Source organism: Balaenoptera borealis (genome assembly GCF_965194805.1).
Source record: "Balaenoptera borealis genome assembly, chromosome: 14".
In the NCBI taxonomy this organism is placed as follows: Eukaryota; Metazoa; Chordata; class Mammalia; order Artiodactyla; family Balaenopteridae; genus Balaenoptera; species Balaenoptera borealis.
Genome location: NC_138875.1, coordinates 64,396,698 through 64,520,773, shown reverse-complemented (window position 1 = coordinate 64,520,773; position 124,076 = coordinate 64,396,698). Strand labels below are relative to the sequence as shown.

The 124,076-nt window shown below is 50.7% G+C and overlaps 5 protein-coding genes and 2 long non-coding RNA genes across 18 annotated transcripts in view; 3 read left to right on the top strand and 4 right to left on the bottom strand.

Annotated features, from left to right (window-relative positions):
• The first annotated feature begins 2,703 nt into the window (after positions 1-2,703).
• Positions 2,704-4,041, top strand: TSSK2 (testis specific serine kinase 2). The gene has a single exon (XM_082354024.1). The coding sequence runs from the start codon at positions 2,906-2,908 to the stop codon at positions 3,992-3,994; it is 1,089 nt and encodes a 362-aa protein (XP_082210150.1). The 5' UTR covers positions 2,704-2,905; the 3' UTR covers positions 3,995-4,041.
• Positions 4,042-5,671: 1,630 nt separating this feature from the next.
• ESS2 (ess-2 splicing factor homolog) lies at positions 5,672-15,453 on the bottom strand. Of its 2 annotated transcripts, XM_082354052.1 has the most exons (11): positions 15,279-15,453; positions 14,094-14,262; positions 13,901-14,002; positions 12,916-13,041; positions 11,958-12,127; positions 11,737-11,854; positions 11,327-11,460; positions 10,599-10,701; positions 9,010-9,119; positions 6,617-6,732; positions 5,672-6,209 (listed from the first exon to the last, which is right to left on the bottom strand). In XM_082354052.1, the coding sequence occupies exons 1-11, from the start codon at positions 15,411-15,413 to the stop codon at positions 5,930-5,932; spliced, it is 1,563 nt and encodes a 520-aa protein (XP_082210178.1). In that variant the 5' UTR covers positions 15,414-15,453; the 3' UTR covers positions 5,672-5,929. The 2 variants fall into 2 exon arrangements, with proteins under 2 accessions (XP_082210178.1, XP_082210179.1); XM_082354053.1 differs by lacking the exon at positions 12,916-13,041 and having other exon boundaries at positions 15,279-15,452.
• Positions 15,454-15,514: 61 nt separating this feature from the next.
• On the bottom strand, positions 15,515-30,944 carry GSC2 (goosecoid homeobox 2). 2 transcript variants are annotated; one of them, XM_082354070.1, is made up of 4 exons: positions 30,840-30,944; positions 22,664-22,739; positions 19,243-19,496; positions 15,515-18,721 (listed from the first exon to the last, which is right to left on the bottom strand). In XM_082354070.1, the coding sequence occupies exons 1-4, from the start codon at positions 30,939-30,941 to the stop codon at positions 18,617-18,619; spliced, it is 537 nt and encodes a 178-aa protein (XP_082210196.1). In that variant the 5' UTR covers positions 30,942-30,944; the 3' UTR covers positions 15,515-18,616. The 2 variants fall into 2 exon arrangements, with proteins under 2 accessions (XP_082210196.1, XP_082210195.1); XM_082354069.1 differs by lacking the exons at positions 22,664-22,739; positions 30,840-30,944 and adding an exon at positions 19,598-19,875.
• A 413-nt stretch (positions 30,945-31,357) lies between these two features.
• On the top strand, positions 31,358-48,214 carry LOC309610790. The gene is made up of 3 exons (XR_014234166.1): positions 31,358-31,471; positions 42,668-42,761; positions 46,851-48,214. It is a non-coding gene; the product is annotated as an uncharacterized lncRNA (long non-coding RNA).
• Positions 34,768-71,901, bottom strand: SLC25A1 (solute carrier family 25 member 1). Of its 3 annotated transcripts, XM_082354060.1 has the most exons (11): positions 71,746-71,901; positions 65,944-66,125; positions 37,434-38,463; positions 37,100-37,207; positions 36,932-37,031; positions 36,711-36,849; positions 36,248-36,332; positions 36,000-36,104; positions 35,806-35,921; positions 35,656-35,746; positions 34,768-35,440 (listed from the first exon to the last, which is right to left on the bottom strand). In XM_082354060.1, the coding sequence occupies exons 3-10, from the start codon at positions 37,516-37,518 to the stop codon at positions 35,675-35,677; spliced, it is 810 nt and encodes a 269-aa protein (XP_082210186.1). In that variant the 5' UTR covers positions 37,519-38,463; positions 65,944-66,125; positions 71,746-71,901; the 3' UTR covers positions 34,768-35,440; positions 35,656-35,674. The 3 variants fall into 3 exon arrangements, with proteins under 3 accessions (XP_082210186.1, XP_082210187.1, XP_082210185.1); XM_082354061.1 differs by lacking the exon at positions 35,656-35,746; XM_082354059.1 differs by lacking the exons at positions 65,944-66,125; positions 71,746-71,901 and having other exon boundaries at positions 35,656-35,729; positions 37,434-37,947.
• Positions 71,902-96,571: 24,670 nt separating this feature from the next.
• HIRA (histone cell cycle regulator) overlaps positions 96,572-124,076 on the bottom strand; it is a 74,698-nt gene continuing 47,193 nt past the window's right edge. For 3 of the 8 annotated variants that reach the window (XM_082354046.1, XM_082354048.1, XM_082354049.1), the window contains 10 exons: positions 116,674-116,878; positions 116,221-116,325; positions 114,495-114,643; positions 112,622-112,783; positions 112,448-112,506; positions 112,145-112,250; positions 110,504-110,626; positions 109,979-110,142; positions 108,161-108,249; positions 96,573-97,491 (listed from right to left, as the gene is read on the bottom strand). In XM_082354046.1, coding sequence (XP_082210172.1) covers positions 97,375-97,491; positions 108,161-108,249; positions 109,979-110,142; positions 110,504-110,626; positions 112,145-112,250; positions 112,448-112,506; positions 112,622-112,783; positions 114,495-114,643; positions 116,221-116,325; positions 116,674-116,878 — 1,279 coding nt within the window. In that variant the 3' untranslated portion in view covers positions 96,573-97,374. Of the gene's footprint in view, positions 97,492-106,993; positions 107,035-108,160; positions 108,250-109,978; positions 110,143-110,503; positions 110,627-110,691; positions 111,443-111,462; positions 111,651-112,144; positions 112,251-112,447; positions 112,507-112,621; positions 112,784-114,494; positions 114,644-116,220; positions 116,326-116,673; positions 116,879-124,076 lie in introns of those variants that run through there. The other 5 variants (XM_082354045.1, XM_082354044.1, XM_082354047.1 and 2 more) reach the window with 5 other exon arrangements.
• LOC309610791 lies at positions 97,498-104,393 on the top strand. The gene is made up of 2 exons (XR_014234167.1): positions 97,498-101,086; positions 101,153-104,393. It is a non-coding gene; the product is annotated as an uncharacterized lncRNA (long non-coding RNA).

Here is a 124,076-nt window from a genome sequence, read left to right as displayed (position 1 = left end):
GTGAGTGCCCAGGGTCCAGGACAGAACCGCTGCAGAGTAGTCCTGGAGGACCCAGGAACCCAGAGTCACACAGCTTGCCTAGCGGTAGAGTGGAATTCCAGAGCGCATGGGGCCAGCGGGGGTGGGGACGTCCCAGGAGGCTTGTGAACCTCCTCCGTCATCAGTGCGGTCATTGGGGCAGAGGGCAGCGCAATGCAAGGGGGCCTGGGAGCGACTCATGGCAGCCCAGCCCGGAGGCATGCCTGGGCAGGAGGGACCTCAGGAAGGTGCACCTCCTGTGTGCTTTACAGGTGGGGAGATGGCTCAGAGAGGGTGGGGCGACTGCCGGAAATCACACAGTGCGGAGCAGAGGCCCAGGTGCGTGAGGCTCCCTCCTCCCCAGGTGGCCTTAGATGCCGGGCTACTCCTGTGAGCTGTTCCACTAAACACAGCCTGGGCTCAGACCCTTTCAGGCCCTTGATCCTGAAGCTTTAGGATCAAGACCCTCAATGTGGCCTCCGTGCTCCCTCCCGCCCCCGCATGCTCTCACCACGCTGACCTTTCAGACCATCACACGCACTGCAGTCCCCGTCCTCCTCCGTGTGGCCTGACCTCAGACCTCAGCATTCCAGCCTCCCTGAGTCCAGCCCCAGCTCTCTGACCTCACAGCTCCATGTCCCTGTGTCATGGCCCAGCCGCAGGGCATTCATACTGTGGGTGACACTGAACCTCCCTGGCCTCCGGGCTACAAAAAGGCAAGGTTCTGTTCATGTCACCCAGGGCCTGAGGCCGACCCTCGAATGCCATGGAGTGGAGAAATGGAGGCCAAAGCTCCACGGGGGGCGTCCCAGGGTCTGCAGGTCTGGGACCCACAGGCCCGTAGCCGGGAGCACCCTGAGCCCCTATCCAGTCTAACATCCCCCCAACCCAGCGCACCAGCAGCCCCTGCCCCTGCGTGCACATCCTGGGCAGAGCCGCCTGCTCCACACCCGGCAGGTCCGCTGGCCTGATGCTGGCACATGCATCCTCCATCCATGTCCCCCAAGAACCAAAGAGGCCACACTGTCCTGGGCAAGGGCGGGTGTGGAGAAGTGGAACCCACAACAAAGGGGAAAGCAGGCGGTGGGGTCGGCCAAGAGGGCAGACGTGCAGGGTGCCCCCGACAGAGACCTGGTGGCGAGGGAGACAGGTGGGGAGGGTGCCTGGCTTCCGGGGCCTGACCTGGGGGCCTCGCAGCTGGCCCCTCTATGACACAAAGGAGTGAAGTTCTCGTCATTTCTACCAAAGCCCCCAGGAGAAAGGCAGGCATCAGGCCAGTCACTCCTGCTGGCATCTGGACCCGGCTGCCCCGCCCTGAGATCTTCCACACAGACCTCCTGCCAGGGAGCTCTCCGCGCTCCAGGTGTGTACACGCGCTGTGCTCCGGCCAGGACAACACACCTCCCGGCACCTGGGGGAGCCCTGCTGATCCCCTGCATGCAGGTTCCACAGTCACTCCCACCCACCCACCCACCCACAAACAGGACTTCCTCTCCCCCAACCCCTGGAGAACTGAGCACACACACGGCACGCCTCCTGTCCTGGCAACGCACTACAGAGGACAGACAAGTGGACAGCAGGGCTTGCGAAGCACCCGAGGAGACGCTACAGGAGGCCACGTTTCCCAAAGCAAGAACAAAAGGGTTTCCACATTGTTTCCAGGGGCAAAGACAGTCTGAGATGCAAAGATGATGTGCCCTCCCAGGGTTCCAACAGCTCACAAAGGTCCCAGCGACATAATTCAGGATCCCCCCTCACCCAGGTGCTTGCTCTTCACTGTCAGTGCTAGGGGTGCTGCCGTCCCCCAAGACCCCCAGGACCACAGCACCAAGGCTCCACCTGAGGCCCCGCCCACTCACTGGCCAACGCACCAGAACCCAGTCTCCCTCTGTTGCCGGTCCCCCTCCCCACGGGCCTGCCCCGTCCAGCCTCCCTGTGCCTGGTCATAGGCGCTAGCCTCCGCTCACCCCAAAGCCCCTTCCCTATGTGCTCTTCCAGGACCCGTCTGAAAACGGGACTTGGGTTCTGGCTGCTCCTGCCCCGGGACCTGCAGCAGCTGTCCCCTGACCCTCTCCTCCACCTCCTCCTAACTCTGGGACTCAGCCATTCTCAGAATGTCCTTCCCTCCCCAACGCCCTTCCCTGCCTGGACCTATCACCCCCCCACGGAACGTTCATCTGCCAGCCCACTGGGGACCGGGCTGCCGGGCTGGGCACTCACAGCCTCTGAGCTGCCCCCTGCCCCAAGCACGCCCTGCTCGCCGCCACAGCACTGATCCACCCCCACCCCACCCCTGCTCCCCGGACAGCTGGTCTTGTCTCCCAGGCTTGGAACCACCGCCAGCCCGGCCGGACCAGGGCAGTCCCTCCCCGGCATGGCGGGTTCCAAAGACACAGCCCCAGAGGGGGTGCTCATCACACCTCAAAGAAGCGGCAGGAAATTGGCCCTCGTGGGACAGAGGCCATTGCAGAGTCAGTCCCCACATCCAGGAGAGGGAAACGGGCGTGGGGCCCGCACGCTGGCTGGACCTGGGCGGTCCCCTGGGCCTGACTTGGGACAGTGCAGCACAGCGAGGAGGAAGAGCAGTGCGGGTCACCACAGTCCTGGGCGCCAGCTTCCTTCCAGCAGGCAGGGAGTAGCACTCCTGCCAGGCCAGCCTGATTTCCGGGGCTCCAGGGCCTGTCCCCCGCCCAGTCCCCACTCCAGGCAGCCTGGCTTTATGACTTCACAGGCTGAAGTCACGGGGGGACAATGCTGGGTGTTCCACACCTCCAAGTGCAGGCCCAGACTGGCCAGACGGCTCCCCACAGTGCAAACGAGGACAATGCCTGCTGGCCCAGGTGGGGAGGGGATGTAGAGGGCAGCGGCGCCAGCCGCTCCTGGCACCATGGATGATGCCGCAGTCCTAAGGAAGAAGGGTTACATCGTGGGCATCAACCTGGGCAAGGGCTCATATGCAAAAGTCAAATCCGCCTACTCCGAGCGCCTCAAGTTCAACGTGGCCGTCAAGATCATCGACCGCAAGAAGACGCCCACGGACTTTGTGGAGAGATTCCTTCCCCGGGAGATGGACATCCTGGCGACCGTCAACCACCGCTCTATCATCAAGACCTACGAGATCTTTGAGACCTCCGACGGCCGTATCTACATCATCATGGAGCTCGGAGTTCAGGGCGACCTACTCGAGTTCATCAAGTGCCGGGGGGCCCTGCACGAGGACGTGGCACGCAAGATGTTCTGGCAGCTGTCCTCCGCCGTCAAGTACTGCCACAACCTGGACGTCGTCCACCGAGACCTCAAGTGTGAGAACCTTCTCCTTGACAAGGACTTCAACATCAAGCTGTCCGACTTCGGCTTCTCCAAGCGCTGCCTGCGGGACAGCAGTGGGCGCATCATCCTCAGCAAGACCTTCTGTGGGTCGGCGGCGTACGCGGCCCCTGAGGTGTTGCAGGGCATCCCCTACCAGCCCAAGGTGTATGACATCTGGAGTCTGGGTGTGATCCTCTACATCATGGTCTGTGGCTCCATGCCCTATGACGACTCGGACATCAAGAAGATGTTGCGCATCCAGAAGGAGCACCGCGTGGACTTCCCACGCTCCAAGAACCTGACAGGCGAGTGCAAGGACCTTATCTACCGCATCCTGCAGCCGGACGTCAACCGGCGGCTGCACATCGACGAGATCCTCAGCCACTCATGGCTGCAGCCCCCCAAGCCCAAAGCCGTGTCTTTGGCCTCCTTCAAGAGGGAGGGTGAAGGCAAGTACCGGGCTGAGTGCAAACTGGACACCCAGCTGGGCTCGTGGCCCGAGCACCAGCCTGAGCACCAGCCCGACCACAAGCTGGGGGCCAAGAACCAGCACCGGCTGCTGGTGGTGCCCGAGAACGTGGACAGGATGGAGGACCGGCTGGCCGAGACCTCCAGGGCGAAGGACCATCACGTCTCCGGAGCCGAGGTGGGAAAGGCGAGCACCTAGCGGTGCGGAGGGCCCGGGGGGCATGGCGCGATGAGCACCCCGAAAGCTAAGTAGGAGGTAGAATCTGAAGAAGGCACAGGTCCAAGAACAAGTAAAATCCGTCAATTAAACCGTTATTTTGATTACGTTCTATTAGCTTTCTTCCACTTAGTAGCAAAGACGTTAAATCCTGACCACCAAATAAACCGGAGTGTATACAGCAGAGAGGCCCGCGAGGAGTCGTTTTCTCTAGGGCTCAGCACTCCCCTCCCTGCAGCGCAGGAGATCTGGAGTGGGGGCCAGGCCTCATGGGCAAGGACTCTGCGGCCGCCCGCCCGCCAAGCCCCCACATGCCTCCCCACCCTGCCCAGACCCCCACCTCAGGCAGCCCTTCCTCAACACCCCCCTCCCTTCGTTCCCGCAGTTGGGATGGGAGACCCCGAAGCCGAGACCTTCCAGTGGCATTCCCCCTAGCCCTATCCCCGCCAAGCAGCCCTCATGCTTTATCAGCCATCACCCCCATCCCCGCCAGGTGGTCAGCACCTGGTCTTTGGTGGCCTTGCCTGGACAGTGCCCCGCATCTCGCTCACACCCACCCAGACCTCCACCCCCTACTTGCTGGGGGCTCCCTCAGGGCCAAACCCACCCTTCTCTATGGAGAATAAAGCACCCAAAGCGGCCCTTTCCTCACCCTGGACGGTCCCAGTCCCGCCCCCTTGGTGGGGCACAGGGCACAGCCAGGACTTGGCTCCCAGGAACTTGCAGGACTTCTCTGAGGATGAGTGCGGGCCAGCTGGTGCCCAGGCAGCCTCCAGGGAGCATGAGGATGGCCCACTGCAGGGTGCACGTGCTCAAAGCACGAGGGGCTCCCATCTGAGCAGACCCCAGGCTGCCTCTCTGAGCACAACCCGACCCCTAAAGAGCCTGTCTGGGAGCCAGCCCACCTCTCTGTGAGGAGCTGGCCCCAAGACTTCCAGGGTCAGGCACCAACACCCTCGGGCCCAGAGGCAGGTGCCCGCCCGTGGTGCCCACGGCGCTCTCGGGTCCAAGGGGAGCCCAGCCCCACTGCTTGTGACACTGTGGCCCAGGTTACTGTTATATGGGGGTCTCGCTGGTGGGGTGACAACGGGGTGAGGCCGGCAACCCAGCAGCACGTGGAAGGCAGGGCCTGGAGCCCCGAGCAGAGGGAGGGAGGGGACATGGAGACGGCCCTGGCCATCTGAGCTGGAAGCCAGGTGCTTGGGAGGTGATGGCTGAGGCCACTGGGAAAGCGCCTCCCAAGAGAGCAGCCTCACATGCAGGACCCGTGCAGCCGTATCACCAGCAAACCACGCAGGTCAGGCCTGGCCAGGGAGGCTGTGGACCTGGGCCCAGAGCCTGGGTGAACCTGGCGGTGGGGGGACCAGGGACCAGCTCTTCATGCAGGAAAACGTGGGGCACAACTGCCAAGGGCTCTGCCCTCCCCAAGGGTGGACCGAAGGGCTGTGAGCTCAGCTCAGAGGCAGGTCCCCAGCCCTGGGGGCACCACTGGAAGCAACACAGGCAGCAGCAAGAAAGGCTGGATACCCCGGCCCTCCGAGGGTCACCACCCAGCAGCCTCCTCCCAGGAGGTCTGCGGTCCTGAGCGCAGGATGCAGGTGCGATGCAGGCACGAGGGTGACCCCAGGGCGCACAGGCCACAGGGCGGAGAGGCAGCCCTGCTGAGCTGTAGATGCTCTTTAATGAGGATTAAATAGGAACAGGGGTTCGACAGAAAAGCATGTCAGCAAGGCCCTGGGATGCTCCCCAAGGCCGCGGGGCAGGTCCTGTGCCAGCCCAGCACCTGTCTTCTGGGTCTCCTGGGATGCTCGCTGCTTCGGGCTCAGGCCTGGGCCCCCAGAAAGCCAGAGTCCTCTGCTGGGCAGAGAGCTGCCCTGAGGGCTCCACGAAGCTCCCGCGGGCCCAGCCCAGGACGGACTAGAAGAAGTCCGAGGCTTTGCGCCGGGTGGGGAGCTGCAGCAAGTTGTCCGTGATGCAGGCCGGATCCTGGCTGAGGGGGGTGCGTGTGGCAGAGGCAGGAGCCGGTGTGCTCGTCGGGGTCTGGGGCCCGCCGGCTGGGGTCTTGAGGTGGGTAGAGCGTGCTGGGGACGGTGTGTAGCTGGCACGCAGGGCCCGGTCCGTGTACTTGCTGGCTGTCCTGCTCACGAGGCGTTGCAGGGCTGGAGACATGGCTGGGCTCAGCCCTTTCGGGGTGAGGCTGCAGCGGAAGGAAGGGGTGGGTGAGAGGCAGGATTAGGCCCGACCGGGCTCTCCCCGCAGCAGGGCCTCCCTTGGCCCCACAGGAAGGCTCCCAGGAGATGTGTGATCATTCTGGGTGGGGACCTGGATGGCCTGGCCCAGACAGTGAGCCTGAGCCTGCAGTCGAGGGGTGTGGCTGCCCTCGGCTGAGAGGCTGCAGTGGACCCCAACCCTCTCCGAGGGCAGCGATAACACCGACTCCACGGGGTGGACAGGAGCTCAGTGGGGACAACGGGCCTAAAGGCGCCGCAGGTACACGGGAGGAGGAGGCCGTGCACGAGGCGGAGAGGGCCCCGCTTCGGCTGGAGGGACGGCCACAGGCCCCGACCCTGAGAGCGCCCACTGCAGGGGCCGGGCCACCCTCACCTGGCTAGGTTCTCCGTCGCCCTCCGCAAGGCCTCCTGCTTCTTGGCCCGGTTCTTGGCGGCAGCCTCGTTGGCCATCTTCAGCCCCAGCCGCTCCCTGCGTCCCGGCTCCAGGATCTAAAAGACAGCAGGCGTGGGGGGGCTGGGCCACTACCCAGCCAGGGAGTCCTTGCCGCGGGGGCGCCGGCCTCTTCCCGTGGCCCCTGCGGTCCCAACAGCCCATCGCTGCCCCTGAAAGCCCCCAGCCAGCCTGAGCTGCCCACCCGCCCAAGGCCCACCCAGGTTCTTCATGAAGCCGGCACTGCCCGGTCAGGCACCTGTGACCCCCTTCCAGGAAAAGGGCCTGTTTCAATATGCCTTTGTCTGACTGCCAGGGTGTACCAGCCTCTGCGTTTCCATAGAGAACTTCAAGAAATGTTTTGTGGGCCTGTCTTTCTGTTTGTTTGTTTTAAAGATTTATTTATTTAATTTTATTTTATTTTTGCTTGCGTCAGGTCCTAGTTGCGGCACACGGGATCTTCGTTGAGGGATGTAGGATCTTCATTGTGGCGCACGGGCTTCTCTCTAGTTGTGGCATGCGGGTTTTTCTCTTCTCTAGTTGTGGCGTGCAGGCTGCAGAGTGCGTGGGCTCTGTAGTTTGCAGCACGCGGGCTCTCTCGTTGAGGTGCGTGAGCTCAGTAGTTGTGGTGTGTGGGCTTAGTTGCCCTGCAGCATGTGGGATCCCAGTTCCCCGGCCAGGGATATAACCCGCGCCCCCCGCATTGTAAGGCATACTCTCCACCACTGGACCACCAGGGAAGTCCCTGGGCCTGTCTTTCTATTGGTTTTTTGTTTCCTTTCTCTCTTGCAGGAGTTTCGTCTACGTTGGCTGAGTTAACGTACACCGTTCAGATTTCTCTTCAGTTATCTGCTTGTAGTTTTACTTTTGACGTTTTCCGCTGTAACTTCTGATGTTTTCCGCTGTACTCGGGGTTGTCATCTTCCCGTAGCGCGATCCAGCCCCCACTCCCTTCGTGATTTCTCCCTTTGCTGTCGTGTTTAGAAAGCCTTCCTGCCTCAACGTCACATTAAACGTCGACTGGTATGTTATTCTGAGGTTTAACATTTGTTGTTTTAACATTCAACTTTTCCATCTTCCCGGAACTCATCCTGTCGTGTACACTGAGGGCCTGGCTTGTTACCCTAGCTCCACACACTCAGCACGGTGCCCCAAATCCTGCCTGGGCACTGGGACCAGGCTCAGGCCTGACCCACCTGCCAAGGGTGGCTTGCTTCAACGCCTGACGGCACACATCCCCCTGCAAGTTTTTCTCAGCTGTTGCCGCATCCCAGGCTGAGAACCAAGGTGCCTGGGCCCCGCACACGCTGTCTGGCCACACGTCACCCTTGCACTGGGGAAGCACCCACCCCTCAGCCACCAGGTTTCTGCCGCACAGGTCTGTGCTTTCTCTCCAAGCCAGGTGCTCCTATGATTGTATGTTTCTGTTGCTACAGTGACTGACACTTTTTCCTTTGCATTCCACACTGGTGTTGCCTGTGTTTAAAGAGACCCGTGACCCTGTCCCCTCCGCAGACCTATGTGAATTCCAAATTCCGTGCCCCATTCTTTGGGGCTTCAAAGCAGATGACGTGACCCTGCAGCCTTCAGCCTCTGTGGCGCCACCCACCTCTGCCACCAGCAACCCCCCCCAGCACCCGACAGTACGTGCAAGGCTCTGGGGACCTCCCCCACTTCCCCCCCAAACCACACCCATCGCTCAGTTTCCCCACAAACTGTGTGCAGACCAGGGACCTGCCTTCCCAATGTTGCTCTGGGGCCCCACCTGCCTGTCTGTTCGCTGGCACCTTCCCGGGCCACCCCATCCCTACAAACCACCTGCCATCCGGCCCCCTCACCTGCCTGCCTAGCCCACAAACCGCCTTCCTCCTGGGCTCCAGGCCTTGTGAACCTCAACTCTGACTGCTCCTATGACACCGGGCTGGGGGCGCCTGACCTGGTTCTCCCGTAACCAGAGGCCTCTCTCTGCAAGGACACAGCCCTCCTGAGGACACAGCCGCATCCCACAGACACTAGGGTTCTGGGACCCTTCCCGCCCTCAGGCTGCAGCACAGCAGGAGTTCCTGGCCCACCTGAGACCACCCCTCATCTCTGAACAGCCCCATCCTCTGGGCCTGCAGGCTCGGAGCGGCCCCGGCAGCTCCCTGCCTTGGTGCTTCGAACCCCCCCACCCCAGTCTCTCCCCCAACCCACCCACCCGCCCACGCCTGTCCTCAGTGCCTGGTCCTACGTGGAAGTGCAGGGCCTGCCCAGGTGTGCAGCCCATCCGCTGTGCACGGAGCTATGGGTGCTCAGGAGGCCCTGAGTCCACCCGTGCTGCTCCCACCATGACCCACCTTGAAGGCTGGCCCTGGCGTCCTATCCACGTAGGGCGTTTCAGATCCTTCGACTCTCAAGGGCGTGTTCTCAACCTCCCCCCAGGTCATCAGTGGGGACTCGTTCACACCTGCGGATGGAGAACCCACAGCCAGCTCAGGCCTGGGACCCGGATGGGGGTCGCAGCTCACAAGCACCAAGGCCAGCAGCTGCCCTCTCTCTTTCCTGGGACCAGAACCCAGCACTTCTGACTTCTCGGAGGGAAACATCAAGGCCAGCCCATGCCCCTGCACCGTGGGGCTTAGCCTGGGGTAGGGGGCTTCGCAGAGAAGCTGGGCTGGGTGAGTTAGACCCCCATCCTAGCACAGGGCCAGGGGGCCCCTGGAGGACAGTCACAGGACCCCGCTGCAGGGAGGAGATCCGGGGCCTTCCAGGGCTCCCAAACCTCCCAGGATCCTGGGCAAATCGTGGTGCCTCCACAGGCCCTTGCCATGGCGCAGCCACCGGTGTCCCTGGGCGCAGAGAGAGACCAGCGTGTGCCCAGGAGGCCACCCCGAGTCTCGTGCGCCTGCTGTGATCTCTGGGCTTAGGTTTGTGAGCACCGCACACCTGCTAACATGAGACCCAGAACTAGGAAAAACTACCCAAGACTGACAGGGACACCCAGCCCAGGCCAGTGGCACAAGGCAGGTGGCCTGAGGGAAGCGCACGTGGCCCTGTAGGACCCCTCAGGCCCGTCCTGCCCACCTGCACGGGCCAGGCACGGCCCCAGGAGGCCCAGGTGCACCCAGTCTCCTGCAGACTGAGCTTGGCTTCCATGCGCAGGATGCCTGCCCAGGGGCTTCCCTGGTGGTGCAATGGTTAAGAATCCGTTTGCCAACGCAGGGGGACATGGGTTCAAGCCCTGGTCTGGGAAGATCCCACATGCCATGGGGCAACTAAGCCTGTGCGCTACAACTACTAAGCCTGCGCTCTAGAGCCCGTGAGCCACAACTACTGAAGCCCATGTGCCACTACTACTGAAGCCTGCGCACCGCAACTACTGAGCCTGCACTCTAGAGCCCGCGAGCCACAACTACTGAAGCCCGTGTACCACGACTACTGAAGCCTGCGCGCCTAGAGCCCACGCTCCACAACAAGAGAAGCTACCGCAATGAGAAGCCTGTGCACAGCAATTAAGAGTAGCCCCCGCTCTCAGCAACTAGAAAAAACCTGCATGCAGCAGCTAAGACCCAATGCAGCCAAAAATTAAATAAATGGATAAATAAATAAATAAATAAAATTTTAAAAAAGGACGTCTGTCCAGCACCCACTGGACTCACCGGCCTCCCCCCAGAGCCCCTCCGCCTGCTCACCAGGCCAGTCTGTCCCGCTGAGCTCAGGGTGAGCCACAGGAACCACCCAGCTAGACCAGCTGGCCCCACACGTCCCAGGTCGGGCCTGCCTGAGAGCCCAGCCACCCACAGCCCTGTTCGGCCCTGGCACAGATGGGACCCTGGGCCCGAGTCACATGAGGCACAGTGCAGACCCAGGGGAGCGCCAGGAGTGCCAGGCCAGCCGGGCAGCCCACCTCCCCCCAGGCCGTCCCACCAGCGGGTGTGTTTCTCACCAGGGGCAGGAGAAGGCGTGGCAATGAATCCAAATCCGCCCACGCGAGGGGACTCCTGGGGGATAAGCTCCTTGCCATCCGGGCCCACCTTGCCCTGTTTGTGCTGGACCGAGAGAAGAGGTGGTGTCAGGGGCCCAGGCCATCCCCACTGGCTGAACAGAGGCTGCCCACCCCCCCTTCCTGGGTGCAGACCCAGGGGAAGCGGGGAGGACCCTGGCCCTTGCGAGGACCTTGAGGACCTGTCAGAGCGGCAACCAAGTGAGGAAGCACCTCCGCCTTCCACGCCGGGCCACACCTGACATGCGTTACCTTCAGGGGCCACTGACTTCAGGGCCCTGCGGGGGGCTATGCTAACCGGGGCAACTGTGCTCTGATGGCTCCCACAAGGCACCTGTAAAAGTCTCCAAAACAGTCCCCCCACCTCCCACCTCCTCAATGCCATGACCGCCGGAGTCACCGCCCTGCAGTAAATCTGAGGTCAGGAACCTCTGCTGTCTGCCACACCGAGCCCAGCCCACCCCACGGGAACTGGCACAGACCTGACCCACAGAACGTGTCTGATCGAAGCCCCCACGAATGGAGAAGAGACTCAGACCCCGCCACATAGGGACCCAGACACACCCGCACCGCCGAGCCCTGCTGAGCCCAAGGACAGTCCTAACGTATGGGGGTGGCCAGGACCAGAAAGGCAGGGATGCCCACGCCACCCCGCTGGCCCGGCCCCTCACCTGGGCGTTGAGGGCAGCGGCCTGCTGCAGCTGGGACCTGCTGAGGGCCTGGCTAAAGGGGTCCCTGAGGAAGCGGGTGTTCTTATGCACCACCTGCCGTGGCTTCTTGAAGAGCTGCTCTTCGTCGGGGACGCCTGGCAGCGGGAGCAGAATCGCCTCAGCGTCAGGGTGGGCAGGCCCCCCGTCCCTCGCTCAGGGCCTGAGGGAGAGGAGCTGGTTCCCCACGGAGCACAGCCTGAATGCAGCCGGGGGAGCCACACGACCGCACAGACTCCGCAGGCGAACCTGCCTGCCCTGAAATGGACCAGGACCCCCAAAGGCCCAGAGTACAGGGGGCACAGACACACACTCCCAAAAGCCAATCCAAACCTTCGGCCCCAGCCTGCGCCCCCGCCCGGCCCGCCGCTCACCCTCTGGGTAGTACATGAGGGAGTTCTTGGCCTTGTACTTCCAGGTCTCCACACCAGCCTGGCCACTCTCCACGGCTTGGCACTCTGCCGACGGGAGCGCGAGATTATCCTTCTGCCTCTGCGTCATGGTGGGAGTGAGCGTCAGGGAGGACCCCCGGCCCTGGGCCCTGGCCCGGGGACCCCCAACCCGAGTGGGTACCGCTGACCCTGCACCAGGGCACCTTCTCAAACTCCTCCTCGGCCTGGTAGAGCCATGAGTGGCGCGCCCGGCTCTTCTCCTTGGCCACCTCCATGATCTCCTGGAAGGAGGCGTTGTCCTCGCTCGTGTACCGGCTCAGGAAGACGTCCAGGCTGGGCAGGGGTTCCCTTTCCTCCTCCTCTGTGGCCTCTCCTGCGCAGGGGTGCGGGCAGGTGACACGAAACCATCATGCAGTCACTCGGTCCCAGAAACCCTCTCTCTGGCCGTGGGTCTGTCTGTGGGAACCCACACTGCCAGACAACACCCCCTTGGGGGCAATCAACTCCCCCAGCTGCCCAGGGAGCCCCCAGGGGCCCTTCCCATCTGCTGGATACCAGTGAAGAGTGCACTCTGACTCAGGCCGGGAGGGGGCGTCGGGCGTTAGAGCAGCATGATCACAGGGGGTCCTCCCACACCAAAACAGTGCCTGTTCTGTAGGCCGTGCCTCCAAAACCCTGGGCTGTCCCCCTGCCCCTTATCCTGACTCCCTCTCTTCTTGGTACCTGTGCTACAGGGGGGTGACTGTCACCTAAGCCTCGTGACCCGCTAGCGGACCTGATGGCAAGGACCCTGTATTATCTAGCGGTGGGCGGGGGGGCACCTAACAGGCACTGGGCCACACCCCGGGCCGCCCTGGCCGCTGCCAGTGAAAGGGCAGCCCGCTGAGGCGGTGCAGCACTGCATACAGCAGTGCAGATGCGGTGGGGATGACGGGGGAGGGCCTCTACTCCACCCCCTACCACCTGCCAGGCAGCGTGCAAAGCACTGTGCCTAAAAGGTCAAGACGAGTGTCAGAAAGGTGGGCACTCAGACCCCGTCCCTCCACCAAAAGCTCTGGGACCTGCAGAGGTTACTGCCCTCCTGAGCCTCCGTCCCCTTGCCTGCAACCGTGAACTACGTGGTGCCTACGCTCAGGTTACTCAGGGGATTCCTGCATTTACCGAAAAGTAAGGGGGATTCAAAGGAAAGGAATCTGCCAACAGCCTGTGATTCTCGAGCCACATCGCAACGGAGAACCACGCTCTGAGGACACACAGGACGCGCTGTGACTGGCAGGAGGCTGGGTTCTGGAGCAGAAAACGTCACACATGTGCTCGCACAGGGCACCACTGCCAGCGGAGCACACTGTAGACGCGACGCTGGTAGAGAGCAGCTCATGGCCATCTACACACACACATGTCCACCCCGGATGAAGCACCGACTGCGAGGAGGCCCACGGCACACTGTTCACAGGGCCCAAGACGCTCCTTCTGGGGAAGGCTCCCCGGAAAAGTCAGGATGAATCTTTACACTCCAGTAAGCGTGTTGGAGACCCGGAGGCCCAGGCACACCCTAGGTGCAGGGCATGCAGACGGGAGCAAAAGGACCTGCTCTTGTGGAGGGAGAAATGGTAAACAAACAGAAACGCCTTTTAAACTGGCGTGTCCTCCGGCAAGAAAACAGAGCCAGGTGGCAAATCACAGAGCACAGGGTGAGTGACTGCGCTGGGAGGTCAGGGAAGGTTCCCTGACAGGCAGCATCTGAGCAGAGACCTGAAGGAAGAGAAGGAGCAGCCATGCAGTCACCCACAGGGGGCGACCAGCTCAGGAGAAGCAAGTGCAGAGGCCCTGAGGCATCTGAAGGAGGCAGCGAGGGAAGGAGCCCCCGCCCCAGGCTCATGACACCCCCCGGACAGAGGTTGGTAGAGTGAGCAGGCCAGCAAGAGGGGGGGCGAGATTCCCATGCCACAGAGGAGGGCCGGAGGCTCAGATGACCCCCATGTTTGGGAGCTGGACCCAGATCTTCTGCCTCCTAGACCCCGTGGGTTGCCCTTTAAGGAGAGACCCTCAGGGACAAGAAGGAGCCTTCCCCTGAACACCCCAGGGCCCCACAGACGAGGTCCCCAGGCAAACCCAACAGTGTGAGGGAAATGGGGTGCTCACTCACCATCGCCGTCCTCCAGGCTGTGGCCCCGGCCCCGGGCCTTACTGCCCACCACCCCGGTGCCCGTGTGCACCTCAGGGGTTTCAAATGTGGCTGGAGTCACATCTGGGGGAAGAGAGGGGATGGAGATTGGAGGGAGCCTGAAGCAACAGTTCAGCGGGAGTCCCCTCCCGCCCCCCCACAGGACTCCTCTTACAGGGCGGAGGGGGCTCTCGGGACATCTTGCCCAGGGCAGAGCCAAACTTGATGGCGATCTGGCGCATCCGTTCCAGGTCTCCATTCTCCTCGGCCTCCAGGTACTCCTTCTGTGCCTGCAGCTTCTCCACATCAGGAAAGAAGTCCCTCTGGATGACCATCTGGAGGCCCTAAAGGCGCGATCAGAACACAAGTCAGAGCTCCCGTCTGCCTCTCCCCTGCCACTCAGCCCACAGGGTACGTGTGAGGTCCCCAACCTCTGTCCAGACCAAGAACCCCCAGAACTTGGGGGAACGTAGTGCTGTAATTTTTTTTGGCCACGCTGTGCTGCTTGTGGGATGTGGGACCTTAGTTACTCTACCAGGGATTGAACCCAGGCCCTTGGCAGTGAGAGCGTGGAATCCTAACCACTGGACCTCCAGGGAACTCCCATTGGGTGCACTTTCAAAGCCTTCTCTCTCCCTCACTAACTGGTCACTTTCATCCTCCTTTGCTGGCTCCACCTCCACACCAGCTGGACCAATGTGCGTATTGCCACCTTCATTCCACCCATGATCTCCTATTTCCAGTCTGAATCCTTCACCAGGATGCCTTCAGCCAGTCACCCCACCACCAGCACTGGTGGAGATTCCCAGCTCCGCACCTCCAGCCAGACTTGCCCCTGAGCTGCACGTCTGCACACCCAGCTGCCCACTAACGTCACCTGCCTGCACATCCCAGCAGCTTCCCGAACTTAACCAACTTTCTCCCAGCCCCGTGCCAGCTCCTCCTACTTCAAGGGCGGTGGGATGCTCACCCGCTCAATGATGCTGCCACAGTGGCAGCCCGTTTCCAAGACCCCCAGCCTTAACACTTGCCATTATCGCTCTCCAAGAAACCCTCTTTATCGCCATCCTCCCAAATTCCTACTGACCCTTTAATAGAACCTTGTTTCCCTGACACCCGCCCCTTCTGCTCCCTGACACCCGCCCCTTCTGCTCCCTGACAGCAGGGACACCTCGCTCCACACTGTGCTTGTTTGTCCCCCTGACTGTCCACATCCCGAGGGCAGAGACTCGGGCTGCTCCACCTTCGCGAGCGGACAAGAGCGTCGTTACCCAGGAAGCGACCCGGGGATAGCGCGGGGCCGGGGAGCGCGGGTCAGGGAAGGGGCCTGGAAATCGCTGGCGTCCACGCCGAGTCCTACCTCGATGTACTCCTCCTCGTCCAGGACCCGCTGTCTGCTCGTCGGAGCCCCGGCCTCTCCGGCGGCGCGCTTCCTCCGGGGCCCGGACGCCGCGGGCACCAGCACGGCCCGGACCGGAGCGCCGGGCGTCTCCATCGCTATCCCAGTACCGCCCCAGTGGCGCAGGCGCGGCGCAGGCCGGGGGTGGTGCGGGGCGCTCCAGCTGCGCAAGCGCCTGAAACAGCCCTACCAATGGGGTAGCCGCGCGTTTCGAAGGCCGGCCCGCGCTCCGTGCTGACGTCACCATGAGCCCTGAGCTTTATGGGAGTTGTAGTCTTCGTTCCGCCCCGCTCTGGTCTTTAGTATCTGGGCTGTGGGAGCCACGGGGCGCTGCGGTAGGGGCTAGGGGCGTGTTGCTCCCGCTAGTAGTGAAAAATTACAGCACTACGGAATTGGAAGGCCTTGGACTTCTAATTTCTCGCAAATAATCAATATACGCTTCTATGTTATTTAAAAAAATACGCTTCCGGAATTTTGGTTATGTATGAGTTTCAAACTTTTTATTCAAAGTTTATGCAAGAAAAGAAATGTCTGGTGCCTAAGTGCCAGAGTTGGCTTCCCAGAAGGCTAATCCTCATTGAAATGGACAAGAAAATTGTCTAAGCATTTCTCAGGGAAGATCATTTCTTCCCAAAAGGTTGTAAATTATGTCAAACAATTTCTGCCCCAGAACGATTCAGTACAATTCAGTGGGGACTCCGTGGTATAATTCCTCCCCTTGTGGAGCTGAGAGTTGAATGCAGAAGACAGACACTAATCAGATCGTCCCACAAACAAGCATAACACAGCAGCGGGCAGGTGCAAAAAAAAAGAATCCTACCTAGGGGGCATCCTACCCAAGTGGCATCTTACCTAGGGGGCATCCTACCTAGGGGGCATCCTACCTAGGGGGCATCCTACCCAGCAGACCTCCTACCTAGGTGGTAGCCTACCTAGGGGACAGCCTACCTAGGGGGCAGTCAGGGAAAGTTCCCCAGGAAGGAAGTGGTTGCAGATCCAAAGGATGAACAGGCATTGACCAGGTGGCGGGGGAGAGCATGTGCAAAGTTCCAGTGGGAGGAGACCTTTGGATACACAAAGTGCAAGGAGCAGTGGGGTGGGAGCTGACGCCAGAGGGGCAGGGCCAGGCTGCACGGGGCTCGTGGGTCATGGGTCATGGGTCACAGCGAGGAGTTTTGTCTTTGTTCTGGGAGCAGTGGGAGCCCTGGGAGTGCTGTAGGCAAGGGAGAGGCATGTTCAGAGTTGCACCCTGACTTTTATGGAGAATGAATCACAAACGAACTAGAGTAGGTACAGGTGGACCAGTTGGAGGCAGCTGCAACGGTCAAGGTGAGAGATGGCAGCGATTTTCATCAGGCTGGTGCAGTCGAAGCTGGGGAGAAGGCAGATTCTGGGATTGTTTGGGGAGGTAAAATCGACTTGCCGTTGGCCTGGGTTTGGTGGGTGAGGGAGAAGAGGGGTCAGGGCGCCTGCCCCTAGCTCTCTGGCTCACGTGCCGGGGAGGCACAGGGAAACATCCTGCCATGGACAAGGTGACCTAGAGGAGCCCTGGGCTTCCAGGTGGAGTCATCAAAGGGACAGCTGGACATAACTGCCTAGCACAGGGGAGAGGCCTGGGCTGGGATGTAAATGTGAGACGGAGATGGGACTCAAGCCTGAGGGTGGATGAGATAAACCAGGGTGAGAATGGATATGAGAGGGGAGAGTCTGGGCTTGGCCCAAGGAAACCTGTGTTACAGGCAGCTGCGGGGCGAGCCTGCCCAAGATAGCTGGAGAGGAGGGAAAAGCCAGGAGGGCAGCATAACTACTGGTCCCTTGAAAGCAGAGCACTGATCACGGGTGCCCCACACCACGACATAAAGCCACTCAGCCAACGAGGGCGAACTTTCTGGGACCAGGGGGATGAGGGTGTCCCAGCCGTGGGGAAGCTCCACAGGCAGGCTGTGCCATCTCCAGGGATACGGCCAGGATTCAGGAAAACGGGCTCTGTGACAGCAGGAAGTGTGCATCCTGGAGGGTGAGCGAGAGCTGCTGTCCTGCCCAGGGACCCCTCGCACTCTGTGTTCTCTGAGCTGACCTGCCTCAGAGAGTTCTGCCCAGGAGCTGCCCTGGCTTCTGCACCTTTTGTGGAGGAACTGTGTCTCGTGCCAGATACCCACCTGCATCCCTCCAGGACCTGTGAGGAGGCAGAACAAAGTCCCCACGCCAGGTGAGGGGGGTGTTACGTGCCTCGCGCCCACCATACAGGCCAACTTGGGGAACTGAGGCCTTGTTTTCATGCTGTCCTTCTTGCTGGGGCCAGGATGATGGAGGGGACAGCATTTTCCAAGGCAGTGGAGGGGGGGATTCTCCCAATTGAACCTGGTCCCGCCCCACAGGGTGGCAGAGATTGGCTGCTGTGAGGGAGGCAGACACTCCTGCATGGAAACCCCAGAGCGAGGAAACCAAGGACCCCCACCCAAGAAGCAGCTCCTAGAGGCCAGTGCAGGGTGCCGGGCCACGATCTGTGGGGCAGTCTGCTCTGCTGGGCCCACCCTGGCACAGGGACGGAGGACTCACCGGGCTGTGACAATCCGGCCCCCCACTCCCTGGGAAGGAGAGGAGGGGCAGGTCCCGGCTGGGTGTGGAGTGGAGCCACAGAGGACTTCAAGTCTGGACTGCTTTCTCAGAGCTTGTAGTAGCTTGTTTATTTCTCAGTAGCCACACAAGACTCACAAGATTGAGCAGCGGGAACGGGACTTCTGGAGATGACCTCACCCAGCCTTCTTATTCAGCGGGTCAGGACGCCCAGGCCCCTGGCACCAGCCCCAGGACGCAGAGACCCCACCCGCCCAGCCTCTGGAGGGTTCTAGGCCAGTCAAGGGGGCTGCATCCCTGCTGAGATGACTGAGGCCAGCAGGAAGTGGGTGGGGAGGAGGACGCTGGGTGTCACAGTTGACAAGGGGTGGCTCCTGTCCTGGGGTGGCTTGGTGCCTCCTGGGGTGTGGTGGGGGGTTGAGGAAGTTGATCTGCTCTGTGCCCCGCATCCCACCCCCGAGTCTCCCCGGCCCTCCTGCCCACTCGCCCTTGGAAGGGAAGGTGCATCGAGCACGGAGCATCGGTGCGCTCTCCTTCCGCGGGGCGGGTGGCGCGGGGACACACGCAGAGGGGCTCCCGCGTTGAGCTCCAGGACGCAGGCAACTGGGCAGACACCAGGTTAGAGGCTGGCGTCCTCTCCCAACTCCTATTAGGGTAGGTCTGTCCTCTCCCTGAGCCGGCCCCAGAGGGTGCCACCGAGCCCAGGAGTAACTCTGCAGCCGTCAGCAGCTCTCCTTCGGGGGCTTCTTGGCTCCCGGCAGGAGCCTCGCGGACGCCGATGCGCGCTTCTGGTGTCGCCACTTGGCCCGGCGGTTCTTGAACCAGACCTGAGGAGGAGGAGGAGGGGCGCTCAGGCAGGCCCAGCCCCGGACCCGCGTCCCGCGCGGTTCCCAAGTGGACCGGCCGGGGCTTCGGGACGGACGTGGGCTGCGGGGCCGGCCCCGCGCAGCGGCTGCGCCACCGTCCCTCATCCACTGCCGATGGAGACCGGGGCTCGGGCCGCGGGACCGGGACCCCTTTCCCACCGGGAGCGTTCTCCCCGCCCGCCCCTTCCCACCGCCGCCTCCGTCCGGCGGCGCCCGGGACGCCCCTTCAACAGCTTCGCGCTCTTCCGAGTTCCCCAAATTCCGGAACAGAAACGCGCGCCTCATTTGTCATGGGCGGGGGGTGGGGGGTTAAAACTAAGGAAAAGAAAACGAGCCCGACATCTGCTCCAGCCCGCGCCCTTCCTCCCGCGCCATCCCCAGGCGCCGCTGCCCGGGACCCACCCGGCGCCCCTGCTTTCCCGGGGCCTGTGCGCCTCCGCCCGCCATGCGGGACCGGCTCTTCCAAGGCTGCAGGCACCCACCTCCACGCGCTCCTCGCGCAAGCGAATGCGGCCGGCCAGGCGCTCGCGCGTGCCCACGTCGGGGTACTGGTTTTGCACGAAGAGCGCTTCCAGCGCCTGCAGCTGCTCCTCGCTGAAGATGGTGCGGTGGCGCCGCGTGCGCCGCTGTGGGCCAGGGCCGCCCGCGTCGGGGGGCGCCCCGGAGCCCCCGGTGGGTGCGGCCAAGGGCAAGGGCGCCGCGGGCCCCAGCCTCAGAGGCCACGGCAGCCGCGCGCCTGCGGGACGAGGGCGCGGTGAGGCGCGGGCTGGGGGCCGGGCTCCGCTCCCCCCCGCGCCGCCCCGGGTCCCCCAGCTCCCGCGCCCCGCGCCCACTCACCCAGGCCGGCGGCCGGCTCCGGGGACCCGCGGGGCGCCGCGCGGGGGCCGCAGCAGCAGCAGCAGGCGCAGGGCACGGCCTCGGGCGCCCCAGGCTGCCCCGGCTCCGCGGGGCTCTGGCGGCCGGCGGGCGGCGGCGGGCGGGCGGCCCGGGCCGGGGGGCTGCTCTCGGGCAGGCCGGAGAGGATATGTTCGATGGAGAAGGGGCAGGGCCGCCCGGGACCCCTGCGGCCCGCCGCGCCCCGCGCCGCCGCCATTCCTCCCGCCCGCCGCCGCCGCCGCCGCCGCCGCCGCCGCCGCCGCCGCCGCCGCCGCCGCCGCCGCCGCCGCCGCCGCCGCCGCCGGAATATATCCGTCGGGGGGGCGCGCCGTAATCCCCGAGCCGGGCGCCGCATCCACGCGGGTTAATCCCGCCGCGCGGCCAGGAGCGTGCTAATCCCCGGCGGCGGCGGAGGCGGGCGGGAGCGGTCGCAGGAAGCCCTGCGCCGCGAGTCCATGCCCCCGACTCGCAGGGCTGGCAGACGTGCGCAGGGCCGCCTCCACTGCCCGCCGGCCCGCCTCCACTGCCCGCCGCCCCTGGTCCAACACTGCGGCGGGGGCAAGGCCTCGAGGACGCCCGGACCACGGCAGACCCTGGGCGCGGGGCCGCCTCCTGGCCCAACTCCTGGGTGCCCCGGTCCTGTAGCCACCGCGGCCAGGTCTGGTTCCTTGTCCCCTTCGGGGACCTACCAGGCGGAGGAGCAAGTCTGGAGAACCGCCCTCACCCCAGACTGCACAGTCTTCTGGCCCCCAAACTCCTGAGCTTCAACCTCAAATGGGGCCCAATACCCTCGGCAACCCCGCGGTCCCACCGCACTTCGGCCCAAATTCCCCCGCACCCTCCACACACATACTTAGGAGCCCGGGTCTCAACCTCGTGGAGGAAACGGGGGTGCGGGCGGGAAGCTATCTCTGCTCATCACCAAACCCGCAGCCCCACTGCCCTGGGCCCCCAGTTCTTTGTCTTTTCTCCTGGGCCCCATCGGAGGCCCCACTTACGTGCTCTGGGGAAATTTATCATCTGCTTTCCGGTACTTCCCAGAATCCACCCCAAACCATTACCACCCCCTCCCCACCCTCATCACAGCCATTCTTCTCAGGAGTTGACTCCTGTGTCCACACCCCCACTCCTCAGCTCCGTCCACACCATCCCTCCGGGTCATTCTGCCCAACTTTGTCGGTGACCTGCACTTTGCCAATTCCAGGAAGACCGTTTCATCCTCATCTAAGCAGTGTCGGACAGCTGGCCAGGACTTCTGCTGAAGGCCTTCTCTGGACCTCTGAAAAGTTACTGTGTGGCTCAAAGGACAGAGCAGCAGACGGCCTGGCTTCTGCCCCAGCTGTCACTTCCTGGCTGTGGGATAGGTTCCTTCACCACCACCACCCCCCGCCGTGCCTCAGTTTCCCAGTCTATAAACTGGCATAATAATAGCGACCTAACTCTCAGGTGCTTGGAGGGCTCAACCAGTTACTGTGTGCGAGGTTAGAACCCCGCTGGGCAGGGGCCTCCATGAATGGCAGGTACCATTAGGGGGGCAACACACGGTCTCATGCTTCTCCTCCCACCTCACACACCCTTCCTCAGGCTCCCTTGCTGACTCCACTCTGGTGTCAGTGAGGACTCTGGACTTCAAGTGACAGAACCTGCTGACTCAATTGTCATAAGAGTCCTGACACCGGCTGCCCAGGATCTGTTAATCTGGAAGCTCTGTGAAGGAGCCACCACCTCTGTGAGTGGGCCACCTCATGGTTGCAAGATGGCTGCCACTGCCCCAGAGCTCCCATCTCTTCCCACGGGTCCCTTTGGGTGACCCTGGAAACCTCTCCCAGCCAACTTCCCTCGCAGAACCATGTGCTCACCATTAGATCAGAGAGGCACCTGGGGGTCGACTACCCATCGAAGTCAGTTCCTCAAGGATGGGGGCTACAGGGTCAGTGGTCATAAAGGCTGGGCCCTGGCTGTTCCTTTATCCCTCCCCACTTCTGAAGCTTCAGACACCACCTCTGTGCCAAAGACTCCCCAGCTGATACATCCAGCCTGACTTCTCCCTCTGCTTCAGGCTCTCATCTCCCTAAGTACCTGCTCCATGTCCCATTTCAGCCACCAATGAACATCTCCCAGTCACCATGCCTGGGGCAGACTCAAGATCTCAAAATCCATCCCTTGCTTGGTATTCCCCACCTTGATAAATGGGTTGCCTACCCACCTATCCACCTTGGTAGATGCACCATCTCTCCACCTGTCCACCTCTGCATACACCCCATGTCTCCACCAGTCCACCTTGATAAGCGGCCCACCGTGATGCATTTCAAAGATGTCAGCAAATCCTTTGACACTCCTCCCTTCAGGAGGTGAAATCTAATCCCCTCTCCTTGAATGTGGGCTGGCTTAGTGACTCGCTTCTAACCACTAGGAGGCAGCAGAAGTGACACTGTGATTTCTGAGGCCAGGTCTTACAGCTGGGTGACACAGCTTCTCTCTCTCCTCTTGGGATGCTTGTTCTCCGAGCGCAGCCACCACGCTGCGAGGAGGCGCCTGCAGCCACAAGGAGAGGACATGGAGAGCAGTTCCCACCAGCAGCTCCAGCTGAAGGACCAGCCAACAGCCAGTATGGAGCACCGCCAAGGGGGGGGGGGCAGTCAGCCTTCCGGTGGCTTCTGTCCCAGCCACCATCGACTGCAATCGCAGGAGAGGGAAAGTGAGAACGGCGAGAGGCAACAATAGGAGGTGACTGTGGTGTCCTCAGCACTGAGTGTGAGGTGGCTATCATGGGCTCTAGGTAACCAGACAGGTCCTGGTACTGGAATGCAATGCTGCAGATACAAACTCTAAACCATGGGCACTGGCTTTGTGACCAGGCAGTGGGGGGTGGGGGGAGTGGGAAGGACCCTGCTGAGACTGACGGTGGGTCTTAGGGAAGGTGAGGAGAATGTACTGGAAGATGGAGGGAAGGAGACCCTTGTTGTGGAGTGGCAAGAAGTTTAGCAATATTGTCACCTGTCATAGAACAGGAAATAGGAAATGTACCTGGTGAGGCAGATGATGTAGCTACGGAGATGCCCAGCGGGGGTATTGAAGGAGCTGCCTGGCTTCCTCTAGCTCCCTACAGAGGAAGGAGAAAGAGATGTTCAAAACAAAGCAGCCAGAGTTAGATTTACACCTACTGCATGTATCAGCAATTCTGTCCCTGGGATTCACCCTGGAGAAATGAAAACTTGTGCTCACACAAGACGCTGCCCATGAATGTTTAGAGCAGCTCTAGTCATTATCAACAAAGCTGGGAAACAACTCAGACGCTCATCAGCTGGTGAATGGATGAACACGCCGGGGTCCGGGGTCCACGCACACCAGGGAGAAGCCCAGAGTGACAGCGACACGAGCAACAACACGGATGGACCTCACACACATCGTATTTAGTAAAGAACAACTTTCAAAAGGCTACATACTGTGTGACTCCATGTATTGGACACTTTGAAAAAGACGACATTGGAGTGATGGCAATGTAATCAATGTTTGTGGTGGGGGAGCATCCGAGGGAGTGGGGGTGGGTGCTGAGGGGAGGCTGGTTCCACTCTAGCCCAGGGGGTCTGGGGCCCCCTTGATTGAGGTCGGGGTGCACAGCCTTCCTGGGCAAGGCAGCTCCCACCAGTGATGCTCCAGGGAAGGGGCAGCTGCAAGTCAGCAGCTCACACCGCTGGGGCACTTCCTGCAGCCCTGCTGCCCTCAGCCCACCCACTCTCACGTTAAGTGCACTGAAGTCAACCTCCCCAGGATTCTGGCTGGGCACATTTTCTGGATGTAAGTGGGAGAGGAAGGCTAGTGGGACAGGCTGCGGCTGCCATGGTCCCAAGGCTGTAACCTGGCGCCATCCCCCTCTCCTTATCAGATATATAATGTACAAATATTTTCTCCGATTCTGTAGGTGGTCTCTCACTTTTTTTTAAAATTAATTAATTAATTTATTTTTGGCTCCATTGGGTCTTCGTTGCGGTGTGCGGGCTTCTTGTTGTGGTGGCTTCTCTTTGTTGCAGAGCACGGGCTCTAGGCACGCAGGCTTCAGTAGTTGTGGCACGCGGGCTCTAGAGCGCAGGCTCAGTAGTTGTGGCGCACGGGCTTCGTTGCTCCGCGGCATGTGGGATCTTCCCAGACCAGGGCTCGAACCCGCGTCGCCTGCATTGGCAAGCCGATTCTTAACCACTGTGCCACCAAGGAAGTCCGTTTTCTCACTTTCTTGATGGTGTCTTCTGAAGCACAAGATTTTAAGATTTTGAATAAGTTGAATTGTTTTCTTTGTTTGCTTATACTTCTGGTGTCATTTCTAAGAAGACATTGCCAAATCCAAGATCATAAAGATTAACCCTGATGTTTTACAGTTTTATAAACTATAAGTTTTCTAGTTTTAGCTCTTACATTGATCCATTTTGAGTTAACTTTTATGTATGATGTTAGGTGAGGATCCAATGTCATTCTTCTGCATTTGGATATCCAGTTGTCCCAGCCCCATCTGTTGAAAAGATTATTCTTTCCCTCCTTGAATTGTTCCCCATCCCCCAGTTGCAAATCAATTGACCATAAATGTGAGGACTTACTCCTGGATTCTGAATTCTGCTCCATCGATCTATACATTTATCCTTACTGTCTTGATTACTGTAGCTTTGCAGTCAGTTTTGAGATTGGGAAGTGTGAGCTCTCCAACTTTGTTCTTTTTTTCAACATTGATTTGGCTATTATGGTTCCCACAAACTTTCATGTGAATTTTAGGACCAGCTTATCAGTTTATTCGAAGAGACCAGGTGGAATTTTGATACAGATTACATTGCATCTGTAGATCCATTTGGGGAGCCCTGCCATGTTAACAACATTAACTCTTCCAATCCATGAACATAGGATGTCTTCCATTTATTGAGATCATCTATAATTTCTTTCAGTAATGTTTGTAATTTTCAGAGTATACATTTTTTACTTCTTTAATTTATTCTTCAGTATTTTGTTCCTTTTGATGCTATTATAAATGGAATGGTTTTCTTAATTTCATTTTCAGATTGCTCACTGCAAGTGTATAGAAATACAATTGATTCTGTACACTGATCTTGTATCTTGCAACCTGCTGGATTTGTTTATTAATTCTAATAGTTTTTTGTGGATTCTAAAGGTTTTCTATATACAGGGTAATGTCATTTGTGAACAGAGATCTTTACTTTTTCCTTTACAACACTGGTGCCTTCTGCTTCATTTTCCTAAGAAGTTCCCTGGCTAGAACCTCCAATAAATCACCGAACAGCAGTGGTGAGAGTGGGCACTCTCATGTTGTTCCTGCTCTTAGAGGGAAAGGATTCAGTCTTCATCATAATGTATCATGTTAGCTGTGGATTTTTTTAATAGATGCCCTTTATCAGGTGGAGGAAGTTCCCTTCTTTTTTTTTTTTTTATAATGTAGAATAACATTTCTTTTTTTTTAAAATAAATTTATTTATTTATTTTTGGCTGTGTTGGGTCTTCGTTTCTGTGTGAGGGCTTTCTCCAGTTGCGGCGAGCGGGGGCCACTCTTCATCGCGGTGCGCGGGCCTATCACTGTCGCGGCCTCTCCCGTTGCGGAGCACAGGCTCCAGACGCGCAGGCTCAGTAGTTGTGGCTCACAGGCTTAGTTGCTCCGCGGCATGTAGGATCTTCCCAGACCAGGGCTCGAACCCGTGTCCCCTGCATTGGCAGGCGGATTCTTAACCACTGCACCACCAGGGAAGCCCAGAAATTCCCTTCTATTTCAAGTTTGTTGAGTGTTTTATTACAAAGAAGTGTTGTACAATCCATCTGGTTTTTTCAGGAGCTAGACTAATGAACTAAATCATGGGTTTGCTAGATACCACCACCTGCATCCTTTAAGTCTTTAGCCATGACATTCGACTCTGCTATTCTTCCTAAGAGGAAGCATTGTTTTTCTTCTTGGTAGGGGGCAGTTCAGGAGCTCTCACTTACAAAATAGGTCTTACTCTAAAGATCAGAAACCACTGCGGAAGTTCTGCCAAATGCTACATATGTCTATTCCAATTATGCATTCAGAAACTGGAGAATAGCCAGTGGGTAGGTTAGGAGCCCCCAGGGGTCCCCTGTGAGATGGAGTTGGGTCAGTACTCCATTTATCGCCTGCCCTCTCTATACTCCCAATCCAATGGAGAGGCCATGACAGCACACTGGGTCCCAGGGACCAGTGTTAACATGGAGCCTGTATCCAACGGCTCTGAGATGGCCTGGGTTTTCCTCTTCTCCAGCATAAAATTACCTGAGGAAAGGGACATAACGTACCTTTGCAGAGGATTAGGGGCATCAAGCCTACAAACACTCTCCACAGTGTTGCTGGATCCTTCCTCACAGGAGGAGACTTCAGCAGACGAGGTCTGCATCTGAGAACTGGCTGGAACTTGAGCAAGGGATCGTGACACTCCTTTGGGTCTGGTGATTTCAGTCTTTTGCTCTTCTATTATTTTGTTTTTAATGTGGTAAAAAATACGTAGCATAGAATTTACTGTTTTAACCATGTTTAAGTGTACATTCACAATGTTGTAAATCATCATCACTATCATTTCAAGAACTTTCCCATCATCCCAAACAGAAACCCTGTACCCATTAAATGCTAGCTCCCCATTTCCTCCTACCCTCAGCCCCTGACAACCAGGGGTTATGGCTGAGTACCATTGCATGTATACATCACAGTTTAAAATCCATTCATCCGTCAGTGGACATTTGGGTTGTTCCTACCTTCTGACTATTGTGCATAGTGCTGCTGTGAACATGGGTGTACAAGTATCTGCTCGAGTCCCTGCTTTCACTTATTTAGGGTAGATACTTAGGAATGGAATTGCTGGATCGCATGATAATTGTATGTTTAACTTTTGAGAAACTGCCAAACTGTTTTCCATAGCGGCAGTACCATCTTACATTCCCACCAGCAAAGCACAAGAATTCCAATCTCTCCACATCTTCACCACCATTTGTTATTTTGCCTTTTTAAAAAAAAATTTGTAGTCATCCTAATGGACGTGAAGTGGCAGTTTATGTTTTTGTTTTGTTTGGTATTTTGGCAGCACGCGGGATGGTTCCCCAGCCAGGGATCAAACCCAGGCTTCTGCAGTGAAAGTGCTGAATCCTAACCATTAGGCCACCAGGGAACTTCCTGGTAGCTTACGGTTTTGATTTACATTTCCCTAGTGACTAGTTATGTTGAGCATCTTTTCATGTGCCTATTGGCCCTTTGTAGAACATATTTTTTTGGGGGAAATACAATCCAACCTTGCTGATTTCATGTATTAATTTATAGACCTCAATTTAATTTTGTATATACTTTAAGGCTTTCTATGTAAACGATGATATCACATGAACATATTATCTGCTAGTGTTACTTCTTCATCTACAATCTTTATGGCTTCCATTCCTTTCTTCCTTTCTTTTTTTCGGCACAGCATGGCTTGCAGGATCTTAGTTCCCCGACCAGGGATTGAACCTGGGCCCCGGCAGTGAAAGTGCTGAGTCCTAAGCACTGGACCGCCAGGGAATTTCCAGGCTTTCATTTCTTTTTCTCGTGTTATTGAAATGTCTAGACCTCCAGTAGAACGTTGAATAAAAATTGAGAAATCAAACATCTTTGCCTTGCTTCCAGTCTTAGAGAGAAACAACTCAGTCCTTAAGCACTAAGTATGATGATAGATGTAGGTCTTTCATAGATGCAGCAAAGGTTATTTTTTTCATAGATGAAGGAAAACCCATCCCTTTGCTTTTCCCAGTTTCTCAAGGGTCATAGCCTGTTCCTCCATCTTCAAAGACGGCAACAGTGGGTCAAGTCTTTCTGACCATTGCATCATTTTGACCTCTTCTGCCCCCTCTTCCACTTTTAAGGGCCCTCATGATTACATTGGACCCACCAGAAATAATCTCCTTATCTCAAGATGATAAACTTAATCACAATTGCAAAGTCTCTTTTGCCATGTAAGGTAACATATTCACAGATTCTGGGGCTCAGGATGTAGATATCTTCGAGGGGACCATTATTATGCCTAGCACAGTTCAATCCCTGGTTGGGGAACTAAGATCCCACATGCCACGCAGCATGGCCAAAACAAACAAACAAACAAACAAATTAAAAAAACAACAAAAAAAACAGTATCTAGTAATTTAGATAAGCCTCAAAAGATATTTAAAATGAGTGAGCAGAGTTACACTTCTCTTAACGGTAGAGTCACTTGCTTTGGACTAATCCTCCTATGGATAACAATGATAAACTCTGAACAATATATTTTTTAAAAAACTGAAAACACTGGATATGAACAGGTAGAAACTCGAAGGAGGGTCAACACATGTACCAACACTTAGGACTTCAACATCTCTTTTTGGGGGGACACAACAGAAGCATAGGGGGACTAACCATCCCAGTTGCACACTGAGAGTCCTGCCTCCTGGGAAACTGATGAACAGGGTGACACGGGTGGTCACGCTGGAAGCAGGACAGAGCTGGGTGAGGGGTGGAGTGTTAAGCGACAAGGCATCTGGGTCCGTGGAACCCCCCAGGGAAGCACTGGGGCAGACACAGGCTGCTTCAGATTTCAACTGTCTCGAGGAAGCAGGGACCAGCCTTTTAGTCCCTATGCCGGTCAGTCCTTGTCTGCTGTGTAGGTGGCTCCATCACCCAGGGCAACATTCCAAGGTGGAGGCAGCTGTGCACCATTGCTCGCTAACACTCAAGAGGAGCAGGATGGGTGAGCTGACCACTGAAGGGGTCCACGACACCATCTGCTGGTCCACACCCACACACTGGTCCTCCTTGGTAAACGGCCTGCCTTTTCACCTCGCCACCTAGATAAACAACACCTAGACTTCTGTTCACCATGGTAAATGCACACCTGCCCACCCACCCATGTGCCTCCATGACACCCACCTGCCCTCAGAGCTGCCCAAGCCTCAAACTGCATGCAGTGCTGGACATTCCCCTACTGCCACCCCCAAATCTCACCAGTTCTGCCACCCGCCTCAATGCCAATGCAGATGCCGGCCACCTGGGCCCCCACAACGGCCTTTCTACCTACTCCCGGCTACTCTCCTGGCCTGAGACCCTCCCCAAAGTGAGCCTGCTGTGGTGGCTCAGGTGCGCTCTGCATACAGATCCAATCACGGCGCTCCCCTGCTCCAAACGCTCAGGATAAGAGGATCAGCCGCCTCATCTCCGTGCTCCCCCAGCCCCTGGACTCTGACACCTCTGTCCACCTGCCCCAGCTGGCCTCTGCCTCCTTCCTCCAGCTGCCCAGGCTCTGGGTCAGCTCCGCCACTGCGCCCAGCTCGCAGCCAACCCAGTGCGCTCAGCCCCATCATGGGGTTCAGCGTGGCTTCTGCAGAGGGGCCTTCCCTGCGCACCCCACCTGCCCGCTGCCAGGGGTCTCAGGCCCCCTCCCCCTGCACACGCTCCCTCCACAATCCCAGTCGCTCCCGGCTGCCCTCCCTTCTGTTTCCCGGACTAAAGAGCAGACCCAGCTGCTTCCAGGACTGGTCAAAGCTGGTCAGTGCCAAGAGACAGGGGCAGATGGGGGGCAGGGGCTCCGGGGGGTGAGGAGGGGCCAGAGGAGCATCAGGGGCCAAGGGAATGGATCTGCAGGTAAGTCCTGAGGAACCACGGGCTTTGGACAGTCAGAGGCCGGAGCGCAAGGTAGGCCCAGCAAGGTCCAGGGCCGGTTTGGGGGTTAGGTCCCAGCAAGTGCGGAGGTGAGGCCAGAGGGGAGGCGGGGAGCGTGGTTCCTGGGCAGCCAGGGTGGGGGCGGGGAGGGGTCCTGGGCGCAGCTCGGGGCTGGGGAAGGCGGACTCGGGATGGAGGTGGGAAGCGGCCCCCACCCTCCCTCTCCCCGCAGCTCCCACCCGGGCTCCCTTTCCCGCCCCCTCCCTGGCGGGACAGGCGAGGCCATCAGGATTCCCCTGATTGCTTTCTTTCATGCCGGTGCATTTCTCAGCAGCAAACGCCCGCTAATGCCTTCTTTATCACGGAATTAGGGGATTTAGGGCCCTCAGCACAAAGAGGCCCTGGATAGCAGCCGTAATCAAGTGCCAATCGGCCGATCTCGAGCGGGCCTGGGAAGAAAGAGAGCGCGGGGATTAGCGCGGCGGGGCCGAGATAGCATCGCGCGGCCGCGGGCTGAGGCCGCCGGGGAGGGCCGGCTGCGCCGCGGAGAAAGGCCGGCTTAGCCGCTGGGCGCCGGGGATTCTGAAACCATTAGCGGGGATTAGCACGAGGGTTAATCTGCTTTGGCCACTCAATTGTCAGCGGGACGCGCGCGCAGTGGACCCCTCGGTGGAGCGACCGCGGGACCTCTGCAGTCCAGGCCCCGGGCTGGTCTCGGTTTCCCCAGCGGTGACTGGGCCAAGCCCGGCCCCGAGAACCAGAGGAAGGGATGAACCCCTCGGTCCATCAGGCCAACGGGTTACGCGTGCACCTGGCCCAGCAGGTGTGAGTGGAGCCTGGGTCTTGGCTGCAGCCTCCACCTCTGCCAGCCTCTGCGGGAGGTCAGGGCACAGCCCCTGCCTGTCCTCAGGGACCCCTTCCCTTCTCCTGGCCGGCTCCTCCCCATCCTGTTCCCCTCCACACTCCACGTCTGGCTCCGTTCACCCCTTGTGGACTTGGTGCCGGCCTCCCCACTGAGCTCGGGTTCCAAAGCAAGGCACACACCCCTCCCCATCCCACAAGGCCAGGAAGCAGGTCGCAGACCAAGGGGATGCTGTCCAAGGCCAGGGAGGAGCCACTGCTTGCAGACCCTCCATCTCTCCCTTGGAATCCCATCCCAGGGTGTGGACCCCTGAGCCAGCTGATTTAACGCCACCTGCGGCCTCCTCAACCGCTTATTTTCAGGTCCCTCATTAGGTGGGGCAGGGTGAGGACTGTGCAGACCTGGGCCTCCATAGATCCCAGAGAGTTCCTCTGTCTCTGCCTGGGTTTTCCCATCTGAGAAGTGGGGCTGACTGAGAGGAGGAAAGGTCCTGGCAGGAGGCCCACTGACCAGGGGTGCCACCTGTGTTTACTGCTGCCTTCTGGAGGGACATGCCCCAGGCCCCACTCCTCCTCCTGGGTTGGTAATGACAGGCTCCGGAAGTGGGGGACTTAGAGGGATGTGCCTGCACCATATGGCTGCCCTGGCCTCCTCTTCCATGGGGATGTGCCATGGCCACCGTGCCTTACTTGAGCCCACGGCTGGAAACAGGTGGCTGGGTTGGAGATGGCCAGGCAGGCAGGACTGGGCGGCGCCATCAGTGGAGAGGCTGGTGGACCTCCTGGTCCCATCCCGCGACCCTATCTCCTTTCCCGTGGCTGAGACTGGGGACCTTGGAGCAAAAAGCTGCACGGGGAGGAAGACACAGGGGTGAGCCTCAGGCAGGCGCGTCAGGAACGCCCGTAGCAGCGTCCAGCGTGGGCGTTGGACGTTGGGGAGGGTGGGCGATGGTGGCTGCGCCGGCCGAGTGCTGACTGTTGGAGGCTGCAGACGAGGTCGGTGCACAGGCGATCCGCTCCGAGGACCTGGGTCTGGCGGCAGTGAGCAGGAGGGGCCTTCCGATTGCGGGCCGAGCGCATGCGCGGGCCTGCGCCGGCCGGGCGCGCAGTGACGCCATCAGCGCGCGCCGCACGAATTCCGGGCGTGAGCGGCGCCACTCCTACCAGCCTCGGCTGCTCCTTCTGTGCGGCCAGGCCCCGAGGTCCCTGCCGGCGTCGCGGGTTCCCGCCCCGGCGAGTTCGGTTCTTTCCTCACGAGCGGGTCCGGAAAGCTTCCTGAGTGTCTCCGGATCTCCGAGGCTGGGAGCTGAGTCGCCCTGAAGGTCTGCGGCCTTTAGCTGACGGCACGCGGGCACAGCCTCTCCCCGCGCCCCGGACCCGGTCGCGGAGGTTTCGTTACCTCCCCGATCACAGCCCTGGGTCGGGTGGGGTTCCCCCGGCCCGCGAGGATAGTGGGCTAGAGGCGGGGCTCCAGGGTGCGGTCAGCCTGGAGGGCCGCCAGGGGCAGAAAGGCCTGTTGGCCCGAGAGCTTGAGCCCTAGACCGCTTTTCAGCGTGGGGTTGGGCGACAGGCCACTGCCGGCTGCTGAGCAGGGTCGCTGGGATAGCCCATCCCTGGAGGTCATTCGGGAGATGACAGTCCTGTGGCCAAGTGGGGCCACCGGGCCAGGCCTAGCCAATGGAGGAATAAGTGGGAGTGGCTGGCCAGGCCGAGGAAACAAAAGTTGGGGAGGGTGCCTGGGCCCCGGGATAGGGTGTCTTCAGCAACAGACAACAGTTGGGGAGGGTCAGGGGTCAGGGCCTAGACCAATCTGAGCAGAGGGGAGGTTACTCTTAGGGATATTCGCCAGATGGGCGTGGGACGAGGGGAGCTACAAGGCCACACCAGGGACCACCATGTTTTCCATGGGTCACCCACTCTGTTGGCCTAGGCTACGTTTGTCCACGATCCTAGGTGTTCTCTGTGGTCCTCCCATTGTCCTTTTCGGCTAGTTCTCCGCTGTGCCTGCATCTCTCTCCTTGGCTCTGTTGCCAGATCTTAAGGAGGCAGGAGATCCTCAGACCCCCCCGATTCTGTGCCTTATACAAAGGATCCTGGTCCAGGGAATCTGAGAACACGTAGGAAGTAGAATGTCAGCGAGGAAAATACTCTGGCATCCTCAGCTCAGATTTTGTTCGCTGTGAAGGCTGAGGGCACAACCCGAAAAACAGATTTCTCTTTGTTGGCTAAAAGGAGAGAGACCCATTTGTCAGGAGTGACTCTTTGTGTGTGTGTACTAAGCTCTGATTGCCATTCATCACCTACACAAGGACATGGAAAAGCCAGAGGACGCCTGTGCAATAGTGGGTGAGGAGAGGCCTCAAGGAAGTGGGGGCGGGGGGCCCTGGAGGGCAGCTGCCTGAGGGCCTCTGCGATGGGGCTGGAGGTTGGCCAAGCCCTGTCCCAGGAGTGGCCACCACCTCACCCTGTGCTCCCTTGGCCTGTGTCTCAGGCCATTGTCCAGGGCACATTTTGTGATGATCCCAGGCTCAAGATGATGCCAGATGGTGAAGGCTGCCTGAGGCTGAGTGGCTTCCAGCTGGGCACAGAGGCTCTGGCTGTGGGCAGCATATGGTGGCCTGGAGTCTCCACACTCAGCTCACATCACATCTCTCTTCTGATATGCAGACCCAGTCACCTCCTGGGGCTCTCCCTGGCCCTGGCCTGTGTGTCCGGGTTGGTGGGGGATCACACTGGAAGTTGATTCTTTTGCCTCCCTACTGCTCAAAGATCTGCCCACGTCATTCTGCCCCTTTGCCCCAATGCTGCAAAGGCAAGGTCCCCTGCCATCGGCCTCCTCCCTGCAGCCTTCAAGATCTTGGTTAAATGCAGCTGGGCTCCCTCCAGGCATCTGCCTGCCTCTCTAGCCACTCTCCACCTGCTCACTTCCCTCCAGCCTTGCTGGTCTTCTCTCAGCTCAGAGACCCCGCCCCTCCCCCTCCCCCTCCCCCCTCCCCCCTCCCCCTCAGGTCTCAGTTCCAGGAACTGAGGCTGCCAACTTATTCCATTATTCCAGCTACGTATGAACGGGCAGGGCCAGGGTGGGGGACCAGTGGTCCACTGGGGCTGGTGGCTTCTCCAGGCTCACAGCCCCAGGGGACACAGGCCCAGCTCAACCAACTTTTCTGGCTGGGCTACCTGCTGTCCACCTTGTGCTGTGTGGCACAAGAGGGGGGTCCCTGCCCCTCCTGGGTACAGGTCCCCATGCCCTTCTTTCAGTTCAGTGTAGCCTGTCCCCTTCCTCCTCGTGAAAGGGGATGGGGACAGGACTCAGGGTGCAGTCAGTGAGCAGACGCCATTCCTAGAGGTCAGAATTCCAGGGCACTGAGTCCCCTCAGGGCCCAGCTCCTGGGCTCTGCCCGCTCTAGGAACTACCTGGGACCCTGGGTCACTGCCAGCAGTCTCCCGCGAGGGTTCACTCTGTGCAAAGCATTGTTCTAAGTGCCTTACAGACATTACATCATTCCATCCTCATAGCCCGCTGGAGTGGGTTCTTGTGTCACCTCATTTCACAGGTTGGGAAATGAAGATTAGGTGGCTTGCCTCAGCCTGTGAACAGGCAAGCTTTGCTGCTGGGCCCTTTCTCCTGCATCTCCTGTGAGCACTGAGGGCACACAGCCTGGTCCTTGCACCACATTCCCTTGCACCCTCAAGCCCACCCTTGGCCCCCAGATCTGCCCCAGACACCAGGTGCTGTGCGAGGTTGCTGGGGTGGGGCACTCACTCCCAGAAGAGCAGCTCCAGGAATGGGACCTGCTTGCTGGGAGTCTCCTGCGGGCAGGTTATTTCCCAGTCTGAGCTAAGCCCTTTGTGTGGCTTTTGCCGTGGAGTCCCTTGGACAGGAAGGTCCTTCGCCCCCTCACAGCCTGGGGCACTGGCTTATCCCATCCTGTTCACACCTCCTCCACCTGGCCTGTGGGTGGTGGTTCCCAGCCAGATCTGGGCCACTGGGGCCCTCCAGTTCAGGGTTCTTTGGCCCCCATGCTGGGCTGGGCTCCCAGCTGTGCCTGGGCCCCGGGATAGGGGGTCTTCAGCAAGAGGGACACCTTCCTAAGGTTCAGAACTGTGGGGTGAGGGCTCTAAGTGCCCACCCCTTCCTGCCCCAGGGCTGCTACCTCCCAGCCTAAGTGAAGGATTAAGAAAGGACCTCCTGCTCAGAGTCTCAGGGGACCAAAAATTGGTCATCCCAAAGCAGTGCCCCTCGAGCAGACCACCACAGGGAAACCATGAGGGGGTAAGCTGGGCTGGGCCACAGGCTGCAGGACAGACAAGAGCCCGAGAGCACTGTCTCCAGGCGCAGCCACCAGCGTGGGGCAGCTCTCCTCTGCCCACTCAATGTTGCCTGCCAGGTGACCCCGCAGGATCTTGCCCCCAGGCCACAGGCAAGGCCTGGATGGAGGCCAGATGTTCCTTGGCCTGGTGCCAGGCCTCCCAAGGGGCTAACACTGTGGCCACAGCTCGCTTGCCCACCAGCCTGCCTGGCCCCAACAGTGTCCTCGGGTGAGGAGTGGGCCTGCCCTTGGCAGAGGCGTGGCCACCACTGCCCACCCACAGATGGGTTGACACAGGGACAGGAGGCTGCAACAGGATCCAGTTTATTCTGCCTTGGAAGGGTGGTCCTGAGAGTGGCAGGTGCCACCCTGTCCTGGGCGGAGGGAGGGCCCAAGGGCTGGTTAAGGCCAGTGGCGGGAGAAGCGGGGGGTACGCAGCCCCTGGAATGCAGTGAGGCCAGGCTGAGGCCCGGAGGCAGCTGTGGTAGGCCGGGGTGATGCCCCTGCTGCCCAGGGTGGAAGGCACCGGGCTGGGACCAGGCCATGGCTACAGGGCCATGACCCAGGCCACACGGGCACCCTGGAAAGTGGGTCACAGGACACGAAACACGAAACACAGGCACACGAGTAAGCACGTGGACAAGTGGGCACAGATTCACAGGCCAGAGGAACACCCGGTCTCAGCTGGACACATGGACACCATGGTGGTGTCATACAGACCACAGGGGACACATGGACTTGACGGCCACAGGGGACAGCCCTGGGCCATGGACTGTGAGGGACAGGGGAAGGGGGCCTTTTGGCACGACTGCACTGGAATTGTGAGAAGGGGGCGCTGGGGGCAGCCCATGCGCAGACCCCAGGGTTCAGTCCGTCTTCCACACTTTGTTGAGCAGCTTCACCACCTCGTCATAGATGACGAACACGATGGCCACGTCCAGGCACACCCGGCCCAGGCGGGGGATGGTGCCCTTGTAGAACCTGAGCGGGGAGGGTGAAGAGGAGATGAAGCCAGCGTGTCTGGAAAGTGCGGGTAGGTCCAGAGATCGGAGGGAGGAGCAAGAGCAGAAAGAGCAGACTCCTTGGGGACAGGACAAGGGGAGGGCCTGAGGTGGGTGGACAGGAGGTGGGGTGTGGCCCAGGTGGAAGGCGGGGGACGGGGGTGGGGACAGCAGCCCTGCCCCTTCCCCACTTACGCCTTGGGCCCCTCGTTCCTCAGAATCTGCAGGCCACAGTCCCATGTGTTGCGGTACTTGTGCGCCTCCAGGCCCTGCAGAACACCAGCAGCTGCGGGATTCAGCAGCCAGTCCCACCCCTTCCCGGCCCCGCCCCCGTCCCACCCCCACCTGCATCCGAGTCTTGATCACGTCCAGAGGAGTGTTCCCGAAGACACTGGCTGCGCCCGCGATGGCTCCAAACACACCAGTGATGAGAGGGTTCATGGGCTTGTTGGGGTTGTCCCCTGGATGGGCGTGAGGGCTGCGGTCAGAAGGGGACGGAGGACCAGGCCTGGAGGTAGGGTCTTGGGGCACAGACGCACCTCGGTACCAGTTGCGCAAGGAGGTCATGACGAAGAAGCGAATGGCCTGGTTGGATCCCTGCTTCAGCACGGTGGCCGTGAGGCCCTGGTACGTCCCCTTCAGCCCTGGGGCAGGCAGGCACTGCGGTCACGCTGACGCCTCCAGGACCCAGCCCGCAGGAGCGCCAAGGCAGGAAGGGGAGGTGCCAGCCCTTTCCAGCCGGACCCAGGTCCCTAACCCCACCTGAGGGGAAGGCTGAGTGGCTCACCTTGTTCCCGCACGATCTCCCTGACCCCATGGAAGAATCCTCTGTATTTGGGGCTGGGGGAGGTCTGGTCATGGATGAACTTCACCTGAGAAAGAGGGAAGCAAAGGCGCTGGCTCCCAAGGGTCAGGGCAAGGGCACACCTGGCCTCTGAGACACGTGGCCCCAGAAGCAAGAGGGCCGCCTTACCGAAGAGCCTCCACCGTCATGTCTGCTGGTTTTTCCCACAACTTAGGCAGCAAACACGTGTTACCTTATGGTTTGTGCTCCTAAGTTTTTTAAGACCTTGTCTTCCCACTGCCTCCAGAATAGAGTCCAGTCCACAGAAGGCTCTTCCAGCGGGCCTCCTGCTCCAGGCTCCCCAGGCAGACCCCTGCCCACCTTGATGCTCTCCACCGGGCACAAGACCACTACCCCGGCCACCCCAGCACTCTCTCACGCCTGTCCCCTACCGAGACCTGCCCACCTTGATAGTCTCCATGGGGCACACGACCACCACGGCCTCGGCCACACCAGCGCCCAGGCCGCACAGCAGCCCGCGCGTGCTGTCCAGCCGTCCCTGGGCGTCCCGCATGTGGTTGCTGAGAAACTCGAACATCCCGAACCTGGGGTGGGAGGCAGAGGCATGAGAGGGGCCGCCGCGGGGCCGGGACTCCCTCCCGCGGCCGGGCCCCGAGCCCACCTCACCTGACGGCCGCCTTCGGAATGGAACCGTAGAGCAGGGAGCTGAGGCCGCGGTACAGGCCCAGGACGCCATGGTTGCGGACCGTCTGCCGCACGCAGTCCCCTGGGGGAGGGGGAGGTCAACGACCCCACCCGCCGGCCTGCCCGCCCCCGCCAGCCGCCCCCACTCACCGATGCCCCGGTAGCGCGGCGGGTGCGAGCGCTCGTCCAGCTGTAGCTGCGTCTTCACGTACTCGGTGGGGAAGGTGATGCAGATTTCAATGCCACCCGCCAGGCCGCCTGCGGGGAAGGACCGAGACCCGGACCGAGCTGAGACCCCTCCCCCTCCCTGGCGGCGTGCCCCTCCCCCGCCCCCGCCCGGACTTTGCCCGCCGCCCGGGAGCCGGGCCCACGCCCCTCCCGCGGTCCTAGCGCGGCGCCCGCGGGGACACGCGGAGGGGCCCGGGCCCACCCGGAAACGCGGCAGGGTCGGGTGGGGGTCGGGGTCCGTGTGCGCGTGCCCCACCTGCCAGGATCGCCTTCCCCGGGTGCGTGAGCGAGGCCTTCCCAGGCGCGGGCGCGCCGGCCGCCAGAGCGCGGGGCGCGGCCATGGCGGGCGGGGTGGGGGGCCCGGCGGCGGCCTCGGGTCCGAGCTCCTGCGCTCGGTCGTGGCGGCGGCGGCGGCGCCGGTTATGGGTCGGGGCGGGGCGGCCCCGTCGCTCCGGGGCTCCGCCCTGCGTAGTCCGAGCCCGGCCCCGCCCCCGGGCCGCCCCCGGGCCGCCCGGAGCCCGCGGGAAACTAAGGCCGGGTGGGCCGGCGGCCCAGCCAATGGCCGCGCGGGCCCGACTAGGCACCGCCCCAGGAGCCCCGCCCCCGGGGCGCGTGGGGCCGCCCCCTCTCTACCGGGAGGGCGGGGCCGCCCCTCACCCAACGCGCCGCGAGGCCACCGCGGGATTCCGGGCTCCGGGCGGCGCACACGGTGGGGAGAAGGCCCGTGACAAGCTCTGCTCACCGCCCTCCCCCCCCCACAAGAGGCCCCGCAGCTCTTCTGGCCCCTCCCGCCCACGCCAGCACCGGCGGGGAAGCTCGGCCCGGATAAACAGACTTTCATTTAATGTGCGAGTTACACGTTCTGTCCAGCGGGTCCGCGAAGTGACCCGGGGGGTGGGGGCAGCTCTGCCAGCGCGGAGTGGACAGGGCGCCGTTCCCCTGCGCCTGGGAGTACTTGCGCTCGACTCCCCAAGAGTGCAGGCTCCAGCCAGAGGGCCCGGAGGTCGGAGTCCACCTCCTGCGCGGCGGCCGCAGCCAGTTGCCTCGGGCAGTCAGTGGCCGCCCCAGGCTCCGGGTGGCTCAGAGGCTGCCATCACTGGGCTCCAGCAAAATAAATGACGTCCAGGCGTCCCGCCTCCCGTGGGTTCTCTGCGCTTCTGGGGTGACGCGCTCCTTGGGGAGGTTAGTGACCCGTAGAGGGTGCTGCACAACGGAGCCGGCGGGGAATCCGGCAGGCCGGGCCTGCAGCGGGCCTGCAGCGGGCCTGCTGTCAGCGTAGCGGCGGCCTGCGGAAGGAGAGGCCCAGGGTGAGGACTCCTGCTGCCCCCGAGTGGCCAGGGGTCCAAGGAGCAGGCTTCAGGCCAGCCCAGACCACACAGAGGCTTCAGGGATGGTGGGAGTTGCTGTTGTGGGGCCCCTAGAGGGCTGGCCAGGCTGTAACGTAGTCCCCACACAGACACCTACTTAGCTCAGTGGGCTGCGTCCATGCATGCCCATCAAAATATTAAGAAACAGACTGACATTAATGCTGGGTGGGCCTGAGTATGGAGGACACAGGTGTGGGAGGCCTGAGGCTCCGTTCTGCCTGCCCACACACTTCAGGCCTGTGTCCCTCCTGCAGCCTCTGTGTAGGGGACACCAACCGCTCTGTCTGCTCACGGCCAGGCCATCCAGGCAGCTTTCCAGTGCAGAGCAAGTGCAGGCTTGTTGCCCGGGGCCAGGCAGCAGGGGGGACAGCAGTATTTGTAGCTGGGCAGCCGCCAGGCATGGAGATCTGGGAAGATGAGGCCATGCCAGTCCAGCAGTCCTGGAGCACTGACCTTTGTCCTCCTCATCCATCCCACCCTGCCCGAAACCCAGCCAGGGGAGGGCAGGCGGTGTCATTCACTGCCCCACTCTCCTCCCCTCCCCAGGGGACAGGGTACTAGGGACTACGGGTTGCCCCCTACCAAACAGGAGAGGGGCAGGTGCCACCATGTGCTCCTCTCACTGCCACAGTCTCTCTGGGGCATCCAGTCTGTCCACCTGCAAAGAGGAGGGAGTGCCGAGTGCCCGCCTGACAGGCTGCATACAGGCTGGGCCTGGGGTTGGTTGGGGGCTGGGCAGCAAGCACACAGCCTCCAGGAGAGTTAGAGCTGAGGCCGGGCACACGGGGCACCCACCATGACCTCTGTAACCAGGCGGAGATGGGGCGGGGGACCCTGGTGAACCCCAGCCGCCGCTGCAGTCCTATGCCTTCAAGTGGGCACTTGGCCGCCAAGGCACCGGAGTGGTGGACAGTGACAGCAGTCCATGGGTGCAGCTGAGTCCTCCTCTGGACATGGGGACACTGCCAAGACAAGGCAGTGCTTCCTGCTTTCAGCCAGTCCAGGCTGCCCATCCCTCTTAAGGAGACCAGTCACCTAACACCTGGGACTCACCCCCTGCCTGCCGCACCCCCCCCCCCGCCCCCGCCCCAGCCATCTGAGGACAAGCTGCCCCTCGCCCTTCCTCCAGGCATTCCCAGATGCTGCCCATGCAGTGCTCACAGGCCTGTGCAGACACATGGACAGGGAGGGAAGAGAGTGAGGCGTAGCCATGGGGCTGCGGGGTGGACACACTGTGTTCTCGGGAGAAGAGCAACTGTGTGTCTGGGACTCCAAACAAGCACCCGGGTGAGAAGAAAGTCACGTGTCCGGCACATACTCAGATCTGGGAGAGACCAGACCAGCCCGGACCTAGCAGAGACAGCCCTCCCCTCCCTCCATGAGACCAGGGCTGAGGAGAGGAGCCGGACAGTCTGAGCTGGGCCCATGGACTCCCCTGGGAGAGCCCAGGGGGTTGTTCCAGGAGGGTTGGCCCTCAAGCTTCCCGGATGAGTCGAGAGGCCCAGGGCCCGGTTTTCCACTCGGGAAGGGGCCCTGGCCTTCTTGTCCAGGCCCTCGGCCTCACAGCACTGTCCAGTCGGCCAGGCCCCCCACCACCTGAGCAGCCCCCTCGAACCCCCTCAGCTTGTCCCAGACAAGCTCCTGTCCTGCCCTCCAGCCGTCTCTGCTTTAGTCTTCCCCATCAGTGATGATAACCCTCTGTTTCTGATGTTCAAGCGCCAAAGCAGTCATCCTCGGCTTCTGTCACTCCACACCCAATCCATGTGCACGTGGGGATGGCCGCCCGCTCACCCCGAAGGATCACTGATGGCCTCTCACTTGAGTCAGCACCACCCAAGGGCTCCCGGCTCCCACCCCTGAAGCCTGTTCTCAGCAGCAGGCCCCTCACCTCAGGTCCCAGGTCCCACTGCGAGTATGACCAGAGGCCTGACAACAGCCTGTGCCCCCCCGCCCCTACCCCCAAGGCCCTTCTTTGAACACTTGGCACGTTCCTGCCTTCACCTGCCCTGGCCGCTGACCCTCCCTTCAAATGTCCCCAAGACCAGGCCCCTGGATTCCTCTGGGCTCTGCTCAGGGCCGCCTTCTCACTGAGCTGCCTTGATGGCCCCGCTGTGAAGCTCCACTGGCACCGTGGCCCCCGCAGCTGCCCCACCCCCAAAACTCATCCCTTTCAAACACTGTGTCTGTCGCTTGTCAACCTCACTGAATGTGAATTCAACCGAATAGGGTTTTTCTGTTTTGCCCACTGATAACCATTACCTGGAATAATGCCCAGTACATAGTAGGTGCTCAAACATTTGCTGAACGGTGAGTGTTCTATTTGCCAGCCTCCGGGCTGCTTCAATACCCTCCACTGTTTGCGTTACAATTCATTTCTAGAACTTCTACGCGATAGGAAAGCTTGTGTCACCGGACCTCGGTGGCACGCACCTTCACAGGCTCACAGGTCCCCGAGTCCTGGGACTCATTAAGCCCCCCCAGCCTCCTGCCCCTCAGTTGTGGGGGGCGGGGCTGGGGCTCGAGCGCCACGGGAAACACTGCTGAGCAGGGTCACATCTCCAGGCTGCCCTGACCGACCCCACCCCCGTGACCACAGCCCAAGGGAGGCCCAGGCCCTGCACACCACGGCATCCGCCTGTGAACCACCTGACAGCAAAGCGTAACTACAGCACCAACACAAAGGCCCCACCCTTCCAAAGGTCTCCAGGGGTCCCCCTCCTGGACTGTTGCACAGCCTCTGTCCCTAAGGCCCCGTGGGTGTGGCTATGGCTCTGTCACCACTAGCCCAGTGGTCTCAACAAGTCACCCAAGGGTGGTCCCATGGGGACTGATGGGGCTTTTGAAGGTCCCAGGACACAAGAGAGGGGAAGGCACTTGGAAAACCCCAAATACCAGCTGGCAATGGGGCCCAGGATGTCTCATATGCCAGTTGGGGTTCATTTACAGAGGGGTCATCTGCCTACCCTCTGGGTGACAACCGCCCCTTTGTTTGCAGTGCTTAAGCGCCAACGCCGGAACACCAGCGCTGGGGCTTTCGCAGGTGGATTCTGAACAAGCGGAGACCTGGTGGGCTGCATGAGGCTGGGGGGGGACATGGGGGCGCATCTGACCCACAGGCCAGGCGGGTGTTGGAGAAGTGGGGTGAGGAGGACTCCCTGTTCCTGCCAGGCCTGCTCAGGGGACGGGGGTGGGTTTGAGGTGCGCAGAGGGTTTGACGGGGTCCCCAGGGCCGTCCATGAGGGTGGCGCTGATGATTATCTTAACTGTGCTTGTGCTCCCGGCACATACTGTGTGCACCCACGATGCTGATGTCAGGAAGTGAAGAAAGAGCCCCTTGTTCTTTATTTTTTTTTTTTTTTGAGAGTTCTGTTTTATTCGGCAGAAATTTTTAGGACTTCAAGCCCAGGAGGCAGCATCTCAAGGAACCCTGAGCGAACTGCTCTGAGGAGGAGATGGGGGAGCCAGGATATATAGGAGTTTTGCAACAAAGGGCAGGTAGTCTGCACGTCAAAAGATTACTGTTAATTAAAGGAAACCAGATATCTCAAGTTAAGGAATTTAGTGCTTTTCCACATATGGGAAGATGCAAGAGTCTGGAGCCCCTTGTTCTTGAGCAGAAAGAGGCTTCTGCTCCAAAGGGCTCTGGCGAGGCCATCGGGCTGCAGGTCTCTTCAGGGCTGACCGGGAGGACCACTGCCAGCAGAGCCAGCTTCTTGGAGCTTTCCCACCTCCCCGCCTGTGGCATGCAGCACAAGTTTTCTTGGAGCGAGAGGCAGAAAACGCAGATAAAAGTAATCAGCACCCAGAGATAACTGGTCGATACCCTGGGGCGTGATCTTGGCCCGTGTTTTCTGTGTGATGTGTCACCAGCACCCGCTGGACCTGCACACTCACACATACAGATGGGGTTGTGCTGTTTCCCACTGAAACTGGAAACACCCTCTCCTGTAGCTCTGTCTGTTCATTCTGGACAGCAGGGTAGGTAAAGTCGTGACATATATACTGTTTAATTAACATCTTGCTACTGATTGGACATTAATTTACTCTTTTATTAAACAATGCTTCACACATTCATTGAAGCTAAACCGTGTGCACATCTTTACAAACTTTTTCCCACTCACAGATGATTCTGATATTGTCAGAGAGCTTCGAGAATCTTCCTGCCAACCGACCACAGAAAACCAACAACGCCAACTGACACTGATTATGCCAATAAGGTGATACAATTTTAGAAAATACTTTTAAGTTGGGATGCTACTTATAACACTGATAATTCCATGCTATTACGACAATTTCTGGAGCTGATTAACCAACACGGGGTTCCCCTGGGCCTTTGCTTACAGGGTTCTGCTAGTCATCCCAGAGGACAAGGCAGGCTGAGGGTGTGGGGGTGACCAGGGTGGAAGCCAGGTGGGCATGAAACCAAGTTCCCCCACAACCCAGCTCCTCTGCCAAGTTTATTTTATTTATTTATTTTTAAGGAGTGTTTATTTATTTATTTATTTATTTTTGGCTGCGTTGGGTCTTCGTTGCCACGTGCGGGCTTTCTCTAGTTGCGGTGAGCAGGGGCTACTCTTTGTTGCAGTGCGTGGGCTTCTCATTGCGGTGGCTTCTCTTGTTGTGGAGCACAGGCTCTAGGCACGCGGGCTTCAGTAGTCGTGGCTCATGGGCTCTAGAGCACAGCCTCAGTAGTTGTGGTGCACGGGCTTAGTTGCTCCACGGCACGTGGGATCTTCCTGGACCAGGGATTGAACCCGTGTCCCCTGTATTGGCAGGCGGATTCTTAACCACTGCACTACCAGGGAAGTCCCCTCTGCCGAGTTTATGATGAACCTCTCTGTCCAAAATGTTATTCCCTTTTCTTGTCCAACACCTGTTCCCTCAAGATTGACGCGTATCAAAGAAAAGGGGGGACTGAAACCAAGCACGACCCTGTGGGGCCCTCCCAGGCACAAAAGCCTTTCCGTGTCCCTGCTTCTTGTTTGTAGGAAAATGTCTTCAGCCTCCTAGACCTTCCCTGAGTTCCAAAGGGCAGATTCAATTATTGATACTAATTAGGGCGTGAGGGAATGCAGAAAGCAGCAACAGTGCAGCATGGGGCAGGGGCCCGGCTCCTCCTCATGGGAGGCACATAACAGTCTGACATATACCTCTGAGTGCTTCTGCAAGGACTAAGGCCCCCACCCAGGTGGAGGATGGTGACTTCAGGCTGAGCACAAGCAGTGGACCCCAGACCGGTTAGAACCAGAAGACTGATGATTGAGATTCTGGGAACGCCACCCTTTTACCTCCCCACCAACCAATCAGAGGAAGGTCACACACCCTGCAGACCTCCCCCCAAATTTTACCTATAAAAACTCTTACCCAGGACTTCCCTGGTGGCACAGTGGTTAAGAATCCACCTGCCAATACAGGGGACACAGGTTTGAGCCCTGGTCAGGGAAGATCCCACATGCCGTGGAGCAACTAAGCCCATGCGCCACAACTACTGAGCCTGCGAGCCACAGCTACTGAGTCCATGTGCCTAGAGCCTGTGCTCCACGCAAGAGAAGCCACCGCAATGAGAAGCCTGTGCACCACAACAAAGAGTAGCCCCCACTTGCCGCAACTAGAGAAAGCCCGTGTGCAGCAACAAAGACCCAACGCAGCCAAAAATAAATAAAAAAACAAAAACAAACAAACAAAACAACTCTTACCTGGGGGAGGGATGGATTGGGAGCTTGGGATCAGCAGATACAAACTACTATATATAAAATACATAAAAAACAAGGTCCTACTGTATAGCACAGGGAACTATATTCAGTATCCTGTGATAAACCATAATGGAAAAGAATATGAAAAAGAATATATATATATCTGAATCACTTTGCTGTACAGCGGAAGTTAACACAACATTGTAAATCAACTATACTTCAGTTAAAAAAACCCAAACCCACTCATCCCCAGAAACCAACAGGGAGTTCGGGTTTTTGAGCACGAGCTCCCCATCTCCTTGCTCAGCCCTGCAATAAACCTTTCTCTGATCTAAACTCCCATGTTTCAGTTTGTGTAGCCTCACTGTGTGTCAGGCACATGAACTTGTGTTTGACAACAGGTGTGGTTGGGGACATTGTTGTACAGCACTCGGCAGCCTCAAACACCTCCTCCTCCTAACAGGGGTCTCCAACCTACAGACAATCAGGTCTACTAAGATCTTCTTAAATGGGAAGGCCCCAGAGTTGGTCTGAAGTTCCCAGGTGGAAGCGGTGTTTTCTGTTTCAAAGCAGGTGAGTATCTCTCTGATCACACAGCAGCCTGGGCCTGCAGAACCCTGGAGGAAGGAGCGGCTCCAGCCTGGCCCCACTCGTGGTGCATGACCCTCATGGCCCACCTGCTCCCACGGGCGGTGCAGGTGTGCTCCAGGTGTGCTCTGTGCTGCATCCAGACCGGCCTTCTTCCCACTAGCAACCGCCGACCAGGGATCTTGTGCTGTGATCCCCCACCAGCCTTCTTCCCTGGTGGCTTCAACTTCTACGTCCTCTGCTCTGAGGACCTGGTGTCCCCCACCTCAGCAGCCACGTCAGAGCTGCACCTGGGGAACGGCCTCAGCAGACCCCAGCTCCTGCCCCACCGCCCTCGCTCCCTCAGTGGTGCTGGCTCTCTGGCCTTGCGGAGAGCCATTCTCTGCCGAGTTCACACCAGGGGCGTGGGGTGAACCCCGATGCAGACCGTCTGCCTTGAGCTCCGATGCCAGCCCTGGGGCTCCCCCACCAGCAGCCATGTCTGGTCTCATCTGCTCCTCAGACCCAGCTGAGAACCTGGCCTCCCACTCCCCGAGGAAACGGATGCAGCCAGAGGGGCCGCATGTGCTGGAGGCCCAGAGTCAAGTGTAGTCTAAGAAGTCTGAACTCTTTTTTTTTTTTTTTTAAGGCCGCACCATGAGGCTTGTGGGACCTAAGTTCCCCAACCAGGTATAGAACCTGTGCCCCCTGCAGTGGAAGTGCAGAGCCTTAACCACTGGATCTCCAGGGAAGTCCTGAAGAAGTCTGAACTCTTAATGAACCACTTTGTTTTTCTTGCATAATAGTTTATATACAAAAGTAAATATATATTAAGTGGTTTATAAAGAAAAACCAAAAAGTTACTCAGTAATTTTAAAAGCTTACTTGATCTTTTTTTTTTAAAATTTTTATCGGAGTATAGTTGATTTACAATGTTGTGTTAGTTTCTGCTATACAGCAAAGTGATTCAGTTATACATATACATGTATCCAATCTTTTTTAGATTCTTTTCCCATATAGGTCTACTTGATCTTTTTTGTAATTTTCTGTTCTGTGCCAGATAATCCCGGTACCCCCAGTCTGTCTGGGCAGGTCTAGCTCTTACTAACGGGGCCTCATTTCCTTACACATTTTGTCAGTGTTTTTATGACGAGCTCAGTTTTTCTTGGAATGGTATCTGTCAGAATTCTTTGAAGCCTTGCTTGAAGGTAGGTTCTCCTTAAGAGGACTTGTGGGGCTTCCCCGGTGGCGCAGTGGTTAAGAATCCACCTGCCAAAAAAAAAAAAAAAGAATCCACCTGCCAATGGAGGGGACACGGGTTTGAGCCCTGGTCCAGGAAGATCCCACATGCCACAGAGCAACTAAGCCCATGCGCCACAACTACTGAGCCTGCGCTCTAGAGCCCGCGAGCCACAACTACTGAGCCCATGTGCCACAACTACTGAAGCCCGCATGCCTAGAGCCCGTGCTCCGCAACAAGAGAAGCCACCATAATGAGAAGCCCGTGCACCGCAACGAAGAGTAGCTCCCGCTCATCGCAATAAGAGAAAGCCCGCGCGCAGCAACGAAGACACAACGCAGCCAAAAATAAATAAATGTATAAATAAATTGGAAATTGTTTTAAAATTAAATTCCTTACTTGAGGGTTTTTTAATACATGAATTTGTGCTACAACCATCTGAGGGCCGGCTTGCCAGGCCCAGTTTTGTCCTCTTAATCTAGCACCGTGGTTGCAAAGAGCTCTTTCTGTTCCTTTTCACCCAGTCTCTCAACGGAGGGCTAGGCAAGGCTGGAACAGCCTTACTCATCCTTGCACTGACCAGGGACACTTTTGTCGGTCTCTGCGTCCTGCAGGGAGTGAGAGCCACAGGGCAGTTCAACAGGGTTGGGCAAAAGTCAATCATGTCCCTCTTCCTTCCTGGAGTTTTTTATCTCAGGCTTCTTTGCTTACTTGTGGGCCCACTGATTCACTTTGTATGTTTCACCCTACATTTTACTGATTCACTTTGTATGTTTCACCCTACATTTCATGTTTTCTGGTGACAGGTTTGTGGGTGCCTCCTCTGCGGCACGGACAAACCCAGGCTATTTTCGCCTGCACAGAAAACCACGTCTGTGTGAGGCTGTCACTCACAGGAAGGACTACAAGAATACGAAGGTCACTGCGTGTCCAGGAAGTACCGTGCCCAGGGAGGCGACACAGAGTCAGGACCACCTTTCAGTGCTTTTTGTGCTAATATTTATAAAGGAGGTTGGCCAACAGCAGGACAGAATATCCTGGTCGCCTCAGGCCCCTTAATGCCGGCATCCTGTAATCAATCAGGGTTTACGATTCCATTAAAATATAATTTCACATTCTGTAAATTACTGAACAGCATCTCCAAGTTTAAACAGACACACAGCCCTAACACAATACCACAGGCCTTGGAAGCCTTTCTGGCCTACAAAATACACCTTTCAGTTAAATCTTGACAGCAGGATTTAGGGTGTGAACGCACCATAATCTGTCTAATCAAGACTTTAAAGTGAAGACAAGTACTGGTGAGGTGGTGCAGAAGCACGCTGCCAACCCCGCGGGGTTGCCATATGGTCGCTTCTGCCCTGCCCGCCACTCCCCACCACGTCTCCAGGGGGTCCTCCCTGCCATAGAGTCCAATGTTTGTTCACCGTGATTTCCAGAGTCTAACACGCATGGGACATACCAGCCCTGACACATGCTCGCTCCCTTGTCGGGGACTCGCGGGCAAAGAGAAATCGGGAGGGCGGCTTCCCAGGAGGAGCGGGACTCAGGCTGCAGGACACAGGCAGGTTCAAGTGAGGGGCGGCGGTAGCGGGAAGGGTCGGACTGAAGGCTCAGGAGGGCATGGGAAGACCGGCCCCGCCTGTAGAGGCTGGTGGGGGTGAGACAGGTTGTAAGGGAAGGTCCGGTGAGTTTGGGATCTGCTGTCATGGCCAAGTTTCTGGGGCTTGTCGGAGGTGGGCGAGAAAGAGCAGCCAGCTCTGAGGAGGCCTGACCGCTGACCTTCACCCCCGGCTGTGGACGTGAGCGGCTTCAGGGGAGCCCACGCTGTAAGAGGCCACCTGTACTCCAGGCGCCCTGAGACGCGGTGCCTCCCCGAGGCGTCTCTAATGATCCGATAGGACCGCTGGGGGATGGAGGGGGCAGCACAGAGGTAAGCACAGGGGGCACTGGACTGGGAGGGGGACCGTGGCATAGAGGGTGCCCACCGGGGTAGATTCCTTCCCACCATCCTGCCATCTGTCACTTCCTAAACCCTCACAGCATTTGAAATACACACTGGCTGTTTTGAGGGCAAAAATGAATTTCTACCGTCTGAGTGGACACTGGGTGCCCAACCCAAGGTCAGCTCAGAAAACCACTTCCCTTAAGGGGACCTTCCGTAGTGAGCTTCCATTGCAGACCTGAAGCATTGGCCGCCCCCAAAGCACTGCTCAGAGGCTCTGCGGGGACTGTCCCAGGGCGGGGTGGGGCAGGGGTGGGGGGTGGGGCGCGGCTGTGAGTACCAGTCTCGGTGACAACGTGAGGGCTAGCTTTCTCTAGTTGTGGCGAGCGGAGGCTACTCTTCATTGCAGTGCATGGGCTTCTCATTGCGGTGGCTTCTCTTGTTGCGGAGCACAGGCTCTAGGCGTGCGGGCTTCGGTAGTTGTGGCACACGGGCTCAGTAGTTGTAGCTCGTGGGCTCTAGAGAGCAGGCTCAGTAGTTGTGGCGCATGGGCTTAGTTGCTTGGCAGCATGTGGGATCTTCCCGGAACAGGGCTTAAACTTGTGTCCCCTGCATTGGCAGGCGGATTCTTAACCACTGTGCCACCAGGGAAGTCCCCGTGTCTTTAGACCTCGGTTGGGAGAGGTGACTTGGGGAGCACAGCACCTGCTTCTCCAGCCCCCATCACAGGGGCTCCACGCTGGAGGGGAGCTGTGTGTGCTCAGGGCCGTGGCGGGGACGGTGCGGAGAGGCCAGGGGGGACTCGGAGGAGGTGGGGGAAGAGTTCGTTTCAGCTGCAGGGGGCCTGCAGGTGGGCGGAAAGGGAGGTGAGCCCTCAAACTATACGCCTGAGGTCCACGCTCTGAAAGGCTGAAGTTAACACCGCGTCTGACAGAACAAGACAGTCTCTGTCAGAGGCTCACGTCACTCACTGTCCCACTGAACAGCAAGAGAACAGCAAGACCCAGCGCCAGGACCCCTGGGGACGGCCAGTTCCAGCACGTTGGCTGGGTCCCTCCCCGTCTCTGGGCTCCACTGGGATCTTGGGAGACTCTTCCAGCCCCACTGCCCTGCGCTCCTGGAAACGCTGCCAGGGCAGGCAGCAGACAGGATCTCATAACCACAAGACAGTTGATCGTGGCAAAGGCCCGAGTTGTTCAAGGTTGTGCTGGGGACGTGAGACGCTTCAAGAATCGGAGAAAGGACAGTGGACGAGAGGCCACCCCTGCTCTCATCAGAAAAGCTTCAAGTTCCTTTCATCGAGTGGAGAGGTGCCGCAGCTAAAAAAGTCTGGGAAACTCACAAGCAGAGGTGGATCAGACACATGAAACAAGGGTCAGGGAGGCCAAGCGGAGGAAACAGGTGTGAACTTGGGGGACAGTGGGTTCGGCTGGGCAGAGAGAAGGGGGAATCCCAGAGATTCAGGCAAGCGGAGGGAGACCAGGCAGGAAGTAGGGCTGACGCAGCGAGAGCAGGGGCTCCTGCCGGTCAACATGGGGGGCCTGGAATCCCCGCCTACGGGCACCTTAGGTAAATGGGAGCTTAGGAAAGTTCTCCTCGATGGGTGGGTGGGGCTGAGGACCTAACAAAGGGCTGTTCCTGCCCAGGTGACGAGGGCCTAGTGCACCGCAGGCGTGAGCTTTGCTATAGCTGGGCGGTGGCAACAAGAACGGAATGGGGGCGCGGACGGGGGCCTATTAATGTACGAGGCTTCTGATGAAATAAAATTCGTATTTTAATGCAAGACAAGCAACATTGAAATAAAATTTTTTCTCTGCCCATTTGAGCCTCCTCCCTCCCCTCCACTGTACATTGTGTATCTGCATTAAGCATGAACCAGACTCCCCAGTGGCAGAAATACCTGCTCAACCACAAAGATCAATTTTTCTCCTTCTGGTGCCAGCCATGTAACTCCTTAGGAGGTAACATTCCTTTCTCAGTTCTGTAAGGGGTAATGATGATCCAACCCTGGCCTTGTAGGTGCAGACGTCTTTGGTGGACTTTATGTACAAGGCCACTATATCATTTCCCTTAAAGACAGCTACTGGTGCAGAATAGACTGGTCAGACGACCTGGGGAGATACTGGGCTGGAGTTCTCAGCTTAAATACTCACTGATGACCTTATTAATGTCACTAGCTATATTTCTGCCTATTTTACAAGATTACTGTTTCTTTTCTTTTTTAAAATAAATTTATTTATTTTATTTATTTATTTTTGTGTGCGTTGGCTCTTCGTTGCTGTGCGCGGGCTTTCTCTCATTGCGATGAGTGGGAGCTACTCTTCGTTGCGGTGCACGGGCGTCTCATTATGGTGGCTTCTCTTGTTGTGGAGCACGGGCTCTAGGCATGTGGGCTTCAGTAGTTGTGGCACGCGGGCTCAGTAGTTGTAGCTCATGCGCTCTAGGGCGCAGGCTCAGTAGTGTGGCACATGGGCTTAGTTGCTCTGCGGCATGTGGGATCTTCCCGGACCAGGGCTCGAACCTGTGTCCCTTGCATTGTCAGGCGGATTCTTTTTTTTTTTTTTTTTTAATATTTGAATTTTATTTTTTTTATACAGCAGGTTCTTATTAGTTATCTATTTTATACATATTAGTGTATATATGTCAATCCCAATCTCCCAATTCATCACACCATCACCACGCACCCCGCCACTTTCCCCCTTGGTATCCATACGTTTGTTCTCTACATCTATGTCTCTATTTCTGCCCTGCAAACCAGTTCATCTGTACCATTTTTCTAGGTCCACATATATGCGTTAATATACGATATTTGTTTTTCTCCTTCTGTCAAGCAGATTCTTAACCACTGTGCCACCAGGGAAGCCCAAGATTATTGTTTCTTTCATGACCAAATGTGTGACTGAGCCTCTGAGAAAAATAATGATGACTAGAAGACCTGAAACAACTGACCAAATATATAGTTCTGTAAGATCAGGGATTGTAATAGTGTAGCTCTAGATGTGGGAAGAAGCAACAACAGGGCAATAACAGACTAGTAGAACAGGCGGCCCGGAGGCCTTGGGCTACCGTTAGTCAACAGGGTCTAGTCTGGTAACAGCACATTGAGTGGCCTATCAAGGAAATCCTCACCTGACCTGGGAGTGAGCATTCCTAACACCATGGGACAAATCGGTCATGAAATGCCTCCCAAACCTTGGTCGAAATTAAGGCTGAAAGGGAAGGGACTGTAACATACAGAATGTTGCCCACTACCCAGTTCTACAAGAATCAAGTCATTAACCACTGCAGTCGCTGACCTACCTGAAAGGAATTCAGGGTGAAGATCGGGATGAGGCACTTTGTGCTCTGGGAAAACTGGCAGAACTGGCCCTCAGAGACCTAGATATTTTCAGGAGAAAATTTTTTATGAATTTTTATTGCCTCTTCCCATACTTAGAAAAGCACTAAAACTATTAACTAAGGTAATGTGTTCCTCGTGAATAGCAATAACCTTCTACCAAGCTGGGTGCTTGGTTGCACATATCCCTTCGCCAAAATCACATATATACTGGCCTCCCCTCTTTCCTCTTTTTTTTTTGTTTTAAAGGTGTAGGCTTATTTATTTATTTATTTTTGGTTGTGGTTGGGTCTTCGTTTCTGTGCGAGAGCTTTCTCTAGTTGTGGCAAGTGGGGGCCACTCTTCATCGCGGTGCGCGGGCCTCTCGCTATTGCGGCCTCTCTTGCTGCGGAGCAGAGACTCCAGACACGCAGGCTCAGTAATTGTGGCTCACGGGCCTAGTTGCTCCGCGGCATGTGGGATCTTCCCAGACCAGGGCTCGAACCCGTGTCCCCTGCATTGGCAGGCAGATTCTCAACCACTGCGCCACCAGGGAAGCCCCCCTCTTTCCTCTTTTTTAATTTTTGTTTTATTTATTTATATTAAAAAATTTTAAAAAAATTTTATATTGGAGTATAGTTGATTTACAATGTTGTGTTAGTTTCAGGTGTACAGCGAAGTGATTCGGCTATATATATGTATATATTCTTTGTCAGATTCTTTTCCCATTTAGGTTATTACAGAATATTGAGTTCCCTGTGCTATATAGTAGGTCCTTGTTGGTTATCCATTTTATGTATAGTGGTGTGTATATATTAATCCCAAACTCCTAAATTATCCCTCCCCCCTTTCCCCTTTGGTTACCATAAATTTGTTTTCTAAGTCTGTGAGTCTGTTTCTGTTTTGTCCATCCACATCCCCCCTTTCCTCTTTGGAACAGTCCTCAGACCTTTCTGAAAGATTGTCTCTGGGTTATAATCCTCAGGTGGGCTTGACTAAAAGTTTCCATTTCTTTCTTAGATTGACTATTGATTTTTTTTAACAACAGTTCCAATCATTCCATATCCCCGCAAATACTTATTTTCCATTTTTAAAAAATTACCACAATCCTAAGTAGTTCATTGTGACTTTGATTTGCAATTTGCTAGTGACTAGTGATGTTGACCATCTTTTCATGTGCTTATTGGCTATTTGTATATCTTCTTTAGATAAATGTCTATTCAAGTCTTTTTGCTCATTTTTTATTTATTTTTATTTTAAAATTTTTTTCTATTTTTTCACACCTTTATTGGAGTATAATTGCTTTACAATGGTGTGTTAGTTTCTACTTTATAACAAAGTGAATCAGCTATACATATACATATATCCCCTTATCTCCTCCCTCTTGCGTCTCCCTCCCACCCTCCCTATCCCACTCCTCTAGGTGGTCACAAAGCACCGAGCTGATCTCCCTGTGCTATGCGGCTGTTTCCCACTAGCTATTTTACATTTGGTAGTGTATATATGTCAGTGCTACTCTCTTACTTCATCCCAGCTTACCCTTCCCCCTCCCCATGTCCTCAAGTCCATTCTCTACGTCTGTGTCTTTATTCCTGTCCTGTCCCTAGGTTCATCAGAACCATTTTTTTTCTTTAGATTCCATATATATGTGTTAGCATACGGTATTTGTTTTTCTCTTTCTGACTTACTTACAGTCTCTAGGTCCATCCACCTCACTACAAATAACTCAATTTTGTTTCTTTTTATGGCTGAGTAATATTCCATTGTATATATATGCCACATCTTCTTTATCCATCCGTCGATGGACACTTAGGTTGCTTCCATGTCCTGGCTATTGTAAATACAGCTGCAATGAACATTGTGGTACATGACTCTTTTTGAATTATGGTTTTCTCAGGGTATGTGCCCAGTAGTGGGATTGCTGGGTCATATGGTAGTTTTAGTTTTTTAAGGAACCTCCATACTGTTCTCCATAGTTGTTGTATCAATTTACATTCCCACCAACAGTGCAAGAGGGTTCCCTTTCTCCACATCCTCTCCAGCATTTATTGTCTGTAGATTTTTTGATGATGGCCATTCTGACCGATGTGAGGTGATACCTCATTGTAGTTTTGATTTGCATTTCTCTAATGATTAGTGATGTTGAGCATCCTTTCATGTGTTTGTTGGCAATCTGTATATCTTCTTTGGAGAAATGTCTATTTAGGTCTGCTCAGTTTTGGATTGGGTTGCATTATTTTTTTTGATATTGAGCTGCATGCGTTGCTTGTATATTTTAGAGATTAATCCTTTGTCGTTGCTTTGTTTGCAAATATTTTCTCCCATTCTTAGGGTTGTCTTTTCATCTTGTTTATGGTTTCCTTTGCTGTGCAAAAGCTTTTAAGTTTCATTAGGTCCCATTTGTTTATTTTTATTTTTATTTCCATTTCTCTAGGAGGTGGGTCAAAAAGGATCTTGCTGTGATTTATGTCATACAGTGTTCTGCCTATGTTTTCCTCTAAGAGTTTTATAGGGCCTTACATTTAGGTCTTTAATCCATTTTGAGTTTATTTTTGTGTATGGTGTTAGGGAGTGTTCTAATTTCATTCTTTTACATGTAGCTGTCCAGTTTTCCCAGCACCACTTACTGAAGAGGCTGTCTTTTCTCCATTGTATATTCTTGCCTCCTTTATCAAAGATAAGGTGACCATAGGTGCATGGGTTTATCTCTGGGCTTTCTATCCTGTTCCATTGATCTATATTTGTTTTTGTGCCAGCACCATACTGTCTTGATTACTGTAGCTTTGTAGTATAGTCTGAAGTCAGGGAGCCTGATTCCTCCAGCTGTTTTTCTTTCTCAAGATTGCTTTGGCTATTTGGGGTCTTTTGTGTTTCCATACAAATTGTGAAAGTTTTTGTTCTAGTTCTGTGAAAAACAACATTGGTAGTTTGATAGGGATTGCACTGAATCTGTAGATTGCTTTGGGTAGTATAGTCATTTTCACAATGTTTATTCTTCCAATACAAGAACATGGTATATCTCTCCATCTGTTTGTATCATCTTTAATTTCTTTCATCAGTGTCTTATAGATTTCTGCATACAGGTCTTTTGTCTCCTTAGGTAGGTTTATTCCTAGGTATTTTATTCTTTTTGTTGCAATGGTAAATGGGAGTGTTTCCTTAATTTCTCTTTCAGATTTTTCATCGTTAGTGTATAGGAATGCAAGAGATTTCTGTGCATTAATTTTGTATCCTGCTACTTTACCAAATTCATTGATTAGCTCTAGTAGTTTTCTGGCAGCAGCTTTAGGATTCTCTATGTATAGTATCATGTCATCTGCAAACAGTGACAGTTTCACTTCTTCTTTTCTGATTTGGATTCCTTTTCTTTTTCTTCTCTGATTGCTGTGGCTAAAACTTCCAAAACTATGTTGAATAACAGTGCTGAGAATAGGTAACCTTGTCTTGTTCCTGATCTTAGTGGAAATGGTTTCAGTTTTTCACCATTGAGAACGATGTTGGATGTGGGTTTGTCATACATGGCTTTTATTATGTTGAGGTAAGTTCCCTCTCTGCCTACGTTCTGGATGGTTTTTATCATAAATGGGTGTTTAATTTTGTCAAAAGCTTTTTCTGCATCTGTTGAGATGATCATATGGTTTTTCTCTTTCAATTTGTTAATATGGTGTATCACATTGATTGATTTGCATATATTGAAGAATCCTTGCCTTCCTGGGGTAAACCCCACTTGATCATGGTGTATAATCCTTTTAATGTGCTGTTGGATTCTTTTTTAAAAATTATTTATTTATTTATCTGATAAGAGTAAATATATTTACTCTTAAATATAAATAAATTTATTTATTTATTTTTGGCTGCGTTGGGTCTTTGTTGCTGTGCGCAGGCTTTCTCTAGTTGTGGCGAGCAGGGGCTACTCTTTGTTGCAGTGTGCGGGCTTCTGATTGCAGTGGCTTCTCTTGTTGTGGAGCATGGGCTCTAGGCACGCAGGCTTCAGTAGTTGTGGCACATGGGCTCAGCAGTTGTGGCTCGCGGGCTCTAGAGCACAGGCTCAGTAGTTGTGGTGCACAGGCTTAGTTGCTCCACAGCATGTAGGATCTTCCTGGACCAGGGCTCGAACCCGTGTCCCCTGCATTGGCAGGCGGATTCTTAACCACTGTGCCACCAGGGAAGTCCCTGTGCTGTTGTATTCTGTTTGCTAGTATTTTGTTGAGGATTTTTGCATCTTTTGCCCATTTTTTAATTGGGACATCTTTTTGTGGCTGAGTTGTAAACTCTCTCTGTTTATTCTGGATACTAGACTCTTATCAGATGCATGATTTGCAAATACTTTCTCCCATTCTGTATGTTGCCTTTTCACTTTCTTGACAATATCCTTTGATGCACAAAAGTTTAGTTCCGATAAAGTCCAATTTATCTATTTTTTCTTTTGTTGATCATGCCTTTGGTGTTGCACCTAAGAATCCATGGGCAAATACAAAGTCATGCATATTTCCTGTTTTCTTCTGAAGAGTTTTATAGTTTTATCTCTTAAATTTAGGTCTTTGATCCACTTTGAGTTAATTTTGTATATGGTGTGAGGTAGGGGCTCCACTCCATTATTTTGCATGTGGATGTCCATTTGTTACAGAGAACAAATGGATGGTCTGAAGTTTATCCCTCATAATAAACCATTCATAATAAGTAAAGCACCTTCCTGAGTTCTATGAGCCATTGTAGCAAATTACTGACCCTGAAGAGGGACTGTGGGAGCCCCTGACTGACAGCCTGTAGGTACAGGTGGCCTGGAGCTTGAGACTGGGGTCTGAAGGGGTGGGGAGTCTGGCAGGAGTATGCACCAACCCTGGGTGCTAGCGTCGGAACACAGTTGGATTCTTGGACACCCAGTTGCTGTCCACAAAGAACTGGAGAATTGTCTGATGTAGAAAAACCAACACCTTTGGTGTCAGAAGTGGCGAGAGAGTAAAAGAGGTTTAGCTTGGATTTTTTTAATCGTTGGTTTTAATTCTGTCAGCAAAGCATAAACAAGTGACACTGTGATTTATAGTCTTTTACTTTAAAACATTTTATCAAACATGATGATCTCCCTGTAAATAGGCATGATTCCCAAAGGTATTAACAACTTTATTGAGATGTAACTCACACACCGTGGAACTCATTTGTTTAAAGCATGCCATTGAATTTTTTAGTTTTTCACAGGATTGTGCAGCCATGATTATAATATAATTTTCAACACTTTCATCACTTAAGAGGAACCTCATTGGCCGTCAATCTCCATCCGACCGTCACACTGCACCCCAGGTCTAAGCAACTACTCACCTATTTTCTGTCTCTATAGATAACTATTCTGAACATCTCATCTAAGTGGAATCGTACATCTTTCCCTTAGCTTATGTCCAAGGTTAATCATGGTATAGCATACATCAGTACTTCATTTCCTTTTACAATCAAATTAATATTCCATTGTATGGACATACATTTTATTTATGTATTTATCAGCTGATGGACATTTGGACTGTTTCCACTTTTTGGCTAGAATAAACAGTGCAGCTATGAACATTCATGTATAAGTTTTTAGTAGTAATTTTTATCTTAATGTCTATTTTATCTGATATTAATATGGCCAATCCAGCTCTCTTCAGAGTACAGTTTGCATGGTATATCTTTTCCATCCTTTTACTTTCAATACATTGTGTCCTTGGGGCTTCCCTGGTGGCGCAGTGGTTGAGAATATGCCTGCTAATGCAAGGGACACAGGTTCGAGCCCTGGTCTGGGAAGATCCCACATGCCACGGGGCAACTAGGCCCGTGAGCCACAACTACTGAGCCTGCGTGTCTGGAACCTGTGCTCCGCAACAAGAGAGGCTGCGGTAGTGAGAGGCCCGTGCACCGCGATGAAGAGTGGCCCCCACTTGCCACAACTAGAGAAAGCCCTCGCACAGAAACGAAGACCCAACACAGCCAAAAATAAATAATTAATTAATTTAAAAAATATATATATATAGTGTCCTTGAATTTATTTATTTGTTTATTTATTTATTTATTGTTTCTGTTTTGTTTTTTGGCTACACCATGTGGCTTGCAGGAACTTCTCCAACCAGGGATTGAACCTGGGCCACAGCAGTGAAAGCCTGGAATCCTAACCACTAGGCCACCAGGGAACTCCCTACTGTGTCTTTGAATTTAAAGTTTGTCTCCTGTAGACAGCATACAGTTGGATCATGTTGTTTTTAAAAATATTTTGCCAATTTCTGCCTTTTTATCAGAGTGTTTGATCCATTTAATACAACTATCAATAAGGTAATATTTCTTCATGTCTTACATCTTTTTTGTTTCTTTATTCTTTCATTACTGCCTTCTTTTGTGTTAAATAGATATTTTCCAATGTGTCATTTCAATTACCTTGTTATTTCTTCTACTATTTTTAGTTATCTCCTTAGTGGTTGCCTGAATATTACAATTAACCTCATAATTTGATTTGGATTCATACCAATATCATTTCAACAGCACACAAAACCTTTGCTCCTATATAGCTCTGTGCCTCCTTCCTCCTTTGTACTGTCATACAAATTACATCTTTATATACTTTATATACATATCAACACAGATTTATAATTATTGCTCAATGTAGTTGTCTTTTAACACAGACAGGAGGAAAAAGAGTTATAAACAAAAAATACATTTACTGTCTTGTAATATTTACCTATCTAGATACTTATATCAGGACTCTTTATTTCTTCATGTGGGTCAAGTTCTTACTTGTGTCTTTTCATTTCCACCTGAAGGATTCTCTTTAGTATTTCCTACAAAGCAGATCTGTTAGAGACAAGTTCTCTCAGTTTTTGTTTACCTGGGAATGCCTTAATTTCCCCTTCAATATTTGAAGGATAGATTTGCTGGATACAGAATTTCTGCTTGACAGTCTTTTTTTTTTTTTTAACATCTTTATTGGAGTATAATTGCTTTACAATGTTATGTTAGTATAACAAAGTGAATCAACTATACGTATACATATATCCCCATATCTCCTCCCTCGTGTCTCCCTCCCCCCCTCCCCATCCCACCCTTCTAGGTGGTCACAAAGCACTGAGCTGATCTCCCTGTGCTATGCAGCTGCTTCTTCCCACTAGGCAGTCTTTTTTTTAAAGCACTCTGAATATCTCATCCCACCACGCTTTCTGATGAGAAATCAGTTGTTCATCTTACTGAGACCATTGTACAAGATTGGTTTGCTTCTCTTTTGCTGTTTTCATGATTCTTTGCCTTTTGATGGTTTAACTGTGATATGTCTGGGTGTGGATTTCTTTGAGCCTCCTGGTTACGTACATTAGTGGGTTTTTTAAAAATCAAATTTGGCACGTTTTGGCCATTATTTCTTCAAGTATTCTTTCTTCCCCTCTCTCTTCCATCTGGGACTCCCATTACATGTCTGTTGGCCCACTTGATGGTCCACAGATCTATGAGGCTCTGGCTTTTTTTTTTTTTTTTTTTTTTAATACTTCCTAGTTCTTTATTGCTAATGATCTATGTGGTGAGACATTGGTCTCATACTTTAGTTTTTTAGATATGGTTTCCATTAGTTATTTAAACATATTTAAAATAGCTGATTTAGTCTTTTTTTTTTTTTTTTTTTTTGGCCACGCCATGTGGCATGTGGGATCTTAGTTCCCCAACCAGGGAATGAATCTGTGCCCCCTGCATTGGGAGCATGGAGTCTTAACCACTGGACCGTCAGGGAAGTCCCCTGATTTAAAGTCTTTTAAAAAGTAACTCTGGGGCTTCCCTGGTGGCGCAGTGGTTGAGAATCTGCCTGCCAATGCAGGAGACACGGGTTCGAGCCCTGGTCTGGGAGGATCCCACATGCTGCGGAGCAACTAAGCCCGTCACAGCTACTGAGCCTGCGCTCCGCAACAAGAGAGGCCGCGACAGTGAGAGGCCCGCGCACCGCGATGAAGAGTGGCCCCTGCTCGCCGCAACGGGAGAAAGCCCTCGCACAGAAACGAAGACCCAACACAGTCAAAAATAAATAAATAAATAAACTTAAAATAATTGCATCTTAAATGCTTAAAAAAAAAAAAAGTAACTCTAATGTCTGGGCTTCCTCAAAACAATTTCTATTCACGGCTTTTTCTTCCCTGAATATGGAGTATGCTTTGCTTCTTTGCATATTCCGTAATTTTTTTTCCTGAAAACTAGACATTTTAAATGCTATGATGTGACAACTCTGGAAATCAGAGACTCCCTGCCTTACCTGAGCTTATTGCTGCTGTTTGGTTTAGCAAATTTCTTGAACTAATTTTGTAAAGTCTGTGTCATTTGTCATATGTGGTCAGTTAAGTCTCTACTCAATTAGCTTAGTGGCCAGTTAATGAGCTGAAAGAGATTCCTTAAATGCCTTGAATCTCAGCCTTTACTGAGAGGCTCTGCGTGTGCTGAAACATGTCTTCAGTGCCCTGGAAGGCAGTTTCCAATTTTGCCTTGGCCTCCAGCCTACACTTCCTCCTTGTGCATAGCCTCGAGGTCAGCCAGAGGTGAGAGCTCAGGGCCTTGTCAATTCTCTCTTGGACGCGTGCACAGCCCTATGCATGCACAAGGCCTTCTAATTCCCAAAAATATGTTGAAGCTTTTGAAAGCCCCCCTATGAACATCTCATTCCACGACCGCTTTTTAATTTTTTTGCACCCTCTGCCCACCATAAGGGCCAGCAACATCCAACTCCTTTCAGAGGGAAGCCAAAGGTAGATAGTAATTCAAGGTAATAGATGATGCACCACAGAAAATGTCCTGGTATAAAATTACTCCTTTCACGTAAGCCTTGGTAATCAGACCCAAACAATCCCTGACATGGGTGACAGCATCATGTCATTTCATGGGTAGGAGCAATGGGAATGTCCATTATCCCAGATGTGATGTGAAGTTTCCCACAAATACGCTGCCACTCCAGCTTCACCCTCAGCCCCGACAACCAGAAATAACTGAGGCTATAGGATCTCTCACTGGAAGGTTCTGTGACTATAAGTAAGTGCCTTAAATTACATCAAAGAACCCCCAGGTCGGGGCTTCCCTGGTGGCGCAGTGGTTGAGAATCTGCCTGCTAATGCAGGGGACACGGGTTCGAGCCCTGGTCTGGGATGATCCCACATGCCGTGGAGCAACTAGGCCCGTGAGCCACAACTGCTGAGCCTGCACGTCTGGAGCCTGTGCTCCGCAACAAGAGAGGCCGCGACAGTGAGAGGCCCGCGCACCGCGAAGAAGAGTGGTCCCCGCTTGCCACAGCTAGAGGAAGCCCTCGCACGGAAACGAAGACCCAACACAGCCCAAAAAATAAATAATTAAATAAATTAAAAAATTAAAAAAAAAAAAAGAACCCCCAGGTGACCCAGAGAGAAAAACTTGTCCGTACATCACAGATGAAGGGTTAGACCCCAGGTACGCCAACTCTTCTGAGACAAACGCCAGGCCACCATCTCACTCTCCTCTCCCCGACAGCAGACGCCCAGCCCAGCACCAAGTCCTAGCCACTTCACCTCTAAAATCTGAAGTCTCGCCTCTCCTGTTCATCTGCAACACCACCGCCTCCAGCTAAAGCACACAGAGACTCCCAAGGTAGAGAGAAGTATTCCTTCCATTTCTGTTCACTCCTCACCTCTCTCCTTCACGTCTCTGCCCCACATCATGCTGCGTGGCTTTATTCCGATATCTGCCTGTCAACTAGCCTCTCGGCCTCCAGTCTCACAGTGGCCCATCTCAACATCACCCACTGCAAAAGGGAGGATGAATCACAGGACTCTCACTTTAGAAACTGCAGCAGAATCCCCACCGCTTGCAGGACAGAGCACCCCCATCTCTCCTGCTTTGCCCGCTAGCTGCTTCTTATACTCCCTACAGGTACAGTCATAGTGGAGGACCACAACCTCTCAGAAGGAGCAACACTCTTCCAGTTCCATGCCTTTTCACGCATTTTCCTCTCAAAGTGAACTTTTACAGCTGGCAAAATGCAGCTTAAAGGCCCCCTCTACTGTGGGCCCTCCCTGATTTAGGGTATCATCTGACGCCCCCACAGCACTCTCTTCAAATGTCTGACAGTCGGCTAAGTACTAGAATCCTGCAGTCCCACCCTCTCTACTGGGCTATGGAAGACCGATCAATGGCCCAGATTGGCTAATAACAATCTAAGACCAAACACCCTACAGTCGTCAAATATCTGAGGACTGGATTAGGAATGAAAAAAGAAACCATGGCAGACAGTTGCTGTTTTCATTATAAAAGGACATGGGTTAGCAACATTCCACTAAAACTCTTAAAATAGAGACCCCCAAACTTCATCCTATAAACTTATAGGTTCTAAGTGGCTCTACCAAAAATCCTCAACAATTCACTTCTTAAAACTGTGCCAGAAATAATTTATAGATTTAATATTAGTAACCTGATGGGATACAGTAGCTGATGAGGCAAAGCTGAATTTAAATACTTATATGGTCCGGGACTTCCCTGGTGGCGCAGTGGGTAAGACGCCATGCTCCCAGTGCAGGGGGCCCGGGTTCCATCCCTGGTCAGGGAACTAGATCCCACATGCATGCCGCAACTAAGAGTTTGCATTCCACAACTAAGGAGTCCATGAGCCACAACTAAGGAGCCCTGGAGCCGCAACTAAGGAGCCCACCTGCTACAACTAAGACCTGGTGTAACCAAATAAATAAATAAATATTAAATAAATAAATAAATACCTATATGATCCAAAGTTTGGATTTCTTTGTAACCTCTACTTCTTTCAGTCCGGGGCCTACTTCTCCTGCCTTACACCTACACCAACTTAAATATTAGTCCTTGATGGTCCGTCAGGCCAGGCCCTGAAGGCAGCCAAAGCTCACCTGGGCCGAGACGCCAAGAGGAGCAGTCCCTCCGGGTATTCACCCGCGCGGCAGTGGATGGCCCGGCGCCCCGTGAGACCGGTGTGTCCATCCAACATCTTGGTGGCCTCAGAGTCACCTCATGCTCCGGGGTAGACTGTGGTCTCCGTCACCAGGACAATGGTGCTCGCAAAGACCCATTTCCATAAATCCCCCTTTCCGCCATTGTCTGAGACTTCGCGCTTTACTCTTTGTCTCAATATTAAGGATTTGAAGCATCTTCCCAGCTAGTATTTAATGTGAGGGAGATTAGAGAAAGATAAATTAAAAATTAGAAAGACAAATTCTACTCTCTTAATTCTGTATCCTTCTATTACTTTAAGATGTATTACTTACAGCTAGTCTGATTAAGAGGAAAAAGAAAATGTCTTGAGTAGTAATTAACCATGTTAACGTCTAAATATTGACAAGAGCCTCCTAGGCATTACCTCCTTCTCAGAAGAGTGTAAAAGTGTGTCAGTATTTATACTCACGTTAGAAAATATGTTGAAGGACTTCCCTGGTGGCGCAGTGGTTAAGAATCTGCCTGCCAATACAGAAGACACAGGTTCTATCCCTGGTCCAGGAAGATCCCACATGCCACCGCGCAACTAAGCCGGTGTGCCACAACTACTGAGCCTGTGCTCTAGAGCCTGCAAGCCACAACTACTGAGCCCATGTGCCACAACTACTGAAGCCCGTGCGCCTAGAACCTGTGCTCCACAATGAGAGAAGCCACCGCAATGAGAAGCCCGCGCGCCGCAACTAGAGAAAGCCCGCGCACAGCAACGAAGACGCAACGCAGACCAACGTTAATAAATAAATAAATTAATTAATTAATTTAAAAAAATCACTTCTGTGGTGTGATGCCCAGGGTGTGGCAGTAATTTAAAAAAAGAAAAAAAGAATAAAGGAATTTTATGGCCTGTAAATTCCACCTGAATAAAGTAGTCAGACACAGAAACAAAGGCTGGGCTGCAAGTGCAACTCCAGGATAGGGCTGCCTTCCGGGGTCAGACAGCCCAGGCTCAGGGGAAACGTCCTCCAGCTGGAAACCTGGTCAAGCTGTCCTCAGACTGGCTAAAAATAACTTGTTTTACACGCAGTACAAACTATCTAGCATCAGAACAAAAAACAAAACAAGGACCAAACCCCTTTGGGAATCAACCTCAGGACTGCGGTCCTGGCGGTGAAGGGGTCCCGCCACGAGGGGGCGCCATCCACTGCCCCGCGCGCCCACCTGAGCCTGGCCACCTGCTTGGCTGACAGCAGCCTGCACCCCACGTGCCTCTAAAAATGAAGGGAAAGAGGTAACATTTGTGAAGAGAAGCACACGCGAATGCTCAGAGGGCAGTGTTTCCTAATAACAGCAGGAATATCACACTTGGGCCATGATACAAAGTCACAAACTCTACAAAGGGGCACGAAGACCCTGGTCACACATTCATGTTCTGTGTTTACAACTCTTTAAAAATATAAAAACCACCCTTAGCTTGGGGGCTAAGTCTGCTGATCCCGCAGGCAGAGTATTAATATTCCATGAAAACAGCAGCAATGAGGGATTCTACCCGACTTCAGGCTCTTTGGGTCAAGGGTGAAAATGCATCTCTGAAAATATCCACCAGCAATCCATCAGTGGATGGTCTGAAGGGCCCAGGGTGAGCGAGTCTGCTCGGGCAGCTCCAGAAGGAACTCTCAACCAGGTGGGAGCGGGCTGCAAAGCAGAGCTTTTAAACAAGAGCCCGATGGACTTCCCCAGCCGTCTAGTGGTTAGGGCTCCGTGCTTCCACAGCAGGGGACGTGGGTTCGATCCTTAGTCGGGGAACTAAGATCCCGCATGCAGTGTGGCGTTGCCAAAAACAAAAAAGAACCCTGTTCCCCCACGAGCCCTCAGCCAACACGGGCGCCCCTGATCGTCCAGGCTCAGACCCCCACCCCCACGAGTTCACACCAGCCCCCATGGAACAGCCCAGGCTTGTGAAACAGTAACAGTGTAATTCAGTTACCTGTGTAATGCTATCACTGTACAAATACTTTTTTAAAGACAACTTTGCTCACTTTGGTGTGGTCTCCATTTGCCAGCAACATGTACTACAGGGTCCAGGATCCTCCTGTGGCCTCAGGGTTGCAGTAAGAACAAGAGAAAAGCCTTAAAATGACATCACATTGGTCCTACAGCCTCACGCTTCCTCGTGCAAAAGAAAACAGCAAAAAAAAAAAAAAAAAAAAGAAAAACAGCACCGCACGTGGTTCCAGCTGCAGCAGCTCATGTGAACACGGAGAGAAGAGGGGCAGCCGGGCACCTGGAGACGGGCCACGCTGCCCTCCCGGAATGGGAGCCACTCACAGAGCCCCCGGGGACCGAGATGCAGTGAGATGGGAAGGCCGCTTCAGGGTGTGATCCAAGCACAGACGACAACCAAGTCACTGTGCCTCCCCTGAAACACCAAGAGCTCCCCCTTGGCTAAAATGAGTGGCTGCTGTCTCTTCACCCATCCCAGCTTCACGCTCTCTCCAGTCTGCCCCCCCCCGCACCCCACCACTGCTGTAGGGAGGGTTCCTGAGATGCCCAATCAGAGAATCACTCCCCTCTCCGACAGCGTCCAAGCTACAGCAAACTCTGGCTTCCTCAGACCATCCCCCAGACTACCCAACGGAAGCCCAGATCCCATCAAAGCCTCTTCTTAACACCCTCTTACCCAGGCCCACCCCCCATGGTGCTCCTGGTGGTCTCTGGCTGGAGGGACGGACAACATGCAGATGCCGTGTTCTCTCTGCCCCCACACCCACACCCCAGGAGAGCCGCATGTTAAAGGGCCCAGGAGACCAACAGGCTGGGCATCGCGAGACCCGTGGAGCACACCAAACAGCAAACAGCACGCTAGACAGGGTCTCTCGACAGTACTGTAAAAACAGAAAACGCAGAGGAGCCAAAAGTATCATTAAGAGTTCAGGAAGTTTAATAACTTCAATTAAACTTAAAACAGTTTACAATACTTACACTACATGTTCAAAAAAATAGTGACAAGAAATAGAGCTGAAAACAGACAAAAGATCATTTCGAATAAAAATTATTCAGCTATTTCTTTTTGAATAGAAAGGTCTTCACTTCCAGATGTCCCTCTACCTACTGAAATGACCAAGTAGACCCTCTTTCTGTAAAAAAATAGAAGCAACGCAAAGCTAATATTTGGCATTCACAAATTTTAGGTCCAGAAAGCACTTTCACTTTTCAAAGTAAGTGATAAAGATTTCACGTAAAACACTAGCAAGCCTGGTATATACATAATCCTTTCAGTTCCTGAATCCTGGCAGTAGGGAAAGATTCTATGTCCTCAGAGTAACTAGGTTTCAAGCACCCGAGACCCCAAGTCCAGGGAAGTGAAATTCTACTAATGCCCGACGGCCCCGTCATTGGCACATTTCCCAAGTGAAGCAGGATCTGGATGCACACTCCAGGTTGCCTGGACAACCTCCCTCACCCCCATCACCCAACCTTCCCCTCTGAGGTCAAGAGTGCCTGCAGGGCGAGGCATGGCGCTCCCTCCCTCGCATGCATCTGGACGTAGGGGTGAGGGCACCAAAGCTCAGGGCCTCTTATTGAACAGGACGCGCAAGACACAGCTTATGCTAAAACTTCTGGAGTTTAATGCTATTGATGACACTTTGCTGTGAGTGTATGACGCTTGTTCAATATAAAAGGTAACAAAGCAGGTGAGGTAAATGCTTTTCTGAACATCCGTCAGGAGTACCTTCCAGAGGCTGGATGCACGGTGGCTCTGTCTGCAGACTGGCCGTGCAGCAGGCGCCGTGGGTCACTCATGCCAGCGTTCACCACCTGTGCCGGCTCGTCCTGGGCACACGGAATCCTGCCAGGTCCCATGGTCAGTATGCTGAAGCCAGCGTCAGCTGGATTAAGTCCCAGGTTTCGAAGCTAAACAGAAAAGAAGCATTTGATTAAAGTAAGTTTTTCCTCTCTGAAACAGATCAGACCTAGACCAGATAAGGGATCACAGCAAGTGACTACTGGAGGCCAATGCGAACATGCGTCTCTATGCCTTTAACAGGTACAGCCAGCACAGCAGCGGCAGGCTTCCAGGAGCCCGCAACCCTGAGGGGCTGAACACACGGGAACCCACGGGAGTAAGGATGACACCAGCAGGGGGGAGCCCAGTCACGACCATGGCGAGCCAACGGGAAGGAGGCCTTGGGGACGGGCCCAGAAACTGGTTTCCCCAAAGGAAGCAATAACAAAGACCCGCCCAAGAGCTTTTGCTTAAAGCATTCCTCTGCATGTCACAAAGTCTAAATCTACTTCCATGGAGCTTCCCTGGTGGTGCAGTGGTTAAGAATCCGCCTGCCAATGCAGGTAACACGGGTTCAAGCCCGGGTCTGGGAAGATCCCACATGCCTCGGAGCAACTAAGCCCATGCGCCACAACTACCGAGCCTGCACACCACAACTACTGAAGCCCGCGCGCCTAGAGCCCGTGCTCCGCAACAAGAGAAGCCACCACAATGAGAAGCCCGTGCACCTCAAGGAAGAGTAGCCCCCGCTCAACGCAACTAGAGAAAGCCTGCGTGCAGCAACAAAGACCCAACGCAGCCAAAAATAATAAAATAAATAAATTTAAAAATACATATATTAAAAAAAAAATTAGTGATTTGAGTCCAGTTCCTCACGTAAGAGCTTATACACACATTCGTGGCATTGGGAAAAGTCCAGTACCTCACAAACGTAAGATGGTGTCTTAACATCTGGGAACCATGGATGCAAAAATTAGCCAGAGACCATTAGAACCAGAACAAATGAAGGCGGTGGTTCTAGCCAGGTGGGATCCTGCAGTCTCTGGAGACAGGAGGGGACAGCTTTAACTTCAACGACTCGAGAACCCTGATGGGCTGGGACCCGGGATGCTAAACACAGCACAACCCCACAAAGAATACCAGATATCCCTGAGTTTTACTCCACGTGCAAAAAGAGTCCCGAGATGCAGTTTTCCATTAGTCAGTAGAAATAACCAAGGACTCTGATTCCCAGAATAATCAGTCTGGTAGGTAACCAAGCTACACATTTAAAACAGCCCATATCAGAGTTAATAAAAGTAGACAAGGGACCTCCCCAGCAGTCCAGTGGCTGGGACTCCGCCTTCCAATGCAGGGGGCACAGGTTCGATCCCTGGTCAGGGAACTAAGATCCCACATGCTGCGTGGTGCAGCCAAAAATTAAAAAAAAAAAAAAAAAAAAGTAGACAGGACACTCTCTCACAATCCTCTTGGTTCTCTAGACCTGTGATGAAACGAACCCAAATTCGAATCTGACGCTGAGGAAAACATAAAAGAAACTGCGCATCTGAATGTCCTGTGGCTGCTCTACTGAAGGGACCGCAGCCTGGCCGGCAGGGCCACAGCTGTGCTCACACAGGTCGTTGGTGACAACACTAGCTTCTCGTGTCAAAGAGCCAGACGCCCCACGGGGTCAACACCTGGGCTGTCACCTCCGGGCCTTGTTCCTTCTGCGTCTGTCTTCTCCCCAGGCTCACTCACTGCCGATCCCAGGGCCCAGCACATGGATGTTATATAATTAATTAGTAGAGAGGTTACTTGTTCTAGGCAGTCAAGAAAATATGCAGTTTAAGAAAATATATTTTATATTTCAAACTTATTAGCAAGCCTTTTCCTATGTTAGAGGAAGCTCTGTAAATGAGGGCCTATGAAAAATGGTGATACTAAGGTCTTTTCTGGAACTTACCTAAACTTTAGAACTAGGTTAGTTCAGGATAGTTTAAAAGCTACATTTTTAGTGCATTACAGACTTCTCTCAAATTACACCACAGCAAGTTTTCTCTATTTTAAAACCAATGCATAAGACCCTATATTTATCCCTGTTGAATGTCATCTACTTGGATCCCAGGCTGTCAAGATCTGCTTGGATTCTAATTTTGCCCCTGAACCTCGCCATCCCAGCTCCGTGGCGCCCTTCCTCAGCCAGCCAGGGGGATGGTCACCTCCCCTGGCACAGAGGGTCCAGTGGGCCTCCAGCAAGAGAGGCGGCAGAAGAAAATGAACAGGCTAAAAGCAGCGGAGGAGGTGAAGCAGCGAGGGAAAGAAAAATCAGGACGAGCAGGGAGGCGAGGACACATTTCCAGGACGGGGTGACAGGGAGCCAACAACTACCATCCCAGGGGATGTTAGTAAGCAATTCTGTCAAATACATGCTGGGATACGTATGTGATTTTTTTCCCCCTTGGCCACACCGTGCGGCATGTGGGATCTTAGTTCCCCGACCAGGGATCGAACCCACGCTCCCGGAATTGGAAGTGCGGAGTCTTGACCACTGGACCGCCAGGGAAGTCCCAGTATAGTATGTGATTTTAAAAGAAATCTTCACACCGTGTTAAGTTACAAAAGCAAAGCCCAGGAGAATATTTTTACTATGATTCTTTTAATCATTTTTTTGAAAATATAATGCTTTCCTTAACAGTTTCTTATGGGGAGAGAGACCCCCCTGGTTGCAGAGTTTCCATTCATACTTTTTATTTGGGGCAATTCTTCCATGCACACTTATTACTTTAAAGTCTGTTCCAAACACTTCTGCCCCAGCTACAGGACGCTGAGGAGCCTGGGGAAGCTTGGCTAAGATCACGTGGGACATGACACCTCCATCAACCCAACAAAACTCAAAGAGCACTGGGAAGCATGTGCGGTTTGGGGATCCTGAACATTTAAATTTGTTTTTCCAAAGATGCCCGACTCTAATCCATCCGATATTCGGTCACTCACCTGCCACACACTCACTTTGTAAACAAGAAAGTCAGACGCAAATGATCAGTCCAGCATCTACCTCCAGTATAAGGACCATCAGTCCGCCAACAGGTAAAATTTAACAGCTTACACAAGACCTTACAAAAAGCTTCATACAGATGTAGAACAACAATTCTAGGACACAGTAAGTCCACTGTTGTGCGTCTTAGAATCTGAAAAGTGGCAGAAATAGAGACACAGATGTAGAGAACAAACGTATGGACACCAAGGGGGGAAAGCGGGGGGTGGGGTGGGGTGGTGGTGGTGGGATGAATTGGGAGACTGGGATTGACATATATACGCTGATATGTATAAAATAGATAACTATTAAGAACCTGCTGTATAATAAAGAAAGAAAGAAAAGAAAAAGAAAAAGAATCCGAAAAGCGAGGCAGCAACATAAACCAAGCATGTTCTGGGCGGACATGTCCTCCCCCCAGAGCCCTGCCAGCACACTCGGATGCTCAACGTCTTCAGTTCAAGCTCAGCCCCCACGTGAAAAAGGCTATGAACATCAACCTAACTATGAATAACGACTAACCTCTAGAAGACTGGTTCTCAGCTTCGTCTGGGAGGCAACGCCACAGTGCAGAGACTCGGATTCCCGCCCGAGGTGGCCCCGCCGGGTGCTGTGAAGTCCCAGCCACACCGAGAGGCGCTAATCAAGACCAGAGACTGCCGGGCTCCTGAAACTTACATGGGTTCCCTTGGCCAAGTCCATGTCTGTTAAGAGCATCACCTCTGAGCTCCAAGATCAGACCCTGAGGGACCAGTCTGTATGCCTCTGTGGGGGAGCTGTGCCACGTTTCAAAACTCTCACACACCAGCAGCTGCTTCCTGACGCAGCCGGGAGAGAATGCCTGGAGCTCTGAACAGAAATTCTCTGCCACCAAACGGTCCAGCCAGTCCTCTTGTGAATCAAGGCATACCCAGTTCTTAGCCCTTTAGTTTTTTACCGTTCTCGGATATCACAAACAGCAACCGCCTTCAAACTCAGGTATCTGATTTTTTTTTAAGTTCAAATAGTACTTATGAGAAATGTTTCTGCAGCACCAGTCCGCCCCTCCAAACCAGGGTGACAGGATAAATAAAGCAAAATAACTCGCCACTGTCTGAAGCCCAAGTGGAGGGAACACCTTATTAGGACGCAAGAGACGTAACACGTGTGGCCTCTGCCCACTGCGTTCTGGAGAAGCTGACCATAGAGTAACGGTTCCTGCACATGTATTTGTTTCCCCACCGACCATTATAAAAGTATTGTTTTTCCTCTGGGGAAAATCATGTGGGACAAACTAAATTTAAAAACAGAAAAAAAATATTGTTACAATTAGATCACTTGTAAAGTATCTAGAATTATTTTTCTATAGGTGGCACAGAAACCAAGATCTAGAGGAAAAAGTTTAAACGAGGGGCTTCCCTGGTGGCGCAGTGGTTGAAAATCTGCCTGCCAATTCAGGGAACACAGGTTTGAGCCCTGGTCTGGGAAGATCCCACATGCCGCAGAGCGACATGGCCCGTGAGTCACAACTACTGAGCCTGCGCTCCGCAACGAGAGGCCGCAATAGTGAGAGGCCCGCGCACTGCGATGAAGAGTGGCGCCCACTTGCCGCAACTGGAGAGAGCCCTTGCACAGAAACGAAGACCAAACGCAGCCAAAAATAAATTAATTGATTAAAAAAAAAACAGTTTAAACGAATAGAACTGATATTTTATAGTCACAAGTCTACATCCTCCACTTCCTAATATTGTACAACTGGAGAACCGGTGTCCACTCTCTTAAAGGATTTTTGGTCTGGGGAGCGATCAGGTGGGGTGAAGGGCCCCAGGGGAGCAAGCTGGGGGCCTGGAAAAGCCCACGAACCGCGTCACCAGACAGTCCTCGTGATACCTGAACGGTCACCGACTATCCAAACATCTTATTAGGAAATCGCTTTCACTCCTTCACGGATCTGAGGGCCTGCTCGGCCCCGGGCAGTGGGTTCCTGGGCTCGCGGGCCGGAGGGAGAGCAGCGACCACACCACGGGATGGGGCGTCCTCAGGGAAGCCCCCAGACCACGGGCGCAGAGAGGAGGCCCCTCACCCTGAAGGTCAGGGCCGGCCTGGGGTGGGGGGCGTCGTCTGAGCAGAAACCAAAGACTAAGCAGCTGGTGGCTGGGAAAGAGGGGGCGAGGGGGGATCGTGTTCTGCAAAGAGGCAGCAGCACGTGCCGAAGCTCACGGGCCAGCGTGGGGGCTACAGAGAAGGTGCTGGAAAACACGTGGGGGGCGCAGCGAAAGGGGCTTCCCGGGGCCCCGCGGGTCCGGCCTCCTCACCCCGGGGCGACAGGGCCGCTCACCAAGGGACTTGAAGCGGACGGCTGTCCTCTGGGAAAACGCCTCTGCCCGGGTGCTGGGCAGGGACCCGGGGTAAGGCCGGAGGACGAAACCCAGGGACAGAGTCGGCGCAGTCCCCACCCAGGGAGGAGCGCGAAGCCCGGGACGGACACTCGGGCCCGAGGGCCGAGAAGCCCCCGCTGTCCGCGCACCGGGAGGCGACGTGTGGTCGGACCTTCGCCGTCCGCCCGCGTCCAAGTCTGAGCCCCGAGGATTTTCTAGCCCGCGAACGCCGGGAGGCCAGCACGCGCGGCACCCGCGCCCCCACCGCACCGGGCTGGGGTATGGGGTCGGCGGCGCCCTCCGGGACCCTCGGACGGCTGGGACGCGGTCGAACGACCGGGCGCGACCCGTCCCCGCGCGGATTCCGAATCTCACCTGGAAGGGCCTGAGAGAAGCGCACAAACTGCTGGGCAGGCAGGCGCGGAGCCACCAGCAGAGGCGCGCATGCGCACTGATTGAGGCGCGCATGCGCATTGATTGGCGCGCGCCGTGGGGCCTCGAGCCGCGTCGAGGGGCCTCTGTCCGCGCTCCCTCCGCCGGCCGCCCAGGGTGGGGGCGGGGTGTCTGCGAAAAGTAGTCCCGGGTGTGGCTGCCGGTCCTCCCAGTCTCCCGAGCAGGAACGAGTCTGCGCTGCCCCGCCGGTGCCCAGGGAAGGTGAAGGGGTCCCGGGTTGACCTCCGGCAGGTGTGCGCGGGCAGGTGAAGGGGTCTCGGGCCGACTCCTGGCCGTGCCCAGGGCAGGTGCGCGCGGACAGACTAGGCACGGGCTGCCCTCAGCAAGTTCCCCGAGTGACGGGGTTCCAGGCGGGAGAAGCCCAGTTCCGGCGCCCTTCCCTCGAGCCCTCCATGTGCAGAGAAAGGGCAGAGGGGGAAGGTCTGGACAGTTGAGTTCAGGGACATTTTTAAAATTCAGGCACAGATGGGCCAAAAACACCGCATAAGGAGTCTCGGAACTGCGTGTGATGTGTTTACATGCAAGGCGCTCCTAAACATCTTTCCTGGCTTTGCACGTAAACATTTCTGGACACTGCTGGGTCAGAACATCGGTGCGGAGAACTGAGAGATCGCAAAGCAGCAGGTGGGCCACCGAAGGCGCGACGGTCACCTGGGTGGCCGGTGGCTGCACATCTGTAGTGGCAGGTACGGCACGGAAAGCACACCTGGTTTGCCCAGCGGTCATTGTTTCCAGAGGCACCTTTGAAGGTATTTTGCGCACAGGTGGCTCGGCTGCGTACAGGATGTTCGTCAGGGAAGGGGAGGCCTGAGCTGTTGGCGTTCCCACGCTCGGGGTAACCGATCTCCTCTGCGCTCCGCCTTGCTCCCCGGTAATTTTAAGAAATGAATGGGACACCGTGAATAACACAGTGATGGTGCAATTATTTGCACAACAGCTTCACAATCTAGCGGCCAAAAATATGTTAAAGAAGAAAACAGACTGTTCACTTTCAAATTGAATCTCTTTCCAGTGTGAGCCGAGACCTCTGCAGACTGCAGGTTCCACGTCTGCAGCCTCATCAGCTAACAATATGGACTCTGACTGTGGGTAGTACTACATTTCCCAAATCTCTCTATTTTGTCAGTAATGCCTATGATCCCAAGCACCCTTCACCCCAAACATTATATAAATCCTTTAGTATTTGTAGTATTTCATCCCCTAAATCCCCACCCTTCTCCCCACCCCACCCCTCCTCCCACCCCAGGGCTTTTGGAGGTCAAAACTAAAAATTTACAACCTAGAAGAAAGGAATTTTAGGAAAATTGTAGTTAAGCAAAATGACAGGATTGTTAATAAGTCAGGACCTCGCCCAGTGTCTTTATGTGTAAAGGAACTAAACGTCTGACTTGAAAAGGATTCTAATAATCTCACTGCTGGTAACTTGCCAAGTAATCCTGAAAAAAATCTTTAAATCCTTTGTGATGATTTCCCATCTTCACAATAGAAATGATGAGCTCCCACAACTCAATAAGATCAACAACCAAATAGAAAAATGGGCAAAAACATATGAAAAAATAATGCATAGAAAAGAAATATGACTGATTCTTAAACATGAAAAATAAGATCCTAACTTCACTCATAAGCAAAAGGCAAATTCTAGCTATCCTACAGTTATTCTTGTAGACCTTCATCCTACAAATAAAACTCTAAGGAAAATGAGTTCATGTTAAAAAATAATAATAAATAAATAAAATTTTAAAAAACCACTCAAGGAAACAAGTCACCACAACGAAGAACAAGGAGAACCAAGAGACAGATACTGTCACAGAGGTTGAGAAAATGAACTCATCACAGACTTTAAATTACTATATTTAATGTATTTAAAGAGCTAAATGACAAACTTAAAAATACACGTGGGAAAGAAACTGTAAAGAATGACCAAGCAGATCTGAAAAAGAACCAAATAGACATTCTAGAAATGCAAAATGTAACAGTATAGTAAAGCCTTGGCGTAACATTCTAAGTGGGTCCAAAATATCTAATCATGTTGTTGTCAGTGAATAAAATGAGACTAGAGGAGGGAAGGCTGGGAATTCTGTCCGTCAGAATCCAGCCCGGTGACAGAAACCACACCAGCTGCTTGAACAGAGGGAACAGAATGTAAACAAGAGGTAAGGGAGAGCTGGAAGGGTAGGACCAGAACCCAGGTGGTGGTGGAGGGACAGGTGTAGGAAGGGCCATGCCCCCAGAGCTCGGGGTGAATGGGAAGAACGTGGAAACATTGCACCTTAGAGGAAGGGTCTGTAGAGCTGGAACTCAGCCCCTGGGGGGAGGAGGTGGACGGTTGGGGCCAGAGTTTACAATCCTAGAGGAGGGGTCCCCAGAAGTTGGGATACAGACCTCGGAGGAGGAGGTGCGTTGAGGTTGGTTTTGCAAGTCTTGGAGAAACTGCAGCCTGGCTTCAGCCTCTTGGGCGGGAAGACTCTGCTCTGCCTGGTGAAAAGGTGGGGCTGGAGCGATGCCCCCGGGATCAGAGCCCGCAGGCGCCCTCCAGCGCCCCTAGGCGGAGGCCGACTGAACATCTGCCAGCGTTTTTCAGAGCCTCAGCCCCAGCACCACATGGCTGTTTATGGAAAGGGGAAGGAAGGGAGAGCTGAAAGACAGAAGACGATAACGGGCACAGAAAACGTGTCATATCTAAATCCAAGTTCTCGCGGGCTTTCCGATACGTGAAATTAAACCGTCCCTGGAGAACTTCCGTTTCCGGAAAGCAGCAGAGAACCAACAAGGCGGTGACTGACAACTGGGCCAACATCTGGGAAACAGAAGAAGTGAGCAAGGTTAGCCGGGTATCAGGGATGCTTCTCCTGAGGGGCGTTAGCCAGTTCCAGAGCAGGGCCGAGAGGGCAGCAGCACCTTTAACACCCTCGCAGCCCTGGGAGGACAAAGTTTGGAGTCTGGGAACCACCACGGAGGTACCCTCATGTGGTATTTTGGACCCCAGGTTGTTTGGGACTCCATTCAAATAACGTCAGTCCTTGCCAGCGGCAAATATAGGTTGTCTCAGGAGAGAGAGAACCTCATGATAGAGCTCAAATTATTTCTACAGTTGTTCATGTGCAGTGATCAGCATTCAATCAGGAATAAGCAGACGTCCAAGGAGAGAAGACAAATGACTGTAAACGAAGAGAAGTGACAGACCTGCAGCGGGTCCAGATAACAGACTTTTTCCAAAGACTTAAAGGGCTATGTTTTATATGGTAAGAGGATGAAAGACAAGATTGAGAACCTTATCACTGACCTGAAAACTATGAAAGAAGAACCAACTGGACGTTCTAGAACTGAAAAATATAACTGAAACTGAAAATTCAATGGATAGTGTTGGTAGGTTACACACAGCTGAAAAGAGAAAAGTAATGAAGGTGGAGTTAGGTCAGAAGAATATACCCAAACTGAAGCACAGAGAGAAGAGGGTAGAAGATACATAATACAGTAAGACAGCCTGACCTTCATGGAATTGGGGTCCTAGAAGTGGAGAGAATAGGCAGAAGCAGTGTCTGAAGAGATAAAGGCTTGAAGTCTTTTTTTTTTTTTTTTTAAATATCAACAGATGTTCTCACTGGATAATTGGATCAAGAGTCGGTTGTTTCCCTGTTTTTTATTTATTTATTTATTTATTTATTTATTTTTGGCTGTGTTGGGTCTTCGCTTCTGCGCGAGGGCTTTCTCTAGTTGTGGCAAGCAGGGGCCACTCTTCATCGCAGTGCGCGGGCCTCTCGCTATCGCGGCCTCTCTTGTTGCCAAGCACAGGCTCCAGACACACAAGCTCAGTAGTTGTGGCTCACGGGCCCAGTTGCTCCGTGGCATGTGGGATCTTCCCAGACCAGGGCTCGAACCCGTGTCCCCTGCATTGGCAGGCAGATTCTCAACCACTGCGCCACCAGGGAAGCCCGGCTTGAAGTCTTTTTAAATTTGATGGAATACGTCAAGCTTCAGGTTCCAGAAGCCTTACAGATTTCAATCAGAATTCATAAAAAACAAAGCACACTTAGGCATATCATAGTAAAACTGCTGCGAACTTAAAAAAAAAATCTTAAAAGCAGCCAGACTGAAAAAAAAAAATCACTTTCTAAGAAGCAATAATTAAACTGAGAACTGACTTCTCAAACTATAGAAGCCAGAACACAGAAGAATCATATCTTCAAAGTGGGAAAGTAAAATAACTGCTAACCTAGATTTTATATCCAACAAAAAATTCCTTTAGGAATGAAAGGGAAATTATGACATTTGCAGACAAATGAGATATGAGAAAATCCATTACTGGTAGACTTTAACCAAAGGAAATACTAATGGATTTTCTTTAGACAAAAATAATATGATTTCTAATGGAAGATCAGAGATGTAGGAAGAATAAAATTCAACAAGAAGAGTGTGTTGGTAAATCTAAATGAAAGTCGACTGTATAACACAAAAATAACAATGCCTTCAGGGATTAAAAACATATCAGGATTAAAATATATGAAAACTATAGTGTGTAAGTCGGGGTGGAATAAATGGATTTAAGGTATTCTAATATCAAAACCAAAGCATCGTCTGGGGCTTCCCTGGTGGCGCAGTGGTTGAGAATCTGCCTGCTAATGCAGAGGACACGGGTTCGAGCCCTGGTCTGGGAAGATCCCACATGCCGCGGAGCAACTAGGCCCGTGAGCCACAATTACTGAGCATGCGTGTCTGGAGCCTGTGCTCTGCAACAAGAGAGGCCGCGATAGTGAGAGGTCCGCGCACCACGATGGAGAGTGGCCCCCACTTGCCGCAACTAGAGAAAGCCCTCGCACAGAAACGAAGACCCAACACAGCCATAAATAATAAATAAATAAATAAATAAATAAATAAATAAATAAATAAAAGCATCGTCAGAGAAAAGGATGCACAAAGGCTAGATTTATATAGTACATTGAATTATCGATCCTACCTCTTAATCCCCTGCAGCGGTTTGTTCATCCACCCTCTTGCTGTGGCTTTGTGACAAGCTAAGGGGACCCCTTCACCCTTTGGGTCCTGGCGTGGCCCCGGGACTCACTTTGGTGGACTGAGTGTTAGCATCGTGATACCAGCAAAGGTTTCAATGCCCTGTGCTGTCTGACTTGCACTTCGGCACTTGCGCTGTGTCTGTGAGTACATGTCCCCAGTACCCACTGCCTTTCCAGCCTGAAGTTCAGATTGGAGCACGTGGAGAAGACCTGGGCCCAATCTGAAGCCTTGGCACAAGATTAGCGAAGTTCATCCAAACCCCAACCAACCCACAAGTGAGTGAGGGAAAAAAAGTAAATGTGGTTATAAACCACAGATGTTGAGGCTGTTTTATACGTAGCATTATTGTGGTAAGGAAGTTAGTACCCAGAAACAATGTACTTCCATAACAAAAAACAAATATGGGGCATTGCTTTGGGACCGGTTGGTGGGTAGTAAGAAACTGTTATACAAAAAAAAAGAAAGAAAGAAAGAAAGAAAAACTGTTATACAACCCTGAGAAAATGAAGATCTGTATGATTGACAAAATTGCCTGTGGTAAATGTTATGGGTTGAACTGTGTCCACCCCGAATTCATGTGTTGAAGTCCTAACCTCTAGTATCTCAGAATGTGACTTTATTTGAAGACAGGGTCTTTAAAGAGGTGATTAAGTTAAATGGGGTCATTAGGGTGGGGCCCTGCTCCATATGAGAGGAGGAGATTAGGACACAGACACAGAGGAAGGACCATGTGAGGACACAGCGGGGAGATGGTCATCTCCAAGCCAAGGAGAGAGGCCTCAGGAGAGAGAACCCTGCTGAGACTTTGACCTTGGAGTTCTAGCCTCCAGAGCTGTGAGAAAATAAACTCATTGTTAAACCACCGAGCCTTGGTACCCCTAGTGGCAGCCCTAGTAAACTACAGTAAACCTACAGTAACTTGTAAGAAAGAAAATATATCTGATGAACATACGGCAACACTGGGTGAGGAGAATGAGGCAAGTGCTGAAACCATGAGCTCTTGCCTCTAGCTTCACTCTGTAAGGCATGCCCTCAGAAAGGAACAGATCCAACTGCAAGCTGAATTTAGAAGCCCTGGAGAGAGTGCAAAAGTTGCAGCACTGGAAAATGAAACTATTTCCAAATCAATCAAATGTGAACCTCTCGGGAAGACATCTGTATCCAAAACTCGGCCAGCAGGACAAGGATCGGGGTAAACGGCGACTCAAGGCATAGCTGTAACACACTTTGTTGGGGGGGCCCTGGTAGAGCCTTTCAGCGGGGTAAGAGCACCGCTGTACTTCAGTGTGGTTCTATAGAAGCCTGCCCTGCTCAAAGTAAACTCAGAGGCATGTCGTGAAAAGAATTTGGGTTGTGGTTTTTGGCACGTGAAGTTGATTCATGACTGTGGCACAGGAATCAAGGAGGGAAACCCACCGCTGTGGTCGAAATGCCTGTGTCCCCACAAAGTTCATCAACGTGATGGCGTGGGAGGCGGGGCCTTTGGGAGGTCATGAGGTCATAAGGGTGGAGCCTGGGTGAATGGTGTTTGTGCCCTAATAAAAGAAGCCTCAGAAGGCTCCCTTACCCCTTCCACCCTGTGAGGACACAGCCAGAGTTTGGCAGTCTACAGCCCGAGAGAGAGCCTTCACCAGAACCCAACGATGCTGGCACCCTGGCTTCCAGCCTCCAGAAACGTGAGAAATAAATCTCTGTGGTTTATAAGCCACCCAGTCTGTGGCCATTTTGTTATAGCCTCCCAAACGGTCTAAGACACCCACAAAATTTTTGAGAGAGTGGCATTGGCAAAAGCATCACCCAGACTAGACTAAAAGGCAATGATGCCATTTGAGATGAAACAGACAACTGGGCCCCGAGCTCTCTGCTGGCTGAGGGTACAGAGAGAGCTGACCAAACACTGCAAGGGCGTGTTCCTTCATGTGTCTTCAGAAGCGGCCAAGGAGAATGATGGAAGGGAATGTCCTCCTGGAGCAGATGAATAAATTGTAATTTGATCACACAACAGAATGCTGTAAACAATGCAAGTAAATGATCTAAAACTCTACACCATATTATGGAGGAATCACACAGACAGAATGTTGAATGAAAGAAATCAGACCTAAAAGAGTACATACTGTAGGACGCCATACAAAATAGGCAAAACTAATTTATGTGTAAAAGGATAGGGTGTCACATGTGCTTAGTGGGTTTTGTGACTGGGAATGAGAAGAGGGGGCTTTAAGGATGTTGTTACTGTTCTGTTTCTTGATCTGAGTGTTGATTATATGAGTAAGTTTGGTTCGTGAATTGTCACTGAGTTACTCAATTGTATTATTTGTGGTTTTGTAACAGATTTCCCCCAAACTAAGCACCTGAAAATAACAAGTATGGACTAACAGACAGTTCTGAGGGTCAGGAGCCTGGGATCTGTCATGAGGTTGCAGTCAAACTGCCAGCAGGGCCTGAGTCATCTGGAGGCTCAACAGGACCCTCGAATTCGCTTCCAGGTTCACTTGTGTGGGGTCTGCAGCCTGTTCCTCCATGGCTGTTGGCTGGAAGCCTGCTTCTCTGCATGGGCCCCTCCATGTAGTGCCCAGTGTGCCTGCCACATGGCAGCCGTCTTTCCCCAGAGCGAGTGATGAAAGGAGATGGAGATGAAGAGAAGGAGAAAGGCCCAGTGTCTTTCATAACCGGGTGTCAGAGGGACGTGTTACTTCTGCCTTATTATATTCACAGAAAGTGAGTTACTAAGAAGGGCTGGGAGGGACTTCCCTAGTGGTCCAGTGGTAAAGAATCTGCCTTCTAATGCAGGGCACACGGGTTCAATCCCTGGTCAGGGAACTAAGATCCCACATGCTGCGGGGCAGTTAAGCCTGCGTGCCACAACTACTGAGCCCACGTGCCTCAATGAGAGCGCCCTTGTGCCACAAACTACAGAGCCCACATGGCCTGGAGCCCGTGCACCACAACTACAGAGAGAAAACCCACATGCCACAACTAGGGAGAAGCCCGTGCGCCGCAACGAAGACCTGACGCAGCTAAAAAAATAAAATAAATACATATTTAAAATATATATACATTAAAAAAAAAAAGGAAAGAAAAAGAAGGGCTGGGAAGTTGAGGTCCAGGTCTTGAAAGGAGGAGCTATATCAGTCAGCTCGGGCTGCCATAGCAAAATACCACAGACTGGGTGGGTGGCTGAAACAACTGATATTTATTTCTTACAGTTCTGGAGGCTGGAAGTCCAGGATCAAGGTTCCAGCTGACTGGGTTCTCGGTGAGAACCCTCTTCTGCTGCTCACAGATGGCTGTCCTGCTATGTCCTCACATGGCAGACAGAGCAAGAGAGGGAGTGCTGTCTGGTCTCTGCTTACAAGGGCACCAAGCTCATCATGAGGACCTCACCCTCATGACCTCATCTAAATCTAATCACCTTCCAAGGGTTCCCATGGCCCAATATGGAATTGTTTCACGTGGTCATGGAGTCTGGGAAGTCCCAAGAGCTTTAGTCTGAAGATCTGATGGGGTAAGTTCCAGTCGGGTCCTAAGGCACGAGGAGACTGATGTCCCAGTTTAAGACTGTCAGGCAGAGAGAGCAAATTCTTTCTTGTTCAGTTTTTTGTTTCATTCAGGCTTTTAGTTGATAGAATGAGGCCCTCCCACACTGGGGAGGGCAATTTGCTTTGGTCCACCAATTCAAATGGTAACCCCATTTAGAAACACCCTGCAGACACACCCAAAATAATGTTTAATCAGATACCTGGGTGCCTTGTGACCCAGTCAAACTGATGCATAAAATTAACCATCACAAGTAAAAAGGAATTTGCGGACATATTTTAAAAACCACTATAACATGTACATATGTACCTTTATATATATAAATTTAAAATTTGTTGAGCAAACTAGAAATCAATAATGGAAAGATAACAGGGACATCTCCAAACACTTGGGAAATAACATATTTCTAAATAATCAATGGGGGAAAGACAAAGGCTCAAGGGAAATTTTAAAAATATATTGAACTGAACAAAAATGAAAACATTTAAAAAATTTGTGGTTTGCAGCCAAAGCAGTGTTGAGAGGAAAACTTATAGCAGTAAATACCTATATTAGAAAAGAGGGAGTGATGTCAGCAACATGGCTAAATATGACAACCCTCATTTGTGTGCCCCCCCAACAACAACAATTTGGCACCCATCCATCCATGCCCAAATGATACTTTGTGGGAACTGTAGAACCCTGCATCATATACCAATGGACGCAGGAGGAGCCTTGCCCAGCAGTGCACCAGGTAATAGGCAAAAGACCTTGGTTCTGGCTGTGGACCCTTCAGTGGCCTGAGAACTGGCTCTAGCCCCTCTCAGCCAGGAGCCCCTGGAGAACACTGTCTTAGACAATCACTCACAGATGAGAGAGTCTTCGTGGAAGTCTGGATTTCCAGCAGAGTAGTTCTAGCACAGCACTGGAGCAAAAAAAAAAAAAAAAAAAAAGAGTTTGGATGCACTGGAGAGGGTAAGAGGATAGCTCAACTTACCCACATCACCCCTTCCCCAAGGTGGCACAGCTTAGGGCCAAGAGAGATCTTCCCTGCCCATGATTTCTCCTGCAGGGAAAAGTGAGAGTGTAGAGTGAGTGCCTGGCTTCCCCAACTGTGCAGAATGCTGCCAAAGAGGCCTGTTTCTCCCCCACCGCCTCCAGAGCACTGAATCATGGCCTGTGTGACTGGGGAGCTGGGAAGAGGCTGGGGGAGCAGCAGATAGGACTCTTGGAGGGCATTGAAAGTATGTGAACCTTATTAACCATATCACAGACTCCATCAAGAAGCTGCCTATGAGCTGCTAGGTATGCCTCACCCACAAATTCTCCCAACTGGTTCATGGCACCCCCAGCACTCTGCATGCCTCATCTACACCCCCATCCTGTGGCTGGCTCCCTGTGTGTGGTCCCAATGACAGTGGCAAGAGCGAGCTTTGGCAGACAACTACTGGGCATGCAAAGAAAGCCAGCCCAAATCTGCAGGCCAGAGAGAGAGACATAAACGTGAGCTTTACTGCCACACTTGGGAAAGAAAAAGGGAGGCTATCAGCACCCAGCCTGGTGTGTCGCGGGATTGAGAGAAGGCATACAAGCTTAAGAATTCCGCCACAAGAGGGAGCAAAAAGTGTGGAGCAGATGTATCCATAGAAGGTCTGAGAAAGCCTCAGAATCACTAGCAGGGCTGATAAAAGGTATTTTTCTCCTGAAGGGAGCTAGTAAAGATTGGAAGAGGTGACTGCTACTTCAAATGCAAAGACATCAGTGCAAAAACTTCAAGAAACATGAAGAATCAAGGAAACATGACACCCCAATGGATCATAATAATCTACCAGTAACCAATCCCAAAATATGGAGATCTGAGGCTTACCCAATAAAGAATTCAAAATAGCTGTTTTAAGGAAGTTCAATGAGCTACGAGAAAACACAAAGACAATTCAATGAAACCAGGAAAACAATACACAAACAAAATGACAAGGTAGCAAAGAGAAAGAAGTCATAAAAGTGACCAAACAGAAACTCTGGAGCTGAAGAATTCAGTTATTGAAATGAAAAATGAAACAGAGAGCACCAACAGCAGCATGGATAAAGAAGAAGAAACAATCTGTGATTTAGAAGACAGGAACTTTGAAAGTATCCAGTCAGAGGAGAACAAAGAAAAAAGAATGAAAAGAGTGAAGGTAGCCTACCTGATATATGGGATAGCATCAAGAGAAACAATATGTGAATTATTGGAGTCCCAGAAGGAGAAGAAAGGGATAAGGGGACAGAAAGTTTACTTAAAGAAATAATGGCTGAGACTGTCTCAAATCTGGGGAGAGATTTAGATATGCAAGTTAACGAAGGTCGTAGGTCACCAAACAAACTCAGTGAGATATTCTCCAAAACACATTATAATAAAACTATCAAAAATCAAAGATAAAGAGAGTCTTAAAAGCAGCAAGCGAAAAGAAGCTTGTAACTTACAAGGGAACCCCCATAATGCTATCAGTGGATTTCTCAGCAGAAACCTAACAAGCCAAAAGAAAGTGGGATAATATATTCCCTGATATATTCAAGTGCTGAAAGGGGAAAAAAAGGCCAACCAAGAATTCTATATCTGGCAAAGTTGTCCTTTAGAAATGATGGAAAGATGAAGATGTTGGGACTTCCCTGGTGGCGCAGTGGCTAGGAATCCACCTGCCAATGCAGGGGACACAGGTTCAAGCCCTGGTCTGGGAAGATCCCACATGCCACGGAGCAACTAAGCCCGTGTGCCACAACTACTGAGCCCACGTGCCACAACTACTGAAGCCCACACGCCTAGAGCCCGTGCTCTGCAACAAGAGAAGCCACCGCAATGAGAAGCCTGCCTGCCACAACGAAGAGTAGCCCCTGTTCACCGCAACTAGAGAAAGCCCGTGTGCAGCGATGAAGACCCAACGCAGCCAAAAATAAATAAATAAAATAAATAAATTTAAAAAAAAAAGAAAGATAAAGATGTTCCTAGACAAACAAAAGCTGAGGGAGTTCATCACCACTAGACCTGCCTTACAAGAAATGATGAAAGGAGTTCTTCAAGCTGAAATTAAAGGATACTGATTAGCAACATGAAAACATTTGAAACTATACAGCACACTGGTAAAGTATACAGTCAAATTCAGAATACTCTAATACTGTAATGCAGTTGTGTGTTAACCAGTTAACTCTAGTATAAAGGTTAAAGGACAAGAGTATTAAAATAACTATAGTTAAAATAATTAGTTAATTAGTACACTGTCTAAAAAGAAGTAAATTGTGACATCAAAAATATTAAAGGAGGGCAGTAAAAGGGTAGAGTTTTTGTACGTGATCAAAGTTCAGTTGTTATCAGCATCAAAATAGACTGTTATATCTGTTAAATGTTTTATGTAAGCCTCATGGTAACCACAACAGAAAAACCTATTGTAGATTCACACAAGATAAAGAGAGAAGAATCAATGCATATCACTGAGGAAAATTATCAATTTACAAAGAAAGGCAAGAGAGGGAGAAAGGAACAAGGGAACTACAAAAAAGGCAGAAAGCAATGAATAAGATAGCATTACCTACAATTATCTAAAAATTCCTATTACCTAGTAAGTCCTTACATATCAATAACTACTCTAAATGCAAATGGATTAGATTCTCCAATCAAAAGGCATAGAGTGGCTAGAAGGATTAAGCAAATACTAACAGATCTGCAGAGAGAAATAGACAACAATACAATAATAGTAGGGGATTTAAATACCCTACTTTCAACAATGGCTAGATCATTCAGATAGAAAAGCAATAAGGAAATGTTAGACCTGAAATATAGTTTTAAATGGACTTAGCAGACATATACAGAACATTCCACCAAATAGGAGCAGTATACACATTCTTAAGTGCACACAGAATGTTCGCCAAGATAGATCATATGACAAGTCAAAAAACAAGTCTCAGCACATTTAAGAAGATGGAAATCATACCAAGTATCTTTTCTGATCACAATGGCATAAAACTAGAAGTCAGTAGTAGGAGGAAAGTTAGAAAATTTACAAATATGTGGAAAATAAACAACACACTCCTGAACAACCAGTGGGTCAAGAGGTTGCCAGTTTCATTGATCTTTCAGAAGGATTATACCTAAACATAATAAAGCCCACAAATGATAAGCCCATAGTCAACATCAAATTCAATGGTAAAAGGTTGAAAGCTTTTTCTCTAAGATCAGAAACGAGACAAGGGTGCCTACTTTCACCACTCCTATTCAACATAGTACTGGAAGTCCTAGCCAGAGCAATCAGGCAAGAAAAAGAAAGAAAAGGCCTCCAAATCGGAAAGGAATAAGTAAAATTGTTTTTGTTTGCAGATGATATGATCTTATGTATAGAAAATCCTAAAGACTCCACCAAAAACTGTTAGAACTAATCAACAAATTTAGTAAAGTTGCAGGATACAAAATCAACATACAGAAATCAGTTGCATTTCTATACACTAACAATGAAATATCTGAAAAAAGAAATAAAGTCATCCCATTCATAATAGCATCAAAAACAATAAAGTACTTAGGAATAAATCTAGTCAAGGTGGTGAAGGATCTGTACATTGAAAACTATAAGGCTTTGATGAAAGAAACTGAGGACACAAATAAATCGAAAGATATTTGTGTTCATTAATTGGAATATAGATATTGTTAATATGTCCATACTACCTAAAGCCAGCTATATACTTGAAAGTTACTAAGAGAGTAGATCATAAATGTTCTTACCACAAAAAAGAAATGGTAATTATGTAAGGTGATAGAGGTGTTAACTAACCCTGCTGTGGTAATCATTTTACAATATATACGTGTATCAAATCATCACACTATATAACTTAAACTTACACAGTGTTTTATGTCAATTATATCTCAATAAAGCTGGAAAAAAAGAAGAAATTCTTAGGTCAATAATCTAAGCTCCCATCTCAGGGAAAGCAAAGTAACACTAAAAAAGCAGAAGTAAGGAAACAAGGGCATAGATCAATGAAATGGAAAGTGGAAAATAGAGAAAATCAGTTAAACAAAAGTTCTGAAAGATCAATAAAATTGGCAAACCTCTTGCAAGATGCACAAAGAAAAAAAGAGGCAAGCCACAAAGTACCAATATTAGAAACAAAATAGGGGATAAAATACGAGTTATCATGACAAACCCTGTAGACATCAAAAGAATAAGAGAATAGTAGGTACAACTCCACAAAAGTAAATTTGACAACTTAGATGAAATGGACCAATTCCTCAAAAAAATACAAACTATAACACCAACCTAATATGGAATAATCTGAGTAGTCATAAAATGATTAAAGATGTTGGACTTGTAGTTAAAGAATTCTTGAAAAAGAGATATCTATTGCCAGATGCTTTCATGATGAAGTCTACTAATTTGTTTAAAGAATCAACACCAATTCTATACAATCTCTTCCAGAAAACAGAAGAGGAGGGAACACTTCCAAATTTATTTTATGAAGTCAGTATTACCCTGTTATGAAAGCTAGACAAGTACTACAAAACAGGATACTACAGGCAAGAATATACATGTAAAAATTCTTAACAAGGTATTATCAAATGGAATTAAGTAATACATAAAAAGAACTATATACCATGACCAAGTGGGGTTTATTCCAGGCATGTAAGGCTGGTTCAGTGTCAAATATTAATCAATGTAAGCCACCATACTAACTGGCTAAGTAAGAAAAATCACATCATCTTATCAGCTGAATTGATGCAGAAAAACATATGACAAAGTCCAACACCTATTCATGATAAAAACTCTCACAAAACTAGAAATAGAGGGCGATTTCCTCAATTTGATAAAGAACATCTCCAGAAACCTACAGCTAACATTGTACTTAACGGTGAAAGACTGAATGCTTTGCCCCTAAAATGAGGAACAAGAAATCTATCCCCCTGTTGTCAGATGGCTTTTTATTCAGAGACGTTGTAGAGACTCTAAAGGGCCCAGGACCGTCAGATATGCTGCTTTCAAAACAATGGCTGCTACAGTTGCCTAACTGGATTTTCGAATAAAAGTGACTGAAGTAAAAAAAAGCAAAAAACAAATTACAAAACACTCAACAAAATACTGGAAATTCCAGCCAGTGTAATAATGTAGGGGAAATAAAAGGAATACCAATCAGAAAGGAAGAAATAAAATTGTCCCTATTTTCAGATGACATGATTGTCTGTGTGGATAATCCCAAGGAATCTACAGAAAAATCCTGGAACTGAGAGTGAATTTAGTAAGGTTGCAGGATATAAGATCAATATATAAAAATCAATTATATTTCTATATACCAGCAATGAACATGTGGACACTGAAATTAAAATACAACATATTTGTAATTGCTCCAAAAAAATTCTTTGGTGTAAATCTGACAATACAGGTACAGGACTTGTATGATGAAAACTACACAGTGCTGATGAAAGAAATCAAAGATCTAAATATATGGAGAAGCATACCATGTTCATAGGTTGGAAGACTAAACATAGTAAGGATATCAATTTCCCCCAAAATGGTATACAGTTTTAAAACAATTACTATGAAAATCCAGGTACTTTTTAAAAGATGCAGACAAGCTTATACTACAATTTACATGGAAAGCACAGGCCCTAGAACAGCTAAAATAGTTTTGAAAAGGAAAAACAAATTTGGAAAATTACCCAATGTTAAGCCTTTCCATGTAGCTATAGTAATTAAGACAATGTGATAGTGACAAAGAGACAGACACATAGATCAAAGAGTACAGAACCCAGAAAAAGACCCACACAAATATGTCCAATAGGGTTTCAAATATTAATAGACAATTATTGTACAGCAGTTTTAGGCTTATAAAAAAAAAATTGAGTAGTTACCTCAGAACCTTTAGAACTCTCTCTCTACAGAGAGTTCCCATATACCCCAATGCCCTTGTTTTTTAACATCTTGCCTTAGTATAGTACTTTTGTTACAATTTATGAACCAATATTAATACATCATCATTAACTAAAGACTAAAGTCTATAGTTTACATTAGGGTTCACTCTTTGTGTTGTACATTCAGTGAATTTTGACAAATGCATAATGTCATGTACCCACTACTATAGTATTGTACAGAACAGTTTCACCACTGTAAAAATCCCCTGTGCTTCACTTATTCATCCATTCCCCTCTGTCCAAACCCCTCCCCCAGACACAGAATCTCTGGCAACCAGTGACGTTTTTACTCTCTTTATAGTTTTGCCTTTTACGGAATGTCATTTAATTGGAATCATACAGTATGTAGCCTTTTCAAATTGGCTCAGCAATATCCATTTAAGATCTCTACATCTTTTCATGGCTGTGTAGCTCATTTCTTTTTCTTGATGAACAATATTCCAACACACAGATGTACAACAGTTTGCTCATTCACCTACTGAAGGACATATTGGTTGTTTCAGTCTTTGGCAACTATACATAAAGCTACTAAAACATTCATGTGTAGGTTTTTGAATGAATATAAGTTTTAAAGTCATTTGGGTAAATACCTAGGAGTGCAATTGTTCAATCATATGTAAGGCTATGTTTAATTTTGTCAGAAACTACCAGAACTACCTTCCAAAATGGCTGTACCATTTTGCATTCCCACCAGCACTGAATGAGAGTTCCTATTGTTCCACATCCTCACCAGCATTTGGTGGTGTCAGATTTTTGGATTTTAGCCAATTTAATAGGTATATAGTGGTATTTCATTGTTTTTTGAATTTTAGATTCCCTATCAAAATATGATGTTGAGCATCTTTTCACATACTTATAGCCATCTGTATATCTTCTTTGGTGAGGTATCTGTACAAATCTTTGTCCATTTTTTAATTGTGTTGCTTATTTTCCTATTGCTGAAATTTTAGAGATCTTTAAAGGGTTTGTACATATTGCATTGAAGTCCTTTATCAGATAAATAATTTGCAGGTATTTTCTCTGAGTCTGAGTCTTGTCTTTTCATTCTCTTAAAGCTCTCTTAGAGCAGCATTTAAAAAGTCTAGATCCTTTTTTCGTTTTTTCTTTTTTTGCATGTGGATGTCCAGTTCTTCCAGCAGCATTTGCTGAAAAGACTATTCTTTCTTCATTGAATTGCCTTTGTCAGATTACTGAAAAATTACAGGGAGTTTCCTGGTGGTCTAGTGGTTAGGACTCAGCACTTTCATTGCCGTGGCGCGGGTTCAATCCCAGGTCGGGGAACTAAGATCCTGCAAACTGCGCAGTGGAGCATGGCCAAAAAAAAAAAAGAAAAAAAAGAAAGGAAAAAATTACATCTGCATCTACGGTATCATGCAATTGTCCTCCTGGGCATTTATCTCAGAAAAACAAAGATTTATGTTTATACAAAAACCTTAATAGCAGCTTTAATTGTAACAGCCAAAAACTGGAATCAGCCTGATTGATGTCCTTTAACAGGTGAATAGTTAAACTATGTAGCATAACCATGAAATAGTATTCAGTAATAGAAAGGAACAAAGTATTGATACATAAAACAATTTGAACTCATCTTCAATTATCCTGAGTGAAAAAAGCCAATACCAATAGATTACATACAGAATGATTCCTTTTATTTTACATTCTTGAAATGAAAAATTGCAGATGTAGAGAACAGATTAGTGGTTGCTATGAGTTAAGGAGATCATGGGGTGAAAGGGAAGTGGTGTGGCTGTAAAAGAGCAACATGTCTGCACTTAACAATAGACTACATGTTCTTCTCAAGTGTATATGGAACAGTTCTGGCATAAGCCATAAAACAAACCTCAGTAAATCTAAAGGATAGAAACAATACAAAGTGTGTTTTGACTACAATGGAATAAAGTTACATCCATAACAAAATAAAATTGGGAAATTCACAGATATGTGGAAATTAAACAGCACACTCTAAAAGACCAATGAGTCAAAGAAGAAATCAAAAGGGAAATTAGAAAATAATTTGAGATGAATTAAAACCAGAACACAACATACCAAAACTCATAGGATGCTCCTAAGGCAGTGCTTAGAGGGAAATTCTATAGCTTTAATCACATAACATTCCATCTTAAGACACTGGATAAAGAGGAGTAAACTAAACCTAAAGCAAGCAGAAGAAAGAAAGTAATAAAGATTAGAGCATAAATTTATGAAATAAGGAATAGGAAAGCAATAGAGAAAATAAAGGAAACCAAAAGCTGGTTTTCTGTAAAGATCAACAAAATCGTTGAACATTTAGCTATATTGACCAAGAACACAAGAGAGAAAACTCAGATTATAAGAATCAGAAATGAAAGAGGGGACATTACTAACTTTACAGAAATAAAAAGGATTATAAAGGAATATTATGAACAATTATATGCCAATTAATTGGATAACTTAGATGAAATGAACAAATTTCTAGAAAGATGAACTGTTCTAACTGATTAAAGTAGAAATAGGCAATACAAATAGAGCTATAAGAAACAGAAAGATAGAATTAGTAATAAAACAACCACCCACAAAAACAGCACTAGCCCATAGGGCTTTACTGCTGAATTCTACCAAACATTAAAAAAAATTATTACTAATTCTTTACAAATTCTTCAAAGAAACAGAAGAGGAGGGGATACTTCCCAACTTATTCATTTTGCAACACCCTGACACCAAACCCAGAAAAGACCTCACAAATAAACTGCGAAACAATCTATCTTATGACTATGGACACAAAAATCCTCAAAAATACAGTGACACATAAACAAATTATACACCATTACCAGGTGGGATTTATCTTGAACCAAGGATGGTTCAATGTACAAAATAAATTAATTAGCATTAGAAGGGAACTTCTTCAATCTGATGAAGGGCATCTATAAAAAAACAGAATTAGTGTAATACTTAATGATGAGAGACTGGGTGCTTCCCCCCTAAGATCAGTGACAAAACAAGGATGTCCACTCTTGCCACTTCTATTCATCGTTGTACTAGGTAGAGGGTCTGGCCAGAGCAATTAGGCAAGAAAAAGAAATAAAAGGCATCTAGGTAGGAAAAGAAGTAAAACTATATTCACAGATGTCATGACCTTATATATAGAAAATCCTAAGGATCCCAGTAAAAGTTATTAACACTAATGAATGAATTTAGCAAGGTTGCAGAATACAAGAGTAATGTACAGAAATCAATTGTATTTCTATACACTTGTAGTGAACAATCTGAAAGTGAAATTTTAAAAACACTTCCATTTATAATAGCATTAAAAAGAATTACATAGAAAATTTTTATAAAAGAACTGTAAAATTTATATACCAGAAACTATAAAACATTACTGAAAGAAATTAAAGACCTAAGTAAATGGTAATTTGTTTGTATTCATCAATTGGAAGATATTTTAAGATGGCCTTCCCCAAATTGATCTACAGATTCATTGTAATCCCTATCAGAATTGCAGCTTTCTTCTTTGCAGAAATTGACAAGCTGATTCTAAAATTAATATGGAAACTCAAAAGGCTCCAGAATAGCAAAAAAAATCTTGAAATAGAACAATTAAGTTGGAGGAGTCACACTTCCTGATCTCAAAACTTACTGTAAAACAACATTAATCAAGACAGTGTGATATTGGCATAAGAAAAGACATATAGGTCAATGGAATAGAACTGAGTCCAGAAACACCCCGTGTGTCTATGGTCAACTGATTCTCAACAAGGGTGGCAAGATCATTCAATGGGGGAAAGAACAAACTTTTCATAAATGTTGATGGGACATTGGATAGCCTCAAACAGAATAGTGAAGTTGGATTCTTACCTCACACCATATACAAGTATTTACTCAAAATGGATCAAAGTTCTGAATGTAAGAGTTTAAATTATAAAACTCTTAGTAGAAAACATGGGGGTAAATTTGCATGGTCTTGGATTTGGCGATGGTTTCTTAGATGAGACCAAAGAAGCGCAGGCAACGAAAGAAAAATAGATGGACTTCATCAAAACTGAAAACTTCTATGCTTCAAAGACACTATCAAGAAAGTAAATATACAGAATGGGAGGAAATATTTGTAAACCATATATCTGATAAGGAATTTGTATGTAGAATGTATAAAAAAACTCCCACAACTCAATAATAAAGACAAATAACCCAATTTAAAAGTTAGCAAAGGGGCTTCCCTGGTGGCGCAGTGGTTGAGAATCTGCCTGCCAATGCAGAGGACACGGGTTCGATCCCTGGTCTGGGAAGATCCCACATGCCGCGGAGCAACTAGGCCCGTGAGCCACAATTACTGAGCCTGCGCGTCTGGAGCCTGTGCTCCGCAACAAGAGAGGCCGCGATAGTGAGAGGCCCGCGCACCGCGATGAAGAGTGGCCTCCGCTTGCCGCAACTAGAGAAAACCCTTGCACAGAAACGAAGACCCAACACAGCCATAAGTAAATAAATAAATAATAATTTTAAAAAAAGTTAGCAAAGAATCGGAATAGACATTTCTCCAAATAAGATATTCAAATGGCCAATAAACACATTAAAAAATGCTCAACATGTTTTGTCACTAGAGAAATGCAAATCAAAACCACCCAGTCAGGGGGAAGGGTAAGCTGGGACTAAGTGAGAGAGTGGCATTGACATATATACACTACCAAATGTAAAATAGTTAGCTAGTGGGAAGCAGCCGCATAGCACAGGGAGATAAGCTGGGTGCTTTGTGACCACCTAGAGGGGTGGGATAGGGAGGGTGGGAGGGAGACGCAAGAGGGAGGGGATATGGGGATATATGTATACATATAGCTGATTCACCTTGTTATACAGCAGAAACTAACACAACATTGTAAAGCAATTATACTCCAATAAAGATGTTTAAAAAAAAAAAAGCAAGAAGAAAAAAAAGAACCACCCACTCAGATGACTATAATAAAAAAAATCAGACAATAAGAATTGTTGGTGAGGGAATTCCCTGGCGGTCCAGTGACTAGGACTCCACACTTCCACTGCTGGGCGTCTGGCTTTGATCCCTGGCTGGGGAACTGAGATCCCACAAGCCGTGAGGCGTGGCCAAAAAGAAAGAAAGAATTGTTGGTGAGAATGTGGAGAAATCAGAATCCTCATACACTGCTGGTATGAATGTAAAATGGTGCAGTCACTTGGAAGGCAGTACAGCAATTCCTCAAACAATTATAGTCACATTATTACCTACTAATTCTACTCCTACACATATATCCATGAGAAATGAAAACATGTCCACACAACTTGTTCACAGACGTTTAGCGCAGCATTATGCATAATCACCAAAAATTGGAAACAACCCACACGTCTATCAGTGGATGACTGGAGAAGCAAAATGAGGTATACCCATACAATGAAATATTACCTGACCATAAAAAGGAGTGAAGTACTGATATATGATTGAATCTTGTAAACATTATGCTGTGTAAGAAGCCAGTCACAAAATACCACAGTCTATGATTCCATTTGTATGAAATACTGGAATAGGCAAGCATATAGAGACAGAAAGTAGACTGGTGGTTGCTTAGGGATGGTAGGGATGGGGGGATGGAGCATGATAAAGGGCATGAGGTTTCTTTTTGAGGTGATGAAAATATTCTAATAGTAACTGGTGATGGTTGCACATATGTGTGACTATCCTAAAAACCACTGAATTGTACATTTTAAATAGGTGAGTTACATGTTATGAGAATTTTATCTCAGTAAAGCCGTTATTTTTTTTTAAAGGGAAACATGAGATATCCTTGTGATGAAAAATGTTATGTATCTTTAAAAACAAAACAAAAACAAAAACCTAAGAGTGGAATACCTGGGTCCTCTGATGAGTGTATGTTTAACTTTGCAAGGAACTGTCAAACTATTTAAGGTGACTATACTATTGTGCCTTGCTGTTGGCAATATATGAAAGCTCCAGTTGCTCCACATCCTCAATACTCAGTATTTTATATATATTCTTAACTTTATGACATTCTAATAGGTATGTGCTGTTATATCACTGTGGTTTTAATTTGCATTTTCTAAATGACTGGTGACATTGAACATCTTTTTTTGTGCTTATTTTAATTGCCATCCATGTATCTGGTGAAGTGTCCTAAGGTTAAAATAAGTTACAAAAGAACAAAAATTAGGGACTTCCCTGGTGGTCCAGCAGTTAAGACTCCGTGTTCCCAATGCAGGGGGCCAGGGTTTGATTCCTGGTCAGGGAATTAGATCCCACATGCCACAACTAAAAGATCCCACATACCACAACAAAGATCCCGCACATGGCAACGAAGATCCCATGAGTAGCAACTAAGATCCGGAGCAGCCAAATAAATAAATATTTTTTAAAAATTATATTAAAAAAAAAGAACAAAAATTAAATTTCACAAAAATTAAAAGCTTAAATTAACACACAAATAAAATTTAAAGATGAAGAACTGAGAAAATATTTGCCATATATATGAGAGAACAGGAATAATAGACTTAACATGGAAAGAGACAATGGGTTTTGCCTTATCTCCTCAGTGTACCTGCTGCAGGTATATACAACCTCCCACAGCACCAGCCTAATGTGTAAAGGGCTCTGACTCTTCTCACAGGTGATCTGGAGGCTGAAGCTGGGAGGGGCCTAAGGGGATCAGGTCAGAACTTGGAGAGAGGCAGGGAGATACAGCCCAGGAAGATACACCCAGTGCTCTGCGTGCAAACAAGGTCAGCAGGCAGAGGTAGTGGGAAGGTGTGGAGCATCAGTGGACAGGGGTAGGGAGGTCAGCAGGCATGGCATTATGGGTAGGGATGAGGGCACAGTGGCACAGAGGTTGCCTGTAGGAGCACAAGGGACAGCAAGAAGGGTGGGGCAAATTTTTGGCCGTTATTTATTCAAATACTTTTTCTTATCACCACCTTCTGTCTCCTTTCCTTTGAGGACTTCAGTTACCTGTGTATTAGGCTATCTGACGTTGTCCCATGGCTTACTGATGCTCTATTCTTTTCTTTCCTCCTTTGGATTGTCTGCTTTGGAGCATTTTTTTTAAAATTTATTTATTTTTGGCTGTGTTGGGTCTTCGTTGCTGTGTGTGGGCTTTCTCTAGTTGAGGCGAGCGGGGGCTACTCTTCGTTGTGGTGCGCAGGCTTCTCATTGAGGTGGCTTCTCTCGTTGTGGAGCGCGGGCTTCAGTAGTTGCAGCACATGGGCTCAGTAGTTGTGGCTCACGGGCTCTAGAGCACAGGCTCAGTAGTTGTGGTGCACGGGCTTAGTTGTTCCGCAGCATGTGGGATCTTCCCGGACCAGGGACTGAACCCATGTCCACCGCGTTGGCAGGCGGATTCTCAACCACTGTGACACCAGGGAAGCCCTGGAGCATTTTTATTGCTTTGCCTTCAAGTTCACTAATCTTTTCTGCAATGTCTAATCTGTCATTAATCCTATTCCACACATTTTTCAACTCCATGTTACAGGTTTTCATCTCTAGAAGTTTGATTGCAACTTCCTTGTTACGGTCTTCTATGTCTCCACTTAACTTTTTTGAACATAAGGAATAGTGTTATATTGAATGTTTTAATGTCTTTCTCTGCTAATTCTAATATCCGTGTAACTTCTGGGCCAGTTTTGACTGATCAGTAAGATTGCTTATTCTCATTTTGCATTGTGTTCCTGCTTCTTTGTATGCCTGGTGTGGATGCCAGATACTGTAAACTTTACCTTGTTGGATGTTGGGTACCTCTGTATTCTTATAAATTCTCTTGAACTTTGGTTTGCAATGTAATTAATTACTTGGAAACAATTTGATCCTTTTGGGTCTTGCTTTATTTTCTGTTAGATGGATCTGGATCAGTGCTCTAATTATTCTACAAAACTGAGGCAAGACTTCCTGAGTACTCTTCTATCCCAAGCCTGTGAGTTATGAGTTTTTCTAGTCCTGTTGGTAGGAACAGGTACTATTCCCAGCCCTGGGTGACAACTAGACAATTTTCACCCTAATCCTTTCAGATGGTTCTTTGCCTGGCCTCAGCCGTTTCCTCATCACACAAGCACTGATCAGTATGCAGCTGAATATGCAAAGGCACTCCCTCTGCTGAGCTCCAGGGTTCTCTCTCCATGGAGCTCCCTCCTCTCTGGGATTCTGTCCTGAAAACTCTAGCTGCCTTGGTCTTCCTGGGCTCTCAGCTTCATGTCTTCAACTCTTCTGTTGGGCTCTACCTCAGCTTCCCCTCACTTTGCTGCAGCCTGGCAACTCTCTCTCCAGGTAGGAAGCTGGGGCAGTCACAGGGCTCATCTTCTTTGTTTTCCATCTCCCAGGGATCACTGTCCTTTGTTTTCTGATATCGAGTGCCTTGAGACCATTGTTTCATGTATTTTGACTGGTTCCTTTGGTTGTTTCAGGCAGAAGGGTCAATTTGGTCCCTGTCAATCCATCTTGGCTGGAAGCAGAAGTTTCCAACCAGTCTTTCTGCTGCTTGTCTCCTCTCCTGTCCAAATAATAGTGTATAAACACACTGATTGTCAAAGTTTTCTTCACGGGAACATGTGCTCAGCGCTATGACTTTGCCTCTGTGATCCCAGTTGGTCCTCACAAACATGCACGTTTTCTTAACCTCACCTCCCTTTGACAGCTAAAAAGTGAGGCCCACGTTTTTCCTGGTTTGGATCCCAGGCAGGCCTGTCAGTTCCGAGGCTGCGTGCATCCTGGGGCTCCAGAGTTCTCAATGCCTGTGCAGCATCTCTGGCTCCTCATTCCTCAGAGAAAAGCTCACACTTGTAGCCTGGCTTCTGGGTGCCCATGCCCAGATGCAGTGTGTGTGCTGGCTCTGTCGGGCATGCACGTGTGCCTGGTTCTCATGCAGCCACGTGACTTCTGAGTGAGACAGGCAATGGGATGGCCACCTGGCTGGGAGGTGCTGAGGAGGTCCAGGACCCAGGGGAGAAGGTGCTTGGCCCTCACCAGGCGTGAGGATTCCGTGATTCCGGCTGTCTCTTCTCCTGTGGGTCAGCATCGGGACCACTTTCTAAGGAAATCCCAGCTTCCAGATAATTCTTCAGAAAACTCAAGTCTGTATTTATGGATTTCCTTACATGATTTCTTTGGTGCCCAGCACAATCAGGGACCCAGAGCACAGCACAGACAGAACCAAGGACCTCTCCACCTGGCTTGGGAGAAGACAGGTGCATGGTGGCCAGCTCCCTTGCCCAGCTCAGCCTGAGATGTTGCACGACCAGGGAAGTGACTCCACGTCGTGAAATGACTTTTTGCATGGAGGGGCTGGGGGATCAGATGACATCAAAGGCGAGGGATTCACAGTGCAGGGGAGGGAGGTGGAAGTTAGAAGGAAAAGGCAGGGGAAGTCAGGACCATTTGGTATCCAATGCATGTTCATTTATTTTACACTTACAAAAGAAATCGCCCACCCTCTGCCCCATCCCCCCCAAAAGTCTCTTTTTACAAACATTTAAAAATTAAAACTAAATGAAGATAGACAAGTTAATTTCAGTACAATTATTTTTCAATGTAGCTGTCATAATTAGAGTTTAAATTTCCTACAAGTGACCAATGTCCAAGTGACTTATAGGGAAATCCTGATTATTGGCCAAAAGGAAAATTCCATATTACAAGTTAGCAAATTCTAGTACAAAAATAGTCCATGTGTTGGAATAGGCTTTCTTTTTACATAGGTCTCAGGTCAGTCTACTGACTGCATAATACGCTAACGTCTCACGGTTCTCTCTTTCACAAATGGCTCATTCGTCATAGCTGGAGCAGCACGGTGCCTATAGTAGCAGGGCTAGTGCCCACCTGGGGACCGTGCTGGAGATGGCAGGCCTGGGCTGCCTCACTGGCCCCAGGGCAGTTGGGCAGAGCCCCAGCTCCGCACCGGGGTCCTGGAGGGAGGAACGAGTTGCAGGCAGAGCCACTCCCCCTGAGGGAGAAACAGGCCCAGGACACAGGGGAAGTGTGCCCAGGGGCTGGGCCGGTACTGGTGCAGGACAGCCCACCTCCTGCCAGTGTCTCCTCATCCTGTAGCCCAGCGAGGTAAGAGGCCGACCTGCGTGTCCTCAGCGGCGAGAGTGTGGCCCTGCCCTTGCTGCGGCTGGGCAGGCTACTTGTCCCTCAAGATGTCGAGCTGTTCCTGACACTCGGTGAAGAGGCGCTGGAAGCGGAGGTTCTGCCCGATGACTGGCAGCAGCTCCTTCAGCAGGTCCCTCTTCCGCAGACCCTGCGGATACAGGAGTGACAGCTGAGTGCAACTGACAGTGAGGAGAGCTAGACTGTGGGGGTTTCCCTGGCCCAACAAAGACCCTTGTGCCCATCGGCCCCATGGGCACCCCCTGGAGAAACCACAGATGGATGAGAACAATTTCTCTGTATGCTGGGAGGCCTGGGACAGCTAAACAGCTGAGCTTGGGCACGTGGGGTGGAGTGGCAGGGCCCAGGGAGGGACACAGTTCAAGGGTGGGTACCAGGTAGGTTCTGCTCTTCCGTGTCCCCTAAGTCTGCTGGCACAGTCACCGCTGGCCTCTGATTACACTGGTTAGTGGCCAGAGTAGCCTGACCTTCCAGAGCAGGATGGAAGTAAGGCTACCAGGGCAGAGGGCCAGGCAGACGGCTATCCTGGAGGGGCCACTCCCTTATGTGGATGTGCTCCAGGGACTTGAGGTCAAGGCCAGGGGCGAGGAGGTGCCTGGGTGGCAGTGACTGGCCTTGGTTTTATAGTCCTGGAGTCTCTGCCCTCAGCTCTTGCCTATGCCTCCTCCACCCTGTGTGGCACCATGTCTGCCTGGACCCTCCTGCAACATGCACTGCCACGCAGGGTCTCCACCGCATAGACCCTCGAGGAGCACGGCTGCTGCAAAGGGAAAACCACCAGCTGATAGCACTGACCACTGGAAGAGAAGGGCCAATATGTTAAAACAAGTGTGGTAACAAGATGATGAATTATAGAAAAGAACCAAGTGTAGATACCAAGTTTGAGCAACACAGTGGTTGAAGGAGATGGGATTAGCAGGAGACTGGACACTGCTGAAGACCAAGTCAGAGTGAGGTCAGATGGAGGAGCAGCCCACACTCAGCAGGGAGGCAGGCAGAGGGGAAACTGTAAGAGGAGAAACTGTACTGTTGCCTACAAAGGCAGGTGGAGCACAGCAGATAGGCCCAACATCCACATAATGGATCCCACAGGAGACAGAGAAAGAAGAGAGAAGGAAATATTTAAAGAAATAATATGGGTATATTTCACATAATTAAACAACAACGAATGGCCTTAGGTTGAAAGGTTCCACTGAGTGCTGATCAAGTAATATATGGGAAAACTGATAACCAGACACATTAGAATGAAATATACAGAATTTTCAGATATAAAAGACAGAAAATTTCTGAAAATTTCTAAAGTACAAGAACATATTACCTACAAAGGAAGACCTACCAAGATTCACAATAAAGTGCTTTTTTTTTTTTTTTTTTTTGGCTGTGCTGCGTGGCCAAAAAAAAAAAAAGATGGTAACTCATGACCAAGTAGGGTTTATCCTGGAAATCAAGGAGAATTTAATATTAGAAAACTTAGAACTAGAAAATAGGAAATAAAAAGATTATTTGAGATGACTTCATTGTTTAATCCACATAGAAAATGCAAAACAATTAATGGACAAATTAATAATAATAATAGAAAGATGGCTGGTGATTAATATACTAAAGTCAAATGCATATGTACAGCAGCAATGAATAATCAGAAAACATAAAACAACTTATCACTTAGAATAGCCACAATTAAAAAATATCTAAGAATAATTCTAAAAAAAGATGCATATGGCCTATGTGTTGAAAATTAAAAAACTTTACTGGAAGGCATTAAAGAAAACCTAAATGAATGGAGAGTACTGATGGGAACAGTAGCATAGTACAGATATCAGGATGGAGGCTGCAAAAGGCAGTGGTGAGCACTGTGGCATGTGAAAGCTGCAGGGGAACTGCAGACCCCTGGGAACCTGGGGTCAAGAGATATAGGTAGAATACAACAGAATGTCTAAGGTTGTGGAAAGAAGCAGGAGTGAAACTTTTAGGGAAATTAAAAAATTTAAAAGCAGTCTTGTATAGCGTAAGTGGAAATACAGCACATGTTGTAAATGGATTAAACTCCTTAATCAAAAAATCGATAAAAGAACAGGATCCAACTATATGCTGCTTACAAGGAACTCACTTAGATCTAAAGGAGGATATACACAGGTTGAAAGTGAAAGAATCAAAAAGATATCCCATGTAAATAATAAGCAAAATAGAAAAGAGATGACTATACTAATAATAGACAAAATAGACTTTATGTCAAAAATTGTTATAAGACACAGGACACTGTATAATGATAAAAGGGTCAGCTGACCAAGAAGATGTAACAGTTATAAACATATACCCACCAAACATCAGAGTTCCTAAATACATGGTGCAAACATTATCTGAATTGAAAGGAGAAATCAGACAGTCCTACAATTTGCAGAAGACTTCGATATCCTATTTTCAATAATGGATAGAACAAGCAGACAGAAGATCAATAAGAAATAGAGGACCTGAAAAGCAGTATAGACCAACTGGACCTAAAGGACACATATGCAGAACACTCCACCCAACAAGAGCAGAATATACATTTTTCTCAAGTGCATGTGGAACATTCACCAGGACAGACCACATATTAGGCTACAAAACAAGTCTCAATAAGCTTAAAAAGACTGAATCATAAAAGTGTCTTTTCCAATCACAATGGAATGAAACTAGAAATCAACAGCAGAAGAAAAACTGGAACACACACAAATATGTGGAAATTAACACACTGTTACAATCAATGATTCAAAGAAGAAATTACAAGGGAAAGTTAAAAATATCTAGGGACAATGAAAATGAAAACACAACATACTGGAATGCAGCAAAAGCACTGGCTAGAGAGAAATTTATAGCTATAAGAATCTACAAAGAAAAATTCACAAATCAAATCAATAACACAACATTCCATTTAACAAAACTAGAAAAATAAAAGCAAACTAAACCCAAAACAAGAAGAAGAAAATCATACATATCAGAAAATCAGTAAAATGGAGAACAGAAAAACTATAGAGAAAATAATAAAACCAAAAATGAATTCCTTGAAAAGATCATCAAAATTGACAAGCATTTAGCTACATGGACTAAGAAAAACAGAAGACTCAAATAATGAAAATCAGAAGTGAAATAGGGACATTGCAACTGATGCCACAAAAATAAAAGGAGTATAAATAAGAGAATACTATGAACAACTGTACACCAACAAATCGGATGACCGAGATAAAATGGACAACTTCCTAGAAATACACAGCTTACCAAGACTGAATCATGAAGAAATAGCAAATGTGAACAGACCTATAAGTAACAAGGAGATTGAATCAGTAATCAAAAACCTCCCAACAAAGAAAAGCCCAGGACTGACCAGATGGCTTCACTGGTGAATTTTACCAAAAATTTAAAGAATAATGAACAACAATCCTCCACATACTCTCTCAAAAAACTGAAGAGAAGAGAACATGTTTAGATTCATTGTATGAGACCAGCATTATCCTGATATGAAAGCCAGACAAAGACACTACAAGGAAAGAAAACAGTCCAATGTCCCTTGTGAATACTGATGAGTCCTGAACAAAATACTAGTGCAGTGGTCCCCAACCTTTTTGGCACCAGGGACCGGTTTCGTGGAAGACAATTTTTCCACGGACTGGGGGTCGGAGGTGGGAGATGGTTCAGGCGGTAATGCGAGCAATGGTTCAGGAAATAATGTGAGTGATGGGGGGATGGTTCAGGTGGTAATGCAAGTGATGCGGGAGATGGTTCAGGAAGTAATGTGGGTGATGGGGGCGATGGTTCAGGTGGTAATGCAAGCAATGGTTCAGGAAGTAATGCGAGTGGTGGTGGGGGGCATGGTTCAGGCGGTAATGCAAGTGATGCGGGAGATGGTTCAGGTGGTTATGCAAGTGATGGGGGGATGCTTCAGGTGGTAATGTGAGTGATGGGGGCGATGGTTCAGGCAGTAATGCAAGTGATGCAGGAGGTGGTTCAGGCCGTAATGGGAGTGATGGGAGGGATGGTTCAGGCGGCAATGCAAGCAATGGTTCAGGAAGGTAATGGGAGTGATGGGGGGATTGTTCAGGCAGTAATGTAAGTGATGGGGGAGATGGTTCAGGCGGTAATGCGAATGATGGGGGGGATGGTTCAGGTGGTAATGCAAGCAACGGTTCAGGTGGTAATGGGAGTGATGGGGGGATGGTTCAGGCAGTAATGCGAGCAATGGTTCAGGAAGTAATGTGAGCAATGGGGAGTGATGGGGAGCAGCAGATGAAGCTTCACCCGCTTGCCTGCCACTCATCTCCTGCTGTGCAACCTGGTTCCTAACAGGCTGCGGACTGGTACCGGTACTGGTACTAGTGAACAGAATTTAACAGCAAATGGAAAGGATTATATACTATGACTAAGTGTGATTTACTCCTGGAATGCAAGGGTGGTTTAAGAAACTAAAATCAATCAATGTAATACACCACATTAATAGAATGAAGAAAAAAAAATCCCAGAAGATCATCTCAATTGATGCAGAAAAAGCATTTGACAAAATTCAACACACCTTCACTACTAAAACAATCAACAAACTGGTAATAGAAGGAAACTATCTCAATAAAATTAAGGCCATATATGAAGAGCCCACAGCTAGCATCATACTCAGTGTTAAAAGACTGAAAGCTTTTGCTCTAAGGTCAGGAACAAGGCAAGAATGTCCCACTTTCACTTCTATTCAACATAATACTAAAAAGTCCTAGCCAGAACAATGAGGCAAGAAAAAGAAATAAAAGACACCCAAATCTGAAAGGAAGAAGTAAACTTATTCGTTTGCAGACAACATAATTTTATATGTAGAAAACCCTAAAGATTCTGGAAAAAAACCCGTTAGAACTAATAAATGAATACAGCAAGTGTGCAGAACATGAAATCAACACACAAAAATCAGCTGCGTTTTTATATACTGACAACCAACAATCTGGAAAAGAAATTAAGAAAACAATTCCAGTTGCAATAAGCTCCAAAAGAACAAAATACTTAGGAATAAACTTAACCAAGGAGGCGAAAGACTAGTATACTGAAAACTACAAAATGTTGCTGAAAGAAATTAAAGAAGATATAAATAAATGGAAAGACATCCCATGTTCATGGATTAGAAGACTTATTAATATGGTTAAGATGTCAATAATACCAAAAGCAATCTATAGATTTAATGCACTCCCTATCAATATCCTACTGGCATGTTTCACAGAAATAGAAAAATCCATCCTACAATTCTTATGGAATCCCAAGGGACCCCAAATAGCCATATGAATCTTGAAAAAGATGATGTAAGGTGGCAGTCTCATACTTCCTGATTCCAAAACTTATTTCAAAACTACTGTACCTTTTAATTTTTGAGGTATGTGACTACATTATCATTCAAAATAAATTTAAAATTAAAAAAACCTGAAAAACGCAATTTAAAAAAATGAAAGGGAATGAAATAAACTGCTATAAGCAAAGCAAAACATTCTGTCTGCCTGTGGCACCAGGGGCAAACTATCAGACAGAGGATGTGCCCTCTGGCCGGAAGGCTGGTGTGGCTGGTATCAATACCAACAGCCACCAGTACCACCTCCCAGCCTGGGTTCTCAGAAATGGATGGTGCTGCCCACTGTTTCAGGCACCAGCCTGGACACAGCTCATCACCACTTCTCAGGTCAGTGTCACAGGTCCTACAATGAAGATCTTGGCGGACGGAAGCTCCCCAAGAGCAGGGTCCGGCTGGGGATTCAGAGGCCGGCAGCCACGCACGCACCCGAAGGACGGCTACTTAGTGCCCAACCCTCTGCTTACTGTCTCCCTCCTGTACACAATGAGCCGTGATCTTTGAGGGAAAGAAATCTGGATTTTGGGGGTCCCCTGAGATGCGCTGGCAGCTCATATCACAAATTTTCCCAAAATATAAAGAATTCCTACAAACCAATAAGAAAAACAAATGACACCAACATATTTCAACAGGAAATACAAGTGGCTCTTAAATCTAGAGTCAGCATTACTCGTTGGCAGCACTCTCCATCCCCAGCTCCATTTCCCAGCCATCCTGAGGACCAGTTTCATTTGAATGGCCAATTCTCACCATGAGAGTGTTCACAAAGAAACTCAACAAGAAGGCAGAGGGCTCATACTCAATTCACCCCCTCTGCTCCCCATATCAAGATGAAGAGACAGTAAGGAGCTTAATATCAAAAAAAACAAACAACCCAATTAAAAAATGGGTGGAAGGGCTTCCCTTGTGGCACAGTGGTTAAGGATCCGCCTGCCAATGCAGGGGACACGGGTTCGAGCCCTAGTCTGGGAAGATCCCACATGCTGCTGAGCAACTAAGCCCGTGCACCACAACTACTGAGCCTACATGCTACAACTACTGAAGCCCGCGTGCCTAGAGCCTGTGCTCTGCAATGAGAGAAGCCACTACACTGAGAAGCCTGCACACCGCAACGAAGAGTAGCCCCCGCTCACCGCAACTACAGAAAGCCCGTGCATAGCAATGAAGACCCAACGTAGCCAAAAATTAAAAAAAAAAAAAAAAAAAAAAAATGGGCGGAAGACCTAAATAGACATTTCACCAAAGAAGACATACAGATGGCCAAGAGGCACATGAAAAGATGCTCAACATCACTTAATTATTAGTGAAATGCAAATCAAAACTACAATGAGGCATCACCTCATGCCAGTCAGAATGGCCATTATCAAAAAATCTAGAAACAATAAATGCTGGAAAGGGTATGGTGAAAAGGGAACCCTCCTGCACCATTGGTGGGAATGTAAATTGATACAGCCACCATGGAGAACAGTATGGAGGTTCCTTAAAAAACTAAACATAGAACTACCATATGACCCAGCAATCCCACTACTGGGCATATACCCTGAGAAAACCATAATTCAAAAAGAGACATGTACCACAATGTTCATTGCAGCACTATTTACAATAGCCAGGACATGGAAGCAACCTAAATGCCCACTGACAGATGAATGGATAAAGAAGATGTGGCACATATATACGATGGAATATTACTCAGCCATACAAAGAAATGAAATTGAGTTATTTGTAGTAAGGTGGATGGACCTAGAGTCTGTCATACAGAGTGAAGTAAGTCAGAAAGAGAAAAACAAATACCGTATGCTAACGCATATATATGGAATCTAAAAAAAGAAAAAAATGGTACTGATGAACGTAGTGACAAGCCAGGAATAAAGATGCAGACATAGAGAATGGACTTGAGGACACGGGGCGGGGAGGGGAAGCTGGGGTGAAGTGAGACTAGCATCGACATATATACACTACCAAATGTAAAACAGATAGCTAGTGGGAAGCAGCGGCATAGTACAGGGAGATCAGTTTGGTGCTTTGTGACCACCTAGAGGGATGGGATCGGGAGGGTGGGAGGGAGGCTCAAGAGGGAGGGGATATGGGGATATATGTATACATATAGCTGATTCACTTTGTTGTACAACACAAACTAACACAGTATTGTGAAGCAATTATACTCCAATAAAGATGTATTAAAAAAAAAAAAGCATAAATTCAGAAGAGTGCTGAGGCCAGAAGGGGATGTGGCAGACAGCAGGAGTTAGCTCTGTCCAGACCTGCTCCAAGACTTCCCCGCCATAGTCTTCACAGCTTGCCTTCCTGGCCTCCCTCCCAATGGGGGTGCCCAAGTGGTCTGCTGGCTGCTGTGAGGCATGGGCTGGCTTTCCTTTTAAGAGGGTGGATGCTACTGGTACTGGCTTCCTTCTGTCTTCCTTCCTTCAGTTGGACATGAAAGCCATCTTATGACATGAGGGAGAGGCCAAGAGAATCACAGAGATACAGACCTCCACTTAACTCCAAAGGACTTGTTTTGGAGGACAGAATAAAACTACTTCAGCCACCACTAGACAGGGTATCATTTACCTGCAGTTGAAAGCATTTGTCATAGATACTGGGGACCCCGAGCAGACCAGTGGTTTTAGGCAGTTGGCAGAGGTAAAAAGCAGGTAGCATAGCACTGATGGTGCTCCTGGGAAGGGAGCCACAGGCTCTCCTGGACAAAGCTTGGGGTCAGCAAGAACAGCAGGAAGGAGGGGGAGAGGAGGGTGCATGGCTGGTAACCGGTGGCCTGCCTGTGTTCCCCACCCCACCTTGGCCTAGAGTGCCCACCTTCAGGCTGAGACAGAGAACCTCTATGTAGAGCTCTGGCTAACGTCTTAGGCTCAGGCCCCCAGAGTGGCAGCTGGGCACAGAGTGAGGCCCCACAACCCGGCCAAGGGTAGGGCTTTGTCAGACACGTGCTCCCCCACCCCACAAGCAGATGGCCTGTCAGGCTGCCCCAGAGGTGAGGTGTGCTGGGAAACAGCTCGACTACTGCAGGTAATTCAGAACACCCTTCCTGTTGAGGACAGGGGACAAAGCTGGATAAGCAGAAGCAGAACTCCAAGAGCTAATGTGCTGGGGTGAAGGACTGAGCCAGGGTGGGGGAAGGCAGGAATCCAGAGGGACACCTTGGCCTTGGGAACATGTACTGATGAGGAAGAGGCTGAGTGGGCTTCTGTCAAGAGTTGAGAGCCCGGGGGACCAAAGCAGGGGCCTAAGGCCCATGAAAAGTGTGGGTCCCTGGTAAACCACCCCTTCTTTGTGCTGGTATCCCCAAGGGATGACCCGACCCTAGAATAAGGGTAAACTGGAAGGAAACCAGCCCCTGCACCAGCCAGTGCCCAGCTCTGAAAAGTCCCCAGGCAGCCCAGAAAACCTCCATCCCGACCGGGTTGAGACCCTGCAGAGCGGGTGCCTTAAGAGCTGGCACCGAAGCAAATAAAATGCTCTGTGCAAAAGCAACATCACCTGAGGCTCAAGCCATTTCTACAAGTAATTTTTCAAATACCATGTCCAGCAGACAGTTGAAAATAACCAGGCACTTGAGGAGATAAGATAACGTGAACGAGAACCAGTAGAAACATTTATAGGCAATAGAGACAGACCCACAAGGGCTCCTGATACTAGAACTATCAGACGTGCAACTTTAAAATAAAATAACTAAGCTTACTGTGCTCAAGAAGATCAAAAGACTAAAATGAAAATTTCAAGGAGAATTAGAACTATAAAAAATGATGGAGCAGATTTTAAGAAGGGAGGACATGCTACCTCTCTGATGATGAGGGAAATGAAAGGGAAGCTATAACCAAAGACAGCCTCTAAGTAAAGTCCACAGAATGAATGAAAGACGTAGACCGAGAGCTTTGTGAGACTTGAAAGCACCAAGGCAGGATCCCGAAAGAACTTACAAAGCAGTGGAAAACGGACTGGTGGCAGTTTTAGCAACAGCAGCAAATGCTAAAAGTCTGTGGCACAATACCTTCAAAACTCTAAAGAGAACTGATTTTCAACTTAGGATTCTAGTAACCAACTAAATTAACATCTACAGCAACAAAATAAAAAATGGAGGCCAAGTACACACCAAGACCTCCAGAGTCCTCCCAGGACCGACCCTCCAATCTTTCACCTATTTCACCCTCCCATCACCTCTGCTCAGCTGCTCCTTTTACACTCGAGCCCTCATACCTCAGGGCCTTTGTCCTCACTGTTCCCTCTGCCTGGATGTTCTTCCCCCAGATATCTGCGGGGCTTCCTCCCTTACCTCCTCTGATCTCTGTCCATCAGTCAGGGCTTCCTCGATCACTGAATGTAAAACAGCGCCCCATCAGCACTCCGCACCCCTGCCCTCTTCATTGGTGTTCACAGGACCCATCCCCGCCAACACGTTACATGTACTTGCTCATTTGTCTCCAATCTGCCTCTGTCCCCATGAAGGCGGGGCCCCTGAGCCTTGCTTGCTGCAGCCGGCTGCCGAGCTACGCCTGGCCAGAGTGGGGCTCCACCGGCAGCTGCCCAATGGCTGAGTGAAGCAGTGGAGCGAACCATGCCCCCAGTTCCCCGCCAACCTGTTCCTTGCCCAAGTCGATCAATTCACTCTACCCACTTGTGTGAGCCACAGTCTCATCTGTGCAATTTCATTACGTTCATTATTCTCTTTCCCTCACCTGCTCCATATCCAACCACCCACCCGCCCAGTCTTGTAGGTTCTGCCTCCAAAATACATCTTGAATCTGCTTTCTCTCCCTTCTCTGTGGCTGCCACATGGATCCAAGTTGTCTTCAGCTACTGCCAGGTCTGCCTTGTCCCGACTGCTCTGCTACATCAGCGCCAACCCCTCTGCCGGCTCCCACTGCCCTAGACTAAACCCCAGCTCCTCACAAGGTCCCTGGGATCCACCTCCTGCCCTCTCTGGACTCACGTCACACCCTCTCCTCTGCCAATGATGTTCCAGCCACAGAGGCCTCCATGGGCCAAGCCCTCTGTACTTCTGTCACCTCTACCAGCACATTTCCCGGTCTCCACGGAGCAGGCTCATTCCTGTCCTGGGGTTTCATCCTGCAAGTCCTCTTCCGAGGTCTCCCCACCGCTTTCTCCCAGACACACCCATCACCGCTCTGTTGACTGAACTGCTTACTCGCTCACGTCTGCCTCCTGACCGGACTATGAGCCTCACTACTAACAAATCCACAGCCCCCGGCAGGCGGCTTTCCAAGCACAGGCGCGTGGCTGAGTGGACGCTCCCTCAGCCCCTTATGCCAAGGGCTCCTGCCAGGGTGGGTGGGCTGGCAACTCGCCCTCTCTCTGACGCCGGCAGTGTGCTGGAAGAGTGTAACAGGAAAGAATTTCAAAGCACTTTGGCTTACTTTTCAATTTCCACCTTTACTTTTCAGGAGAGATTTCTTGTGGCAAAAAGGAAAGTGGCACATACCACTACTGTTGACTCCCATTGGCTTCCAGTGGAGGAGTGAACGGGCCCCAGTAAGTCCTTGCATATTTCTCGGAGTCGGTATTCAAACCCTAATTACAGAAAACAAAAAAACAAAACAAAACAGAAATAGGAACACATTACAAAAAGAAATAAAGTCAAGAACAGGCTAAGTTGTTGTGTACATCAAAGCAGAAAGAACACTCACTTTGTTGCCTCCTTGTCTCAGTTCAGCGCTCAGAGGCCATAGCGAGAGGATCTGACTCACCCCCCCAATCCCGGGAAACACACGCAGTGGCCGCTGTGTGCTGGGCCAGGGAAGACAAGACGTGGAAGCTCTGGGACAGACCCCCCAAGGGGGTGGAGAATGTGGGGGCTGTGGGAGGAGGGGAGTGGGCTGAGGGGGGCCTATTGGAGAGAAGAGGTGGGGGCAGATGCACAGGGTCAGGAGGTGTCCTTCGGGAGAAGATGGGTGTGGGAATGAGTTTGGGCAGAGGAGACGGAGGAGGAGGTGGGGCTACGGCACAGATGGAGGGAGCACCAGCCACGCTGGAGGCAGAATCAGGGGCAGCCGAGGCCACAGGGAATGGAGGAAATCAGCCAGTGATGAGGGTGGAACCTGAGGATGCTTAGAGGAGAGCTGGTGTCCCTGTGAAGCTCGAGTCCTCCTCCCCCAGGGGAGGAAGGAGGGACAGAGAGGGGAGGGGAGTTGTGCGCGGGCCCTGGGCCAGACGCGCGTGAAGATGGAGAAAGAGAAGCAAGCGGTGGAGGTGAGGTGTCCCCTAGGGGGGCAGCCCCAGTGAATTGACACCCAGGATGGAGGAAACCAGAGAGGAGCCGGAGGCGGGCTTTCCGGGGGTACGGGGGTGAGGCCACACGTGACCTGAGCGCCCGGCAGAGGAGCAAGGCTGCAGGAACACCGAGTGTTTATTAAGTCTGGGCGGGATGAGTCCACACTGAACTCATCCCTGGGGTCTGTGGGGGAGGGGTCTGGCAACGTGACGGGCAAATTCTGCAAGTTACACCCGTAGAGGTCAGGCAAGTTTTTCTCTGTCTTTTCTGTACTTAATTTGTTTTCTCTAAATCATGAACAAAACAGGGGAGGAGTTGAAAGCAAAGCAAGAAAGGCAGGAGAGTGTGTGGGGGTGCCAGCTCCATGACCAGGCCCAGGCTGCGTGGTGACACAGGAGAGCTGGGGAGGGCCATCCCCAGGCCACGGCCTTGGAGGCCAAGCTCAAGCGGAGGAAGGCTGGCAAGGCCGGAGCCCACGCCTGCCTCACAGGGAGTCAAGAGGCTGTGGGAGGTCACGTCTTCCAACACCCTGCTGTCTGCTGACCCACAGAAGGAGCGGGGCGGGGCAAGGAGGGGGATCCTGGGACGGGGACATGGGTGTAAGAGCCCTGGTGGGGAAAGCTGGGCTGGAGGGCCGAGGGGAGGTGCTGGACAGCAGGCTGGCCCTTCCAGGCAGGACAAAGAGAGGTACAGGCCCACCGATGCTCTGAGGGGGCAACGAGGTCAGGGGGAGCTGAGCCTGTGTCTGTGAGTCCTCTGCCCCCACACCCTCCTGCCACCAATCCTTGTGGCCTCAGGGGCTGCTCGGTTCAGCCCATGGTGGGGCTGGACACCTGCTGAGCTGCCCACCTCACTGACTTGGGAGTGGGAGGCCAGGGCCCCAGGGGGCGACCACGGGAAGCCGGGAGGAGGGAGGACAGAGCCTAGGCTGCTGCACCTGGGCCCTGACACTCGGGCCCTCGGGAGGGTCCCGTTGGGATGGGGACTGAGTGGGGCCCGGGAGGACAGAAGGACGACTGGGAAGCTCACCTTCATTCACGAGGTATCGCACGTAGAGGAGGAGCCAGTGGCGGTACTCGTGGCTGGAGCGCAGGGTGAGCGCTGCGGCGACCTGGCTCTCCAGGTAGGCCAGGGTGGTCTCCTGCTGCACCATGTGAGGCACGGAGAAGAGCCGGGCTGCCTGCCTCCCTGAGCTGCTGAGGCGGGGAGGGGGCAGGTATCAGACTCCACAGCGGCCCAACCGCTCCCAGGTCCTGCTGCTCTGCACCTCCCATCTAGCCCCCGAGGGGACAGGCCAGCAGCCCAGGCACCCACCCAAAGTGCAGCCCAACATGGGGATCCATGACCTGCAGCCCCTCACACTGCCACCCAGGTCCTGAAGTGACAGAGCTGTGGCCCTGCACCCTGAGACAGTGCCCACTGTGGCTCCCAGCCCTCGGCAGCCCCAGCCCAGCCCTGTGAGTGCCGCTGGGCTCAGGCAGTCAGAAGCCAGGCCTCGGAGGGACCACGTCCACAAAGCCAGCTGGATGCCTCCCCTGTATCCGGGTCACCTACGTGGAGGCGCGGCCCTGGACTATGGCTAAGGGTCCCGAGCACAGCATGGCGTCCTGGGATGGCAGGCTGCTCCTGAAGTCTGCACACTGGGCCAGGGAGTCCTGCTTGTCAGAAACCAGGTTCCTGGGGAGGCAAAGGCAGGAGCGGAACTCAGGGAAACCAGGAGGCCCAGCAGAGGCAGGCGGCGAGGGGCACTGAGGGAGCCGAGGTCCCTGTATGCCCATGTGGGGCCTCCTTACTTGAACACTCTGGCCCCGGGTCTCAGGTCCTGGGGGCGGGGAGCGAGCATGCCTGGGATGCTAGTCTGCCTGGGAGCCCACATGCCGCGGCCCTCGGAATCGGCTGAGGAGTCCCCAGCATCCAGCCTCCCAGAGCTCACACAGCATTCCAGGCATCAGTGCTTCACATTCTCTGGATGCTTCACACAATTTAAAAACAGCCTGGTGCCTACAGAGTCCACATTTCCCTTCTCAAATAACCAGCTTGTTCCATTATACTAATCACATACAATACACGATATTTTGCAATTTGGAAGAGCAGGGAGTGGGGATTTTGAGGGTTGCTGTTTTTTTTTTTTTTAACTCAAGAAAGAAATCTCAGTCTGAGGATAAACTTGTGTCCAGCAACCCTTAACAGAGACAGGCTGGATGGCGGCACACTTGGGCCTGAAGGAGCAAGGCGCAGGCAGGAGAAAACTTTTTTTAAAATTTATTTATTTATTTTTGGCTGTGTTGGGTCTTCGTTTCTGTGCAAGGGCTTTCTCTAGTTGTGGCAAGCGGGGGCCACTCTTCATCGCGGTGCACGGGCCTCTCACTATCGCGGCCTCTCTTGTTGCGGAGCACAGGCTCCAGACGCGCAGGCTCAGTAGTTGTGGCTCACGGGCCTAGTTGCTCCGCGGCATGTGGGATCTTCCCAGACCAGGGCTTGAACCCGTGTCCCCTGCATTGGCAGGCAGATTCTCAACCACTGCGCCACCAGGGAAGCCCAGGAGAAAACTTCTGATCGGCTGGTACACGAGGTACACCCTTTCTAACTCTGGGTTAAGATCTCTGATGTACAAAGAAGTTTTACAGGGACTTCCCTGCTTAGGACTCCATGCTTCCTATGCAGGGGTCCCAGGTTCGATCCCTAGTTGGGGAACTAAGATCTGCGAGACATGCAGCGCGGCAGAAAAAAAAAAGAGGTTTTACAAATATAGAAAAGGACTCCAAAATGGACAGAGCAAAGGTACAGACCTCACACGTGGTGAGTGACAGTGCAGCCCCACTAATGCACCAAGCCAGTCGGAGGTGCCCCTCGGCTCCGACTCAGCTACAAAAACAGCAGGGCCGGATGAGGCTGCCGTGAAGCTGACGGCACCTACGGAGGCCAGGCTGGAACTACTCATCGACAACCATAAAAGTTCAAATGTCTGCTACAGACAAAGTGACCCCCGGGGAACAGTGGAGGGGAAGGACAGCGTCCCTGTGCACAGGTCTGAGGGCAGAGAGGCAGGGGGCTGGCAGGGATGGGGGCTGCACTGCAGCCTCCACTCTGGCCAGACTCCCAGGAGAAGTGGGCCAGGTGGGGCCCTTGCTGGCTGTGCTGGGTTCTGGCTCAGATGGACCCTCCAAGGGGCAGGGCTCAGGGCGGTGTGCTTACCACGCAGACAGTGATGGGTTGAAGCAGTAGGCCTTCCCGTCCGACAGGTTCATCACGGGGATTCCATGCTGCGTCAGCAAGATCTGTGACACCGTCATGTCACTTCCTAGGGAGACACCAAGAAGGGGTTCCAGCGTATTCTCATCAGCGGGCTCCATGGCTCCCACAGCCCTAGCCACGCAGACGGGACCCCAGAGCCTGCTCTCCGTCTCGGCTGAGCGGGGCCCTTTGTGCCAGACCTGGACTTGAGCTGCCCGTCCCCAACCCCACCCCAGGGATGGGGCGGCCCCCTGCCAGGCTCACCTGCCAAGATGGAGTGTAGGGACTCTTCCTTCACCACCACTATCTGCCTGTGCACATCCCTGGGGGAGACAGGAGCAGCTCACCCTCCAGCCGGGCCCAAGGGCCTGTGTGCCGGTGGGGCGACCCTCCCTGCAGCAAGGGCACCCACACAGCCGCTCCCGCCCTGCCTCTCACCAGACGGACAGCGTAGCTGTGGCGGTGAGGGCCATGACGTAGGAGCCGGTACAGTGCAGGGTGGAGATCGGGGATGGCAGCAGGATGGGAGGGAGGAGGCGGCGACCACAGGTGGAGAACACGGACAGCATCCGCTTTTCACAGGCGACACACACCACGTCACTGGGGGAGCAGGGGGCTGGCGTCAGGGAGGCTGGGAGCTCTGGTGGCCCCGAGATGCAGGGACAGAGCCAGGCCGGGCGGCAGAGCTGATGGTGCCTACTGGAGACCTCTGCCTGGAGATGGAGTCCTCGCCCCCATGCGGTGGCTCAGGCTTTTCTGGGCTCACACGGAACTGCCCCCAGGGAGCACGTGCCCGAGGACCAGCGGCCCTGACAGTGAGCCAGGAAGCAGGCCTCACTGTTTGGGAGCAGCTGCAGAGCATCCCCCCGACAGTCTCCTAGCTGAGACCAGCCAGAGGGGCCCTGGGAGGCCTCTGCCCAGACAGGCCAGGGGGAATGTGGGGACGACAGGGTGCGTCTCCCACATGGGGCGCCCAGCTGTGCTCAGAAGGCCTTCGAGACCGGGGTGGGAGAGACATGTCGCTCCCTGAGCGAGAAAGGCTTCACCACAAGTGTGTCGGCGCAGTCTCATGTCTCTCCTCTGAGCGTCCACTAGGCCCCTTGGCTGTGCCCGGCACAAGCAGGCTCTGCCCTCTTAGTGGGGCCCCCTGGGGTGAGAGCGAGCCTAGAGCGAGGCCAGAGCCTCAGACCCCAGGCAGTGGGAGCAGGTGTGCAGCCAGCACAGCAAGGTCCAGCCCAGCAGCCCACTGGAGCCCTGCTCCAAATCACTTCTGGGCTGCCAGCCGGCGCCTACGGTCTGCACTGGCAGCCAGCTCACAGCGAGGTCAGCCAAGGAAGAGGCCGTGGGTCCGTGTTCTGTCTGCTCGTCCCTGTGGTCAGGGCGCACCTGCAGTCAGCCCGCTGCCAGGGATGCCGAACCTCTGGAGCTGTGGCGCGGGGGGCAGGTCTGCACGCTGGGCTGGGGCCTGGCTGGCCGCTTGGCCGGACTCCCCGGCAGCCTCTAGGTCACACGGGGAGGCTGTGCTGACACACCTGGCCCCCAGCTGGGGCGTGCCGGCTGCCTTGGGACCAGGGACGAAGGGGGAGCCCCAGGGGACGGAGGGAGGAACAGAATGGTGGTTCCGTCCAGGCCCAGCACCTGGCTCGCTCAGGGCCAGGGTCACAGACATTTGTGAGAGTGTTTCACATGCAGCCTCATGAAAAAGGATTCCGGGCCTAATGAAAACGACCACATCTAAGCTGACAGCTTTGTAAGACCCTCGTAGGGGTACTGAGAACACAGTCCCGACTGGGGCCATATGTCCCCGGGTCCTCTTTCCAGATGGAGCACGTGCGGGGCCACCTCCAGGGGTGGTGGAAAGACACTAGGTGACTGACCACCGAATTCAGGTCTCCCCCAAAAGGGCAGATCTGGAAAGGGCTGGCCTTGGGACTCAGAGGACAGTCAGAAATCCATGCTGATTTCCTTGGATGAAAACCTGGGGTCCAGAGAAAAGGCCAGCCAAGGTCAGAGAGACGCAGGCAGAGCTTGGCCTGGAAATGGAGACTTCAGGAATCCGACTAGAATGCCCAAGGGGCTTAGGTGACCCTCCAGGACTCAGTTTCCTCTCCTGTAACACACGGATGATGGTGCCACCTTCAAGGGGTGTCCCAGGGACTCGGATGACTCAGGCACCAGCTCAGTCCCAAGCGAGGCTGGGCGTAGGCCTCCCTCAGACAGGCCACCTCCCAGGACAGCCCGGTGCCCCACAGTACAGTGCGGGGTCTTGCTTTACGTTAAAGGCAGGTGGGGTAGAGACCCCTGCTCTTACCAGCTGCCGGCAGCGGTGAGGATCCGGCTGGTGAGCACCGTCTCCCACTCCTTCCCTTCCCGGCTGCACTTCAGGCGGCTCAGCTTTATGCCCCCAACGGCCGTCACCTCGTTCTCCACCTCTATGTACATGGAGGGGTCAGAGCTCACCTGGGGGAGAGAAGCAAACAGAACGTTTTCAGCAGCAGTGGCCTCAGACGTGGGCCACGGACAGGGGGAAGGACACACAAGGGTGGACAGAGTTGCCGGCCAACAGCAGGCTGGGGGTGGGGGTGGTCACAGGGCAGGACAGGGGGCCAGAGGTCCCAACATGCAGCCCCCAGGGCAGGGCAAGTCCCAGGAGCTGGTGTCCACCTTGTCCTCTGTGCAGTGGAGCAGAGAATCGGTGTCACAGCTAAAGACCTCGAAGCCTCTGGATCCCATCACCTCCTCTCACAAGGGAGGATGCAGAGAAGGCAAGCAACCGGCCAAGAGAACACGGCACAGAAGGACCCCAGCCCGCTCGGGGGGACATGGGTCTCCTGACTCCTAACTGAAGGATCTTCAAAGACTGTCAGGTTTGGCCAGAACAGAGGCTGTGTTGGCACTTGGAGGAAAGGTCTGGAAAGCCCTCAGGCTCTCCAGCTCCTTGGCAGTGCACCTTGGCATGCACACTGGAGCCCAGTGTCACTGACAGGAGGGTCCCCAGAAAAGCGTGGGGAGATGTGTGCAGTTCAGCACCAACTCCACACGGGCTCAGCCTCGTGTTTTGTGTCTGGGGAGCTGACAGGCAGATACCCCACATGGGACCTAGGTGAGCGGTTCGTACTTGTGTGGCCACACAGTACGGTTCGTACTTGTGTGGCCACACAGCGGGTGAGCTGGGGTGGAGGGCCGGCTGTGGCTGGGGGCTGGGCCCCCAGAAACCAAGAACAGCCCCACACAGCACTCCGCAAGGAAGGCCCTCGGGTGAGGGGGGCCGGCTGAGTTTGGGAGGGGGATTTGTGCGAGAAGAACCAGGGGGCCCCACCCTTAGACCCAGAAGGACCTGTCCACCTGCCCTCTGGCAGCCCTGAGGGGCAGCCTGGGCTGGGGCAGTGTGCAGCCCACCTGCATGTGGGGTTCTAAAAGGTTTCCCGAGGACATGAAACTGATCTGAGGTATAGAGGGTGGGAGATGACGGTGTGTGCAAGGCCTGGCACGGGTGCTGGGATGAGCGGCCAGAGGGCCTCTGCGAATAAAGAAATACTTGCTGTAGATCTGTGTTTTGAACAAGCCTGTAGTTAGAAGCTTCCACTCGAGACCTTGAAAGACCCTGATGATGACCCCACGCTGGGCACTGGGAAGTGGACGGGCCAGCAGGCTGGTCAAGAGACAGACCAGTGCCACACGGTTCCATGGGCTGAGCCCACGGCCGACAGTGGAGATCGAGGAGGCTTCCAGGAGAAGGAACACCTGGGACAGGTCTTGAAGGAGCTGGGCACCCAGAAGATGGAGGGCAAAGACATGGAGGAGAGGCGTGGGGGCTGGGGAATTGAGGGGTCCCAGAGAAGAGGCCAGCCATCTTGTTAAGATTGGGTGGCTGCTCTGCTCAGCCACAACTTCCCCCAGAAGGTGATGGAGAGCCACTTGAAAGCAGCCCCAAGTCTGTGACAATTCAGGGTTTACACCTCCCAGGGGGTGGGGGTGGGCAGGCGGACAAAAAGAATGTGCAGTCTCGGGAGGGAGGGAGGCGGAGGCCTGCTCACCTGCAGGGTGAAGGCTCTTTGGGGGCCCGGCATGGGCAGCTTCAGCGCAGCTGCTGGGACGGACAAACACACGGCGTCCTTCTCTGCAGTCAGGGCAGCTGGGGACTGCAAGAGCAGAGATGTCCCTGAGCCCTGCCCGGCACTGGAGGGCAGTGCCAGGTAAAGGTGAGTCACCAGAGGTGAGGCTGGGCCTACTACCCGGGCATTTTCACCCTCTGTGAGGGTAGATGATCGCTACAGAGACCCCTACTGCAGAGACGAGGCAGCTGACCCCAGGGTGGGGCTCAAGGACTCCGGGTGGGTCAGGGGCCGTTCTGGAGGTATACGTGTCCACGCCAGCTGTCCCCACACTGATGAGGCACGCGGGGCCCCCCTTCTTCCCCAGGGCATATGCAGGCCCCCACACCGAGCTCAGGAGGTGGGCCGGGGGCAGCACTGGCCCGCCAGCCTCACCTGCACAGACAGGGACATGGGCATGAGCCGCGAGTCCTTCCGAGGCCGCCCTTTCTTCTTCTTCTCCACCGTTTCCACCTCGAGCTCCAGCTTCCGCTTGGAGAGCGAGGAGGGCTTAGTCACAGGGACCTTCTCATCGCTGTCACTGCTGCTCTCCAGGACATCCCGGGGCCGCAGCTCCTTCACAAGGCTCTGCTCTTTCAACCTGCACAAACACAGACACCCGTGGCTCTTGCACAGGACTACTAGTTTCATGATAATCAATAAAATCCATACTCATCTCCAAAAGTTAATAAATTAAAAAAGTAGGAGAGGACTTCTGGTTTCGGCTGTAAGATGCAAACAGCTTGGGAGTTGTCATTCTCACTCCTAAAATAAGAGGAAAACTGAAAACCTGTATACCAACAACTCTTCTTAGACCCACCAGAGAAACCGCTGCCCTGACAACTGGAGACAAGGCAAAGACATAAAACCGCCTGGAGCCCCACCAGGGAGGGAGGAGGGCACCCACACTTGTGTTAGTTTTACCTCCAGGAGCTCCACCAGTTGTCATGGGTGGAGATCAGGAATGGAGTGCTCCTCCCATATGCTTTGGGCTGAGGAAGGGGAAAGCAACCACTCTGAAACACACCCAGAGTCCTGTTCTCCTTAACAAAAGCCTTCCCCCGAGGAAAATTACTTTACTGAGTATGATGTGACCTGGGGGCAGGGCAATCAACCAACTCCAGCCTAGCTCCCCTCCACACGCACTAAGAAACTCTCCTGAAGGTCATAGGCCAAGGGACTCTGGCCCAACAACAACATAAGAGACTTAATCATGAGACTAGAGAGTGCTTCTCCTCCCCAATACCTCACAAAATCAACAGGGCCCCTGTGTAATAAGAACACTAGATCACAACTAAGAGAAATGCAAGACACAGACTCCATTTAACAAGGAGTTTCTAGGGAAACTCAAGGAAAACAGGGAGAGAAAAGCAAGGACACCAGAGGAAATGGAAGCCTCTGACACCTGCAGCTTCAGGAGACAGTAAACAAGACCTAATTCTTACCAGGTAAACAAAATCTCACATTAAAGACCTTTTACCCCCAGTTCCTATTACTTAGTACATTATGTCCAGGTTTCAACAAAAATTACAAGACATGATAAAAGGCAAAACAAAATCAAACAAAAACCCAAAATGAAACACAGTCTCGAGATGAAGCAGGATCAGAACCAGAGTCAGACATGGCAGCAATTTTGGAATTATGAGGCCAGGATTTTTAAATAACTATTATTAATATGTTAAGGGCTCTAATGGAAAAATCTGGACAACACACAAGAACAGATGGATCATATAAGCAGAGAGAATTTAATAATAATAATAATAGCTAAGACTTTTTCAAAATTAATGAGATACCAAACCACAGATCTGAGCTGCTCAGAGAACACTAAGTAGAATAAATACCAAAAAATCCACACCTACCTACACATAACATAAACTGCAGCAAACCAAAGACAAACAGAAACTCTTGAGAGAAGCAGAGGGAAAAATATACTTCAGCTAATAAGGGACAGAGTAAAGATTACAACAGACCTCTTTTCAGAAACCATTCAAGCAAAAACTGACTGAAGTGAAACATTTAAGGTGTTAAAAACAAACCCACCAATCTAGAATTCTGTATCCATTGAAATTATATCTCAAAAATGAAAGAGAAATAAAGGTTTTCTCAGACAAAAACAACAAAAAGACACTAGAGGAAATGTGTTGCCAGCAGAACTGCCTTGCAAGAAATGTTAAAAGAAGTTCTTCAGAGAGAAGGAAAATGATACAGGTCAGAAACTTAGATCTGCATGAAGAAAGTGCTAGAGAAAGAATAAATACTATAAGAATTTTTATTTGTCTTATTCTTAATTAAAAGATAACTTTTTGGGAATTCCCTGGCAGTCCAGTGGTTAGGACTCTTTGCTCCAAATGCAGGGGGCCCGGGTCTGATCCCTGGTTGGGGAACTAAGATCCCACATACCGCAATAAGCACGCGTGCCACAACTACTGAGCCCGTGAGCTCTAGAGCTCAAGTGCTGCAACTAGAGAAGCCCGAGTGCTGTAACAAAGACCCAGTGCAGCCAAAATAAATAAATAAATTAATTAATTAATTTAAAAAAAGAACAAATCACATTCTCTAAATAAGAAATAAAAAATAGAACATAATCATATTAAAAAAAAAAATCCCTTGTCAGGGAACTAAAATCCCACAGGCCACACACACACACACACACACACACACACACACACACACAGAAGTAAAAGATAACTTCTTGCTCAAACTAGTAACAGCAACAATGTATTGGATGATAAGTGAAATAAATAAACAGTAGCAATGTTATATGTCCTGGAAAGAAAGAATTGGGAATACTTTGTTAACAGGCACCTGCACTACCCTTCAGCATTATAACATTATTTGAAAGTGTACTTAGTTATAAATGTTTATTTCAAACTGTAGGGCAACCACTAAAAAAAATTTATAAAGCAGTACAGTTGACATGCTAAGAGAGACAATGGAAGAGATACATTATCTTACTATCTAAGATATTCTTAGATAATGCTAAGAGATAATATAAGAGAGAGAAAATGGAATCATACCAAAAACATGCTCAATTAAAACCAGAGAAGGCAGAAGAAAAAGGGGGAGACCAAAATCGTTAAGAATATGGTAGATATTAATTCACTATATCAATAATCACTTTAAATATAAATATTCCAAATATACCATTAAAAGAAACTGACAAAAAGAATGAAAAAGAAAACCCAAGTATATGTTGTCTACAAGAAACTCAGCTTAAATATAAAGACACATAAATTAAAAGTAAAGGTTGGTTCCAACTATATGACATTCTGGAAAACAAAAAACTATGGAAATAGTAAAAAAAAAAATCAGTTATTGCCAGGGGTTGGGAGGAGAGAGGGATTAACAGGCAGAGTGCAGAGGATCGTTAGGTCAGTGACACTATTTTGTATGATACCTTTATGGTGGTAGATACATGTCCTTATACATTGTCCAAACCCACAGAATGCACAACACCAAAGGTGAACACAATGTAAACTATGGACTTTGGGTGATAATGATGTGTCTGTGTAGTTTTATTGGTTGTAACCAATGTATCACTCAGATGTGGGATGTCAACAGTTAAGGCAGAGGGGTATATGAGAACTCTCCGTACTTTCTGTACAGTTTTGCTGTGAACCTTAAACTGTTCAAAAAAAATAAGTCTACTCTTTAAAAAAAGGGATGGAGAAGGACATGCCACGCTAACACTAATTAAAAGAAAGCTGGAGTAGCTGTATTAATCTCAGACAAAGCAGTCATCAGAGTAAGGAAAATTATCAAGAATAAAGACAGGCGGGCTTCCCTGGTGGCGCAGTGGTTAAGAATCTGCCTGCCAATGCAGGGGACACGGGTTCGAGCCCTGGTCTGGGAAGATCCCACATGCCGTGGAGCGACTAAGCCCGTGAGCCACAACTACTGAGCCTGTGTGTCTGGAGCCTGTGCTCCGCAACGGGAGAGGCCGGGACGGTGAAAGGCCCGTGCACCGCGATGAAGAGTGGACCCCGCTCGCCGCAACTGGAGAAAGCCCTCACACAGAAACAAAGACCCAACACAGCCAAAAATAAATATAAATAAATTAAAAAAAAAAAGAATAAAGACAGGCATTATATGATGATAAGAGGGTCGATTTTCCAAGAAGACATAGCAATCCTTAATATGCATACATCTAACAATAGAGTGTGTTAAAATACATGTGGAAAAACTGATAGAACTGGAAGGAGAACTAGACAAGTCCACTATTATAGCTGGAGATTTCCATATACCTCTATCAGTAATCAACAGATCCAGCAGACAGAAGATCAATGAGGACATAATTAATTGAACAGTACCATCATTCATTGTATTTAACTGACATTTATAAAATACTTCATTTATCAATAGCAGAATACATATTACTCTCAAGATCACATGGAATATTCACTAGTATAGACCATATTCTGGGTCATAAAACATACTCTAACAAATATAAAAGAACAGAAATCATACAAAAGTATGCTTCAAGACCACAACAGAATTAAAGTAGACATCAAAAACAGAAAGCCAGAAAACTCACACATCTTTCATGATTAAACAACATTTCTAAATAACACATGGATCAGAGAAAAAGTCTCAAAAGAAATTTTAAAATACTGAATTAAATGAAAATGAAAACACAATGTCAAATTTTATGGGATACAGTGAAAGCAGTGCTTAGAGAGAAACTTATTGCAGAGAATGCATAAATTAGAAAAAAAGAAAGACCTGAAATAACTTCACCTTTAGGAACTAGAAAAAGATGAGCAAGCAGTAGAAAATTAATAATAAAAATAATAAAAAATAATATTAAATAATTATAAATAGTAAATAAAAATAATATTAATGCAATAATAAGCAAAATAATGTAAAGCAAGCAGAATAAAGTAAATAGTAAAAATTAGAGCATAAATCAATGAAATTGAAAAGGGAAAACAAGAGAGAAAAATCAATGAAATAAAAAGTCGGTTCTTTGAAAAGATCAATAAAATTGATAAACTTATAGTGAGGCTAATCAGAAATGGAGAGAGAAGACACATATTACTAATATCAGAAATGAAAGGGGAGGGACTTCCCTGGTGGCGCAGTGGTTAAGAATCCGCCTGCCAATGCTGGGACACAGGTTCAAGCCCTGGTCCAGGAAGATCCCACATGCCGCAGAGCAACTAAGCCTGTGCGCCACAACTACTGAGCCTGTGCTCTAGAGCCTGTGCTCTAGAGCCCGTGCTCCACAACGAGAAGCCACCGCAATGAGAAGCCTGCGCACCTCAACAAAGAGTAGCCCCCGCTCACTGAAACTAGAGAAAGCCTGCGTGCAGCAACAAAGACCCAATGCAGCCAAAAATAAATAAAATAAATAATTTATATAAAAAAAAGAAATGAAAGGGGAGGTAAGCAACAAGGATTTACTGTATAGCACAAGGATCCATATTCAATATCTTGTAATAACCTATAATGGAAAATAATCCGAAAAATATATAACTGAATGATTTTGCTACACAAAATACACTGTGTGAGACTAACACAATATTGTAAATCAAGTACATATCAATAAAAAAAGAAAGAAATGAAAGGGGGCCCTCACTACTGATCCCATCCATAGACATTAAAAGGATCATAAAGGAATATTATGAATGACTTTATACCCATATATTTGATAACTTAGTTAAAATGGACCAGTTCTTTGAAAAAAAAAAATCCACATAACTCACACAAGGAAAAATAATCTGAATAGACCTGTATCTATTAAAGAAATTAACCAACAATTAATAATCTTCCAAGAAAAAAAGCACCAGACCCAGACAGTTTTACTGGTGAATTCTATCAAACATTTAAGAAAGAAATTATACCAATTCTCCACAATCTGTTCCAGAAAACAGAAGTAGAGGAAATAAATCCTAACTCCTATGAGGCCAGCATTACCCTAATATCCAAACTAGATTACAAGAAAGAAGAACTACAGACCAATATCTCTCATGAACAAAGATTCAAAAATCCTCAACAAAATATTAGCAAATTGAATCCAACAATGTATAAAACGAATTATACACCATGACCAAATGGGATTTATTCCAGGTAGGCATACTGATTTAACATTCAAAAATCAATTACCATAATCCACCACATCCAACAACACTAAAGAAGAGCCTTATGACCATATCAACTGATGCAGAAAAAGCATATGACAAAACCAAACATCTATTAATGATAAAAACTTAACAAACTAGAAATAGAGAACTTAACTTGATAAATAACCACACAAAAAACTTACTGTTAACATTGTACTGGAAGTCTTAGCTAATGCAGTATGACAAGAGAAGGAAATAAAAGGTATAAAGATTGGGAAGGAAGAATAAAACTGTGTTCAGTGAATAAAAACATCAGTGATGACACTGTGTCATTGTAGAAAATTCCAAAGAATCAACAACAACAAAATCTGTAACTAATAAGCAATTATACCAAGGTTGCAGGATACAAGGTTAACATACAAAAGTCAATTACTTTTCTATATACCAGCAATGAACAAGTGGTATTTGAAATTCTAAACACAATACCACTTATACTGGTGCCAAAAGAGCAATAATTTGATAGAAATATAACAAAATATGTACAAATTCTATATGAGGGAAACAACAAAACTCCGATGAAAGAAATCAAAGATCTAAATAAACTGACATATTCTATGTTCATGAATAGGAAGACTCAATATTGTTAAGATGTCAACTTTCCCTAACTTGATCTAGAGAGATTCAATGGAATCCCAATAAAAATCCCAGGAACTTATACTGTAGTATCAACAAACTTATTCTAAAGTTTATATGAAAAGGAAAAGGCCCCAAAATAGATCTAAACAAATGTAGTCAGTTGATCTTTGATAAAGGCAAAGACATAGAATAATCTTTCAACAAATGGTGCTGGCACAAATGGATGTCCACATGCAAAGACTAAATCTAGACACAGACCGTGCATCTTTCACAAACGTTAACTCAAAATGGATCATAGATCTAAGTGTAAAATGCAAAATTATAAAATGAGAACTCAGAAGAAAACACAGTAGGAAGTCTAGGTGAGCTTGGGTTTGGCAATGAGTTTTTGATACAACACCAAAAGCATGATCCATGATAGAAAAAAAAAAATCTAATGCGTTGGACTTCATTAACATCAAAAATTTCTGCTCTGAGAAAGACACTGTCAAGAGAATGGAAAGTCAAATCAAAGACTGGGAGAAAATATCTGTGAATCACATTACCTGAATAAAGACTTGTATCTAAAATATACAAAGAATTCTTAAAATTCAGCAGTAAGAAATAACCAATTAAAAAAAATGAACAAAGATCTGAACAGGCACTCACCAAAGATGAGATGGCTGATAAGTGTATGAAAAGATGTTCAGCATCATATGTCATTCAGCAATTGAAAATTAAAACAAGATACCACTAAACACTTATTAGAATGGCTAAAACCCAGAAAACTGATGATACCAAACGCCAACAAAGATGTGGATCAAAGGAACACATTCACTGTTGGTGGGACTGCAGTCATTTTGGAAGACAGTCTGGCAGTTTCTTACAAAGCTAAACCTAGTCTTACCATACCAACCAGCAATTGCACTCCTAGGTATCTGACCAGTGGAGATGAAAACATATATTCACACAAAAACCTATACGTGACTACTGATAGCAGTTTTATACATCATCTCCATATAATTGCCAAAAAACGGAAGCAACCACGATGTCCTTCAATGGGAGAATGCTTAAACTGTGGTACATACAAACTATGTGTATCCATACAATGGGATAAGATCT

Coding starts and splice junctions, on each gene's coding strand:
- TSSK2 (XM_082354024.1), top strand. CDS start 2,906: ATGGATGATGCCGCAGTCCTAAGGAAGAAGGGTTACATCGTGGGCATC.
- ESS2 (XM_082354052.1), bottom strand. CDS start 15,413: ATGGAGACGCCCGGCGCTCCGGTCCGGGCCGTGCTGGTGCCCGCGGCG. Junction 10,702..11,326: donor CCGCTGCCCTCAACGCCCAG/GTGAGGGGCCGG, acceptor CTCTCGGTCCAG/CACAAACAGGGCAAGGTGGG. Junction 6,210..6,616: donor GCGACGGAGAACCTAGCCAG/GTGAGGGTGGCC, acceptor CTTCCGCTGCAG/CCTCACCCCGAAAGGGCTGA.
- GSC2 (XM_082354069.1), bottom strand. CDS start 19,853: ATGGCGGCGGCGCGGGGCGCGGCGGGCCGCAGGGGTCCCGGGCGGCCC. Junction 19,497..19,597: donor GGAGCCGGCCGCCGGCCTGG/GTGAGTGGGCGC, acceptor CTCGTCCCGCAG/GCGCGCGGCTGCCGTGGCCT. Junction 18,722..19,242: donor TGCGCGAGGAGCGCGTGGAG/GTGGGTGCCTGC, acceptor CCTCCTCCTCAG/GTCTGGTTCAAGAACCGCCG.
- SLC25A1 (XM_082354059.1), bottom strand. CDS start 37,518: ATGGCCGCGCCCCGCGCTCTGGCGGCCGGCGCGCCCGCGCCTGGGAAG. Junction 36,333..36,710: donor GCCCCATGGAGACTATCAAG/GTGGGCAGGTCT, acceptor CCTCTTTCTCAG/GTGAAGTTCATCCATGACCA. Junction 35,441..35,655: donor AGGAACGAGGGGCCCAAGGC/GTAAGTGGGGAA, acceptor CTCCCCGCTCAG/GTTCTACAAGGGCACCATCC.